This window comes from Sardina pilchardus, chromosome 2 (assembly GCF_963854185.1).
Source record: "Sardina pilchardus chromosome 2, fSarPil1.1, whole genome shotgun sequence".
Taxonomy (NCBI): Eukaryota; Metazoa; Chordata; class Actinopteri; order Clupeiformes; family Clupeidae; genus Sardina; species Sardina pilchardus.
The window spans coordinates 7,916,056-8,060,234 of record NC_084995.1 but is presented as its reverse complement, the minus strand read 5'-3'; positions in this window follow the sequence as shown (position 1 = coordinate 8,060,234).

The window sequence follows — 144,179 nt, the reverse complement described above, 5'->3', positions numbered from 1 at the left end:
ACGCACAGAAGACGACTAGCTGAATTATTGTTAAATACGGTTAGCATCATTAGTAGGCTATGCTGCACACATCTGATTAAAACTCTGCATTCAAGTTGACTGACCATCTCAATACCAATGTTTTTCAACTCCAAGATTTAAAGGGCCTGTCCCAAGGAGGAAAAGTATGAGCTTACCTTGAAACTTAAACACACGTGGGGACACTGAACAGTCCAACCAGCTAGAGTGTGATAAACTAGCCAACTATGCTACTTTGTTTACAATATTTTGAGGCTTCAATCAAACAGCTGAATTTAAGAGGTGAAGTTGTAATGTGAATAGCAGGCTATAAGCTGCATAAAGTTTGCTGTTATGAATCTCAGAAATGTCAGTATATAGAATGTATAAATAATTGTGTGTGTGTGTGTGTGTGTGTGTGTGTGCGCGTGTGTGTGTGTGCTTTAGGCTACATCTTGTTAAAAAATCATTAAATAAATAAATTCACATTATATGAAAGCAAAGCGATAAAAAGTCAGACATGAGGCGACCACCACACATTGCCTTCTAATCTGTGGGAAACACTGTTATTACTCTTTAGAAAGAGAATAATTGTCTTTTTTTTAATACCTTAACTTAAATGGTTTGCAACTAAATCTTATTCTTCAAATGCCTGCCTTCCAATTTCACATATCCTTGACACCTTATGATTGTAGGTCAATTTGTAACCTGTCAAAGACAAAGATTAGCAGCAAAACTTGATATAAAAAGAAATCCTAAATGCTACATAACAAGTAGCATATTGTAGTGTGTTGGACTACTATTGCCTATTGGCCTTTCTTGGTGTCCAACATCACAAACAAGGCCTGTGTCGTGTGCAAACACTCCAAAAAATAAACCGGTTTCCAATCGATCGACCAAGTGTCGTATAGAGTCGCATGCACGAGTCTAAAAAAGTTCAGGCTCAGGATTTTTTTTTGCTTTAATCCCTGAATGCGTTGAGTATGTAAGCCCCCTTAGTCTGGAGCCATGCAAGGAGTGGCAACTTCTGCTCTTGTTGCTCTCATGCATGGAATTTGTGTTTTCCCCTTACCTTACTCATTCTGCCACAGCATACCTAGGGGAAATTTTAGAGGAACATCACACATTGTTCCTTGAAGTGTACCCACATTTACATCTAAGGCCAAAACATCACTTCATGCTACATTATCCAAGGGCCATAGAGAAACTGGGACCTTTGATACAGTTTTGGACGATGCATTTTGAGGCAAAACATGGATTCTTTAAAAGGGTCAGTTATGTAACATGCAACTTTCGCAACATTTGTAAGACAATGGCATTTCGTCACCAGATGCCGCAGTGCTTCAATTTCCTCTCTGGCTCGGTTTTGCAAAACAATATCAAGGTTGGTCCTGGGAATAGCACAGTCCTGGCAAACTTAAAGGGTATCAGACAAATTCAGAGTGATATAGGCTTTCCCATTTTCACTGAAGCTTTTGTCCCAGCTTGTCAACTTTAATGGGTTGAGTACAGACCAGTGAAACGTTTCCTCATATAGCATCCACCAAAAGGCTCAAGGACAATTTAAAACGTTAGAACTAGGGTTGGGCATCGAAAACCGGTTCCGTCTTGGAACCGGGTTTAACTTATCAATTTCATCGACATCAGTGTTTCCCACACATAGACAAATTTGTGGCGGTGCGCCACAGATTCAGCACCGGCCGCCACATATTGCGTTTCGTTATTCGTTTATTTATTTATTTATTCTTTATTTATTTTGAAACGCTATTGAAAAACACGCAGCATTCGTAAAGCTGAATTTCCTTTCCCTGCGCTCCCTCTCTGTCACTCGCGCGTCTGTCTCTCATACACACAAACACGCACAGCCCCTACCCTCCGTGCACACCGCGGCTGTGTCTCCATGAAAACCAACGAGATCATCGGTGGTCGCACTGATGCACCTGACGCTGCTCGGGTTGAAGCATAAAGTTCTCCCGCAACTTTTGCAGTCTATGCGTGCAACTTACCAAACAGTAGAAGTAAACTCATTCTCCTTGGCCCGCTCTCGTGCGCACTCAATGGACAACCGCCCTCCACATGCACATTTAATCAAAGTAAAACATTCACAATCGTGGACGCATTGACGCACAGAAGACGACTAGCTAAATTACTGTTATATTCGGTTAGCATCATTAGTAGGCTATGCTGCAGACATTTGATTAAAACTCTTGCATTCAAGTTGACTGACCAACAATGTTTTTCAACTCCAAGACTTAAAAGGCCTGTCCCAAGGAGAAAAAGTATTAGCTTACCTTGAAACTTAAACACATGGGAAACTGAATAGTCCAACCAATAGAGTATGATAAGCTTAGCCTGCTATGTTTACAATATTTTGAGGCTTCAACCAGACAGCTGAATTTAAGAAGTGGAGTTGTAATATGAATAGTAGGCTATAATCTGCATAAAGTTTGCTGTTATGAATATCAGAAATGTCAGTATAGGCCTATATAATGTAAATAATTACATAATGTGTGTGTGTTTGAAATAAAGACAAGCTTCACATCTAGCGATAAAATGCAAAAAAATGCAATGAAAAATGTGGGTGCACCCCCCCCCCCCCCCCTGACGTGGGGCGACCACCACACATTGCCTTCTAATCTGTGGGAAACACTGGACATCGTACGCCTTTTTTGTTATCGATTCCCCTAACGATTCCCTCAGCCTGCATGACATCGGACTTTTTCCGGTTTTCCTGAAATGTTGTGTTACTTTGCCAAACTGTAGGCTATAGAAGTAACCCCCTTGGCCCGCTCTCTCTCCCTCTCCCTCTCTCGTGCGCGCTCAATGGACACCCGCCCCTCGACATCATAGACCTAAAAGAAATGGACAAACGGACTCCGTTGTTCTCAATGGAAGGGGGCTGAAACAAAATTCCGCTTACTTTCTGTCGTACTGCGCAGACTCGTACTCACTTCGTGACGTTAGCCATCCTGCACATTGCTGTAACTCGTCTGATAGATCGAAAACCTCTGAAATTGTTAACGTTCGTTTTTAATATTATTATTATGTTTACTTGCCTCTAGGTAATGCTTTACCCTATCAAACCGTAGGCTACCGTAGGCTATACTTATTTTCACTGATCTTGCGAATGACTTTCCGTCATGGTTTTCGTGCAGGCTCACTCAGCTTCTTATCCAAACATTACGGGGAATCTCCCCTCGAACGTTAGCTTCCCTACAACCGACATGCTAAAATACTTCTTTACGGGAAACCAACGTAATATACGGGGAAGCCGTGAATTAATTTTGCCTTCGATACTGTATATAGAATACACAGAAGCTCTAAGGGAGACAAAGGGCACATGTTACATGAAATTATGGGATCGCAAAAAAATCTGAAATCTATGGCCGTCCAAGGGAGTTAGCAGAGCGTTGATCACCATTTCATGTTTCTACTTCCGGGAATATCCCTGCCCCCTTGCTCGACATGCACATTCACAATCGTGAAAGCAATGACGCATAGAAGACAACTAGCGACATTATAATTAATTTCGGTTAGCATCATAGCGTAGGGTACTGCACAAATTTGATTCAAACTCTTGCATTCAAGTTGACTGATCATCTCAATGTTTTCCAACTCTAAGACTCAAAAAGGCCTGTCCCAAGGAGAAAAAGTATTAGCCTACCTTGCAACTTAAACATATGTGGGGAAACTGAACATTCCAACCAGTAGACTATAATAAGCTAGCCAACTATGCTACTTTGTTTACAATTTGAGGCTTCAAGCCGACAGCTGAATTAAAGGGATATTCCGCCATTTTTGGAAATACGCTCATTTTCCACCTCCCCTCGAGCAAAACAATAGATATTTACCTTGTTCCCGTTCATCCAGCCATTCTGTGAGTCTGGCGATACAACTTTTAGCTTCAGCCTAGCATAGATCATTGAATCGGATTAGACCATTAGCTTCTTGCCTGCTAGCTTCATGTTTAAAAGTGACTAAGATTTCTGGTAATTTTCCCATTTAAAACGTGTCTCCTCTCAAGTTAGAAAGTGCAATAAGACCAACTGAAAATGAAACCTGGCGTTTTTCTAGGCTATTTTGACATGGAACTACACTCTAATCTGGCATAATAATCAAGGCAACTTGCAAACGTACCACAGGCACAGTGATATCGTACACAGCATCTGAAAATAGTCCCCATAGACAACAAGCAGTAGTAGTGCCAGTAGTTTGCAAGTTGCCTTGATTATTACGCCAGATGAGAGTGTTGTTCCGTATTCGTCGCAGTTCAGCAAGCAGCTAATGGTAAGTGAAAGAACATGCGTGTAGTATAGTGAATTGTCATTGCCTTAATCATCAGAGACGTTCGCTCTCCCAGGTCACAGATAGCCTGTCGTCGCAGACGGCGAGTGTATAGCGGAGCCATGTCTGGATGTCACGAAAAATTGACATATTTTTTTCCCCTTTTCACTTTGTTCCCTACAGGGTAGGAGAACGTTCTGCTAACGTTTCTTTTTTTTTGTTGTAAAAACGTTAGGGGAATGTTATTTGTTTTGACGACCTCGTTATTAGTAGGTTGCTGAAAAACGAACCATAGGGGAACCAAAAGCTAACGTTACTTAAAGTTAGCAGAACGTTATTTGCTTGCTGGGCAGCCACAGTGGCCTTTATGCCCCTGACTTAGGTTTGCCTACCATTCAGTATAATACGGAATCGTCCCGTATTTGACACATAAAAGTCTTGTTCCGTACTGAATCATATGGAACGTTCTTTGCTCTTTGAGTGAAATTAGGTCCGGTCCTTCACCTGATAATTTGCTAAATTGATCACGCAATTGCGGACCGACAGAAAAAGAAAGCAAACGTTTCTGCAATCAGGAGGAAATGATAGCTATTGATATTCGATGTGATTAAACAGAGCCATACAATTAGTGGAGGTATGAGCTTTCAATGCATGCGTGTTTGCGTGACAAAAACTGAAACTACACGATAACGTTAGTGGCAAAGCTTGCCGCTCCCTCTGTGGGGGAAAGAATTCTAACATCACACAGTGAAAGTCAATGGGCGAACTCGGTAACAGTTACACTTAATATATTCGTTTTACTTTCAAATGCAGTTCTGCTGTTTCCGAACACATTGATTTGAAGGAATTGTGAATTGTATTCACTCTCAGTTTCCCAAGTTTGATGACAAACTTCGCTGGAAGCTATAATATTCAACGTACCTTCATTGTTATAGCTAACTTTAATATAGTCAGTTTAACATAACCAACATACACATTACGTATTAAAACTATTCCCACGGATATTGTAGGAAATGTACATTAATGTGAGAATAGTACATTTAGATGCAACTTATGTGTATGTGGTGTTATGCCATGAGACTTAACTTGCTAAACCGAGCTATACTCAATCCGGCCATTGACAACAGTTCTACAATGGGTATACTCGAGACAGTTCTGGGGTGCGTTTCCCGAAAGCATCGTAAGCAGGGTATAAAACTAGATGTACCGCAAAGCGATACACAATATGACCGCCGCTCAGTCCTGCACATTCTCTCCGCAAATATCAATCACGCTTGTGTTTCCATCGCCTACTCCATCCCTACTGCAACTTTTATGTATGTAAATGAGTGTGTGCATGTGTGCGCTTGCTTTTGTGTATGAGTGCTTCTCTGTCTAGTGTGAGTGTGTGTCTGCTTGTGTGTGTGTTTAATGTGTCTCTGAGTATATGTTCACTGTGTTCTCTGCCGTCACTGTCACTCCAATATCAGATAACACACACACACACACACACACACATGCGCGCGTGTGCACACACACACACACAAACACACATACACAGGCACACACTCACACACACACACTCGCACACACACACACACACACACACACACAAACACACACACACAGGCACACCCAGAGAGAGAGAGAGAGAAAGAGAGAACACACACAGAATACACACAGATAACACAGACACAGAGAGAGAGAGAGAGAGAGAGAGAAAGAAAGAGAGAACACACACAGAACATGCACATACACACATATACACACATGCAAACACACAGATGGGCACACAGAAACGCACCCACACACTATAGTACATCACACACACACTCACTTCTCAGCTCCGGTGGTCTCACAAAATGTACTCAAAGATGTGTGTGTGCATGTGTGTGTAGGTGTGTGTGTGTGTGTGTGTGTAAGGGTGTATGTGTGCATGCTTGTGGGCGTGTTTGTGCATGTGTTTGTATAATGTTTTATGTACATGTGTGTATGTAGTGGTGCGTGTGTGTGTAGGTATGCGTGTGTGTGTGTGTGTGTTCCTGCATGTTTGTTGCACCCAGAGCAACCATTCTCTTTTAAAACATATTTGGAAACTAGTTGATTAAAGGTTTCTAATGGTGTCACTTATATGTTTCTAGGACAAAAACTAGCAGAGATTGAGATGTTTGGAACAGTTTTTGAAATCCCCAGGGGGGGATTTAGACTCCAGATAATACCACCATCTACTGGCCGATGGGTATACAGTCCTGAATGTACACATAAATCCATTTATTTTATAGCCCCCCATGGATGAAATTCCACAAAACTTGGCATACTCCCAGAGGGTGTCAGGTTAATCATACACATGAAATTTGGTGCAGTTCATAACATCTCATCTGAAGATAGGGGCAATTAAAGCAATATTACATTGCATTTTCAATTTTTACGATGGGGGGGCAAATCACAAATGACTGGTTATAAGCTAAGTTGATGCAAGCTCTAGAGAACAACATACCATAAACATTTTGTCATCCTCGGTGCCACGGTTCAGGTAGTTATGTAGGAAAAACTGTCATTTTTGGGCTTCGGGCGGGGGTGGAGTGACCCCCGGGGACGAAACGAAAATTTTCCATAGAACTCTACTGGGGCTACATGCCCACCAAGTTTCATGCGCTCCGGTGTTACGGTGTCCCGGGAATCGTTGACGAAAAATGACGGGAAAAAAGAAAAAAAAAAAAAAAAAAAAAAAAACTTTGACAACAACTATATGACCGCTTCGCTAGCTATGCTAGCGGCGGTCATAATTAACTTTTTGACCTACCTGCCAATGGCAGGCAAGGTGTGAATACTTACAGGCCAATATATATTTTTACTGGCCACAAATATTTTATAATAGTAAAATGGTATGACATTCTGTTAATTGTCCATCAATTAATTAATTAATTGTAATTAGGGAACTATATTAATGACTGTTTTCTAGGTTTTAGGTTTTTTTATTTAGCACTTGTTAAAAGTCAGAGAGTGCAAAAGAAGAAAACAAAGACAAATTCAGTGCAGGAAGAGGCAGTAAGCCCAGGCTGGCTTATATGAAGCCTCCACCTAAAAAATAACAAAACAAAAGTAAATATATAAAACATTTTGTCAATAAAAAATAAAAAATAAAATAAAAACATAAGCACTAGGATAAGCTGCTATAATAGACAACATACTACAAACACACTATAGACCAGCAATTAAATTAGCCTTTAGGCATCTTTTAAAATGATTTGTGGTTAAACAAATCAAAGCCAGATGTGATCTTTTTCCCCCCATATTTTAGCACCCCTATAATGTATGGAAAATTGAGCTTGACATGTTCTAAGTTGAGGAGGGTGGAAATCATAGCTTGCCTTGTTACATATGAATGAACCTGTGAATTAATTTTAAAATAGCACTTAAAGTGTTCAGGAATCTTACCATTTGATTTACATATTTCATAAATAAAGACACAGATTTGAAGTTCATTAATATCATAAACAGTAAGGATTTTCTGAGGCTGTTAAAAGAAACGTAATTTATCTTCGATCTCATCATACTTTATACAACAATTGCATTCGATGGAACTATTAATTTGTTTCTGATTGGCCGAGAGACTGTTCCATGAGTTGAAATATCAAAAATATAAAAGCAGAGCGGGTTAATGCGGAGCGTATAATAATGAAGGATCTTTGATAGAACTAACGCAACCATCCATTTAGAACTAACGGCCGTTTGTCTTGCACGTAATAGAAATTTATGGCGGAAAGAAGTAGTTCTACAAACAAAACAGTTTTAGCGATTTAAACGTTAACATTATACTGGAGACCAGTGCTACCTAGCCATTCCATTGAATCCTATGGGGCGTAAGCGCCACTTTTGACATCAACTAACGTTACAGCTGATGCGTTTCAAGCCTTTGTACGAACCTTTTCTATTTTCAGAGTTAATACAACATTGTGAGATTTGCATTATAACCTCGTAACTGTGTTATCGGCTGAGAAATAAAAGTTTTTCTGAAATCAATGCTAACCCAGGCAGCAAAAATTGTGCGGGCCGAACGCGGCCCGATTAAAACGAAAACACTCGGCCAATCCTCGGCATGAATCTAGGACCGATTGCTCTACGAGCGCTCGGCTGTAACGCAGCCCGATTAAGGCGAAAACACTCGGCCAATCCTCGGCATGAATCTAGGTCCGATTGCTCTCCGAGCGCTCGGGTGTAATGAGGCCCTATTGCGGAACCCCGATGTAAAGCCCCCCGTCCAGTTCATTGTCTGGGTTTTATTGATTTCCATTCGTGTCAAGTTAATACTAGAATTGCTAAGCAGTTCTACAAGATATGCATAATCTGCATATAAATCATAGACAGTTTTCAAGTTTGAAGCATTTTTATTGGACTATATCACAGCATTCATGTAAAACCAACAGTTCAAATACTTTGAAACATTTAACTAGTCCACTGCATTTGAGTTTGAAACTTATCTACGATGTCTACCGGTTTGCTCTGGCTTCACCATCTCTGTCGGAGGTCAGCTATATCCACCTGGTGCTGAAGAGCTTTTCTGTGGAGTCTTTAGTCAGGGAATTCCGGCGGACTGCATCTGAGAAAAAAAAGACGGCAGCATGTTAGCTAGTTGATTCAGTGTAGCACGTCTCTGTAACCGTAATATGCTAGCCTACTGGACCAGTACAAAAGTATGAGAAAGAGACACCAGTTTTCAGAATAAAAATGAAATAAGTCAGTAGTAGGATTTTGTTCCAATTTATCTTCTTCCACAAGTCGAAGACTGAGCTCGTAAATAACCCATATATTGCATCCAAGCTGCAAAGAAATATTCGCTAACACCCCAGCTAGTTTTAGCCCCTTAGCCAATGTTTATACCTTTGAGCTAAACAGCTATCGTTACACCTTATTGATCCCCACCTTTATAGCCTATACTTTAATCCGTCATGATTAAGAATTTTCGGTTGTTGTCTGATTGTTAATTGAATTACATTTCTGAATTCTTTCTTTTCGTTTCATCTGGAGGGGACGAAGGAACTTCGCGGACAAAGTGGGTCAACATTTCATTAGTAATAACACGAATGTAGTAGTTTATGTAAAATGTTAAGGGAACTCAATTGTTGATGCTTTATAGGGAATGTTAAACAAGACTTACCTCAAGTTCACCGTATTTCGCAGAATCAGCAGAAGTCAGGCGTTCTCTCTCATCCAAAGTTATGCACACTTCAGTGATGACTTGAGCTGACTGTGTGCTTGACGATTGCTGCAGTAGCCGTTGAAATCGGCTTCATACTGGTAAAAAGGGTCTGAGCCGAGCGCCCAGTTAACAGCTGTCGAGCAGCGGCCTGCAGGTGGCAAAATGACCTGGCCCAATTGTGGTTGCCACTACTCAGCCGAGGACGCGTCTCAGCCGACAGCGCCGCAGGTTTTACGGAAGCGGCCCGCTCCTAATTTCTAGCAGGGCGCCGATGCCGCAACTCAGCCGACAGCGCCGGAGGTTTTACGGAAGCGGCCCGCGTGTAATTGCTAGCTGGGAAAGTGATAATGCGCATGCGTCGAGACAGTAAAGCGTCGCCATATCAGACTACGTCCCTACGTCACATGTACGACACCTGAGCTTGCGCAGGAGACCTATGACGGAAATAGAAGATAAAAAAAAACCTTGAAATTTGCTTCCTCGGTCTCTGCTGACGTCTACGTGATAGCTCTGTCCATATCTTTTACTGTCTATGGTATGGATGCCAGTGAAGCATAGACCTAAAAGAAATGGACAAACAGACTCCGTTGTTCTCAATGGGAGGGGGCTGAAACAAAAATCTGTTTACTTTCCATCGTACTGCGCAGACTTGTACTCATTTTGTGACGTTAGCCATCCTGTACATTGCTGTAACCCGTCTGATATATGGGATTTTCCGAACAACTGTCAATCCATTATTAACGTTCGTTTTTAATATTATTATTATGTTTACTTGCCTCTAGGTAATGCTTTACCCTATCAAACAGTATAGGCTACCGTAGGCTACACGCTTTTTCACCTATCTTGCGAATGACTTTCAGTCATGGTTTTCGTGCAGGCTGGACTGAGCTTCTTATCCAAACATTACAGGGAATCTCCTGTCAAACGTTAGCTTCCCTCCAACCGACATGCTAACTATACTTCTTTACGGGTTATATACGGGGAAGACGTGAATTAGTTTTGCCTTCAATACCCTATATAAAATACACAGAAGCTATAAGGGCGACACAGGGAAGATGTTACATTTAGTTATGGGATGGCAAAAAAAATGCAATCTATGGGGTTACATGTCGGCAGTCCGACATCCTGCCAGTCCGACATCCCTTTCGTCCGACATGCCGCTATTCAGACATGGTGTTATTCCGACAGCTGCCAATCCGACACATTTTAGTACCCCCACTCCGACAGTTTACAAATCCTATTTTTTTCCACGTCAATCTAACGGACCTATATGAGCCCGACGGACGCAAAGTGCGTCAAAAAACACACCCATTCTTCTCTGTTACATTGCTCCACGATTATTAGTCACAGCGAGATGAGACCTATATTGCATGAAAGAGCTCAGAACCGGGGCTTTCCAACGAGACTAGACACGTGTCTGTACGATCAAGTATGAAAATAAAAAATGAATTTAAAGTATATCATATTTACAGTCTATATTGCTCTGCGTTCACCCATGCAGCCACTGCTCTCGCTTGAATTACTCCGGGACCAGGCATCGCACAGACATAACACGCATATCAAATGAAAGAGGAGAAACAGAGCTTTCCATTGATACCAAACACATCGATCCTTTTGTGTTATAGAAACAGACGAAGTGACAAACAAATAAGAATCATATAGCTTCGGCTACCGCTACTTTCGTTTGATTTACGCGTGGTTAAAAAGATACGGCTTGCATGTCAGATAAAATAGGAGAGCTAAAGCTATCCACAGATACCAAATACAACCTTCTTGGCCATAAAACAGACGAAGTGACAGCAAAATAATAACTTAATGTAGCTCCACTTAGTCCGCGAATAATGAGACAGAGAAGAAAACTTGCCATGTCTATAGAACTGCTTTCACTTCCCCGAGTCGTGCACGCAACAGACACATAACCATATCAAGAAGTCTTCACAATTACATTTTAAATGTGAATCTTTATTATTTTACACAATTGGATATAGTTATGACATTAATAGCCTATTAATGACCTCATGTCGGAATGGCACGTTGTTTGAAAAAAAAGTTAAATACCGCCACTGCGACCATGGAAAAAAAAAATGTCGGAGTGGTGGGACTTTCTCCCATAAAGAGACATGCCTCCACTACGACAATTGGACGTCAATGTCGGAGTGCTGGTATGTCGGAATGAATGGCGGTAGCCAATCTATGGCCGTCCATGGGAGTTAGCAGAGTGTTGATCACCAGCTCAATTTGTGTCTCTACTTCCGGGAATATGCCTGCCTGTTGAATTCTGGTGTGTTCATATAACATTACTTATAGAATGGGATAAGCTCTAAGCTCTGATATTAGGTGGACAAGTAGGCCAGTTTACGTCAGAGAAGGCCTTGTAGCTTGGAACTTCCAGATAACATGCGGCTGAGGGCCGGAGCCATTGTGTCTGGGTTGGCCATCTGGTCTGAACTGGTTTCCTAACTTGTTGCCTATACGTGGAGTTGTTTACTGTTAGAATGTATAACTAAATTTGTACTAGGGATGTGACTCGGAGATGGATCGAGAAGCCAAGCGTGCACCATCTTACGTGGAGATACTGTGTGCCACGCTTTTGATAGCAACCACATGGACTTAGACTCTGTTCGGTTTTACTGAGCGAGACTTAGCCGGTGTTCTGTTATTCACTGATTGTAAACTGCTCACAAAATTAAGGAAACTTGACTTTGGTCCATTATATCTCCCCTTTAGTAATACCAACCAGTAAAGTGTTTCATATCATTTTTATCGTTGATTTGTCACCTTTACAATGAGGTATAGTTTGTAAGCATATGGCAATCATGGAATGAGCAATACAGCCAAATGTCTGAGTAGTGGCAACCAAAAATGTGCCAAAATGGCCAGTAATAGGCTGCCAGACATCTCGTTTTGGGCTTCAAGTGCTACCAGGTGAGTTTAAATACCGGGATGAGATTCTGGAGCCAGTGGCAATACCATGTCTCCAGAATATGGGACCAAATGCCATCCTCCAGGATGACAACGCTCGCCCCCATAGAGCTGGGATCATCAGAGATACCTCCAGGATTTGGGAGTGGAGAGGATGGAATGGCCTGCCGTGACGTGAGTCCAGACCTCAACCCAATTGAACACTTGTGGGATCAGCTTAGGCGTGCTGTACGTGCCAGTCACCAACAGAACCAGCTTGGCTGACTTATCAAGGAATGGAATGCCATCCCACAGCAGAATGTAGCCAGGTTGGTGACCAGCATGAGAAGAAGGTGCCAAGCTGTTGTGGCTGCATATGGATCCTCTACACGCTACTGAGGACCCTGACACTGAGTATAAAATGATCGTCAACAGCATAACAGGCCATTTTTCCTTGGCACTACTTACACGTTTGCTTGTGTTGCTCATTCCATGGGAGCCCAATGCTTACAAGCTGTACCTCATTGTAAAAGTGACTAATAAACGATGAAAATGACATAAAACACTTAATAATGGGCCAAAGTCAAGTTTGCTTACGTTTTGTGAGCGGTTTACTAACTACAATAAATCATCACTCAATCGCCGATCCTGATCCAGCCGTCAACTTTACTGAACAACTTCAATTCAGACATTAGAACATTGAAACTAAAACACAACGCAAACCACTAAAGAATCCAACACCCCTTGCAGTTAAGTAGCTGGTTGTTGAAATCCAATATGGCGGCTATAACACCCAGCTCAAGGCACAACACAACACAAGAGTCAGACAACAGATTCCCAATAAAAATGTATATTTATTTAAAGTGTAAGTTTGGCGGAAATTGAAAATAAAGCTATTTTCTGAATGAAAATACATCAACTAAGCCGTGGAGGAAGTAATTTTCGCTCATCACGCAGTACAGAGCTAGCACGGGCAGGAGCGCCAGCCCAAAATCGCAAACAGTGGGTGTGGATGGGGATTGGAGCCACACGCTTTCAAAATCGCATTTTTAAACCACTAACAGTGCTCAAAACAGCGCCAAACCTCATCAGTAGCTTGCTCTAGGTGTCTACACATAAAACGAAGCACCAATCAGTCTGTAAACTTTGGAATAGTCAGTATACACGTAGAATCAATTCGAGACCGCAACACCCCATCTGAAGCACATACATGTCTCGCGAGATCTCACACGAGAGGTCGTGGACTTTCCCTCGTGAGGAGCTGGAAGGGGTTATATTCATAACAGTCTTCTTTTATAAACGTCGGGTTCATGAGCCAAGTTGTTGGTGCTTCGTTTTATGTGTAGACACCTAGAGCAAGCTTCTGACGAGGTTTGGCGCTGTTTTGAGCAATGTTAGTGGTTTAAAAATGCGATTTTGACTACCTGTAGGAATAGGTCCCGTGCTTCCGTGTGAGATCTCGCGAGACATTTCTGTGCTTTAGATGGAATTGCGGTCTCGAATTGATTCTACGTGTATACTGACTATTCCAAAGTTTACAGACTGTTTGGTGCTTCGTTTTATGTGTAGACACCTAGAGCAAGCTACTGATGAGGTTTGGCGCTGTTTTGAGCAATGTTAGTGGTTTAAAAATGCGATTTTGAAAGCGTGTGGCTCCAATCCCCATCCACACCCTCTGTTTGCGATTTTGGGCTGTCGTTCCTGCCCGTGCTAGCTCTGTACTGCGTGATGAGCGAAAATTACTTCCTCCACGGCTTAGTTGATGTATTTTCATTCAGAAAATAGCTTTATTTTCAATTTCCGCCAAACTTACACTTTAAAGGGATAGTTCGGGTTTTAAGACACGAAGTTATATGGGTTCCCTGTCAGCAACGTTGTGCATCAGCACTGACTTACCCCCCGACAGCGTCCTGTGAGCCGAGATCCAGCCGGTTTTTGATCGTTTTTGATGCCGGACTATTTTCTTCAGCACGTTTCTGGGGTCACGAAAGTAGAGTGTTTTTCTTCTCAAAACCATATGCGTTCAACAGAGTGATATATTTGCACCACAAAAACGTTGTCCAGCTGTCAGTAGCGCGCAGTGATAGGAATCGCGAAAAATAAGTAAGTGATAACGAGGTTTGAATTTTTCCTGGACAACGTTTTTGTGGTGCAAATATATCACTCTTTTGAACGCATATGGTTTTGAGAAGAAAAACACTTTACTTTCGTGACCCCAGAAACTTGCCGGACTACTTTCTTCAGCATCAAAAACCGGCTGGATCTCGGCTCACAGGACGCTGTTGCGGGGTAAGTCAGTGCTGATGCACAACGTTGCTGACGGGGAACCCATATAACTTCGTGTCTTAAAACCCGAACTATCCCTTTAACTCATTGGCTGCCAGCGATTTTCAGTGCAGAGCGCTCCATACTGCCAGACTTTTTACAGCATTTTGACAGTTTTTCCAAGATCCACCGATCGGTGAGCTTTATGACTATGTAAACACCGAAGGGACCAAATGAAAGAGTAGACTCGCGTCTTTCACCAGGAAAAAACAGTTTGTTTCTATCGTTTTCCGTTCTTTAGTAATCGTCAGTAGAACATGGGTTAGTTTTGCTAAAAACACCTGTTTTTGACCAAAACATGGAGAAAACGATCTTTTTGTGAAAATCAACTTTTTAACGTTAGCGATTCAGGAGTATGTCTACCACGATTGCACTGTTATCTCGTCAGTCTCGTCAAGGTTGCTAGGGACTCTGATGGTCGCTAAAGACTCTGAACAGGACGGTAGACTTAGCAAGCTAGCACTAGCAAAGTTGTTGTTAGTTTATGTAGCAATATCCAATGTAAATGGATCATACCGTTCACGTGTTTTCCATCCTTGATGTAAGAAGTAAGCATATTTATTCCCTGCATCGCATGCAAACTAGATCCACTGTGGTCGATCTTCAGTGTCTTTGCTTGTTGCATGCTGCATGCTGTCTCTGCATGAGCACTATAGGCAGATACTAATCATCCAAATGGCACTGCTGTCATCTAGCGGTTGGGATCGCTAGTACAGTCTGTTTACAGGCCTGAAACTCTGCCAGATCGTTCCCAAGCCCACCCAGGAGCCCTCCCCATTGAAAAAGGCAATTGACGTCTATAGACGTCAATGGCAGTCAACGTATGTGTCTAAATTGACGTTTAAAGACGTCAATGGCAGTTAATGAGTTAAAATGAGTGTGATTGATGGAGGAGAGAGGGTGAAGTATAATGGTTGTGCATGTGCGCTTAATTTCACGTTATTTGGGATGTACAAAGGAAAGCTGCGTGGATTGCTGCGTACGCATGGTTTCATACATCTGAATTTATTTGTGCGTACACTTCTTTCCAGATTTTCGCGTACGCAATCTTTTAGTAAGAATTCCACGCAAGTCTTTGTAAATGAGGCCCCAGGTCACCCTAGTCATAGCGGTAGCCTAAATAGCAGTGAGTGGAAACGGTCTACTGAACCTGCTGAAAACGTGTGCCACGAAACCATTGTGACGTCATATGTTTCAAAACAGCCCCCAGACCCCCCTACATCAAACAGCTTACTGCGCCTATGGCCTGTGTTCTACTAGAGTGTACACACAAAGGAAAACAGACACACAGGCCGATACATTGCAGATGACCTAAAAGTGATCATCAATGACCTTGGACCAGACATGAAGGTTGCCTGGGCACATGTGGAGGAGACCTACCCTCATATAACTACTATTGGCTGTGCTGCCCATACACTAAATATTCTCCTAAAAGATATGTCACTGAAAACATTGGACACTCAGAAAATCCTCAATCCTATTGCAGCAGCAATAGCGAAGATAGAAGGGGATGGTGCCATCTTGTTAGATGTCCAGTGCCTTTTAGCAAAACTCAAAGAAGAAATCCAGACAATCCTGCCCACTTCCCTACTACTGAAAGCAGAGGAAACGCTGTGGTCAAGTCATTTGAAAAGCGGAGGGAGTTCTGCATGAAGCCAGTGCATGCAGTAGCATACATTCTGGATCCCACATATGACAAGGCCAAGGGCATACTTTCTGGGAAAGAGGTCAACGGTACCTACACGGTCATTACAGCCAGAGATTACAGTAAATTGGGCTATAAGCTCATGCGGCACACATCATAAGCAACTAACCTTTTTCACTCTTCAGTTCAGACCGTCTAGTTTTCCTGATACCAAGATGACCTCAATGTTATGTCTGCACACAACCGTTTATGTGGGACATTGAGCTATCGTTCATTTACTATATGTATTGTGTAAGGCATTGAGCTGCCGTTCTGTTCTGCATTGAATAGTCGATCTATTGTGCTGGGAGCATTGTGTTATGCCTGACTGACTTATGTTTGATTGCTTGGGCTGTCAGCGGGAAGTTTGAATGATAAGTAAAGGATACCTGAGTTAACGTTATCACCGGTGTTTGCGTGATCCTTATCAAACACAACATTGGCGACGAAGATGGCTGATATCGCTCTCCCACCACCTACCCCCTTCCTGGCACTACCTGGTGAGCCTCCGATCCCCTGGACTCGCTGGTTAAAAGCCTTTGAAACGTTTTTGCTCGCAGTGGGGCTCACTGATGTTAGTGCAGCCCGCAAAAAGGCGCTGCTGCTGCATTGCTTGGGAGCCGAGGGTCAGCGTGTGCTTGGGACACTTGAATCGGGCGCCGAAACCACTTATGACACAGCTGTGGGACTACTGACCGGACACTTTGCTGCTCCACAGAGTGCTCTCCTGCGTCGGTTTTTATTCCGCCAACGACATCAACTGCCTGGTGAGTCTGTGCAACAGTATGTGGCTAACTTACGGGGGCTGGCTAGTACATGCAAGTTCGGTGCGCTGCAGGACGAGATGATTCGCGACCAGTTAATCGAACACACTAACAATGCAAAAGTACGGGAAACTCTTTTACTCGAACCTGACGATCTATTACTGTCAAGGGCGGTTACGATCGCATTACAGCTAGAGAGTGCAGCCCTGTATGCATCAGCGCTGAATAAACAGCAAGTGGTAATAGCCACAGCTCCAGCTCCTTCTCCTTCTCCAGCTCTGACATTGCCGCCCAGTCAAAGTGACATGCTTGAAGCCGACTCTTCAGCGGTTATGCTCCTGCGGCGCCAACAACGTCATCGGCCACACCCCCACGCGTCACAGCCACAGCCCTGTGATAACTGTGGATCCCTGTCTCACGTCTCTAGAGCACAGAACTGCCCAGCCCGCGGCCAGACGTGCCGCAACTGTGGCAAGCGGAATCACTTTGCGTCAGTCTGCCGCTCTGCTCCGGCAACGTCAGGGGGCCAAGCAGCCACATCAGCTCCCACTGTCATTCACAATGTGACCTCTATCTCGTCTTCATTTAAGTCATGCACAGTCCGCCTAAATGATGTGTGCATCCCACTGCTGTTAGACACTGGTGCCAGCGTGTCTCTCCTGAACATGCATACATACACTGCTTTCTTCAGCTCACTTCCACTATCAGCACCCTCTGCTTCACTCTGTGGGTATGGCGACTCAAAGATTGAGCTCGTTGGTTCTCTCCGTGTGACTGTGGGCTATGGCAACAAGATTGTACACAGTTTTGGCTTCCACATCGCCCGTCGCGGAGCCAACCTGATGGGCCTGGACCTGTTTTCTGCCCTTGGATTCTCCCTGGTGGACACGAAGGGAGCTGCAATTCTCACTGTCTCCACACCTTGGCAGCAGAAGTGGCCTTCTCTGTTTGATGGCTTAGGCTGTCTTACAGCTTTTGCCCACCAACCTCTCCTGAACCCTTCTGTTCAACCTGTCATCCAGCCTCTCCGCCGCATCCCTCTGGCTCTCCGTGATGGCGTTTCAGCCGAACTCAGACTGCTCCTGGACGCCGGCATCATTGAACCAGTGGATGCGTCACCCTGGGTCTCCAACTTGGTGGTGGCTAAGAAGAAGTCGGGGGCTCTGCGCATCTGTGTCGACCTGCGTGCAGTCAATAAGGCTGTGATCCCTGACAGGTTCCCACTACCTACATCGGAAGAGCTCACAGCTCAGTTCCATGGCTCATCAGTGTTCTCCAAACTGGACCTCAGACAGGGCTACCTACAAGTGCCTCTCCACCCCATCAGTAGGAACCTCACAGCTTTTGTGACTCATGCGGGTGTGTTCCGCTACACCCGTATGCCGTTTGGACTTAGCTCCGCCCCCAGCTGTTTCCAAAAAATCATGGTGACTGTGTTGGCTGGCATACCGGGAGTGGCCATATACCTGGATGATGTGGTCATTCATGGGCCCACCACTGAGAGCCATGACGAACGCCTTGATAAAGTTTTTGCAGCTCTGACCAAGCACAACTTAACCCTCAACACCGAAAAATGTGTTTTTTCTGCACCGGCCATTGAGTACGTAGGTTTCCAGCTGTCAGCGAATGGTATTGCACCTCTCCAGTCAAATGTGGACGCCATCCTGGCCATTCCCGAGCCCACCTCAGCTGCACAAGTTGCCTCTTTTCTGGGCATGACTGGCTACTACCTGAAGTTCCTCCCTCACTACTCTGCCACCACGGCCTCATTGCGCCAGCTGCTGCGTAAGGGTGAGCCTTGGGTGTGGTCACGAGTGTGCTCTGATGCTGTGCGCTCTCTCAAGGTGCAGCTTACCTCAGCCCCAGTGCTGGCTCACTTCGACATCTCCAGCCCCACCCTGGTTACCTGCGATGCATCGGCCACAGCCGTGGGAGCGGTGCTGTCACAGACTCAGCAGGGCGTGGAGAAGCCCATCGCCTTTGCCTCCCGGGCCCTCAATCCGACGGAGCAGCGCTACTCAGTGGGTGAGCGTGAAGCATTAGCCTGCATCTGGGCCTGCGAAAGGTGGCACCTGTATCTTTACGGCCGTTCCTTTACCCTCAGAACAGATCACCAGGCCCTGACTGCACTGCTCTCCACATCTGGGACAGGCCACAGGCCACTGAGGCTGCATCGCTGGTCTGATCGCCTCTGTCAATACAATTTTGACCTGAAGTTTACCCCAGGCAGGGATAATGTTGTAGCTGACCTACTGTCCCGCTCTGTCCCACCCCACCCTGCCATACACACACACACTGACAACGACACTGACTTTGCGGAACGCAACATTGTCCAGATGCTACACACGCCCCTCCAGACCACCGTATCGCTACAGGAGCTCAAGGAGGCATCAGAGCAGGACCCTGTCCTTTCACAGCTCCGTGCCTTCGTCCAGCACGGGTGGCCTCGCGAGGTGCCAGCAGAGCTAGCAGCGTTTTCCAGGGTGAAGCAAGAGCTGTCCTGCTGGAATGACACCTGTGTGGCACGTGGCCTTTGCACAGTGGTGCCCAGCACTCTACGCGCACGTGTCTTGACCATGGCTCACGAGGGCCACCTGGGTATTGTGAAGCTGAAGCAGCGCTGCAGGGACTTGGTATGGTGGCCAGGGATAGACAGGGATATCGAGGCCCTGGTGAAAGACTGTCCTGCCTGCCTCTTGAGTGGCAAGACCGGTCATCAGGCTCCTCCACCTCTACAACCTCTTGTCTGGCCTTCTCAGCCCTGGGACCACCTACAACTGGATATATGTGGTGAGATACAGGGGGTTCCCCACCATCAACGCTTCCTTGTAGTTGTCTATGACCTTCACTCGAAATGGCCTGAGCTCATCACCACTGGTTCGGTGACCTCTCAGGTCATAATCGACTTTCTGGACTCTCTTTTCTCCCGCTGGGGCATCCCAAACACCATAACCACTGACAACGGTCCTCAACTCGTCTCTGCAGAGTTCACGTCCTACCTCAAAAGCAAAGGCATCCGTCATGTCCGCACAGCGTACTATCACCCTCAGGCCAACGGTGGCGTTGAACGGTTCCACCAGTCACTGAAGAACAGCCTCAGAGCACACATGGTCCAAGGGTGGGCTTTCCCTCTGGCCATCCGGCACACGCTGCTTCATTACAGGGCCACTCAGCACTCAACGACAGGCGTCTCCCCAGCGTCTCTCATGCTCGGCCGTGAGCTCCGCCTTCCTCTCGACCGCCTCAGCCCCGTCATGCCTCAAGGGCCGCCCCCTGGGGTCAAGGCCTCTGTTGCCCGTCGGCAGAGGCGGATGAAGCAAAGATTCGACTCGTCAGCACGCGTTAAGGTTCCCGACATCAGCGTCTCGGATTGGGTCAGAGTTCGCAGGCCCCACAGAGGCAACAAACTGGCCTCATTTTGGTCTTCCCCTCTCCAAGTCACCCGCCAGTTGGGTGCAGCCACATTTTCCCTGAGTGATGGCTCTCGATGGCACTCAAGCCGCCTCCGCAAGGTGCCGCCTCCTCCAGCATGTACAACGGTGGTGACACCCCAAACCATGCCTCCAGTTTGGCTGGACGTCCCGGCGCCTCAGCTAAGTCACACACAGGCCCCAGACACACCTGTTGATCCGCTGTCTGAGACTGGTACTCCCTCATCACTCACCGCCCAGCCTCAGCCTCCTGGCTCTCCGCGACCTGTTCGCACTCGTTCTCGCCCTGGGCATTTACAGGACTTCCAATCAAAGTTTCATGTCTGAAATCCTGTAAGGGGGGGGGAAATGTTATGTCTGCACACAACCGTTTATGTGGGACATTGAGCTATCGTTCATTTACTATATGTATTGTGTAAGGCATTGAGCTGCCGTTCTGTTCTGCATTGAATAGTCGATCTATTGTGCTGGGAGCATTGTGTTATGCCTGACTGACTTATGTTTGATTGCTTGGGCTGTCAGCGGGAAGTTTGAATGATAAGTAAAGGATACCTGAGTTAACGTTATCACCGGTGTTTGCGTGATCCTTATCAAACACAACACTCTCAAAGCTCATTAGGACATTTGTGAACACTTCTACTAAGCGACTGAATAGATACTTGCTCCTCAGTGAGTAGTTGAGGCTGTCATTCAAACATCTGAGTTAACTTACTGTAGGCTACCCAGACAGCGATTTAGTTCTTGCCGACGTTGGGGTGCTGTGCCTGCCCCGACATAGGCCGTGTTCAGACTGCAGACGAATTTGATTCCTTCTCATATCCGATTTTAAGGGCTGACTGTTCTCACTGCCTTTAGCAAGTGTCCAAATCGGATATGGCTCTGTTCAGACTGGGTCACATTAGTAACAGATCTGACAGGTTGCTGTAGCAACAAAAACAAACATTTCTGCCATCAGGAGGAAATACTTGCTAATTTGGTGTGATTAAACATAGAACAATACAACTAGGTGAGTGTTCATTGAATGCATGCATACGTGCGCGCATTTGCGCGACAGAAACCGAAACTAATTAGTGGCAAGGTCCGCTTCAAACTGCTGGAATAGAACAATGTGGATTCTTGCAACTTCCATATAAACAGAGCAGGGACTGTATAATGCTCTTTTTAGCATTGAGAATTGTTAAGTCACGTTTAATATAACATGGTCAAAAGACATAGCCGTAACGTTGCTCCACAACTCGAAATAGGTGGGCGGTCACGCATGTAAAGTCACGTCACGGACAGTCAAATCCGATCTGAATGTTGGGAGCTGTTCAGACTGAGACGCATCTGTCCATATCCGATACGAATGCGATATGAAACTACCTCCTCATTTCGTGGAGTGGCAGACCGATTTGGGGTCAGCAAGGGTTCTCTGCACCACTACTTCATCCAAGTAGTCGAGGGCCTCTGTAGCATAGTACAAGAATATATTTGCTGGCCCTCACCTGAACAGTACCCTGCCATTGCGAGCGCTTTGCTGAAAAGAGTGGTTTCCCTGATGTTATAGGGTGTGTTGATGGCACCCATATCCAAATAAAAGGCCCATCGCAACATCGGGACTCTTTCATCAACAGAAAAGGCTACCCCTCTTTCCAGCTGCAAGCTGTCTGCAACAGCCATCTCGCCTTCACACACATGCACACAGGTAACGCTGGGTCAGTACATGATGCACGTGTGTATCGTACCAGTAAGCTTAGAGAAATGCTTATGGCACTCCCTCCCCAGTACCACTTACTTGGTGACTCAGCCTACCCCCTTGACACAAACCTGCTTGTTCCCTTAAGAGATGATGGGTATCTTAGTGAGCAACAAAAAAGATATAACAATGTGCACCGTTCGGCCAGGGTACATATTGAGCGAGCATTTGGCCTCCTGAAATGCAAATGGAGAAGGCTCCGCCACCTGGATATGAGTCTGTTGGAAATGATTCCAAGGGTGATTGCAAGCACCTGTGTTCTACATAACATCATATTACTACATGAGGGTGAAGAGACCATGGATGTTGACCCAGATCCTATCGATGAAGCCCCTATCCCTGGTGCTAGGTTGGTGCCGCGGAGAGCTGCGCAACAAAAGACACTGGACATTGCTGCTTCCTTAAACTGACATTGCAAAACAAATCAATCAATCAATCAATCAATCACAACAATCATCCAGTGTGTGTGTTTATTTAGCAATTATACAGTACTACAGAACACAAATTAAAGCAAATATAAATAACTGAAATTAATAACTAAAATAATATCAAATCAATAACTAGGCCTACTGTTCTGTCATTCGGGCTAGGGCAGTAGTGAATTGCCTCAAAATGTTGTTTTGTTCTTGTTGAAGTTCAATAGTTTGTTTTTGTAATTTTATAATTTCGTCCATTTTTTCGGTTGTTTTGTCTGCTGGTCTTTTAGATCGGTTGACAAGTGGAGCTGCCCGTGCAGATCGGTTGACTAGTGGAGCTGCCTGTGCGGGTGGTAGGTTGACTGGTGGAGCTGCCTGTGCGGGTGGTAGGTTGACTGGTGGAGCTGCCTGTGCGGGTGGTAGGTTGACTGGTGGAGCTGCCCGTGCAGATCGGTTGACTAGTGGAGGTGCTGAAGTGGAGGAGGTGACACAGAGTGGAGTTACAGCTGGGTCCCCCGCATACAGCTCATCTAAGATGGAAAAGTACTCCCATTTCCTCCGTCCGTGTCCTGTCTGTTGGTGGCTGGATGGTTTTGTATCTAATGATGAAAAACAAAAACAATGTGGAGCACAACCATTATCTTACAGTCAACAGAAGTGTTTAAAGAATCTGTCTAAATGTGTACATGGGAGGAATAAAGGGAGAAGGCTGATTGATATGTTTGTGTGATTCTTGTAGGCTTGCCTACCTGAACCTAAGACTCTGCTATTTCGCATCACATGCCTGCCAGGTCAGCTTATTATATCCTTTCTCTAACATGGCAGTAGCTATTATCTCCCAGACTCTTTTCTTTTTAATCACTGAACTTTTAAATTTGTCCTGATGAGAACGAAATGACTCTATGAGCAACAACACTGCTGCATGGGGCCAGATATCTATATTGCAACACACACACACACACACACAGATATTAATGACACTCGCTAAGATAAAACTTATTTTTAAATCGGTGTGTGCATCCCATCCCATTCACTTACTACCAGAAGAAGATGACGTTGGCGATTCGGTAGCGCTGACGGGCCCGGCCACGGCTGTACAGAGAACATGACAGAACATTAGTAGCCTACAAGGCTAAAATGTTACAGCAGCAACAGCAACTTCATATTCCGGCCATTTGTAAGTAACATTGACCCGACGTGGCAGTTACTTTCAGCTGCTCATAGAATGTGACTGTGTAGCTATCAAGCCTGCAACCACTGTGTGCTGGCTATCGATATATATTATCAACATAAGCCATTTTGATTATCAATGTCTTGTCTAGGAGTTTAAAATAATTATAGTCTTCTTCTTGGCCTATTTATCCATGAATTCCGAGCAGACATTAGCTACAATCGCTAGCTAGCAGCTACACGGTTGAGATAAGGGCAGGCAATCACAGCTAAAACCGCAACCATTAATACAAAACTACGAAAATTAAGCTATTACCGCTGCAAACATGATAGACAAATCATAAATTTACGATTTAGTGTGACATGCTAATGAAATGTAATACTTACATTGATTTATTTCCATCCTATCGCACATCTCCTTCAATCCAGCGTCCATTACGTTCGCGGTGCACTACCTCTCCTGACAGTTCGCCTCCGGACGCTAACGTTAGCCAAGAACGTCTCTGGATTTGAAAACTGTTTGCGAGCGTTCGCCTAAGTTTGGTGAACTTGAACGCACCTATGGTTTGCAACCGTTTCGCAAAAATCGGATTTCATGTGACCTATCACTGTTGTAACATACTGGCTCAGGTATGTACATCAAAAGGGGAGACCAACACAAAATTGAAATAATAATAAAGGAATTTATTACGTAAAGTTAACTGGAACTAATATTAAAGAATAAATATAAGAGTGTCGTGTGAATCAGTGTAATGCAGATACGTAAAAATGAGGTGTTAGTCAGTACATGGAAATAAAAGGGTAACGACACAAAATCATATCCAAGCCGGGAGGAGGAGTGCCGCCTCAAGCGCAGACGGAGCTGATCTTATATACGCCTCCAAATCAGGCACACCTGTGCACACAGAGGAAGACATAGCAAACCAGCACCCAGGCACGTCAGCGTTAAGACCAAGCGCTCGGGCCGTAACATATCCCCCCCCCCCCTTAAAACAGAGGCCCATGACTATGGATCTCTGTCACTAATCAAAACCAAAAAGGCCCCTTATGAATGTAGAATATGCATACATATACCACCACATCCCATTATCACCCCACACTTCAGCATCCACCACCAACATACACTCCCACAAGGGTCAGATGGAGACCCCACACTCACCCATCTCACTCTCTGGCCCCTCGGCCACCTGGCCCTCGACCTGCTCGACAGGCTGCCTGAAAAGGTCATCTAAGACAGGGGTTCCCAAACTTTCCCATGACAAGGCCCCCCAAATACCACTAGATTGTGGCCAAGGCCCCCTTTTGCATGATGTCGTATTGAACCCATCAACGATACAGCAAATGTAGAAATAAGTAAATAAAATATGCCTATATAGGTGAAAATCTATTATTTTAATGCAGTTGCAAACTTAAGTTCGAGAGAAACGTGACGAAAACTTTGCCACGCCTCCACTTCCTATAAACTTGATGGCTTAGTCAACGCTCACCTGCCGGTGCTTCTGCAGCGTTTTTTCTCGCTCGCAACCCACCACCTCCCCATTCGCTTCCCGTTCGTCTCCCGCTTGCCTCCCGTCTCGCTTATGACGGGGGGTGCTCACAGAGATCACACCAAATCTGCCGGCGCAGTCTGGTTGGTGTGATACAGCGGTGCACTTCAGGACCCTGGCCTGCGACCTTGCCCAACTTGCTATCTCCGCGTAATTATAATCATAATGTTTCTGCTACTTAAATTGCAATATAGTCTCCAAGCTCAGGTCTAGTCTGGTCCCCTTATTCGTGCTGCATTCATCCGTCGTCTGGCATCTTGCCTGGCCTCCGCAGCAGATCAGGCACGATATCATGTTAAGCTTCACGGGTGCCCGCGGTCGTCACTCCGGGCTGACGTCTGCCAGCGCAGTTATCGCCCGGCGCGATCCCATGATGCACTTCACGACCACGAGCGGTAATGCCAGCGCAGAGCCACCGTGCTCACGAGAAGCTCGTCAGGACCCTGACTAGTGACCTACACCAAGCACTCCCACATTTATTTATCTGGCAAATTTTCGGATAGTGAACTTTTGAATAGGCTTTGCAATAATTGACCCTTCCAGAGCCACGCCCTAAAACCGCCACAGGCCAATCGTGGCTTAGCAACCCGTAACTAGGCAAGCAAGGCCTGGCAAGCTTTCGAGTTTTTGCCATGTTAACCTATGGAGACTGCATAGCGTGTGGGCCATTAAGGGCATTTATTTGGATGTGTGGTGCCCCAAACACGTGAAATCACGGTGAAATAACATGTTGAATTAAGTAGACATGGTATAGTTTGGAACACGTATTTTTCTAACTTTAAACATTTGCATATTGCATGATATTTCTATAACCGCGAGATACGTTTCACGATGGCGGCAAAAAGTTCTGAACAGACATTCAACGAGACGTATGTATAGCCCGTCAGCAATTCTGTCTAAAATAATACCTATTTGAAGTACCAATAATGTTATGTTGTCAAATATTGACGTTATGGGAAGTACATAGCTTAAACGTTATGCTAGTTTTGCCCCCCGCCTGTTTCATTCGTACTAGCCAGGAGGAACCATCGAAAACATCACGTATCTTCGACTTTTGCTTAAATAACTCATGAACGGTTTTGTTCAGAGCTGAAAATGCAACTGTACTTGACAGAGGACAGGTGTAGGTCGCTATTGACAAAATATGAGCTTTCAGTGTGGTACAATGTCTTTGTAAATTACATTTGTTCAAAAAATCCTGTTTCTCCTCCATTGAAATAGACGTGCAGGGTGCGAAAGCTTGACAGGCGTAGCAACAGTAACTATGGAGGGCGGGACTTCTGGAAGGGTCAATTACACTTATGTATTTAGGGAAGTAATGGTATTACACGGTGATAGTGACCAAAATGATAACAATTTTCAGTATAATCGTGGGTCCAGACAAACTTGGCCTTACCTTTGATCAGGTTGGTGAGGGGCGCAACAACAGTGGAAAAATTAAAACAAAACCTCCGGTAGTAGCCAATCATGTCTAAAAAACGCATTAACCCTTTATAGGGCACTCATTGAAATCTTTGGAAATTCTAAATTCTAACTGCAGAAAGTTAATGGGAGATGTTTCAGAAAATTAAAAAAATAAATAAATAATAATAATCAATATCTTTCATCTTTGCATAGCAAATCGAGGTCAATGAAGTTACCATATATATGTCCTTGCCCGTCTCAGGTAAAAAAAAAATTCAAAGAGTGAATTCTAAAAATATGGAGAAAAAAAAACCACACAAAGTGCAAAGAACATTTATTTAGAACATTCAGAATGTTCAGAACCGTTTCTGGAGCCAATAGCAAGCCCAATTGTTACAACAGTAAAGGTCAAAATGTTAATAAAAATAAAATAAAATGTCTTAATAAATAGTAAAATTGTCATAGAAATTGTAAATAAATAATGATATGTGAAACAAATTATGATCAAAGAAAAAAATTACATCATAAATACCCGATGAATACAAAATAATTCTAAACAACAAATAAAATATCAGCAGCCATGAAGATCATAGTTAAAAGTGCATGTTTAAAAACTAAAACATTTTTTTCTCCTGAGGCACAAATACTGGCCACTGTCATAGACCATTTAGGAACACTGCAAAATGAACTCATTCTTCTCTTGTGCCAGGCCAGTTCAGTCACTTAGGCAACTGCTTCATGGTAGCCTACTTGACAAAGCAGTTGCCTGAGTGACTGGAATTTTTTTTAAATATGATTTTTATATAGAAGTTATGTTACTGTCCACGTATGTGGACAGTGCGCAACAAAGGGGTAAAAAAGAATAAAATGTAATGACAGAAAATATGGAAACTATGGCCCTCTACTTCCTCCATACTACCCACCCAGCCCTCTACCACCTGCCCACCCCTCTACTACCCACATATTACCCATCCCTCTACTACCACCACTACCCAACCACCCCTCTACTACTAACCCACCCACCCCTCTAGACCTCTCATACCCACCCCTCTCCTACCCCCATATTACCATACCACCTTGGCATTACCACATGTAATTAGGTCATTATAAATATGTTTACCAAATGTTTGTTTCTTTGTAAATTTAAAGCAGTTAAAATCATATTTGGAAAAAAAAGTGTGAAAAAGTGAAAAAATCAATTTTTTGGCCATTTAACTCTGTTGCGCAACGTCCACATACGTGGACAGTTGCTTTTTAGAGTCTACAAACTCTATTTTACATCAGATTTAATTTCTGAAAACATAGAGTTTTTCAACACACTCACACTGTACAGTATAATATTTTTCTCGTTTTAAATGTCAGGGCCCTCAGAAGAATACCAATAAAGTGTGGAGCTACTTTGAGCCTCATAAAGGCACCCCCATTAAAAATAAAAACCTGTTGTTAGCATCGGCTAGCTAGCGGCAGATTTCTGAGTACAGGGGGCAGGTCGAGATCAGCTCTGAGACAAACGCTCACACTCGGTATCATGTTTCAACACACTTAAAGTCAAATTTCACATCGGAATTCTCTTTTAATAGTTTTAGCAAAGAGAACTGTCCCAGTTTTTAAAGATGCATCGTACTACTTCCACCGGCTAAATGTTAGCGCTGCCTGTAACTAACTAATTAAGCTAGGGAGCTTAGTATGATCAGAAAAGGAACGGGATGACGGTCGGGAAGAGACAATTACAGTGCTGCTATCAATATCCTCAGTATAACCGCATTTATGTTTTACAAATACAACATTTAAATTAGCCTCCAGCACTCAACCAATGCTAACGTTTAAATTATTTTAGCTTTGGACTTAACATTGTGACCAGTGGCTCTAAGATTAACGTTTAGCATACAGCAGTAAAAATCAAGCATGTCCGATAAACATAAATGGCCCTGATATGTCACTAGACATTTCGAAATCATGCTTATTTCAAATACTTATATCACTGACAACAATAATCCGGCCAAGATATTGTCATTTAAAAGTGAAGTTGCAACCCTCAACTATTGTTGATGTTGTGTTTTGGTTTAATGTAGGCTACCGCCCTACAAATCTACGAATCACGGAGTCAGTAGTATTTCACCATCTGGGTTGCCAGCTATGCTAGTTACCACCATAGACAGCTGCAGCTACAAACGTGTCAGATAAAAAAAATTCTAACGTTATGGAACCTAAAAGACCTTGTGAATCCGAAATACGTCGAAATAAAACAAGGATTTAGGAGATTGAGACAGCTGAAAACGGAGGAGAATTTGAAGACAGACGTCAGTGTTGTTAATTTGCTACTGGACAGGTAAAGATTCATCAGTTTGGCTAATTTACTTGTAGGCTAAAATAGCCTTTCTCAAATAGCCTATTCATGACAGTTGAACAAACCATGTTCGTGCAAAGTAATGTTATGTTAGACATATGAGGAGGTGGGTCATTGAATTGATAAGGTAAGCTAAGGAATTGTTTGGGAAATAAGAAACAGCTTGTAGTCATTACTAACGTTAGCAATGCATTATCAGAGTACGTTTCTCTGTCATTATGCTGATGAGGAAAACAACATTAAAACTTGCAATTGAAAGCTAGAAGCCTACGTTCCTGCAGCTAGCTGGCAACCGCGACTCGGAGGGGGAGGCGATACACCGCTCTACAGTAATTGCAATACTCGTTTTTGGCCAAAATCCTACATAACATTGGAGCTGCTCTTCGATAAGAACGCCACCGCTTGGGGCGCAGGTTTTTTTTCACTTTCCCTCCCTATTGTTGACAAAATGACGTAAATAGCTAAATTAGCTCAGAGTATTTCACAAAACCTACATAAGGGATTAAGCCGGGATTTTTTTGTTATCCTGGATGAATTTACCCTTGACTCGGTTTCACAAAAGAGATGCTACATAAGTTGCCATGGGAATTTACTCTCTGAAGCTAGCCTAGTCCCGACCAGGCTAACAGCCAAGCTAAGTTAATTCTAATGGTAATTACATTATCTGATTGGTTCAGCTAGATGTCATTCAAATCAGACCTGAATGCGATGTATGTAATTTTTTCCCATCATGATTCCTTTAATTCAAGAAACCAACAATAATCAGAGGGGGTGTTTCATGTTCTTTGCCTATATATTTCAAAGAAAGGGCTTCTTTCAGTTTAAGCACCAGACTTAGATTAGGCCACTAACATCTGCCTCTCATCTGCTTCCTAGGGCTGACCATCTCTCATCTGGCGTAATAATCAAGGCAACTTGCAAACTACTGGCACTACTACTGCTTGTTGTCTATGGGGACTATTTTCAGATGCTGTGTACGATATCACTGTGCCTATGGTACGTTTGCAAGTTGCCTTGATTATTACGCCAGATGAGAGTGTAGTTCCATGTCAAATCAGCCTAGAAAACGCCAGGTTTCATTTTCAGTTGGTCTTATTGCACTTTCTAACTTGAGAGGAGACACATTTTAAATGGGAAAATTACCAGAAATCTTAGTCACTTTTAAACATGAAGCTAGCAGGCGAGAAGCTAATGGTCTAATCCGATTCAATGATCTATGCTAGGCTGAAGCTAAAAGTTGTATCGCCAGACTCACAGAATGGCTGGATGGATGGGAACAAGGTAAATATCGATTGTTTTGCTCTAGGGGAGGTGGAAAATGAGCGTTTTTCCAAAAATGGCGGAATATCCCTTTAAAAGGGCCTGTCCCAAGGAGAAAAAGTATTAGCTTACCTTGAAACTTAAACACATGTGGGGAAACCGAACAGTCCAACCAATAGAGTATGAGCTTAGCCTGCTACATTGTTTACAATATTTTGAGGCTTCAACCAGACAGCTGAATTTGGTTGTAATATGAATAGTGGGCTATAATCTGCATTAACTTTGCCATTATGAATATCAGAAATGTTAGTATATAATGTAAATAATTACATAATGTGTGTGTCAAATAAAGACAAGCTTTACATCTTCACATTATATGAAAGGAGAGCAATAATATGGGTGCACTTTCCATTCATTAGACTTGATGAGACCTTTCTCTTTATTATGTGTCATGAAATATTTAGTTTCAGCCTGACCAATTTCACTAAGGCGAGGAGGCATTATCATCTCACTTGCGAATGGCCTTTTAACCCCCCTGGCTAGGGTGACCACAATGAAATATGGGCTTTCTGCTAAAACTATTTTCTGGACTTATTGAATCGCTGTAAAAAATCAGCTGTATTTATACTGACAATGACGTCATGCATTGTGACCATTATGACATGGCTTGTCAAAACGGTCTTCGCCTCCATGGAGATGAACGTCACAATTCAATCACTGTTCACTGATGTTGGACGAGGAGACTGGCTCTCAGTCCCCTTTTAGAGGAACTATGCAGGATTGGCGATTTCATCTCTGGTTTCGGTTTTCGTTTTCGCTCTTTTTATGCTTGCATATTTCTCTGCAGAGCTTCCCCGACAGCTTTAGCGTGTATATTTATACATATATAGGCTATATATAAATATATAAATTGCAAGCGTGGTTCTTCTTGTTCCTTACGTGTCTCAGACTTCCAGATGTAAACAGGAGACGATCGTCTCCTGCAGAAACTGCAAGGTTGCAATAGCGGATAGGGACACTGGGGGCAGGAGGAAATATTACTGTTTTCGATGAAACTGGTCAGTCAAGCAAAACAACGATTTTATGACTATGAAAAAGTTGCATAGGGTCTCTTTAATTCATCTATTGGGTTGAGGTCAGGTGCAGGCCAGTCAAGTTCTTCCACACCAAACTCTGTCATCCATGTCTGTATGGACCTTGCTTGGTGCACAGGTACACAGTCATGCATATACCATGTGGAAAGCCTTCCTAGAAGAGTTGAAGCTGTTATAGCTGCAAAGACTGGACCAACGTCATATTAAACCCTATGGATTAAGAATAGGATGTGACTTAAGTTCATATGGGGGTCAAGGCCGGTGACCCAATACTTTTGGCAATATAGTGTGTGTGTGTGTATGTACATATATATATATATATATATATATATATATATATATTAGGGCTGGGACAACGCATCGACTTAACCGATTAGTTCGACGCAAAAAATACGTCGGTTCAAAATATCCGAATCGACACGTCGTCAAAATCAAAACAAGGTTGGCGGCAACGTGAGTGACTCCTCAGAATTTCAAAAGTGCAAGGCACTGCAGCACGCACTCGTTCCTCTACAGCGTTTTTCTAACTATGGGCCGCGGACGGAGCTGCACCGGTCCGCAATGAGAGACTGCTGGTCTGTGAGGCGTGGAGTGAAAGGCTCGGTGCTTCACCTGATAATTTGCTGCGCAATTGACGAAGCAACCGCGGCCCGACAGAAAAAGAAAACAAAAGTTTCAGCAATCAGGAGGAAATACTTGCTAAGTCGATGTGAATAAACATACAGCAACACAATTAAGTGTTGGTATGAGCGTTCATTGAATGCATGCGCGTGTTTGCGCGACAGAAACTGAAACTAATAAATAACGTTGGTGGCAAGTTCGGTTCAACCTGCTGTTTAGCCTTATTTAACGACATTTAATAGAACAAAGTGGATTCTTGATACAGAGCAGAGTATAGTTCAGTCAAATTTGAATATGGTCAAAAGATTGTAGCCTTAGTCCAGGGGTGGCCAACCAGTCTGGCATGAAGAGCCAAAAAAAAATCTACAAAAGTCAAAAGAGCCGCACAACAAAAAAAGGCGTCCATACTACAACAGCACAACATTAGGCCTACAGTTATAGCTCCTTTGTTTTTCATTTAAAGTAAGACACTTGGCAGATGCTCAATGATCATTGATAAATGATCATTGGAAAATGTAAAAAGATCCAACACACATCAAATCCCCCCTCACTGAATGACTTATTGGCATGAGCAATGCTCCAACACCTGATAATGCAATGTCAAGTGTTCAGTTAACTTTTAAAAAGAAAATAAACAAAAAGAAAACGAGTGACTGACGTCTATAGCCATTACCAGCCTACTTGCAAAAGTATAGGAAATGTTCAGGTTTGAAGCTTTATGAATCAGTGGCATACCAAGAACCAAACGAATGTGTAGGCTAGAAACATATCACCTCCGCAAATGAGGTTATGTTTTCATCGGGGTTTGTCTGTTTGTTAAGCAAGATGTTAAGCGGAGGCGCGAGATGTTAAGCAGGATGCGCGAGGCGGAGGTTTGCGATCTCAGAGTGCTTTCGTTTTGATTACCGTACTTTGACATATTAACCAGAGGGGTTATGCTACAAAACGATAAATGGCCCTTTTCAATGGCACGTGTTCCTTCTACTTACGATTAGCTTCAGGGTATTCCTGATTGCAACAGTAGCATTAAACACGTCTGCTTCGTTTTGGCCAATTCCTATCCATATCATGACGGTAAAATGATTATTGTTAACTATTAAATTACTTTTGGCAATAGGCTACTATCAAATTCTGAAATTAGTTTTTATTTACCGGAAATAAAGGCTATTTCAAAAGGAAAACGTTTAGGTCCGAAGAGAAGTCAGAACATCAGTTGAGCAGCCGCGAGCCGCACGAGAGGAGGCAAAGAGCCGCATGTGGCTCGCGAGCCGCGGGTTGGCCACCGCTGCCTTAGTCTTTCATCTAAAAATCTCCAGATCAGTGATTTACGCCTATCTGCTCGGCCGTAATACATAGACTAAAGTTGGTACGTGTTTCCTGAATCCTTACATTCAGAGATTCAAATGGAATTTCATTAAAAAGCATGTCCATTTTGTCTCCATTTGCCTACCAGAGTTTGATGCTTGCATGAGGGAAACATCCCAAAACAATAGCACCCATATTATTGCTGTTGTTTTCAGAAGTACTGTATTTATCATGCAACCATGCAAAAGCTAATTATACTGTATCTTACATTACTAAAGCAGGTCTCTGATTTTTTCACAAACTTTTTGTGAACAATGTTAGCATTTAAAACATTGACTGCTTTGAAGTGAAAGTACACTTAATACAGCATAATAATAATAATTGTAATAATCTAATGATCATCATAATGATGATTTGATGGGGGTATACAGTATGTGTAGGTGGGTCCTATGGCCCCAAAGTCCCAAAGACTTAAAATAAGCCTACTTAACTTGTCATTTTATTGATGACAGTTGGGATCTTGTCCCCTTCAATTTGACAACACTCCCAGTGTTTTCAAGGCTTCAAGGTTTTATTGAATGCTACCTCTGACTTAGAATGCATTACTTTGCACTTGCATAGTCTTTCATTTTGGAATTTTAAGAGCAATAAACATACATTGCAATGTTTTATTTCATTCAGATATGTAAATCAACATGTATATATTGCAATTAGTCAATTAGTGGGGAGATAATCGATAATCGAATCGAATCGAAATCGAATCGAACTGAAAAAATGAATCGTTAGATTAATCGATGCATCGAAAAAATAATCGCTAGATTAATCGTTTAGAAAATAATCGTTTATCCCAGCCCTAATATATATATATAACATGCAAATGTTTTTAAATTCATACCAACAAAATCACCGTGACCAAAATGTTTGGGTTTTTTTTACCTTGAATCTTGAAGAAAAAAATATTTGCCTACCTACCGACCCAAATTTTTTTGGGCTATTATTGCAAACAAAAATATTTTTAAGGATGGCCCTACCTGTGTGTCCCACTGATGTTGAGCGAACTCCGTTAACGACCTACCTGTCTAAATCCAAGTCCCCACTGACACACATTTCCTTTCCTGTCATCCTCTTAGTGTACAGGAATAGATGATCGAGAGCATAGATGATGTGGCTCGTGATGTTGACGTGATCCCTAAAATATACCACCTGTTGTCTTTCTATGCGGTGTCCTTCAAATCATTGCGCTGGGCGTAGTAGCGCCAAGTCTGCTTGTGTGTCCAGTTGATGTTGAGTAGATGGGGACCGGACATAGAGAGATGGACCCCTCGACTGTGAGAGAGAAGCAGATTAATGAAAGCAGTGTGCTGTGTTTCTGACACTGAGCATTGATTTGTAGTGATAAGTTTGTTGAGTGGGCCTTACCTGCCTACATCCAAATCCCCGCCGACACACAGCTCCATTCCTATCGTCCTCTGGCCAAACCGAGAGGACCACTGTGCTCCTACTAGGCACAGATTCAGACCTTGTGGTGTCCATGGAGTGGCATCTGATGTCGGTATGGTGGAAATTGAAATGCCAACCCCTTCTGTTATGTTTGGATCCTTCTGACTGTGCTGATGTTAGTAGCACCATGTGTACCTGTGTGTCCAACTGATGGTGAGTGAACTGGGGACTAGAAGTTGACAAATGGATCCTCCTCTGACTGACTAGAATAACAGGATGAAGCATTTTAGTGTATTTGTATTGCTTAAGCAATTTATGAACAATATATGGAGCTTGCGGTGCTTTTAGAACCCTTACCTGTCAGAGTCCAAGTCCCCGCGGACACACAGGGCCTTGACGCTCACCGCAGGACCACTCTGTGAGTGGCCATGGGCTTGCGGGTCCTGAGGCGGAAGGCGCGGGCCGTCGGCAAGGCGAGTGTGATGGAGGGTCTCCTGCGCGGTGGTCTGCGTTCGCGTCTGCGGTTCCTGATGGCGCTATGCAGCGTTCCCAGCGGAACGGCACGCTCAGGGCTCACACCGCACGGGTCCTGCTCCTGCCTGGGTACCCTCCGGGTCCTAGAAGAGGCGGCTACGGCGTGGCTGGCGACGGATGCTCCCTGTTGCTGCTGCCGTTGCTGCGGCGTCCCCCTGAAGGAGGACAGGCGCCGCTGTCAGGCACTCTGGCTGCCTGCTGGGGCGCCCTCGTGCGCTGCTGATCCCCGACCAGAGATGCGTTCTGGTTCACGGCGGGGAGCGCGGTGGGCCGGTCAGCAACGGGCTGGTCAGTGGCAACATTGAGGCGCTGGGACTCCATGCGTGGCCTCCTGGGCAGAAGCCGCGGCCTCGGGGGCAGCGGAGAGCGCTGGAGAGGAGGCAGACGTGGTGCCGTCCGTGGCCTGACCTGTTCCTGGTACTCGGTCTGGTGGCCGGTACTGGTGTCGCCAGCGGCGAGGCAAACACACTCGTGGGTGTCTCCTGAGACGTGTCTAAACGCCGCAAAGTCCCGGTCGGTCAGCGCCGGGCGTCTTCCTGGGCGCCACACTGCGTCGACGGGTGTTGTTGGGGGCTGTGGTGGTGACGCCGAGTCCAGGAGGACAGGGGACAGCTCTTGATCGTCGAGTGCCTCCAGCTGCGGTGGGATGTTGTAGCGCCTCCTTCCTATGGGGCGCGTGGGTCTCCCGGGCGGGCTGGGCCTCGCGTCTGCAGGGGGCAGAGGTCTGAGAGCGGGGAGAACTCGCTCGGTCGGCCAGGGGCCTGCAAGGCCCGACAGGTCTGCTCCGCTCTCAGAGGGGCCCGCGTGCACCACTTGTGCGGACGAACCAGCTGCCGCGATGTTCCTTGGGCCTGCTCCGGGTGCCCGGGCCGTCGGTGGGTGGCGGGCCGCTCGCGGTTCCCTCTGAGTGACGCCATCCCTGGGCGGAGGCCTCGGGTGGAGCGTGGCTGCGGTGGAGGACACCGTGGCTGTTTGTTGGAAAGTGCGTGCGCTCGCTTGGCGTGGGCCTCACACGACTCTCTGCTACGGGGAAAATGTCCCGCGGGGCCACTCGCGGGAAAGGTGACCTGGCCATATCCTCGTGGCGCCTAGATGAATGGTCAGGTGGGTCCTTTCCTGGGTTTCCACCTCTCATGGTGCTACCAATGAAAGATGGAAGCCCACTGTAACTGTTATAAGAAATGAGAACAAATTGAACAGATGCTGTCTGAGTTAAGAACTCTAACTTAAATTGAATAAGTCTTTCAATTTGTGACCGTCTATTCTAAATTTGAAATCAACAAAAATGCAATGAGACTATCTATTAAACTTTTAACAAATCTAATCTTCTGATTATTATGTTTTTAGAGAGTTGTCTGAAACTTACATCAACTGAAATTGATGACTAGTCTATTATTAGTCTGTTCAAAATGAAATAGGCTTTCTGCTAAAACTATTTTCTCGACTGATTGAATCTCTGTAAAATCAGCTGTATTTATACTGATAATGATGTCATGCATTGTGACCATTATGACATGGCTTGTCATAAACAGTCTTCGCCTCCATGGAAATGAACGTCACAATTCAATCACTGTTCTGAACGCGGTGAGTCTCTGCAGCTCTCTGCTGTAGAAGGCTATTTTTTTTTTTTTTTTAATTGACCAACTCATTTAAAATAAAAGAACATGATACAGATCATAGACCGCACCATCTCTTTCAACAAGAAAGTCAGGATTACACAAAAAAGCCCTGAGGCTTATTTCCATTGTGGTCCCACCAAGAAAGCAAGAGAGACAGATGGCAACAGATCTTAATCAGTCAAGAATGGTGGTGTGACATTAGACCATTAGACATTAGACCCCCACCCCCCCAACAAAAGAAATAATAACAATAAATAGATTAAATAAACTCCAATCCAATCCACAACGCTTAATGCTAATCGGAGAAGTGTCCCTTTAAGTTTTTTGAGTTTACAAATTTACCAAGGGGTTATGTTACTAAGTGGATTGGAAAGCTCAAAATCAGTTAGTTTGGGAATATAACTCACCCCTAAATCTGAGCTCTGCAGGCCACATTCCTTCACATGAAGAGCCAGCATTTGAATCGGCATTTCATTACAGCAAATCCTGCAAGCTGCTTTTGGCATAAGGGAAAACACGGGTGCATCTGCTGGAAGAGGCGTCAACTCGATCTCATCCTGCAGGGGTACAATGTACAGCAGACACTTCCCCCCGTTTGACGCACTCTTCAGTGATGAACCCGTGTAGCCCTCAGCCTCAAGGGGAATTGCAGATATTCTCCTCCTTCCATTGCCACCTATGAAGAGACATTACCGGAATGTTACAGTAGTATTACAGTACATACACATATTTCCTAACCACAATGTGTGGATGCAGGCTAGTCTATGAAACCTAGCCTAGGTTTGGGTATCGAATCGAAGGAAATAAGTGACCTTCCATGGCGAAATCAGTCACATTGTTCACATTTTAAAAATCATAGTTATTAAGTTTTCACGAAGGGGCATAATCAACTTTCAAAATGATACCTATATCTAATGAATTGAACGTCATATTACTGAAATATAAACATTCAAAGGAGTTGAGTTCATCCTGTCATGCCAAGAGAAAAACGGATAGCTTGGTGGTTTTCAATTAGTGCTTTTACCGTAAATATTGGAATAGAGCGGCAAAAACGAGACGCCTCTAACTTCCTGCTGGAATTGAATTTCTCACCTCAAGAAACTCACGTTTTTAAACTAGAAAAGGTACGTTTTTCGGCGAAATGTATTCACGGCCGTACAGTGTAGACCCCCCACTGTTTCAAAACACACACACAAGTTTTAGCACAAGTAACATAAATGGTCATTTTTTCTCAGAAACGCCTGTTGTATGGCGTCAAAACGCTGCCAGTGTAATTGATAATCAAAATCCAAAATTTGAGAAGCAAAGGCAAAAATCTGAGAACCAAACAGCAGAAAACATTCGCATTCAACAAAGAAAAGGCCTGCAATTCTGTCTTTTACATTCACGCTTTCAATTATTCTTTCTCGGTTACGTTTTCGCCCCTCTCGCTTTCAATTCTTGAAAGATTCTCGCTTTCTTTTTTTTTAAGGTTGGCACTGTTTTGACAGACGTAGGAGCATGGGGGCGGGGTGTAGCTGCTGATTGGCCTCTGAGCTTTTTACCTCAGAACCAGCGCGTGCTTTAACGTTTGGATGATTTCACTCGCTGGGACTAGAAGACGAGACGAGCTGGGACGAGAAGATGGCAGACCAACGAGAACAAGTAAGTTGTATATCTTCCTGCCGTATCAAACATTGCTATTATTATTATATATTATATAATATTATATATTATTTGTTGATAATATCAAGACGTAGTAACAACTGTCTGTAATATACTGTAGGAGTGAAACGGCAGAGGTACCTGACGCTTGAACGTAGCTGGTTTAGCGGGACTAGCAACTAGCATCAACAATTCGTCGTGAACAACGTTAGCCAGGCACAAACTTGCCTGTGCTAGCACTGTGAAAATATGCCATTTTAACCATTTGAAACATATTGTTAGTGTTTAAATAAAGACAATCGCTTCTAAAACTAGGCGTAGAACTGGGCTTTGTAGCAGTTGTAGAAATTATTTTAAACTTTTCGTGTTCGATGCTAAGACACTGAACTTCGCTTAGGTCGGTGAAACACCATGTCACACAACTTGCTCAACACTTCGCTGGTAATCTAAAGACTGTTATGACATTCTTATACAGCTATGGACATATTGTTAGTGTATGCATCGGTTAGTAATACTTTATTATTTGGGGGACCTGAAATGTCTCCATCTTTTTCAGTTTGCTAAATGACTGTGTGTGTGTGGGGGAGGGGGGGGGGGTCGTAGTCGTCGTCGTCGTCAGCGTTTCGCGCTCAACGCTAGCTCTTGATTACGCATATAATAGCTTGCGTCTATCGTTCAGGCGGGAAAGTGAAAACCAGCCCCCCAAGCGGTTGCGTTCCTATGGAAGAGCAGCTCAGACCGACTTAGATACTACGCAGCTATACCAGCGATCTTATTTAGCAAAAATATGTTTCAGTCTGCATACTGTAATAATCTACTAACTGTAAAAATATCAGACCCTATTTCGCCTTATTTTTTTTTGGAAAAAACGTAATTGCTCGTTTCATTTCATAAATGGTCTGCAAGTGACGCGACTTTACTCACTTGGCATGGTTTGTTTATTAACCTGTTAGCTAGCTAGTTAGTTAGTTGACAATCACACTTACTGCCAGCTCTTTTGTGAGTAGGAGCACAACACAAGTTATCCCACCATAAAGGAAATCACCACACTGTTTACATCGCTCTCTGTTATTGCAAAAATATGTAAAGCCAGTTAAGTAAATTGCTGTTTTGATCAGTTGGAGATAAAGCGCCCAAACTGGTGACGTCACATGCTACTGTAGTTTGATATCGCCATGTTTCAAAAAAACTCAAAACAATTCAACTGACCCTAAACAAATAAAGTATGACCACTAGAAGTAATAGAGCTGACCCCAATGCATAGCTTATGGAAGGCATTTAACTAAGTTCCCATTGTGGGCCGAGATATATTTTTTCTAAAAGAAAATCTCATCCACTCCCGCTAGCCTCTAGGAACGCAACCAGCAGGGGGCGATGAGATTACTTTCCCTCCCTATGGTCATACCGACATCATTAAACTACATTAGTCCCATAGACTTTAATCAGGATCAGAGATAACTGTTTCTCCATTCATTCATTCACACCGTGTACTGATTTTTGTGTTGACGAAAGTTCTAAATGGACCTTTATTGCGATTCAGCAGAGTGAGCAGTCTGACTTGATGTCTGCAGTGCAGACGCTGGTGTCTGCACTGCAGGGTCATCTGCGGCAGCAGGCACCACGGCAAGGCACTGGTCAGGGCCAGATAGTTCAGACGACTGTGCAGCATGAAATGGCCAGGTTGAAAACATAACAAAGTTATTGTTCCAAAGTGTATTAAGAAATACTATACTTAAAATAAATTGTTAGAATTCGATAAGTGTGAATATAGTATACTTGCTATACTATAGTACTGTATATAGTATAGTAAGAATTGTGCATTTTATCATACTCAATGACCCTCTTTTCTTTCAGGTCTTTTCCTGCCATGTTCAACAGGCAAACAGGGAGGAGATTTCCAGCCGCCACAAGAATGCCAAAAACAGTAAAAATATTCAAACAGTTCACAGGCAGTTTTATTCTGTTGAACGAACATTCAATCTACACCCCTTCCTTGGAGGAGGAATTGACTCTATTTCAGGCAGGGTTGGGAAGGCGTTGCCTGACCCTGTCTGAAGACATTGGTCATTCAGAGGTGAGTTTGTGTTACAAGGATGTCTATTCCCGACAGGATGAACACGTCCTGAAGGGAATTAATTCCGATAATGACCGGCGTTCTATATATTATCCTGCTTATTATACGGCTACTTGCCAAAACAAGAAATTAAACTTAATTCAATGTTCCAATCAATAATCCAGGTAGCACATTCTCATCTCCCCATTTTACGGTCTAATGGTTACTGGAATGGCTCCGGGTCAAAGGTCATCGATTAATCTGTGTTAATTTTTTTAATCGGTTATTTTATCTCAAATTAATTAATCTAAATTAATCAGTTATTTTGACAGCCCTAATATATATGTATGTATATATATATATATATATATATATATATATATATATATATATATATATAATATGCAATATGAAGTAAGATGCATGGTCTGTCGTGTGCAAATAAGACACGTGACATTGTTTATTATGACTTGAGGAAAGTAATTTTTTTGTTGTTCCAGTTTCAGAATCTCTTGAGGGATGCTTTCCCAAAACTGGAGACAGTAGCTGCGTTTCCATTACAAATATGCGCAAAAACTTAGTCGATATTGTCTTAATGTCGAAAATCACAATTTTCGCAATTGCGGTGTTTCCATTACATTCGGCTAACTTAATTAAAATCTCGTGTATTCTCGCGTGCTGTAAGTCATTAGGAGACATGGCGGTTATCAACATTTAACCAGGGACACTTATATATGAAAGACTTTGATTTAACCCAGATTTACACTAAATGCATTCAAATTGCCACCACGGCACTAACGCTGATTATCAGTCATTAGGCTATAAGCCATCAGCGGAGGAGGCCTACGTTTTGGTGGGGCAGAAACATAAAATTAAAAATGACATATCAATCACAGCAGTTTGTTATAGGCCTATCCTTAAATCATGTCACAGCCATGTCAGTGGAATATTTCGTAGATCAGCCCAGTTGATTAGTTTCTAGAACTAGAATTCTTTCAGCACTGTTCTCATCACGTTAAACCAGCAAAGCATAGCAACGTTGTTGCTATGGGTAAACAAAACTAGTTGAGCGGTTGCGTATGCAGCGTTTTTGAGAAAGTGTTGGCGAGTTCACAGAGTGTGGATTCAACATTTTAGAATGACACGAGACACTTTTAATGAATAAAAAAATATATATTTTACATTATTCTCCCGGTGCCACTTCTTGTCGACAGTCTTCTTCGTCGGTTTCGTTCCTCCTAACATCCGGTTGTTGGATCACGTGACTCGTTAGATGCGAAAAAAGTGTTTCCATTGCAGTTTTGCGAAATATACAAATTTCGATACGCTCGAAATACCACCTCACCCTAGCGCAAAAACTTTTTATCGAAAAATGTGAGTTTTTTCGAAATGTGTGTGTTTCCATTCACCACATTTCTTTTCGCAAATCTTAATTTGCGCAATTTAATGGTCAATGGAAACGCAGCTAGAGTTGGGAGGATGGGTCCTACACAAGGCATCAGGTATTGTAAACCGTGTATCTCTAGTGTGGTACAAGAGATTATACTTATAGCACTGACAGGCATTGCTATCAATTTTACTGTTTTATCTTGTGTTTTAACAATACTGTTTCTGTTAGGTGGTAATGGGAAGAGGCGATTATTGCTCATCGCCCCTCATAATGAGGGCTACACTGGGGCACAGATCAAGTCAGCATCACCTGGTGGTAAAGTCACTCTGTATGTAGTACCACTCCAGGACGAGCTTGACATCACCCCTTTGCCACCTGATGCAAAGGAATTTGAAAAGATGTTAAAAGCTGACTGCAAGACTTGCAATCAATCTTTTCCACTTCAAGTCCTTGCTGTCCATGTAGGTCCTGTAGTGTTGTGTTAAGCTCATCTGAGCATGAAGAGGTAAAGAATATCAGCATCTTCATATTTATTCATACAACCTCTCTATATTATCCTTTCTGTAGAGTAATAAATCAGTGTATTTGTAGTCCCATCTGGGGCATCTAATCACAACTTATTTGTACATTGTATGCACATAATGATCCTGCTCATATTTATACCCACCTCTCCTGCACTAGCTAGTTAAAATAATCACATTCATTCTGTTATGACCTAGGGGTAAGGCCACAACAAAAGAGGGAGTCGAGAGGTTGGATTTTTAACTAAAATATGGATTTATTAACCAAAGCAAATCAACTAATAGCAAACGAACAACAAAGAGTGTGAGATGGGTCCAAGTCAGTTGTCAGTAATGCATGGATGTTGTATGTTTGCAATGTGTCTAAGTGCTGTGTTGCATGTCCAAAACCCAAAGTCAGAATGGCCCTTTCAAGGGGAGAAGCAGCAGGCCTCTTATCTGCACCACTCAGGTGCAGCTCATCAGCTCGTTTGGTCTTGAGCACACCTGAAACAAAAGACAATGAGCAGAAGGCCTCGCAGGCCGTCACACCCTCCCCCATAAAACAGAAACCATAGGTTTCTGAATTTTATACTATCCGGCCCAAAAACATCCAATATGGACAAAACATTAAATTACAATATGCAACTGTTAAAACAATGTCTACACCACATTCAATTAATTTACCACTTTAATTGGCATAAGGCAAAACTAACCAAAAGTTTTCCCACTAACTATATCCCCCAAAGCTAGCTAAACTTACCTATCGTCTTCATGTGGATTTGCGGCGGGTTGTTATGCACCTCAAACCAGCGGGTTTACAAAGCGACCTGCAATAGGCAACCCCGCAAATTCCCACGGACGTGCTCCCGAGACTAATCACCCAGAGATGACTGACACGAACCGCATTGCCACAACACTACAACCCCCCCCCTGACGCAACCCAAAGGGGAAACGCCACTGAAGCCTAACAGGGAAAACTTATGCATTAAAGTGGCAAACAAGCTATTCTTTACAGGCAAATGGCACACAAGACAAAACTATGAAGGCTAGGACCAACATACTTGACCATTTACCAATACAATATTCGGCCAATAACTGAAGAAAACAAAATTGCCTAATTATCCAACCAACCTCTCTCGCCCCCCTTCAAAGAAGTGCAGCGCACTCACCAAGCAGAGATGAACTCTTATTACAGAGATAAATGTCAGCAAAACTAAAGTTATTAAGGCTCCAACGACCATCACCGTAGACTAGCCTGTAGCAAGGCACAGAAAAACATATGTCGCACATTCAACACACAAAAACCAACAAAGGCGACAAAATAACTGTTGCAAACTGACAGTCAAGCAAAGTATGCAACCAAACAAACGAATACCTCGCATTTCTGGTCTTCAAACCCCTACATGTGAGAAACCAAAGATCCAAAACTCACATTAGCCTACGGCACTACCCCGAACGACTATGTGAGCAGCAGCCCAACCAAATCACACCTGCTTGCCTGCACCTGAGCAGACACCAATCAAGTGCTACGACTGCAAACCAAATTGTACCTACCGGCACCCAAAGAACCAAAACTTGCACTAGCCTAGGGCATTCCCCCGAACGACTATGCAAGCAGCCTAACCAAATCACACCGGCTTGCCTGCACCTGAGCAGACACCAGTGCTACGACTGCGAACCAAATTGTACCTACCGGCACCAAAGGACATTTCTGGGATTTCTGGCGTTAGCCTACCTGACGCTCTGCACCTGAGCAGACCATCCAGGCGATCCCAACACTACTCTATACTCCCACACAAAAAAGGAACACATGCCAATTGTCCAACGAATGTGCGCCACACGCACCGAATTCACTACCCCCCTGCACCTGAGCAAGGCAAGGTCCGTGACAAACGACAATAGCATGCAAAACCTAAAGGGAGCAAACACAACGATCAAAGACGAAAATAAATGTGCGACTAAAATGTAATCTAACAGAAAAAAACTTTGTTTAGACGAGCCCCCATGTTATGACCTAGGGGTAAGGCCACAACAAAAGAGGGAGTCGAGAGGTTGGATTTTTAACTAAAATATGGATTTATTAACCAAAGCAAATCAACTAATAGCAAACGAACAACTAAGAGTGTGAGATGGGTCCAAGTCAGTTGTCAGTAATGCATGGATGTTGTATGTTTGCAATGTGTCTGAGTGCTGTGTTGCATGTCCAAAACCCGAAGTCAGAATGGCCCTTTCAAGGGGAGAAGCAGCAGGCCTCTTATCTGCACCACTCAGGTGCAGCTCATCAGCTCGTTTGGTCTTGAGCACACCTGAAACAAAAGACAATGAGCAGAAGGCCTCGCAGGCCGTCACAATTCTACTAATAATGCACTTCTGTTTTTTTTGTTTTTGTTTCTGTTTTTCTAATTAGAGGCTAAACTGCATTTTCTTACTCTGTGCCCTTACATGTGTAACGACTTTTAAAGTTTAATCTAATCAGACATTTTTTTAAATTCCAACATACTTTATTTTTGTAAACCTTTCAGGAGGAAGATGCAGAATGCCCCATATGCCATGGGAAATTTGCATGTACAGAGTTACCCCTGCATGCCAGTAACTGTGGAGAAAGGTGAGACATTTCGCCCAGAACAGTTACAACAGGAATCACGATAATTTCAAATACTTTTATCACAGACAACAGTAATCCAGCCTGAATATTGCCATTTCAAAAGTGAATTAGCAGCCCTCAACTTGTGTTGACGTTGTCATCGTGTGTATACTAAATTATTTAAGCATTATCGCACAAGTGGGAGTGGTGTTGTTGGCCTATATCGCCACAGCTGTAGTTCACCACAGGCAGGCGTGTGGTTGTGGTTTAACGTGTTTTGGCCTGTTGCACCACCCTCCACCTATCTGATTTTGCCAACCTAGTTGGCAACCTCTTGTCTGGGAGGAGGAGGAGGAGAGGATACTATGCTCTGTAGTATTTTGCATGTGATGGCAGTACCAGTTTTGGCCACAAACTTGAGTACTGTTCCTTTAAATGTATTTCAGTAATGTTTCAGTAATGCAATTTAGGTGTACCACAAAACCAAAACTAATGTCTTCCCGATACTCACAGGTTGGATGGAAGCCTTGACTCTACTACTGTAGCCAGGTTTGATTTGGATACGATACTGTGGTAGGTATACATTATTTATTTATTTTTACACATTAGTTGTACAGTGTCTGTTTTTACATTCATTGTTGTCAATTCCTTGACATTTTTAATTCATTTCAATGTCTGGACAGCGAAGAGGATGTTCTCTCTTGGCTTGCTAGCCAAGTGGACCACTCAGAAGATTTCAACCTTTGTGTTGCCCGGGAACAACTGTTAGAGCGTGGCATGATGCTTTGGCAGCGACAAAAAAGAAGCTCCCCAATTAACACCTTGAAAATTGTATTTCTTGGTGAAGCGGGAATCGATACTGGGGCGTTGCGTTTGGAGTTCCTCACAGGTAGAAATTGTTTTTTCATATTAAACTATGTTATTCCCTTAACTAAGACGAGTTGATGCATACCTCTCACGTTTCAATGCGTGCACTCACTGGCTCTGGTGCGCGGCGCTACTTTGACAGCAATTAGCTAGCTCAGTTCATTAGGATCCAAACAGAGATGAAGTTAGAAGCGACCAAACACCTCCATGTTTTCCCTATTAAAATAAAGTAACACGAGTGCATGTGTTTAATTGTGTTTTAGAGATGGTGTCTGGGATAACCGAGAAACTGTTTGAGGGACAGGAAGGAAAAGGAAGGGTCCCAAAGTATTCACTTAATTTTCTTGACGGTGGTCTCTTCAGGTATGTTCTGTCACTTTACAGTAAAAGCAAATGATGAACTCAGGGATTAAAGTTTTCCGGCACCGTGCCGGAATTCCGGCGTTTGGCCATTGACTGCGTTCATTTTTTAAAATATTATTTATTTGTTAACGCTATTGAAAAACACGTAGCATTCGTTAAGCTGAATTTCCTTTCCCTGCTCTCCCTCTCTGTCACTCACGCGTCACGCACCCATTAATACACACACACACACACACTCAGACACAGACACAGACTCCCCTTCGTGCACACCGCGTCTGTGTCTGTAACAAGATCATCCCTGGAAGCGCGGTCGCACTAATGCACCTGACGCTGCGGGTGGAAGCAAGTTCTTCCGCCAATTTTGTAGACTATGCGTGCAACTTTACCAAACCGTATAGAAGTAAACGATTTATCCTTGGCCCGCTCTCGTGCGCGCTCAATGGACACCCGCCCCTCGACATGCACATTTAATCCAAACAAAACATTCACAATCGTGAACGCAATGACGCACAGAAGACGACTAGCTGAATTATTAAATACGGTTAGCATCATTATAGGCTATGCTGCACACTTCTGATTAAAACTCTGCATTCAAGTTGACTGACCATCTCAATACCAATGTTTTTCAACTCCCAAGATTTAAAGGGCCTGTCCCAAGGAGAAAAAATATGAGCTTACCTTGAAACTTAAACACACGGGGACACTGAACAGTCCAACCAGAGTATGATAAACTAGCCAACTATGCTACTTTGTTTACAATATTTTGAGACTTCAATCAAACAGCTGAATTTAAGAGGCGGAGTTGTAATATTTAGCAGGCTATAAGCTGAATAAAGTTTGCTGTTATGAATATCAGAAATGTCAGTATACAGAATGTATAAATAATTACACAGGTGTGTGTGTGCTTTACATCTTGTTAAAAAATCATTAAATAAATACAATCACATTATATGAAAGCAAAGTGATAAAAAGTCAGACATGAGGCGACCACCACACATTGCCTTCTAATCTGTGGGAAACACTGTTATTACTCTTTAGAAAGAGAATCATTGTCTTTTTTTGAATACCTTAACTTAAATGGTTGCAACTAAATCTTATTCTTCAAATGCCTGCCTTCCAATTTCACATATCCTGACAACATGACACCTTATGATTGTAGGTCAATTTGCAACCTGTCAAAGACAAAGATTAGCAGCAAAACTTGATATAAAAAGAAATCCTAAATGCTACATGTAGCATATTGTAGTGTGTTGGACTACTATTGCCAGTGTCGTGTGCAAACACTCAAAAAGTAAACCAGTTTCCAGTCGATCGACCAACATAGTGTCGTATAGAGTCGCATGCACGAGTCTAAAAAAGTTCAGGCTCAGGATTTTTTTTGCTTTAATCCCTGTGAACTGATATATAACCATCACATTCTGGTCTTGTGATGTTACAACTGAAACTTGAAGTTAACACTAGAAGCGCCGCCCCGTTCTGACCCACTTATACCTAGAAGCGCCGCGCCCCGGTCATTTGACCGCTTTGACGACCTACTAGAAGCGCCGTGCTGTTGTGAACTACTTAAAGCGCGGCGAGGCGGTCAAAAGACCGCTGAGTCCATAGACTGGGAGGCTGTTACTTACACAAAATGATCGCTAGATGGCGCTTCGTGCACGAATCAAATCGTTTGGTCATAAATCAGTTTGCACTAGTATCATTCGTGTCAGACCGTGTTGATAGTCTGTGGTTGTTTCATTATGACATACAGCACGTTCGAGTTATCTGTTCATTTAGTTGTGTTGTTTGAGGTAAAAACTCTGGAAGAGTTCTTGAACAAACCTTAAGCAAACTTGACTTTCAACTAAAATGCTCTAAAAGTGAATGGGTAAAAGTCAATTCACTCCCCAAATTCACTTCTATTCATTTAATAGGTAGCCTATCTGTTTGCGCCGCCGAAAATGAACAGTCTGCCGACAATGAACAGTCTGGTTTCAATTACACAGTAGCCAGGATTTCAGACCGCATTTTACAGGCTACCGTGGCTACTTTCTAAAACATTTTTTATTAATTTAGGGAGAAGCATCTTATAGGGTCTAGCTACATCGGAGGGAGGGAGATAGAGAGCTATGCTGAGCAGAAAGATATTCTCCGTTTTGTGAATGTGTATGATATGTTTGCGATGTCTGCTGAAAAAAGGCTTTGGGCTTATTGTTTCTACAATTTAAGCTAACGTCTACGTGAATTCGAGATCCAGCATTGAGATAGGCCTGCACATTTTCACTAATCTGTAGAGGCGAATTGTAGCCCACTGGTTAGAGCTTCGGCCTCACATTCAGATGATTGCTGGTTCGATTCCCGACTTGTTCATGGCGGAATTTATTTTAGGCAAGGCATCAATAAATATAGGCTATGTTCTGTTTTTTCTATTCACACAACTACACGCACGCTGGCGAATTCGAACATTCTGAAACGCGCATATGCGATGAAACATGATTGCGCATTCTTCCACGAGTTGCCTAAATAGCCATGCCTACAGCCTAGCCTATGCACAGAGAGAGGCGGTGGGGGTGGGGAGGCAGTTAATTGTCCTCGATGCGCGGTGATGTCTGTAGTAGCCTAGCCTAGACGAGTGTATGGGGGAGGGGGAATGATCGGTTTCAAATAGTCTATGTTGCAATGGATAGTGTGTTATGTATAGACCCCGAAGCCATTTGCTTTGAGAATAACGGCTGGTTGATGAAGTAGTTGGCTGGCTAGCTGGCCCAGCCAAAACCTAAATGAGGCTGCAGCCGCCAATGTTTTCATGACTGATCATGGCTTTAGTTGCCACTTCATGTCTACAGATGTCTATATTGTAGGCTACTAGATCTCAACACACAATGTTATTGTATTGTTTTGGACAACGTTCTGCACGTTTCACTTCAATGTAGACTGCATGCGTTGTGAACAGGAAAGGAAACGGTGGAAGTCGCATCACGGACTTCTGTTTTGTTCTGTAATAGCCTACCTCTATAATATCCTCTAGCCGCTATAGTATTTCTATAGCAATCTTGTAGTACTTCTGTAGTATGTCCCAATTTACTATAGTATTCCTATAAGATTCCTAGCCTACAATATTTAGTCCCAAAATACTATAAGATTCCTATAGTAGCCTACTTTTTCGTAAGCCTAATAACCTATCGCGTTCAATGTTGTAAATCCGTCTGTTCCAGAATATTTGGTTCATATCATCAATCTTTGGTTTTGGTGTTTGTGCAACCTGGCCCTGGAGATTTAACAAAAGTCTGACTAGCCCTACGTAGGAATTAGGAAAGTATGTAAGGCGAGATCAAGATTAGGCTACGTTGCTTGCTTCTTTCCCCCATGTCAACTCACTGTGAGTTCTGTATATCGTAGCAACGAGCACAATACTGATGTGGTGTGTCCAGTGGGAAAACCTCATGTAGCCTAATTTCTAGGCTCGTTTATTTTTCGCGTGTCTCTATGATATAATTATTTTTAGATGCAAAAAGTCTAACTGGCTTAGTCAAAGTTTGTCAGATGGCGGCTCAATTTGGCTAGTAGCCTATTGTGATTCATCCGTTTATTTCAGATAGTTTGTTATGAAAAACCATTAACAAAAAATAATTGTTCGTCGACGTTGAAAAACAGTCTGCGAACTCAGTCTATATAAGCTTCATTTTTTTCGCTCGTGCCAAGCTGCGAACCCAGGTCTCCCGCGTAGTGGTCGAGAGATTTAACGTTGCGCCACTGAATGAATGCACCGTATTTCATTGGAAATATATTTCGTTGTCCAGCAAATATGCTATGTAAGAAAATGCTTATTAGTCTGAGCTTTAAGGCGAGACACTACAGGTGAATAGGGGAAAATTTTAAACTTAAAGATATCTTCATGAAACTTTACCAGTTGAATACTCACATAAATAGGAGAAAAAAATGTATTGCAAGTTTTCTTTAATTTAATGTTTAAATATGCTAATTAGGCTATATCTCATTAAATATGCGCTAATTTGCATATATTTTGATGCGAAGGATCTGACCATTGGAAAAAGCCAAGTTGAAAATTATTTTTTTGCTGTGTTAATATATCAAATAAAAAAAACATTTACAGAAGGGATTATGAATATCTTCTTTTGTTTTCCAGAAAATCAGAAAATACTGCCAATTGGCTTAAAAAGTGGATTTTCGCCCTATTTTTAGGCATAAAAAGTCATGTAAATCATGCCAAGAATACTATATCAACAAATCCCTCTGTAAATATCTTCCAAATATAGTTAGGAATAAGACTGGAAAGTTTGGTGTATGTAGGTGCTGCAGAAGTGGAGATCCTTTGCATGGCGTGTGGGGAAAAACTTGTTTTGAGAAAACAGCCTTGAAACACAGCCAATGAAATGCGTTCTCAACTTAGACTCGTCTTTGAACTTTCGCGATTGGTTGCTAATACAAAGGAAATGCCCATATTTGGATTGCATAGCGTCATGCAGGAGACATAGGGCTTTCAAACGAAGTCACACACGATATGATTTGGATCACGTTCGCGGGAGTACATGACACTTTAGCATGGGAACTTCTGAGAAAATGTGGAGAAATACATAGGCGCGAGCACACAAAAGTTCGTGAAATAAACACCTAAATGTGCAAATCGGACTTTGTTGTTGTAGTAGGGTGGTAGAATACATGCTAAGGTAGCAAACTAGCACAAAATCTCGAAATTGACTGATGCTAAAAAATCCAATGTTTTCACCTGCCGTGTCTCGCCTTAAAAGATAGCCTACAAATAGAAGATAAGATACAACTATGAATGTACGTAGGCATACGCGCCCCATAAATAGGCTTCGACGAATTTCAGCTGAAAATATTTTTTACACACGTAGGCCTGCCTAATAGAACAACGTCGCAGAACAATGTTTTCAAAACAAACTCGCATTTTACCACTGTAAATCGCCTCCATAGACTATGCCATGTAAATGAAAAATAGTTATTAAAATAAATCACATATATAATACATATTGCACATATATAAACTATATGTTTTATGGTAAAATATTATTCTCATGCCCGACTGACAGGAAACCCTTGCGACATCTGCTGTGAGAAAAGAGAATAGCAGCTTGGACAAACATGGCCGAACGCGAGACAACATAGTGTTGTCACATAAGTGAGCGCAAAATAGCTCTAAACTAGCTTGTACCGGTGTGCTTTTGGTCATGTAAAAATTCTGGGTGACAAAACACGCATATTTAGGAAAAGTCGTGAACGTAGGGTCCTGGAATTGAATCGAGTGAAAATATATATATTTTTTTGTAATCACTGCGGTCAAATGACCGCAGCCCGGCCGTTCTAGGTATATCTAGGTCAAACCTACACGGCGCTTCTAGTAATACGCGTCAGCGGTCAAATGACCGGTGCTTGGCGCTTCTAGTGTTAACGTGTGTGTGTACGTGTGTGTGTTGTGTGTTGTGTGTGTGTGTGCAAATTACACCGAATTTTCTAATATCTGTTCTCATAGGGTTGCAGGGGAAGTGTTCGCTGTAAGCCTCGCTCAGGGTGGCCCAGCTCCATGTTTTTTGCAAGAATGGTGCTTTAATTACTTGACATCTGGAGAACTGATTGACTTGGCCCACGATGATGTCTATGACCTTGAGTTGTCGCCTCTAATTGAAAAGGTAAGACTCCAAGTCGGAGTACTTTGGCATTTGTTGTATTTCTCCATTTTTCTAAATGACCATTGTGTGCCACTATGCCACAACAAAGACACCCATGTTAAATCAGTTTAGATGAAGCTTGAGCCTCTTTACTACGTGATTGAGACGCGGTGTGTGTATGTAACTTATATATTGTTGCAGATTCAGGAAGCCGAGGACATTATCCCCTTTATCAGTGAGATAATCGACTGTGGTTACACTGGTCCAATAACTGTGGAGAATAAAGCCAGCATTATCAGGTGTGTGTACTTGTAAGGCATTTGATGGGCATGTAGACGGCCCGTGAAGTCATCCAATCTGTTGCTCTTGTAGTGCTGTGCAATACTTTATCGTTGTACGATAGAAAAATGTCTATCGTACGATACAGTCCTCTACCGTTTATATCGTAATTTTAACGTGTGTGGCTGTGACTGCTCAGATCATTTAAAGGAATAGTTCGGAATCAAGCGACTGGTTTTGCCGTGGAGATCACATATGTATGCCCAAGTAGCAGATGGATCTCTATATTGTATTGCTGATCTACTTACTTAAGCAGATTTGAAGTAAGTTAAGTACTAGTCCGGGAGCCAAATGCCATAATTTAGGTGAACCTGGCTTTGTCGGTTAAAGTTTTTTTTTTTGCAGAATCTAGTAGACTAGGGGTACCTCTTTAAGATTTAAGAGGGTGCCCGGTGATATCCCTTGGGCAATTTCATATATTAAGCCTTTCTTGTCCAATGTGTTGACTATAAGGCGGATATACTGCAGGTGAATAGGGTAAAAGAATTAACAAGCAGATATCACTATGAAACTTCACCAGTTGATTACTTAGATCAATATGAAAAATAAATGTATTACAAGTTTTCTGAAATGTAATGTTTGAATATGCAAATTAGGTATGATGTAATTAAATATGCGCTGATTTGCATAAACGTAAAAAGATCAAATCTGAACATTGGACAAAGCCAGCTTAATTTTTTTTCTTTTCATTTTGTTGACATAAGAGATGAAAAGTATTTTAGAGAGGGAATTATAGATATCTCATTTAGTTATTCAGTAAATCAGAAAATACTATACCAGCCTTTAAAAAATCCATTTTCGCCATGTTTTTTGGAATAAAATGTCATGTAAATCAGGCTAAGAATCATATATCAACAAACCCCTCCGCAAAATCCTTCTAAACATGGTTAGGTATAAGACTGAAAAGTTTGGTGTATGTAGATGCTTGTGAAGTGGAGATTTTGTTCTTCGAGTGAGAGAAGAAACTCATCCATATCCGCCTTATATTCAACACATTGGACAAGAAAGGCTTAATATACAAAATTGCCCAAGGGATATCACCGGGCACCCTCTTAAATCTTAAAGAGGTACACCTACTCTACTAGATTCAGCAAAAAAAAAAACTTTAACCAACAAAACCAGGTCGGACCTGGGTTGGTTGCAACCCGACCCCATGGCTTAGTGACTGGTCTGGTCTGCCAAAAGCTCACGAGAACCTTAAAGGAACACTTCACTTTTGTCGGTTAAAGTTTTTTTTTTTGCTGAATCTAGTAGAGTAGGTGTACCTCTTTAAGATTTAAGAGGGTGCCCGGTGATATCCCTTGGGCAATTTCGTATATGAAGCCTTTCTTGTCCAATGTGTTGAATATAAGGCGGATGGATGAGTTTCCTCTCTCACTCGGAGAACAAAATCTCCACTTCACAAGCATCTACATACACCAAACTTTTCAGTCTTGTACCTAACCATGTTCAGAGGGATTTTGCAGAGGGGTTTGTTGATATATTATTCTTAGCCTGATTTACATGACATTTTATTCCAAAAAACATGGCGAAAATTGATTTTTTAAAGGCTGGTATAGTATTTTCTGATTTACTGAATAACTAAATGAGATATCCATAATTCCCTCTCTAAAATACTTTTCATCTCTTATGTCAACAAAATGAAAAGAAAAAAATTGAAACTGGCTTTACCCAATGTTCAGATTTGATCTTTTTACGTTTATGCAAATCAGCGCATATTTAATTACATCATACCTAATTTGCATATTCAAACATTACATTTCAGAAAACTTGTAATACATTTATTTTCCATATTGATCTAAGTAATCAACTGGTGAAGTTTCATAGTGATATCTGCTTGTTAATTTTTTTACCCTATTCACCTGTAGTATATCCGCCTTATAGTCAACACATTGGACAAGAAAGGCTTAATATACGAAATTGCCCAAGGGATATCACCGGGCACCCTCTTAAATCTTAAAGAGGTACCCCTAGTCTACTAGATTCTGCAAAAAAAAAAACTTTAACCGACAAAGCCAGGTCTGACCCCATGGCTCCCTGACTATACCTGCTGCTTTGAAGAGTAACCATCTCTCCTGAAGGCATGACATTTTTGGAAATGTCACCTGAAGAATTCTGGCCAACTAAATAAGAAAAAATATGACAGTACAGGAATGTTTGTTTAAAAAGCAATAGTTAAGAGTTATTCCAATCATAGCCCTATAGCAGGGCTCTTCAATTAGCGGCCCGAGATACTTTGTAGTGGCCCTTGAAGTTTTGGCTGATGATATGAGCATATCCTTATATTCGGTAGAGGCGTAAATAACTGGTGGAAAACGCGATAATGGAGGTACAGCGATAGGCTGCACTGCGAGTAGCGCCTAAAAATAATGTTCGGTGTGGTGCGTTGCCGTTGTAGGCTACTGTGTTACTGTGTATCATGCAAAGACGTTACTTGTGACTTGCTTCGTTTTTAAGCAGCGTCACCAACATGTTGACGTGCGCCAAATCCAAGTTGTTTCCCTCAAAGCATGAAGCATTTTTGGTGCATGAAATTTCACCGGTAGTGCGCCTCTCCAAGCAGATCCTTTCGAAAACATTCGCCACTCATAATGTAGGCCTAGGCTAGCTATTGGAGCAAATAGGAGTAACTTTGGTGGCATCATTTATGTTGCATGCTCTCACTCGCTCTGAAGTCCTGCAGCCACTGCACCTCAGCCAATTGCACGTAACGTTTAGAACGAGTGAAACATATTAGCTTCATTTCAACGTAAATTGCCACTATGTTGGAGTATATGAGCTAGGCCTACTAACATTTTAACGGGTTGCACCACGCAAATAGTTTCAGTGTGAAACTGATACATCCATCGCCTTGATGTCAAGTCTACCGTAAGTAACACTGATTTGTGAACACGTTCGTCCAATTTAAATGGTGGGAACGTTAAATGTACAAGTAGCCTATGTTGAGAAGAGTTGCATATGCGACCGATAACGCATTTAATTAATTTGAACACTGTTGTGAAACCTGTTTGTACCCATTGGAAATTGTATGGACCTAGCAGTTACTTCTCAAAGCTCAGATTCCATTGCTGTTAATGTTATCACAGATTTCATATTAGCCATATTAGCAATGTAGACCCAGTGTCACCTTCCCAATGCCTTCCACTGTTGTAGTCTGGGCCTGTGGCAGAAATATTCCCAAAACACAAATACAACAAAATAACCACCAAAAAACGATATGTTTTTACAAAATGCAACATATTAGCAATACAGATCCAGTGTCACCTTCCCAATGTTGGCCTACCACTGTGGTAGTCTGGGCCTGTGGCAGTTCATATTTCCAAAACACAAATAGGGGCCTACAACAAAATAACCTCCAAAACAATATTGTGCTTTTACAAAATGCAACATATTAGCAATATAGATCCAGTGTCACCTTCCCAATGCTGGCCTACCACTGTGGTAGTCTGGGCCCGTGGCAGAATTATTCCCAAAACACAAATACAACAAAATAACCACCAAAAAAATTATATTATGCATTTACAAAATGCAACATTTGAACACACATATTGGTGCTGTTGTAGTTTATTATCTACATTTGTACGTGATTACTCATATTTCAAGCGATATTTCTCCGGCCCCTCAGTTGTGATACTTTTCATGAACTGGCCCCTATTACAAACTAATTGAATAGCCCTGCCCTATAGAATGAGCTTACCGAGTGCTGACAATTGGAAGGATAAGGAAAGAATTTGGAAAACACAGACAAACTGAATGGAAAATAGATTAACAAAAGTGAAAGTGAGTTTATGGTTCCATAAAGTTTTTAGTAAAACGCTCGTCATTCAGTCTAGATTGTCCCAAATGGGGTTATGGGCTTATCGGTGTCTAACCTCTTTTGGAGGAATAGGCCTAATATGGTCACTACGGTCAATGTAGGGGGTCATGATGTACATGATAGCCACTGTATTGCTGTTCTTACTGTATCTTGAAATGTCTTGAAAGAACACACAGTGTAACCCTCTTTTTGTCCAAAATAAATTGCAGAATATCTCTAAACCAGCTGTTTAGATACTCAGTACCTATGCCTTTTACAGTTTTGGTGAATTATTGGCACACCAATAATAATGTAGACAAAACAATGACTGCTGCCAAGTACGAACAAATGCTGGGAATTCCATTTTTAAATATAGACTATTTATTATGTCCAACTAGCTCTTATATAAGACGACAGCTCATGTCAACACATTATTTGTGTAGGCCTATATCTAAGCCAGCTGTTTAGATACTCAGTACCTATGCCTTTTACAGTTTTGGTGAATTATTGGCACACCAATAATAATGTAGACAAAACAATGACTGCTGCCAAGTACGAACAAATGCTGGGAATTCCATTTTTAAATATAGACAGTGAGTGCGTTTACATGGACATTAATATTCCGATATTAACCTGGTTAAGACAATATTCAGAATAAGATACTCCCATGTAAACATCATTTTCCGATTGCCTTAACCGGAATAAGGTCATTTTCGGAATAAGCATAACCGGAATGAAATAGGTGGAGTATTCCGATCATATTCTGGTTATTTAGGTGCATTCTAGACATGTAAACACCTTATTCGGAATAATGACGTTCTATTGGAATATTCACGGTATTTCGCGACAATTAAACGCAGCATTATGGCAAATAACAACAAACTGTTTGACGGCCCAAAGTATTTTTCTGTCGCGACAGTAAAAGAAAAGAAAAAGATCTTCTGGCGGCAAACTTTTCAAAGTTATTTTTAAGCGGAGCCACAGAAAAGATGTCGAGAATGAAGAAGAAGGTAGGCTACACTTTGAAGCGAGGAAGAAACACACGTTATACAGCATAGTAGCGACATATGTGGCAGCATAGCTTAGTAGGCTAGTTATAAAGTTACTATGGAAACATTCAGGGAACAGGGTGTCCGCGGGGTCTTAAAAAGTCTAAAAAAGTCTAAAATTACACATTTTCGATTTTAGGCCTAAAAAAGTCTAAAATATAGAGATATTTGCACTGTAAGTCTAAAATTGAGTTTGGGTAATTTAAGACCTACGTTTCAATGCAAGATATCGACAAAGAACTAATGTTTTTTGTTTTGTTTTGCGTCCTTTTCCACGCTGTTGAATGCTGCCCTTAAACTGTATGCAATGCGGGCTAGAATTGCGAAACATTATTGGCTAATTCTTGTAATTGACACTTCTCTGGGCCAATCGAAGGCTAGCACTTGCTTCAGTGCTCAAGTTGAATCTTGAACACAGCGCCAAGTTGACGTTTGGATAAGACGCCTGGCTACCGCGCCAGTCCGGTTCACAAATATGAACGTAGAGGTAAAGCGGCCCCTTCTAAGTGCATTTATTTCTTGGACCGAAAGCCGTGGAGTCCATTATCCCACTTATTCCAGTGTTACCTTGATTTGTGTTAATTTCCTGTTATGATGTAAACGAAACAGAGACGGTGTAACTAGACAATCTTTGGTTTAAATCGCTAAAAATATGTTGTCTAAATGTGCAAATACAAACTATACATTTGTAGGCTATACAATGTAAAGTATAGTCACAACAATGGTAAAACAAAAATAATAAAAAATAAAACCTAATTGCACAAAATGAGACATTTTTAAAGTTGAAAAGTTGTCCAATGGCTGATACTTTTCAGTCCTCCTAAACTGCCTGCTTTGCATTGATCATGGAAATTACGTTTCAATTCGTCAGTGAACTTGCACTTGCGTTTCGGCATGGCTGAAGATGCTGGATAGTTTTGCGCGTTGCCAGTGGTAAACAAGGGAGTGTGCGCTGATGAGGTGAATAACCAATTAAATGTTTAGGCCGAGAATATCGACCAATGACGGTAGCTCTAAGGTCAGGCTCTACACTTCAACTCAATGCAAAGCGAACTGTAGGGGGAGGGCGTGATTAGCCTACTATGTGAATGAAAGAGAGAGCAATGCAAATTCGGTGAAAACACGTTAGGCTAGAATAACAAAATATTTATCCCGGACGATTCTGAAATTCCGCCCGGACACATTTTTAGGTTTCAAAAAGAGGACATGTCCGGGCAAAAGAGGACGTCTGGTCACCCTAGAGTTTGCCAAATTACGGCCAACAAATTGGATCTAGGTCATAGGTGTGCAAATAACGTTTAATGCACCCTCTGTAGAACGCAGGATGTGCATTGATTTGCATTGAGCTCAATGAGCATCAAACAGACTAATAGGCTAACTGGAAAAAAACACCATGCAATATCTAGCTATGGTGAAGAAGAGTATGTGATGATGTGGGGCTATTTTAATTTCTAAGGCCAAGGGAACTTTATCAGGATGCATAGTATCCTGGATCCATGAAATAGCTGGCCTTTAAAAATAAAAACATAGGCATATAAAAAAAATCCTCCTGCACCTATGGGAATTGACATAGGGGTCAAAACAGGCCTACTTACTGTATGCCCCCTGTATTTAAGTGAGAATATTTATTTATTTCAATACATTCTTCATTTTTTGAAGAAAATACTTGATTTTTACTCATTTTTTTTTATTAAGGCATGAAGATGATTTTCTATTCCTCTTTTAAGTCAACTTAAGCATGGGTTCAAATACGTATTCTCCCCTGTGTGTGTGCGTGTGTGTATGTTTGTGTTTACATACATCATACATGTATATGTATTATATATATTAATATAATAATATAATATAATATATAATAATATATATAGTAATACATAACCCCCCCTGTCGGACACTGTCACCTTTTTTGCGCTGAGGGGTTTGCAGGTCTGGATGCAGTAGCAAGTTTTTGATTCTCTGTGTGCGAGCAAATATCAATTGACCGCAATCTGGCTTTGTTATTTCTTTTTTTAATATTTCGTGAAGGTCTTAAATTTAACCCATGATGGTCTAAAAAAGGTCTAAAAAAGTCTAAAATTGCACTTGTTAAAACCTGCAGACACCCTGAGGGAAGGAACGCTAGAACTTTCATTAATCAGAGTATGCTGCGTGTCATGTAAACGGGAATATGAACAGAGTATTCTTTTAATAACTCATGTAAACACCTTATTCTGAATATTGTCAATATTCAGAGTAAGGTCCATATTCGGAATATTAATGTCCATGTAAACGCACTCAGTGTTGCCAGATTGGGTTGACTGATTTCCGCCCAATCGCCCTGCCGTCAACAGCAAAAAACCGCCCGATGACGTTTTTCTCATAGAGAACCATTGAACTCCAAATGTTATTTACCCGCCTACAGCTTATTTCCCCCCGCCGAACGATATAAAAGAAGCCCAATTGGGCTGGCAACACTGAATATAGACTATTTATTATGTCCAACTAGCTCTTATATAAGACGACAGCTCATGTCAACACATTATTTGTGTAGGCCTATATCTAAGCTACTAGACTACACGTATGATGGTATGGTGTGTGTGTGTTTTTTTTTTTTTTTTTAATCATTATTACTATCAATATATTGGTTCAATTAATTTACATGCCTACTGTAGCACTTCTGGCAAGTACCATTGCCTAATAGATTCCTACAAGTGTTTTGTCAAGGCAAGTTGCTGCACTGCCAGCTACATCTAATCCAAACATAGAAGGCCAATAATAATAGGATCTATGGTAATCCAAATGCAAAATTTTTTATAAAGGCTAAACCAAAATTATGCTAATTGTGATTAGCCACGTTGCTAATAACTACAATGAAAACGGTGCTGACAGCTACTGCAATTAAGGCCATCATTTCCTATACAACTACATAAACAACAGAACATTACTTGAAATTAACTTAACTCACGTAATTGTCATGCCATAATGGGAAAAGTAGGCTAGTCACTGAAACTTCTGTTATGCTCCACACAGTGGGCAGATGTGTAGCCTACTCTTTCCGACACTTAAGACAAGGCTATTTTTGGACATGTTGCGGGAGACATAACGAGCCGATTGATCTGACTATAATCTTGATTTTATTGATGATGTCAGCAGAGCCAGCTTCTATAAGCCATCGTGTGGTGTGCATGATGAACAAACCTTATCCATATATGCCAAGCGGTGTAGACCCCGAAGCCGCCGCCACGCGCCGCCATTTGCGCCATTTAGAATTTCAGCCGCCGCCAGCCAATAATTTTTGTAAGCCAAATTGAGCCGCCATCTGTTAAACTTTGGCTGAGCCAAACTTAGACTTGGACTTGTTGCATCTAAAAACAATTATATCACATAGAGGGTACGAAAAATAAACGATACACAAGGTTTTCCCACTGTATTCACCACATCAGTCTTGTGCTCGTTGCTACGATACACAGGACTCAGTGAGTTGACGGCCAATTAAAAGTCCACGTTCTCTGCAATGTTTTTGCTTTCTCGCGCTGAGATGAAATGGGGGAAAGAAGCCAACGGTAGCCTTATTTTGATCTCGCTTTTCATATACTTTCCTAATTCCTACGAAGTTCTACTCGGACTTGAAAATCTTCAGGGCCCGGTTGCACAAACATCAAAACCAAAGATTGATGATATGAAACGTATTTTGGAGCGGACAGATTTACAGCATGCGATATTACTGCGACTGCAGCATTTCACCATCTCCAGAAATTGCTGCGCTAGTTCACAATGCATGCTTCTACATTGAAGTGAAATGTGCAGAGCTTTGTTAAAAATGATATAATAACATTGTGTATTGAGATCTAGTACAACATAGGCATCTGTAGGCATGAAGAGGCAACTTAAGCCATTATCAGCCATTAAAAATTTGGCGGCTGCAGCAGCCATTTAGGTTTTGGCTGAGCCGGCTAGCCAGCCAATAACTTCATCAGCCAGCCGTTATTCTCAAAACAAATGGCTTCGGGGTCTAAAGCGGTGGACATGCGTAAGCCCAGCAAGCAAATAACGTTCTGCTAACTTTAAGCAACGTTAGCTTTTGGTTCCCCTATGGTTCGTTTTTCAGCAACCTACTAATAACGTTTAGAGAACGTTATCTCCAGGTTGTCAAAACAAATAACGTTCCCCTAACGTTTTTACAACTAAAAAAAGAAACTTTATATTTTGGTTGAATCCCAGTAAGCAAATAACGTTAGCCATGGTTCTCCTGTGGTTAGTTTATCAGTAACCTTCTAATACCCTGGAGAGAACGTTAGCTCCAGGTTATCAAAGTTCCCCGAACGTTATTACAACTAAAGAAAAACACGTTATATTCTGGTTGCATTTGTCTTTTCACACAACGTTGCTACTTAGTTGTTTTTTTGTATCTTATTTGTATAACCGTATCGGTATTTTCTGGTTATGTGCGTGGGGTTGATTATTGTTGATGAAAATCGCCCCAGAGTTTCTATGAGTTTCCAATTGAACACGGCCAGCAGCCACTGCAACTTAGTCAGAATAATTTGTTGCAAAATCGACATATAGGCCTATTCTATTCTTCCCCCCTCTGTTGCCAGCCCGTCAGCTATAAAGGGCCAGCGCGAGAAGAAGCTAGGTTGAGAAACTTCCATCTCGGTTCCGTGAAAAAAAAACAGCCAGCTCTGGTGTGTTGGTGTGTTAGTTAGCAGACTCAACCTCGCTAACTTTAAGACATTTGGATAACACAGAGATAAACTTACTCACGTAGGCTACTGGCTGTATGGTATCAATCACATTCTTCACATCGTTCTCCATGCACTTGTTCCATTAAGTCCAACAGGCTTTTAAAAAACACTGTACAGGGTAAACCGGGTGGAAGAGCTAGCTAGCCATAGTCCCAGGCAGGCACACAACGATTTCATGCTAACTAATCTGACGAATAGTGTTGGATTAATCCATTATCGATTAGAGTGGCACCTGAAATGCATTCATGTTTTTAAAGCTTTATTTGTTATGAAAATATGATGATGAGGACTCCAATGAATTCTTTCTCAAACGTTGAGACTGCATCTTAAACAGCACAATGGCCCCGAGGGAGAATTGTTTTATATTAACACGTTGTCCAAGTTATAGCCTATGTTTACTGTGCTGTTCACTCAGCCTATCCCACAATTCCCAGTCCCAATTTAAAACAAAATAAACCAAAAAGGTAAAAAATCACCGCTCATCCGTGTGAGGTGCAGGATTAAAGGGATATTCCGCCATTTTTGGAAATACGCTCATTTTCCACCTCCCCTCGAGCAAAACAATCGATATTTACCTTGTTCCCGTTCATCCAGCCATTCTGTGAGTCTGGCGATACAACTTTTAGCTTCAGCCTAGCATAGATCATTGAATCGGATTAGACCATTAGCTTCTCGCCTGCTAGCTTCATGTTTAAAAGTGACTAAGATTTCTGGTAATTTTCCCATTTAAAACATGTCTCCTCTCAAGTTAGAAAGTGCAATAAGACCAACTGAAAATGAAACCTGCCGTTTTTCTAGGCTGATTTGACATGGAACTACACTCTCATCTGGCGTAATAATCAAGGCAACTTGCAAACGTACCATAGGCGCAGTGATATCGTACGCAGCATCTGAAAATAGTCCCCATAGACAACAAGCAGTAGTAGTGCCAGTAGTTTGCAAGTTGCCTTGATTATTACGCCAGATGAGAGTGTAGTTCCATGTCAAATCAGCCTAGAAAAACGCCAGGTTTCATTTTCAGTTGGTCTTATTGCACTTTCCAACTTGAGAGGAGACACGTTTTAAATGGGAAAATTACCAGAAATCTTAGTCACTTTTAAACATGAAGCTAGCAGGCGAGAAGCTAATGGTCTAATCCGATTCAATGATCTATGCTAGGCTGAAGCTAAAAGTTGTATCGCCAGACTCACAGAATGGCTGGATGAACGGGAACAAGGTAAATATCGATTGTTTTGCTCGAGGGGAGGTGGAAAATGAGCGTATTTCCAAAAATGGCGGAATATCCCTTTAAGAGTGACTGGATATCTAAGAGAAGAATCCGCACAGTACAATAGGCCGCGAGCTAGATAGGCCTACCGTGCACCCCCCCCACCTCCCAACAAAACCATACTTTTTTGAAAGGTCTGGGTGTGTAGAATATGAATCTGAATGTTAACATTGAAAATTTTGGGATGCACTACCTGTTTTAGCCCTGAGAATAGGGAAACCCTAAAAACCGATTATAAGCGATTCTAACACATCAAGATGGTCCTAGTCAATCAGAACAGCTTTTAAGTGACCTATTACACACTCAAACTTCACATATGAAGACTTAGGTCAAATGTCTACCATGCTGATTATTGGTAGGTGTCTTAAATTAACATAGGCAAAGCCTTACATTGATATAATGAGCCCATTTCATGTATAGGCCACAAAGTAGATACGACTACCATACACCCCCTACCCCCTTTTCTAACAAAATCATGCTTTTGTGAAAGGTTTGGATGTGTAAAATATGAATATGAATGTTAACATTGAACATTTTGGGTTGCACTACCTGTTTTAGCCCTATGAATAGGGAACCCCTAAAAACCGATTATAAGCGATTCTAACACATCAAGATGGTCCTAGTCAATCAGAACAGCTTTTAAGTGACCTATTACACACTCAAACTTCACATATGAAGACTTAAGTCAAATGTCTACCATGATGATTATTGGTAGGTGTCTTAAATTAACATTGGCAAAGCCTTATATTGATATAATGAGCCCATTTCATGTATAGGCCAAAAAGTAGATACGACTACCATACACCCCCTACCCCCTTTTCTAACAAAATCATGCTTTTGTGAAAGGTTTGGATGTGTAAAATATGAATATGAATGTTAACATTGAACATTTTGGGTTGCACTACCTGTTTTAGCCCTATGAAAAGGGAAACCCTAAAAAACGATTATAAGCGATTCTAACACATCAAGATGGTCCTAGTCAATCAGAACAGCTTTTAGATGACCTGTTACAGACTCAAAGTTCACATATGAAGACTTAGGTCAAATATCTACCATGCTGCATATTGGTAGGTGTCTAAAATTAACATAGCTAAGGCCTTATATTGATATAGGGAGCTAATTTCATGTATAGGCCACAATCTACTGTAGATACACCTACCATACACCCCCAATCCCTCTGCTTTGGGATTGGGGGTGTATGTTAGTCACAAATGCACAATAACTTAATACAAGACAACTATAAAGCATTCTCTCTCTCACACACACACACACACACACACACACACACACACACACACACACACACACACACACACACACACACACACACACACACACACACACACAAATGAACTACAGCATGTAAACAGACACTGTAACAACACTGAACAAACTTATAAAAGTAACACTTTTGTTTTATGCCCCCATTTATAATGAGCTGAACTCAAAGAGCTAAGACTTTATACACAAAAGGCCTATTTCACTCAAATATTGTTCATAAATCTGTGCGAGTGAGCACTTCTCCTTTGCCAATATAATCCATCCACCTCATAGGTGTGGCCTATTAAGATGTCAGGTGTACCTTAGGTTGGCAGGCTCACAATAAAAGACCACTCTAAAATGTGTAGTTCCATCACACAGCACAATGCCACAGATGTTGCAACCTTCTGCAGGAATGCTCATTTCTCTACCATAAGCCGTCTCCAAAGGCATTTCAGAGAATTTGGTAGTACTGTATCCAACCAGCCTCACAACAACAGTAGACCATGTGTAACGACACCAGCCCAGGACCTCTACATCTAGCATCTTCACCTCCAAGATCATCTGAGACCCACCACCCGAATAGCTGCTGCAACAATCGGTTCTGCACAAAGTGTCAGAAGCCGTGTCAGGGAAGCTCATCTGCATGCTCGTCATCCTTATTGGGGTCTCAACCTGACTGCAGTTTGTCATCGTAACTGACTGGAGTGGGCAAATGCTCACATTCGAAGGCGTCTGGCACTTTGGAGATGTGTTCTCTTCACAGATGAATCCCGGTTTTCACTGTTCAGGACTGATGGCAGACAGCATGTATGGCTTTATGGGATGGGCAGACGTGTGTTATGGACAACGAACATATAGGTGCATTTTATTGATGGCATCCATCCATAGCATCTCATCCACCACCATCACCTCATGTTGCAGCATGAATGATGATGCACAGCCCCATGTTGCAAGGATCTGTAAACAATTCCTGGAAGCTGAAAACATCCCAGTTCTTGCATGGCCAGCATACTCACCAATCATGTCACCCCCATTGAGCATGTTTGGGATGCTCTGGGTCGGCATATACAACAGCATGCTCCAGGTCCTGCCAATATCCAGCAACTTTGCAAGAGGAGTTGAAGAGGAGTGGACCAACATTCCACAGGCCACAATCAACAACCTGATCAACTCTATGCGAAGGAATTATTGACATGCCTAGAACATCGGTGTCAAAAGGCAAAATCACTGTATGTGAAGACAATACAGTGAAACTGCATATTTTAGAGTGGCCTTTCATTGTAGCCAGGCTTAGGCACACCTGTGCAATAATCATGTTGTCTAATCAACATCTTGATATGCCACACCTGTGAGGTGAATGGATTATATTGGCAAAGAAGAAGCTCACTAACACAGAGTTGTGAACAATATTTGATATGTTGTGAAAGTGGTGTGTTTATCATTTTGTTCAGTGTAGTTATTGTGTGTCTGTATGCATGCTGTATTGCACATTTTTGTGTGTGCATGCTGTATAGTTCTTTTCCATGCTGTATGTACTGTACATAGTTATTGTATAGTCATTGTGTGTGTATGTGCATGCTGGGTAGGAAATGGGCTCATGAAATCAACATAAGGGGCTGTATTATGACACTTCATGATCACTTATTTAAAGTTTATTTAAATTTAATAGGCTGTCCTGTCCACATTGGGAGTGTTTTCGTTATCAAATGAATAACGAATGGCACAATAACGCATTCCTATGTTTCTTAATCAGTAATGGGTGTGTTTCGGGCAAAACATCCTTTAAACTAATGCAAGTGTCATCGGTCATTCCCTTTAAGAGCAAGCAGCGCAACAATCAGCGCCCGTATCATTGTTGATAATGCACTCTTAAAATAATAACAACTCGCCACTGATTTCTGACCAGGTTTCCCTTGGTCAGTAGTGCAATGCGTTTTAGTTAATGTAAGATAATGAGTCTTAGATAATGTGCCAGACCCGTTCTTAAGTCATTAATTCCCACACCCCTTGGCACATTGCTCAATAAAAGAGACGCGCATGGCGAAAAACTCTACGATAGGAATAAGCTTTGCGTTGTTATTATTACACGCTTTCTGCCAGGTTTTGCATCATGAAAATAGGGCCCAAGGCCTTAACTATATTAAATGTAGTCACTTACCAAGAAGCAGTATAGGGTGTTCTTTCACCTAAGTCATCATATGTGAAATTTGAGTGTGTAATGGATCATCTAAAAGCTGTTCTGGTTGACTAGGACAACCTCTGTTAAAATCACTTAAAATAGTTTTTTCCCCCCTATTCAGAGGGTGAAAACAAATAGTGCAACCCAAAATGTTCAATGTTAACATTCAGATTCATCTTCTACAGACTGAAACTTTTCTAAAAAGCAGAATTTTATTAGGAGAGGGGGTTGGGGGTGTATGTTAGGCGTATCTAGGTTGTGGCCTATACAATTAGCTCCCTATATCAATATAAGGCCTTAGCTATGTTCATTTTAGACACCTACCAATATGCAGCTTGGTAGATATTTGACTTAAGTCCTCATTATGTGAAGTTTGAGAGTGTAATAGGTCATCTAAAAGCTGTTCTGATTGACTTGGATAGTCTCTGTGTTAAAATCGCTTGAAATCGTTTTTTAGGGTTTCCCTATTCATAGGGCTAAAACAGGTAGTGCAACCCAAAATGTTCAATGTTAACATTCAGTTTCATATTTCACACATCCAAACCTTTAAAAAAAACATGGTTTTGTTAGAAAGGGGGTTTGGGGGGTATATGGTAGGTGTATCTACTTTGTGGCCTATACATGAAATGGGCTCATTATATCAATATAAGGCTTTTCCTATGTTAATTTAAGACACCTACCAATAATCATCATGGTAGATATTTGACCTAAGTCTTCATATGTGAACTTTGAGTGTGTAATAGGTCACTTAAAAGCTGTTCTGATTGACTAGGACCATCTTGATGTGTTAGAATCGCTTATAATCGGTTTTTAGAGTTTCCTTATTCATAGGGCTAAAACAGGTAGTGCAACCCAAAATGTTCAATGTTAACATTCATATTCATATTTTACACATCCAAACCTTTCACAAAAGCATGACTTTGTTAGAAAAGGGGGTAGGGGGTGTATGGTAGTCATATCTACTTTGTGGCCTATACATGAAATGGGCTCATTATATCAATAAAAGGCTTTACCTATGTTAATTTAAGACACCTACCAATAAGCAGCATGGTAGACATTTGACCTAAGTCTTCATATGTGAAGTTTGAGTGTGTAATAGGTCACTTAAAAGCTGTTCTGATTGACTAGGACCATCTGATGTGTTAGAATCGCTTATAATCGGTTTTTAGGGTTTCCCTATTCTCAGGGCTAAAACAGGTAGTGCATCCCAAAATTTTCAATGTTAACATTCAGATTCATATTCTACACACCCAGACCTTTCAAAAAAGTATGGTTTTGTTGGGAGGTGGGGGGGGTGCACGGTAGGCCTATCTAGCTCGCGGCCTACAAGTCTTTGTGAAAATAGCTTTACTTTGTGAAAAAAGCTATTTTCACAAAGACTTGTAGTGTGCGGATTCTTCTCTTAGAAAACAAAATAAACCAAAATCCATCATAATTCTGAACCGAGGACTTTTAATGGCATACGATGCAATAAAAACAGCCAGTTTTGAATTTTGAAACAGTGTGTTAGGCTAGCGCCTGCTCTGCTGATGTTTTGATCTGACTAATCGTTTATTATAGGAAAAAAAACACCGTAGACAAGAAAGTATTAGACCTAACCGCATTTAAATATTTAGCTGACACATAGGGGTATTAACGGGCCGTATTCGTCGCAGTTCAGCAAGCAGCTATAATGGTAAGTGAAAGAACATACGTATATTGTCATTGCCTTAATCATCAGAGACGTTCGCTCTCCCAGGTCACAGATAGCCTGCCGTCGCAGACGGCGAGGGTACAGCGGAGCCATGTCTGGATGTCACGATAAATCTACATAGTTTTTTCCCCTTTACACTTTGTTGCTGGGAGGTTAGGGGAACGTTAATGCAACCAAATATTGTAAAGTTCCCTAAAGGATAGGAGAACGTTCTGCTAACCAAAATAAATAACCAGAAAAAAACGTATTTTCGTCAAGAAAACTATCCTGGGGAACCATGGGGCAACTTTCAGGCAACGTTCCCCTAACCAAGAAAAAAACGTTCTAAAAACGTTCTCCTAACCAGAAATTGTTAGCTGGGAGGCGCGTGTAAAATATCCCTTTCAGTGCGAAATGCAATACGCTGCTCCATTGGCTTTGCATGCGCAGCTTTCTCCTGTCTACACTACAGGCTACTGTCTCATAGACCGTACATTTACGTATTCGGTAATTTCCATACAGAATTATCTTTGATGAAATTATAATCAGACCGTCCAACGGACCCCCCCCCCCCCCCCCCCTTAAAAAAAAACTCATTGGATCTACACGATTCACCCAAGTCCCCCAGACAGCCGCGAAAAGGCATGCCGTTTGCATCCCTGGGTGGAGTGTTGGTGGGAAGGGGTCATGGTGAAGGCAGGGGTGGAATGATGTGCATTGTATCCCAGTAAGCACAAGAACGTCTGCAAGGCGTCTTGAAGATGTGTTCGAAAGGTCTGCTGGACGGCTGTAAGATGTATTCTAGAGAGCGTTTGCTCATCTGGCAGTCCTAATGATTAGGGCGGTCACAGCCAATGGCGTGCGTTGACGTTCTATTTTGTCTGAAGTAGCCTTATGTTGGCAGACGCCATGATTGGTCTCCATCTGACTTCCTGTTATGCCCCTCCAGTCAACTTGCTACCGGTATGTACACTCTTCCTCTGTATGCTCGGACTATGGTTAAATTGTCTGTAGTATAGTGACTTATGCTTTGTTTACTTGCTGTGGTGGCTTTGCAGCGCTTTCATCTGTTGCTTGGCGGTGTTCAGTCTGGGTTAGTGGTTTGTGCCAGTTGTTAATGTCCGTGGATTGTAGAGGCAAACATTCAGCGCAGCTTCGTGAGCTCGCCACTGACTAAGTGGGAAGCTGTCAACCTCCTGGTATGTATTCCTTGCATGGAGTCTACCAATGTTGTCTTGTCCGTGTGTTGTAATCTGTCGGTGCCATTACGAGTGCATGTCTGTGAGTGGATTTGTGTACGTGTGTGTGCGCGAGTGTATTTGTGCCCTGGGGAAAGCCCACCCGCCTCTTTCAGGCCGTCCTTATCACAAGCTGCAGTGAATGAGTGAAGCAAGATAGCATTTTCATTTTACAGTGATCGTCCAATACGTCATTCACTTGCTGCTGGTCCTCTGGAGTCAGGTCTTCCCAGATGTCATCCTCCTCCTCCTCACATGTGACTGGATCTTCATCAACGTCCCCACATTGATGAAGATCCTCTTGTGAAAAGCTGGTCTGGAAGGCTTTCCTCATGTTGGATGCATTGTCGGTTATGACAAACATGATCTTGCCTTTAATCTGGTACTCTTCAACACAGGATTCAAACAACATGGCAATGTTTTCACCAAAGTGTTTCCCGTGCACTCGCTCACAGGCGAGAAGATAGGACTGAAGGCTAATTTCATGGGTTGCTTCATCTGTTGTTATCGTGTGAACGGTTACCCCAAGAAACAACCTCATCTTTCTGTCACTCCATATGTCTGTCGTTACAGACACACTCGAGACCCCTGCCAGCCGGCTCTTAATCAGCTCCTTTATCGCTTTTGCCATGCCTGGGATGGTGGCAGCTGTTATGGTGGACCTTCCTACTGGCACATACAAAGGGTCAATGACGTGTAGAAAGTGCCTGAAATGCTGATTGTCAACGATAGAGAGGGCAAGGCCGCATTTAATTAATAGATCTTGAACAAGGGCATCACTTATTGCTTTTTGACGTGGATGTTTCGAGTCGTACGTCTTCTGCTGTCCACCAAAGAATGACTTAATGGTGGTTGAGGTAGCAGATTGTGACACAGTGGTGGAGGAATCCTGATATTCTTGGAACCTATGTGGGGAGACAGGTTTAAACATTTAGCTCCTGATGCCAAATAGCTTTAAACTTTTATATCAACAAGAATATTATGGGCCTATTATTATTATTTATGTATATATTTGCTCATATTAGGAATTTGTAGCTCAGCTGGACAATCGGGGAAATGTGACTAAACAGCCCAATTTAGGATTCAGTGACTTGTGTGTTATTTGTACTTACCAGACAGGAGCAGTATTTGGGCTTGGTAGTATGCCCCATCAGACCACAACACCCACCACGTCTTTAAAGGGATTTGTTTAGCTGCCATAGGGTTGAAATCCTTCACATCCTGGCAGGAAACAATTTTTCTGTAATTGTCTGCCAAGTATCTTACTAGGGCAAACATTTTAGAGTGAAAAGTTTAAAACTAGTAGGTCCTTAAGTAGTAAAAAAGCTGTAGACGTTATGAACACAGACACAAATATACGTTATTAACGTTATTGATTCTAGAGTGCTCTGCTATGTGCGCGTGAACTTGTTTTCGCGTGATCGTATCAGTAACCATGTAGCCTACTTACTTATATCGTCTATGACTTATTATATGCATATCCTAGAAATGACCTCAAACAAGAGGAGATACAAGCAGTTTCTGGAGCCACAGAGGGTGTCCAGAGAGATTCCTAGGAATTCAAGATGGAGAAGGAAGACCTGTACAGACCAGACCAAGGTAGCCTACAGTCAGACATAGGACCAAAAGATGTATATGAATAGTTCAGCAGCATGCAATTACAAATACACTCTCACACTGTGTTGACAGAGTTGTTGTGGTTGTGATATGTGATCAGACCTCTCATTAACAGACTATTAACTCTTTGAGCAACAACAAAGATGGGTGGCCTGATGAGAACACAAGCGTTGATGATGCTGCCTCTGTGGTAAGTTTCTGACTGCTTGTGTACCTGCATGACCTGTGAGTCACTACTGCATACAATTTGCACAGAAGTTATTCTATACTGTAAACATATCCACAGGGTGACAGCCCATACAAAAAAAACGTATAAAAACTTATATTCATATTTGTTTTCATTTGTCTTCGACAGGGAAATAATGAAGACGTATGGCCTGACGAAGACCTGGACCTCCAAAGTGCAGCTTCCAAGGTAGATTCCAAACAGATTGTTGATACAAGAATACAAGGAGGTTTATTTGTCACATGCATATGATCACTAAAGTAAAGAATGCAGTGAAATTGTCAGTTCCTTCGCCTGTTGTGTATATGGGGGTAGTGTGTTGGGGTTGGCCAGTGTGCTATGTACTGTATGTGGGGCAGTGTCTTATGATGATTCAGTAGGTTGGTGGGCTGTCTACTGTAGTAGTGTGGATTTCTATGATGCAGTGAAGTGGGGGAGTTAAGGTGGGGTAGGAGGAGGGCAGTCAGGCGTGTGTGTAGGAGGAGGGCAGTCAGGTGTGTGTGTGTGTGTGTGTGTGTGTGTGAAAAAGTTGAGAAGTATTGTAAGTATTGTGGAGTGCATGGAGAAGTGTGGTATGTAAGTGCTGCAGTCAGGTGTGTGTGTGTGTGGGGGTGCGGGTTGCTCGATAACCAACTATATTCAGTTCCTATAACAGGCAGAAAATATACTCTCTGGTGGTGTAGGTGAAAGTACAAAAATTGTGTCACTGGCCGGATACTTACCTAGCTGTGTACAGTACGTGCACACACATGCACAAACACACAAAACCCATATAATTCTCCACAATGTGTATTTAGAAATGTACAAATTGTAGTTATTTCAAGTGCTACAACTTTCTTTGTTCAGGAACATGGTGAATACCCATGGCCCAATGAAGACCCACAATAGAATGATGTCGGATCTGAGGTAGGCTTTGTGCCATGGAAGGTTCTGCAGAATCTGACATTATGTTATTATAATCATTTCAAGTGCTACAACTTTCTTTGTTCAGGAACATGGCCAATACCCATGGCCCAATGAAGACCCAGAACTTAATGATGTCGGATCTGAGGTAGGCTTTGTGCCATGGAAGGTTCTGCAGAATCTGACATTATCATTGTTATTGTAATTATTTCAATTTCTACAACTTTCCTTGATAGGGACATGACCCAGCGTTTTTTTTAGAGTGAAATATCTCACTTTGCATGTAGTCTATGTATCAGTTTCACCTCTTAAGTTGAATTACTGAGATAAATTAACTTTTTCACAGTATAAGAATTTTTCGAATTTCATCTGTATGCTCTCTTTCTTTTGAGCAACGAACCAAGGGATGTGGCAACTAACGATCTGAGTAGGGTTCTGTCTTGGTGTCTAAAAATCACTATCATACACTACCTAAAAGGCATTACGCCGATATGAGCAGGTGCACACCAAACCATGCTTCTCATCCACAAACACTTACTGGTGCACATCCATGCGAAACATTACAAATTACACAATTACAATAATGTACAAATGATAATAGGATCCTAAATATGACTAATATAAGTTAAATGTATATAGATAAACCCATATGTTAAATTATGAGCTTCCTTCTTCCATTCTATCCCAAACTATCTTCTTGTTTAGGCTAATGGCAATAGTAGTAGCAGTGACCGTGAAGATACCTCATCTGAAGAATCAGAAAATGAGGAATGCTGGAGTGATCCATTTAACATCTTTGGTAGTGTCTCAAATATGAGCCAACCACTGAGCAATTTTGTTAGTGTAACAAAGGCTGAAGCTCTCCTGTCATTTGCCATGAGGCATTCTCTCAGTGGAGTTGCAATTGTTGATCTTTTACAGCTAATTAATGTTTTGTTTGACATGAATGTCCTGAGGAGTTCCAAGCATTTATTCCAAAAGGTGTTTGGTAAAACTTCAGATACACTGAAATTCCATTTCTATTGTAATTTTTGCAAATCATACATAGGAATGCAAAGCTATAGTGATGTGAAAGAGAAGGAATGCCCTCAGTGCCACAGTACATGTAAGACACAAGATCTTAAGCAAAACAATTTCTTTATTACAGTTCCCCTTGCTCCGCAAATCCAGTGCATCCTTGAGAAATTAGATGGTACAGACATTTTCAACTACGGAAAAAACAGACACACCAATGGAGAAATCTTAAGTATTGACTTGGAGAAATCTTAACCCTCTAACCGCCCAAGGCGCCGTACGGCGACAAGCAACATCACTGATTAAAACAGACGGTAGATCCGAGTAGGGTGACAAATCGCCTTTGTACTCTCCACCACTAGTTGGCAGACATCCAGAGCTTCGATTCAAGCCCAAATTCGAGTAAAAAAGTTTTCAGGAAGTGCCTGCATTACTCGCGAGAAACAAAAAAAAAAGACGCATTTCCTGTTTATAATGCGGAAGTGAAATGCGCGATCGCTATGCACAAATTGAAGCAGAAAAACGGCAAATGTTAAAAAACAAAGTCGTGTGTTATGAAGTCTTGAGTCTGCCATTCACCTACTCTGATTCTGAAGGAGAATATCTGCCTTTTGGAGATTATGATCGGTCGTTCATTGGCAGTGACAGTCAAGATGCGTCTGTGAATGGAGGTGGGTCTTTGCGTGTGTACGTCAATGTTTACCTGCAGCAATGTTGACCAAAGGGTTCAAATAAGCATGGTGTGCTTGGTGCCAGTGATAATCATGATGATAGTGTCTGTAATTGACATGGTACAGACAGCAGGTCTAGTAAAAATAGGGCTCTGAAGAACTACAAAGTCATCCGCGATAGGAACTGATTTGACCAGGCTACTTTATTATATAGTAACATAGGGATTGTGGTAATACTAATAGTTTACTATTGTTGGTTTACATGTGGCTGTGGTCCTGTTTGTTTGTTATGTCGGAGAAATTACAAAAATCAAAGTAAAACTGCTCAAATGTGTTCAACAATCAGTATTTACTGAAATGTGCATAATTTGACGCTATTGCCATCCTGTGACGTCATAATATGCAAATTAGATGAGTAAATGTACTCCCTTTATAAACTTTAGTTCATACTCAATGATTTTCACATTTACAGTAGGACTTTATCTCTGACCACTTTCAAGCCATGGCCTTTTGAATTTTTTATGCAAAAATCCAAAAAAACCCGGGCGGTTAGAGGGTTAAGTATTGACCATAACTTTTCTTACATATTCAACAGTGATGGAAGCCCAGTTTTCAAGTCCTCTCCCTTTTCAATTTGGCCAATCCACTTAATACTAAATGAGCTACCACCAAAAGAAAGAGGAAAACATATGGCGCTAGCTGGTCTATGGTTCGGGAAGGGACACCCCAAAATGACCAGCTTTCTTCATCATTTTGTTGACGATGCAAAAACGCTAGCTGAAAGAGGGGTTAGGTGGATGGGCAAATCTCAGAATTGGGTTGTTTCTAAATTAATAGGGTTATGCTGTGTTGTTGACTCTGTAGCAAGACCCACAATGCAAAACACAAGGCAGTTCAATGGGAATTTTGGCTGCCGTTGGTGCTACCATCCAGGCCAGCTGGTATCAGGGCAAGTAAAATACCCTGTGACACAGTTGGACTACCCTGACAGAACTGGCAGAGATATGGTGAGGTATATGGAAAAAGCCCTTAAAGATGGGGTCGGTTATAAAGGTGTGAAAGGGCCATCTCCACTTATAAACCTGCCCTATTTTGATATTGTCTGGGTTTTCATACCTGATTACATGCACTCTGTGCTTCTTGGTGTAACAAGGCAACTGACCGAACTCTGCCTGTCCTTTGTTGGGAGAGCATTTTACATTGGTGCTCCAAGTACATTGGAAGCAATTCCAGACTCATGAGCATTCGCCCTCCCAGAAATATCTCACCTTTACCGAGATCACTGAAAGAGCGCAGATTTTGGAAAGCCTCTGAGTGGCGTTCTTGGCTGTTGTTTTACTCTTTGCCCTGTTTAAATTCAATTCTCCCCTCAAAATTCCTTAATCATTTTGCTAAATTGGTCAAAGCTGTCTACCTATTGTTACCCATAGGAAAAATGTGTTGCTCATCTGCTGTTCAATCTCATCTCCTGAGATCAGTTTGAGCTTCTCAGATTCATATCATTCTATGATCATTTGTTTCTGGATTACTTCTCCTAAGGGTCCCTTAGGAGCAAGAGGTAAGCTTAAAAGAGACAAGACGTCACTAAGAGGTAGTTGAGAAAATCAGTTGAGCAATACTTGAGAAGTGGGATAAACAGAGGAGATCTTATAATTGTATCCCCCTGATCTCAATATGTCTTGGTTATTTTGAGGTACAATTCAAGAGAATAACATGAGATGAATCTGAGACTTTTATGGAACAAATCTGAGAAGAGTGAGCCCTAAAAGAGATCTTACCATTGTACCATAGAGCTCCTAACCAATCAAATAATGACTTAGCAGGGTTCTAATATACAGTCTGATGCAATACAGTACGTAAAACTTCACCGAGGAAGAGAAAATGGGTGAAAAACTCATCAATCTTGTTTGCCAATACCCTGTCTTATATGACAAAAGCCACCAGGAATATGTTGATGTCAATTTGAAAGACAACATCTGGACTAAAATAACAGAAGAGCTTGGACTTGACGATGGTAGGGATGCCTTGCAAACACACACATGTTGCCTGCGTGAGTGCTCTTATGTGCCCGAGTCTGACCGTGCTTGTTAACATTTTAACGATGACCAATCGCCTAATATCTCAGCTGTCCAATGACTGATTTTATTTACGAAATCTTCCCCGTACTGCTGACAACATAAGCTGCAATTTGATATGATTGGTTAAGGAGTTTATGACGCGAAATGTTTTGGAGACTCGAAGATGAGTCATGAAGAAATAGTGTGTCATTCACTACAGTCGGTACACGTGGATTTGTTGGAGTTTACCTCACCTCGACTGGAACCACACAACTGGATAAACTGAGGTAATATGAGTGTTTTGCATTGGTTCAAGTTATGGTTTCATGTTAATTGAAAGGAATATGTTTTCTCATCAGCGTCAACATTATGGCATAGGGGGTGCATCCCATGTTAACTTTAGCAAGCATATTGCCTTTTGTCAGGTTACCTCGCGAAGCAGTTTTAACTGAACAAATTTAGCTTTAGCTCTAGCCTGCTAGTCTCTACATTTTCTAAGATGGCATGACTTGAAATAGATGATAGCTATTCTGCTCTCAATATGTAGGCTACCATCGAGGCCAAAATGATTAGCCCCCCTAGTGAAATCTTTGTTTATTCATGTCTTTAGACACTCTTCAGCTCCAGCTCGTCCAAAGGTCCAAACTTAATGCTTTTATTGCATGGACTAGCTTTAAGCACGTGCCATAGATTCTCAATGGGGGTTGCTTTTGGGCCATTATCATGCTGAAAGACCCAGCGGCGACCTAAGTTAGAGCAGACGTCTTGATCACCATCTTCATGATCCCATGCACCCAATCAAGGTTCCCTGTGCTTGACACAGCCCCATAACATGATGCTCCCACCACCATAATTTTGCTAATACTCGTTTACGTTCACACTACCGCTCTGATACAATGGCTCACACGCAACCAAGCTCAGCTGATATTTCGCACTGATTTAAAGTGCCCTTGCTCGGAAATTTTGTATAGAAGCATGACGGAATTCTGAGTCAAGGATGTAGTCTGACATGTCTGCCAACTAGTGGCAGGGAGTTTGAACGAAATTTGACACCCTATTTGACCAATTCGCCCGTTTTATCCAGTACCGCATCTTGTCGACTTAACTCGACAGTGGCGCTTAGAGGGTTAAAAGTATTTTTAATAGTTAATCTGGATAGCAAGTCATGGACCACCAACAGAACTGCCACAGGCCACTGGTTAAAAATAACCCTGCTTTAGATGGATCCAACTATTATAAACTCGGGCCTGATAGAGTTCAGGCGTTGGTCCTGAATTCAGGCTTGAGCTCGGCCATGTATGATGTCAAGAATCTATATATTGTCTTTGAGTGTATTTGATCATTTCAGGCACAGATAATTTCCTGTCTATCAGCCCTGTAAACTGCATTTGAATTTACAAAGGTTTTTTCTTTATAGGACTTTTTGAACGTCTCTGATAACGAGGTAAAGTGCTTTGCACATGATGACAGCGTGTTAAGTTATTTACAAGAAAATGTCTATGGTTTTTAATCAAACAGACTCTGATGACCCTTTGTGCTGACATAAATTACATGTTGTACTTCATTTTTACTTTGCATTTAGGATTCTGATGTATCAGACGATGGGGTTGTCCCCCAAAAGATGTTCGAGAACATCAAAAGGGCGTAGGCCTACCAGGAATTAAGAAACAAAAACAAAAAAATATCCGCTAAAAATGAAGACCCCAAACAAAGGTAAATTCAAGATCTTATCTTACACGAGTACCCTCAGCTTTTATCAGCAAGAACAACTACTTGAGTTTTGTTTTGTTTTTTTGTGTTTTTCTCTCAAACATGTTAAATGACAGATACAAAGATTTGGAAATGCAAAACACAAAAACAAAAGAAAGGGATAGTCTCCGTGCAGCCATAGAGGCAATTAACAGGAACACTGCACGAGTGTTGGGAGGTCAGCCTATAGGTGAGTGAATAATTACCCATACAGAAAAATCCATGGAAAAAATATATGCACATATATGCAGCTGCATCCAGCATATGTTTAAATAGATGGCTAAAATATATTGAATACATATATAGTACCAATATGTATATATGCAAGTATATGTGGAACCAAGCACTGTAACATATGTGGATATCTTACATGAAAGTCTATGTGCTGAATATATTTACTGAATAGATGCAAGTATATGCGGAACCCAGCACTAACATATATGTGAATATCTTACATGAAAGTCTATGTGCTGAATATATTCACTGAATAGATTTTTTAACGGTTGCTTCAAGTGCACGCGCACACACAGCAATTCCCATCCCCCACCCCTAACTGACTTTTCAACTCCAGCCACAAGTCACTTCAACTGTCACTTTTCTGTCATGAAGCTTGCTGTATGTAAGCTGTACAAACTCTGCCGTCATCATCATATTCAAGGTAAGAATTACAGTACTTTCGTATGCCAATTGAAAACGGGAATCTATTAGAAATGTATTGTTTTCATAATGAAATGTCAACCATAAGTGATTATGATTTGATAGTGTTAGATTAGAATCATAATTAGTTAGCATATAGCTAGCGAGCTAACATCACTAACGTTAGCGATGTTAGCTGTTAATGTTAACGTTTACAGTAACCAACTTCATTATGAGGAATATCTGGAATGGTAGTTAATATATCTAGCAATAATTCAGTCTGAGATGTCGTTATGAATGTACAGCTTTAGTTTGAATTAAATATCAGGCGCAAGTAGCTTATCAAACAGTACATTTAAAGTGGCTGTTACCATGCAGGCTGAAGTTACAGACACATGAAAGTTGTTAACGTTACTATTATAATAGTGTTACGTTGCAAACTTCCATGGGACATGGGTAGTTAACATTATTTAAAGGTAATACATGTAGTGTTGATGCATAATATACATAGTGTTGCTATACGTTATCTCACCCCCTGATTTCAGGAACTATAGATCTTTGTGTTTGCAACTTATTAATTTTAGCCTCCTTCTGTTCCTTCTGTTTGCAGGCGGTGTGTTGTGTGTGGAGGACTGCTGCCCTGAGACCGCTGGGTTTATTCTGGAATATTGTCACTTCCAAAGCCCATTACAAGCCTGCAAGTGAGTTCACTCACCAGTTAGAGACTAGGGAGACGCGCGCGTGCGCACACACACACACACACACACACACACACACACACACACACACACACACACACACACACACACACACACACACACACACACATAATTGCATATAGCATTGGTAGACGTGTGTGCATGTATTTGTGTTTGTAAATGTTTAACCCTTCCTTTCATGTGTCTGTTTGTTATGACTTTGTAGTGGGCTCTATGAACTGTCCAGAGCAAAGTCAGTCTGTCCTGATGGCACTACCTGCTACTATGGCTGCTGCTCTCAACCTGGTGTAAGTGTTTGTGTTTTTATCCTTTACAACATTAGGAAGATCAGACCTTATCTGACACAAGATTCCACACAGCTTATTGTACAGATTATGGTTATTTCCAAGCTGGACTATTGTACTGTTACCTGGCCTGCTTGTGCATTAAGATCGTTACAGTTGATTCAGAACGATACTGAATGCTTTATCTGTGTAGTTCTCTATGTCTCTCCTGTGTATGAGTTAGTTGTGTTGTCTCATTTAAAAATGTTAGGCTATCTGTGTGGACTGCTTCACATTTTCACCTCACCATCATAGATCTTTTCAGTAGTAAACTATTTGAGGATCTAATTGATTGTGCAATTTTTTCAGGGGACAAGTCTTAAGAGTTGCAGACGGGGGAGCAACGGGAGTTCCTGGACCCTTAAAGGGTTAAGGCCATAATGGGTGAGTTTATTATATTTGTATGTCTTTCTCTCCAACTCACTTTGTATTTCTATGCAATATTTTTTTGAAGTGAGATAACCTTAAGTGAATATACAGTTATGAACATTATTCATATTCATATAGGCTACAGTCATATGCATAAGTTTGGACTCCCATGCTGAAGTTGAAATCATCTTTTAGAAATTGATCTCAATGCCTTAACACTAGAAGCGCCAAGCACCGGTCATTTGACCGCTGACGTGTATTCCTAGAAGCGCCGTGTGGGTTTGACCTAGATATACCTAGAACTGCCGGGCTGCGGTCATTTGACCGCAGCGATTACAAGAAAAAATAAATCTTTTCACTCGATTAAATTCCAGGACCCTACGTTCACGACTTTTCCTAAATACGCGTGTTTTGTCACCCAGAATTTTTACATGATCGAAAGCACACCGGTACAAGCTAGTTTAGAGCTATTTTGCGCTCATTATGTGACAACACTATGTTGTCTCGCGTTCGGCCATGTTTGTCCAGGCTGCTATTCTCTTTTCTCACAGCAGATGTCGCAAGGGTTTCCTGACAGTCGGGCATGAGAATAATATTTTACCATAAAACATATAGTTTATATATGTGCAATATGTATTATATGTGATTTATTTTAATAACTATTTTTCATTTACATGGCATAGTCTATGGAGGCGATTTACAGTGGTAAAATGCGAGTTTGTTTTGAAAATGTTGCGACGTTCTATTAGGCAGGCCTACATGTGTAAAACATATTTTCAGCTGAAATTCGTCCGTCGTAGCCTATTTATGTACGTAGGGCGCGAATGCCTACGTACATTCATAGTTGTATATCTTATCTTGTATTTGTATGGAGTGAGATAGCTGTCAATATATTCGTGTCATAGATTTGATGCAGGTTCGTATTTGTCTGTAGTCGTGCATAAAATAAATATTTGTGAGTTCTCAAATGAGTCCAGTCGTGCATAAAATATATTGTGTGTATTTTATCCATCAGAATACGGATGGGAAAAAAAACGAATGCAACAATTACAAGTAGGCTACGAAATCAAACTTTACAGGCTTTCATTTCTGAGTACGACTTCGCACAAATGACTGAACTGTCAAAATACGTCATCGCCACACAACCACTCTCATTGTCGTTGGTGGATGTAAAGAGCAACACACGGCCCTCTTTTATAGCCTACTCCAGATTTTGCTGAGAGCAAAACTGAGACATTACTTGTTTGCTGGAATTACTGAGTTACATCACACGGCTATTAGAACGGCAAGTGGCGCAGCGGTAACTTCCCTGACTGCGACGCAGAAGACCCGTGTTCACATCCTGGCAGGGACGGGATATTATAGTTCATTGACTGAATTCACTGACCGATTTTGAACGTCGACGAATAATTATTTTTTGTTAATGTTTTTCAATAACTCTCTGAAATTTGTTTACCATTAACGAAAAATAATTTCGCCAGCCAATAATTTTCTAAGCCAAATTGAGCCGCCATCTGACAAACTTTGGCTAAGCCAGTTAGACTTTTTGCATCTAAAAATAATTATAGCAGAGACACACGCGAAAAATAAACGCGAGCCTATAAACGATTCCCACTGGATACACCATATCAGTATTGTGCTCGTTGCTACGATAGGCTACACAGGACTCAGTTGCATGTTCTGTAGACATGAAGTGGCAACTAAAGCCATCATCAGCCATGAAAACTTCAGCCAGCCGTTATTCTCAAAGCAAATGGCTTCGGGGTCTATAGGCTACATAACACACATTGCAAACATAGCCTATTAGACAGGTCATTTGCTCAACTTTTTGGGCCTAGTTTTCTGTCAAAGTTTTCTCAATGGATTCCTGGTCAGAACCCCTATTGAAACAGATTAAGACTTGGGGCATGTTAAATTTTGTCCAAAAATTCAAGATGGCCGCCGTATGGACAATTCCATATCAGTTGGAACAGGTCCGACACCATGGTCCTCAGTTTTTCCTGATTTTTGGTCAAAATGTTCCTCCATGTCTCATTAGAGGAAAACCAAAAATTTAGCTTGGTATCTTGTTTAGTTTCTGAGATATGGCTCTTCAAATGTGGATAGACGTGTCCTAAAAAAAGGCTGAAAATGCCTGTATTTAATGAGCACCACTTTTTTTTAAACCCCTCTCCTGTCTTAAGCCTACCATATTATTTTCTAAAAATTTGAACACTGGGGCAGTACCCTGTTTAGTTGTCCAATATCACAAAGGAATTATAGTCCTTCCCACCATTGAAGACTTATTCATCGAAACAAACCCATATTTTTTTAAAGCAATGAAAAACAAAAAAACTGTTTTTGTTCTCTTATGGTCATGAATGGATAGCACTCACATTTTTAAAACTTTACATATATATAGTCCATGAGTAAGAGAACATGTTGAAAAAAAAATTGAGATCGTATGTTTTCGTAATTCGAGGCTATGGGCCTTCAAAGATGGCCAAAATGGTGTTTTTTCCTAAAAATGCCAATTTCATTGCCTTTTTTCAAGGACAAGATTAAATGCAAATCCAACATTTATTTTCTCCTGCAATAGTATGCCACTTTGTAGACCATGTGAATGTGGTAGATCCGACCTGTCCATTTTAATATCCCCTCAGTACATGTCTGAAGTTAGAAAAAATGAAAAATTGTCTTGGCTGAAGGAGGTGTTGGTTCGATTTTTATGAACCTCTTAGAAGGACAATATGGGGTTTAAACCCATTTTTTTCTGTTTGAGGGATCGGAATGCCATCCTATAAACAGGATAAAAATGTTATATCCCATTTTTACTCTTTATTGACCCCTTAGAATATGTCCAAAAGTTGTCAAAAATGAAAAAGGCGACTAAATTGAGGGGCTTAAAATGGCCAAGTGGATCAAGTCACACAAGGCTAAAAATGTAATATAAGACAGATGAGATACTGAGGGAGAACACTGTGAAATGTATAACCCCTGTTACGATGGCCTTTGAACCCACTGTGTAAACTGAGGTTAAGGGCTAAAAACCACCAACCACCAATCCGGTTGTCTCCAACTTTTTCATATCTCTTGATAGAAAATTTGAGACTTGAAACTCATACATGTTGGTTTAAAACAGGAAGTACACTTTAAAAAGGCTGTATCTCTGGGAAAAAAAGCTGTTGAGGCCTACACATTTTGGTCAAGTTAAACCCTAAGGGCGATTTTTTTAATGTCATACAAAGTTGGCACTCAACTCCAAATGGTCTGAAACATACTCCTACACAATCTCTCAAACCATGATTTTGGCCTCAACACTTTGGCCCCAACAGCTTTTTGTTTTTTTTCCCCAGAGATACAGCCTTTTTAAAGTTTACTTCCTGTTTTAAACCAACTTCCGGTTATCACAGGAAGTCATGGATGGTCTCAAAAAAACACTTTGAAGAGATGAACATATATGAGTTTTAAGTCTATACATTTTCTATCAAGAGATATGAAAAAGTTGGAGACCACCGGATCGGTGGTTGGTGGTTTTTAGCCCTTAACCTCAGTTAGGGACACAGTGGGTTCAAAGGCCATCGTAACAGGGGTTATACATTTCACAGTGTTCTCCCTCAGTATCTCATCTGTCTTATATTACATTTTTAGCCATGTGTGACTTGATCCACTTGGCCATTTTAAGCCCCTCAATTTAGTCGCCTTTTTCATTTTTGACAACTTTTGGACATATTCTAAGGGATCAATAAAGACTAAAAATGGGATATAACATTTGTATCCTGTTTACAGGATGGCAATCTGATCCCTCAAACATAAAAAATGGGGTTAAACCACATAATGTCCTTCTAGGAGGTTCATAAAAATCAAACCAACACCTCCTTCAGCCAAGACAATTTTTCATTTTTTCTAACTTCAGACATGTACTGAGGGGATATTGAAATGGACAGGTCGGATCTACCACATTCACATGGTCTACAAAGTGGCATACTATTGCAGGAAAAAATAAATGTTGGATTTGCATTTAATCTTGTCCTTGAAAAAAGGCAATGAAATTGGCATTTTAAGGAAAAAACACCATTTTGGCCATCTTTGAAGGCCCATAGCCTTGAAATACGAAAACTTACCATCTCAATTTTTTTTCAACATGTTCTCTTACTCATGGACTACATATATGTAAAGTTTTAAAAATGTGAGTGCTATCCATTCATGACCATAAGAGAACAAAAACAGGTTTTTTGTTTTTCATTGCTTTAAAAAAATATGGGTTTGTTTCGATGAATAAGTCTTCAATGGTGGGAAGGACTATAATTCCTTTGTGATATTGGACAACTAAACAGGGTACTGCCCCAGTGTTCAAATTTTTAGAAAATAATATGGTAGGCTTAAGACAGGAGAGGGGTTTAAAAAAAGGTGGTGCTCATTAAATACAGGCATTTTCAGCCTTTTTTAGGACACGTCTATCCACATTTGAAGAGCCCTATCTCAGAAACTAAACAAGATACCAAGCTAAAATTTTGGTTTTCCTCTAATGAGACATGGAGGAACATTTTGACCAAAAATCAGGAAAAACTGAGGACCATGGTGTCGGACCTGTTCCAATTGATATGAAATTGCCCATACGGCGGCCATCTTGAATTTTTGGACAAAATTTAACATGCCCCAAGTCTTTATCTGTTTCAATAGGGGTTCTGACCAGGAATCCATTGAGAAAACTTTGACAGAAAACTAGGCCCAAAAAGTTGAGCAAATGACCTGTCTATATTTGAAACCGATCATTCCCCCTCCCCCATACACGTCTAACCAGTTCATGGAGGGGGGTGGGGGTCGTTTTGCTACGTGTGGACATGATTTTAGGCTACAGACATCACTGTGGCATTGGCAAATGCCTCCCCACCCCCACTGCATGGCTGTAGGCTGGCTGTTTGTTGTTTACATGCAACTCGTGGAAGAATGCGCAATCATGTTTCATCGTAGGCCTATATGCGCGTTTTAGAATGTTCGAATTCGCCAGCGTGCGTGTACGCCTAGTTGTGTGAATAGAAAAGAACAGAATATACTTTATTGATGCCTTGCTCAAAAGTACTTCTGCCATAGTCTACACAGGTCGGGGATCGAACTAGCAATTCTTGGGAGTAAGGGCTGAAGCTCTAACCAGTGGGCCACGGCTTTGTCCCTTCATGACATTAATCTGTGTCTCAACCCATAATCACGAATTCACATAGAAGTTAGCTTAAATTGTAGAAACAATAGACCTATAGCTGTTTTTCAGCAGACATCGAAACATAGCCTACACATTCGCAAAACGGAGAATATCTTTTTCACTCATCATTTTTAATTAGCCTAGGCTACTTTTCTCGCGCCTATGCCTGCTCAGCATTTCTGCTCTCTCTATCTCCCTCCCTCCGAGGTAGACCCTAGATGCTTCTCCCTAAATGAATGAACATTGTCTTAGAAAGTAGCCGCGGTAGCCTGTAAAATGCGGCATGAAATCCTGGCTACTGTGTAATTGAAACCAGAGTAGGTTAGGCTCTTTGTTCGGTCCGGTCATTTTCGGCGGCGCGAACATAGCTACCTATTAAATTAATAGAAGTGTATTTGGGGAGTGAATTAGAACTAGCCACCCATTCATTTTAGAGCTTAGATTATCTGCCCAAACCCGAACTGCGGGTTACGGATCTCGAGATCCAACAACACCGGTGTTGGGTCGACATTTTTCATCCTTCCCCTCCCGTCGGGTCAGGCTCCTAATCACAGAACGCGTATGCCTCCGTTTTAAAATAGCCAAGATTTCTAAGTAGGTTTGTTCGAGAACTCCTCCAGAGTTTTTTCCTCAAACAACACAATCAACACAAATAAATGAACAGATAACTCAAACGTGCTGTAGGCCTATGTCATAATGAAACAACCACAGACAACACAGTCTGACAAATGTATTCAAACGATTTGATTCGTGCACGAAGCGCCATCTAGCTGTCATTATGTGTAAGTAACAGCCTCCCAGTCTAAGGACTCAGCGGTCTTTTGACCGCCTCGCCGCGCTTTAAGTAGTTCACAACAGCACGGCGCTTCTAGTAGGTCGTCAAAGCGGTCAAATGACCGGGGCGCGGCGCTTCTAGGTATAAGTGGGTCAGAGGGGCGAGGCGCTTCTAGTGTTAATGTAGGAAAAGTCCAACCTTTAAAGACACCCCTATGTTAAATTCCCATAGAGACAGGCAGATTTTCCTCATGATTTTGCCTTATTGACTTGCAGTTATGTCATGGATCCTGGATACTGCTCATAGGAAATTATTCATCCCCTTGGCAAATATCGATTTAATGTTGATTTTCTCTTGACCAATATGTTTGTTCTGACTGAACATGACACAGCCACATGCCATTTTTCATCAAAATGTAAAAAAAGTTCCATGTTTCTAGCACATGGTCTTACAACCTTTTGGCATGTGGCAATGTCGTTTTCAGTCAGAACAAACATTGGTTAAGGGAAAATCAACATTAAATAAATAATTCATTTTGTTCCCAATTGCGTGTTTATTTGATCTATTATGTGCATATATCAATACATCTTTAGACATTTTTGCATTGTATGTACACTTATTTGACCTTGTTATAAGTGAAAATCTACTTCTATTGGTGAATCCTGCAAATTAAAGTTTCTTGTTTTGTGGAAATACCACTTATGTAAGATAAACTAAATTATCTTGCAAGATTTGTCAATAGAGCAAGATGATTTTCACTTATAACCAAGTCAAAACTTAAATGTAAAAAGGTATTGCTATAAGTAAATGATAGAAAACAAGACTATAATGGATGAATTTATTTTATTTTACATAACGTATGTCTTTCTCTCCAACTGGCTTTGTATTTCTCTCCAATTATTGTGATTCTGTACTTTAGCATCCGTGGTTGTCACTAATATTTTGCATGTTCTATTTGTATATGTTCTGTCTTTTCCATAGGCCACCCAGAAGAGATTCAGGCACTCCCTCAAGATTGCTGGGCCATGCAATTAATGCCAAACTTACAGAACTGTGATGTCAGTACAGAAACAAAAATCGCCATTTTTAAATAAATTCAACTAAAGAAAACAGAAGAGTTGTGTGTTTCTTCCTCTTTATAATGATACTATGGTTAGTTTTAAGTAAATACTATAGTGAAAACAATTATAAATGCAGAAAACATGAAACCATAGTAGAATATGAACTATATTTAAACAATATATCAGAATATATGTGAGAAATATAAGTCTGAAATATATAGGTCATGTGATCACAATTTTCATCAAGGGTCACGTGATCATTCTTTTTAGTGCCATATATTTCAATATATTTAATTATATGCAGAAAATATAAGAAAGTGGCCAATTTCAAACATGTACTTATATGTTGACATATATTGATACATATATGTAAATATATGTATTTAACATAGATGTAAATATATGTATTTAACATAGATGTAAATATATGTATTTAACATAGATGCCCTTATACTGGAATATATTCAAGCTGCATATATGTCAATATGTTATTTTTCAGTATGGGTATGCAATAAATAAATGCAATTTCAAATGCAATATATATATAAAAAAAAAAATAGTGAATCAAACTGATAAACAATAGCCTATGTTTTGTCAATATCCTGTGCAGCCCAATCAGAGTCGCAAATCATGGCTGATGCAGTCTGCCCAGGACCACCTCCCTACTCTGATGGCAAGGTATATTCAAACCATAGCGTAATGTGCCATGTGCCTCAACATACCATGCTTTACATTGTGTTGAAATGGATTCAAATACTAACTGATTTAATGTGATTTGCAAAAGATCAAAATTCAAAGAGCCATTTATTTCTGATTGTATATACTAGGGGTGTAAAAATTAACCGATACATATCGGTAATCATTCGGAACGTTAACAACGCGAGTGCATCGGTAGGCAAACCCCTGGATCGGTTTAAATGTACTATGAATTTTTAAAATGATTTTAAAATGTCGAATCGGAAAACTAACATTAAAAGTTATGATACTTTAAAAATCATAAGACCGACCGTGATTTGCTAACACACCAGAGCGTCTAGCTTCTCCAACGAGGGTACTGTAAGTAGCGTAATTGCTAGACAGTGGCAGCAACAAACTAGTTGTCAAGTTTAGTGAAATGCAGATAACGCTGACGTTAACGTGTGTTGCAGTATCCTGAACGAAGACATACAGTATATTCAGTCGTAAGCACAAGCCTAAAAAACTAGCTTCATAGGTTACAACAAACACCCTTTGTCATCCTCCTGCATTCCCCTTTCCCCGTGTCTCCCCAAATGCTTCGGTGCCTTACTGTATGTTCGGTGCACGTCTGAAAGTTGACTGAGGAGGAGGGAGGGTAGTGCCTACCTGTCATGTGTTGAACGCGGTTCTCACAACGTGCGTTAGTAGCCTCCTTATTTATGAAAGGTAATCCAGACAGACACTCTTTCCCAAGAGCTACAGCTACATCACATCGTTTTTAACTATTGTGATTGGTTCAGCAGCTAAGTATAGGGTGATATGAATGTATCTCTATTAATTGGCCGAGTGATTTCGTTTAGAGGCATTTGGCCACGTTCTTATTATCAAAATGTTTGTTCAGTCTTTCAATCCAGTCAATCAAGTCTTTTGGAAAAAATGTAATTAATGACATGCAATTGTAACTTTTCTCATGCCATTTAAAGTAGCAGAAAAAAAAAAATCTGCAGTATGGAAAATAAAATGAGATTAAGAACTATATTGCATTTTGGGGCCTATTACTGCATCGTATCGAATCGTTTCGCATCGTATCGAATCGTTTCGCATCGTATCGAATCGCACTGAATCGTTCTGTATTAAACCGCATCGGCTGTGAATCGTATCGTAGCTTTATGAATCGATATGAATCGAATCATCTTAAAAGGGAGAGATTCACACCCCTAGTATATACACATAGTTTTTGCTTCAGCGATCGCCACTGTTATGCAGATGATTCCAAACTATATCTTTGATTCACCTAGATAACCTTTTCCTGGTTGAGATGGTTGTCCATATCCATACAATCTGCATTAAATCATAGCCAAAACATAACATATTGTTTTCCAGCCACTTCAAGGCACAGCCAATAGCAAACACTCTTTCATTCCTCTATTGCCACTGGTCCGAGAGCAGAAGAATAAAACAAGTGACGGAAGACAGAAGAATAAACATCTTCTCTGAAAATAATGAATAAAATCACAAAAAAGTAAGTATGCCCGAGGCTGTTCATCCCCACCCTGGACCCACATTCCATTTGCATGTTTTCTGGGTATATCTCTTACCAAATTCTGCTCGCACTGCGAGAGGCTGTCCTCTTCAGGGCTCACTTGCTTAACTCATTCACTGCCATTGACGTCTTTAAACGTCAATTTAGACACATACCTTGACTGCCATTGCGTTTTTCAATGGGGAGGGCTCATGGGTGGGCTTGGGAACAATCTGGCAGAGTTTCAGGCTTGTAAACAGACCGTGCTAGTAATCCGAACCGCTAGATGGCAGCAGTGCCATTTGGATGGTTAGTGCCTGTAAAGCCAACATGCAGATACCACAAACTAACATACTGAAGATCGACAACAGTGGATCTAGTTACGCGGTACAGGGAATAAATATGCTTACTTCTTACATCAAGGATGGAAAACATGTGAACGGTATGATCCATTTACATTGGATATTGCTATATAGACTAACAACAACTTTGCTAGTGCTAGCTTGCTAAGTCTACCGTCCTGTTCAGAGTCTATAGCGACCATCAGAGTCCCTAGCAACCTTGACGAGACTGACGAGATAACATTGCAATCGTGGTTGACATACTACTGAAACGCTAACGTTAAAAAGTCGATTTTCACAAAAATATCGTTTTCTCCATTTTTTGTTCAAAAACAGGTGTTTTTTAGCAAAACCAACCCATGTGCTACTGACGATTACTAAAGAACGGAAAACGATAGAAACAAACCGTTTTTTCCTGGTGAAAGAAGAGTCTACTCTTTCATTTGGTACCTTCAGTGTTTACAGTCATAAAGCTCACCGTTCGGTGGATCTTGGAAAAACGATCAAAATGCTGTAAAACGTCTGGCAGTATGGAGCGCTCTGTACTGAAAATGGCTGACAGCCAATGAGTTAAGGGCTGAACTTTCCTGCCTCCTGGTTACCTTGTGTTGTTGAGGATCCCTCCGCTGTCGATTGTGGTAGGCCTACAGATGTTGATGATGGGAGTCCATCAGCTGCAGGCTGAACTGTGGTGTCCTCAGCAACATCCACCTCAACCGTCTCAACATCGATATCTATTGATATTGTAACATAAGTAGCAGAACAGCCTTTTAGGTGACAGAACATTAAGTAATCAAGATGTAAATAGACAACCTAAACTCATCTTTTATGTTCTATATTACGAATTGATTATACAGTATGTGATAGTGTCACAACTATAAACCAACATGATGATTAACGTTAGCGTTCGCAAATGAGACCTTTCTAACTGTTAGAACTATTTATTAATTACCTGGGTTCATGTCATCTTGATGATCGAAGCCAACGTCGATGCTACCGTCCTCAGAAGTGGCCAGGGGACGATGGCCCAGCATTTCATCTATGGCCTTGAAGTATTTGAATGTAGCAGGGTCGGAGCCACTGGTTCGATTTTGGCTTTTGGCCATTTAGTACTGCTTTTTCAAAGTTTTCCACCTATAGCAGACTTGTTCTACTGTCCTGAGGGGGAAACCGGCGACCTTTAATCGCTTCACCACAAGACTAAACAAATCAGCATTGCGGTGCTTCTTCCCATCTAAACTCCTTACTATATTTAGCTCAGACATCACTGAGAGGCAGAAGTCTGTCTCCTCATCTGTCCAGTAATGCGATGACTTTGCCGCTGCCGTTGAAATTGTACCGCTTGTGTTTACGTTGGTCTTATCGTTGAGTTACGTCCGAGACCGCGCCTGCGCATATAGTCAGTTGCTATCAGAAACCGGGATAAGGTGTATACATGGAACAGTATTCCGGTTTCTCTGGGAGTACACCACCTAGCATAACCGGAATACTCGTAACCGGGATTAGGGGTTATCCGGGGTTCCGAAATCGGGGTGTGATGTTTACATGTGCAAATACGTAACCGGAATACTTCAAAACCCCCTTCGTAACCGGGATACTTAAGTGCATGTAAACGCAGTCACTGTGAACGGCTGAATGAACTAACTTGAGGCTGCACGAGAGGGCGTTGCTAGGCAACCAGCTCAATAAAATAAGACTTACACACACACGCACACACACTAAAATGATAGAATGTAATATAACAAATAGTATACCTTTCACTATGGCTGGAACTAGGATATTCAAGATCGAAGCTTGAATCTCCATCCCTGAGCCTTTTCCTGGTTGATGTCACGGGCTGTGCACCAGCATCAACACAGTGCCACAGGCAACACTCCGGTGTGGGGCCCGGGCTTGAATGGCTGTAGTCACAAAACTGTAATATAGCTGTACAATATTCACCTGCAATTCCTTACAAACGTGCGCGCGCGAGAGACTTTACTCACCCTTACTTCTCCGCAGAGGCTTCACATGAGCTTGGACACCAATAGTGCACCAGATGATTGGAGATGTTTGACAAGCAATATCTCTACGCTCTTGGGCACCGTCAACACTAGTCTGACACGCGACAAAAAAGGAAGCAATGTTGTTACCTTTTTGCAGGCCTATAGGCCCGATCAGATTACAGGCGGCATGCGCTATGAAACCCATTCATTTCAATGGGTTGAGAGCGCAAAAACGGGTCTGCCGCTGTGCTCAGCAAAGCGCAGCGCCGGCGGCATTTTGCCGCTTTGCCGCTGTTTCAACTTTGACCGCGGCGCGCTGTAAATGAATGGTCTTTTGCGCTGAGCCCAGCAGTAACCATAGAAATAGGAGGGGTAACAACAACAAAAATCGTAGAATGTTATCTCAACCAAGCGCAACCTAGCGGTGAGCGCATGCCGTCTATAATGTGATCGGGCCTTATTTGACAAGAATCAGACATTGAATCAGAGTTGTGATAATTAGCTACCTAAGTCAAAATACGTAGGACAGTAGGCCCTAGATAATCTCTGACTGGGTAACGTCAGCGTAATTGATTAAGCTATTGAGATCTATCATTTTATTATTGTTAATTCGATTTATTAAAAATAAATTAGGCCTATATGGTTAGTCTAATGTATCATCATAGGGTTTAATATAGGCCTACCAAAGGCTAACACTACGCGTTTTAATTCAACAATGTTTTAAGATTTAAGGTTTAGAGCCTAATAAAAATAGATAGGCCTATATTTACATTAGGTCGCACACTTAAAGGAGAATTCCGGTGTGATATTGACTTAAAGTGTGTTGAAATATGATACCGAGTGTGAGCGATTGTCTCAGAGCTGATCTCGACCTGTCAGCTGTTCTCCTAAACCCGGCGGTAGCTCAGCAATAGTAAACCAGGTTTTCAACGTTTGTGCCTCGGGCATCGGCTTATCCATGCAAATAAATCACTGTTTTACACGATTTATGAGGCTCAAAGTAGCTCCACACTTTGAGTGGATTCTGCCGCGTTCTTCGTCTCACTCCCTTTGCCCTTCCAAGTGCGGCAGTGTTAAAGGAGAATTCCGGTGTGATATTGACTTAAAGTGTGTTGAAATATGATACAGAGTGTGAGCGATTGTCTCAGAGCTGATCTCGACCTGTCAGCTGTTCTCCGAAACCCGGCGGTAACTCAGCAATAGTAGGCATCGGCTTATCCATGCAAATAAATCACTGTTTTACACGATTTATGAGGCTCAAAGTAGCTCCACACTTTATTGGTAGACTTCTGAGGGCCCTGACATTTAAAACGAGACATCGAGAACTTTGAAAAAGCACTGGTTGTTTACTTACATGACTGTTTATTCAGCCAGTCACTTTCGAAAGTTTACCGGTCGCAGCCATCTTGAATTTAGTCACGTGACTGATTCATGACTAGTGCACGCATAGACATAGCGATTACGTGAACCAGTCACGAATCAGTCACGTGACTTGATTCAAGATGGCTGCTACCGCTAAACTTTCGAAAGTGACTGCCTGAATAAACAGTCATGTAAGTAAACAACCAGTGCTTTTTCAAAGTTATCGATGTCTCGTTTTAAATGTCAGGGCCCTCAGAAGTCTACCAATAAAGTGTGGAGCTACTTTGAGCCTCATAAATCGTGTAAAACAGTGATTTATTTGCATGGATAAGCCGATGCCTACTATTGCTGAGTTACCGCCGGGTTTCGGAGAACAGCTGACAGGTCGAGATCAGCTCTGAGACAATCGCTCACACTCTGTATCATATTTCAACACACTTTAAGTCAATATCACACCTGAATTCTCCTTTAACACTGCCGCACTTGGAAGGGCAAAGGGAGTGAGACGAAGAACGCGGCAGAATCCACTCTCAAACTCCAACCAATTGTTAAAACATTCCTTGTTGAAATGTAAATTGCAAACAAACAAATGTTTGGTGTCACTCTCTAGGGAAATCCCTAGAATTTCTTGCCATTCCTTGGCCAGATGAGGGTCGGCTGGAAAACCGTGGACCCCCGAGGTGCTCTTACATTTGGGGAATGCGCACACGGGTGGTTGACATGACATGGCCTTTTTTTGGTCCAGAGTGTCAAACTGAAGTAAAGAAATGTCTAATCTGCAAATAAATGTGGTTATATTGTTCAGAAAAACCTGCTTTATATGAACATATGGACCATTCATGCCAGTCATATTCCTATTTCTCAAAATTTTCAGCCAAACCAGGAAAAGCTCATATGGCGTGACTGTCCCGAGCCCATTTCATAAAGTTTGATTTTGAATAAAAAAAAATCTAATTAATATATTTTCCCATTACTTAAATACAATGAATACTAAAGATGTCTACTTGTAAGTCTGTAGTGTTTAAAGTCCAGGCATAATATTTTTGAACAAGCCATAAACAAAAACATTTTGTCCCAAAAATCAATATCATATGGTGTGACCCTAAATTATGTTTTTTAAATGTGCAATTGTGTGGAGACCTTTAGGGATAGGGGGTCCTTCCTCATTCAGGAAGTATAATAACTTCTCAGAAGGACATTGAAAGTTTACTTGTTGAGTTATCTCTCATATTTCTTTCAATAAATCAAGTAGTTCTAGCACTCCTATCTCAGTTCCACTTTTCGCTGTCTTTTGGTGTGACCCATTTTTCAGGAAAATTTCAAAAGTAAATAGTTTTTTGGTCAAAATTACCTTTACATCTATGTTACCATGTTAAAGTGAGCATATGATTTTGGTCCTAGCATGTAGCCTCAAGACTCATTGTTCTGCTAAGTGCATGAAACCTCATATGGAGTGACCCCATATCATATGGTGTGATGGGGTTTTGCTGTCACACCATATGATTTATTTGTCACACTATATGATATAATCTGTATTTTCCTACATAAATAATGTTTTTTTCAAATATATTTTTGATTAATAGTTTAGTGTGATACATATTTTAACATATTTAACATTTTGTTAACATTTATTATTTAATATGTGGCACCTATTACCCAAGTGCTATACAATATCTGGTGGAATTCTGTTTTACAAAGTTCTGAGTTTTTAACAGTGATCCTTTATGTGATATATTTGTCTTAAACTGTGATTTATTGTTTGTGAAATGCATATATTCACATTTTTGCGTTAACGGATTGTTATTTGGTGTAATTTATCATATGGTGTGACACCATATCATTTGGTGTGACATCAAGAAACACCAAGAAATTATGAAAATAAAAAGGCTTTCGGAGTCTAAATCATACAAATCTGAATGTAACAGATAGGAAATAGGGTCAGCAAACATTGTATGCATTTCATTTCTTTTGTATCAAGATATGTCCAAATTAATATGAAGTTTTTTGAAAGATTAGGGACAAATGCCTTACTTTGTGTATTGATGAATAAATATACTGTAAAATATAATACATTTCCACAAGGAAATGCTAAATCTTGATGAAGTAAAGATAGAAGATTATGATACACTGACTCACATAAAAAATATATACCACATTATAGTTTTACACACAATAACTTTCATGTCACACCATATGATAATTTTAGCCACTAACACAAGACATTAGTGAATAAATATGAATTCCAATACAAATTCTAAAAGATCATACATATTTTGGGAATGGGAGAGTCAGTACAACATAACTAAGTGATTTCCATGCATAATATCTGAATTTTTTTTCAAAAACTTTTTTTCGGCCTGAAACGTCAACCACCCACTACGCAAACCATGGTGATTTTGTGTCAATCTGGGAATGAGTGCTGCAGACATGGTTTAGCACAGGTAATCAGGGCAGTAGGTGTTGGGGCGTTTCATTCCTAATTTGTAATGACCCGGTGACATAGTGTTGGACGAGAAGTACTGGACAAAGTCAACATTCCAATAGTATTTTGGACCAACATGCCATGGCATGTTTCAACCTGTAGAAGGCGCGGAGAGCAATATCTCCAATACAAAATCAGACGAAATGTTACTTTTGACGAGAAACGCGATTTTTGTCAATATTAACCTAGAGGTGCGTTCAAGTTCACCGAACTTAGGCGAACATTTGCTAACGTTTGCAAACAGTATTCCGTTAGCCTTGAGTTTTTGGCAAACGTTTTCTAACAATCGCAAACAGTCTGAGGAGGTGGTGCGCCGCGAACATACAGTGGAACTATACGTGAGTTTGACGAACGCAACAATGCAATTACTGTTATAATGGAATGTTAACACCAAATCGTTCAAATTTAAAAGTTCAAAGAAAACATGTTCACCTTGAACGTTCGCTTATATTTGTGAATTTGAACTGAACTATGGTGAGTATTTTCAATCAATCAACAGCTCAAAAACATATTCAAGGGTGCAGTTACCCTTTAAAGTGTGTGACAACAGGGTTTTCACTATTAAACAATTTAGCCTCAAGGATAAAGTTATGTTGGGAAATATGCCACCGTGTTGTAATGGAGAAACACTTGAAGCCTTGTCAGTTTATTAAGCATCAGAGATACTGTAATGTTCATTTATAATGTTGTATGTAACTTACATGTAATGTATTTAGAACTAGGCCTACTGCCGACATCGAGTAATAATATGCTGTTTCACCTTGTAGTGGTGTTTGACTACCCTGAAAATCAAATTTAAATTGTGTCTGCAAGAGACTCTGGCAATGAGTTATGATGCACGTTACTTTTGCCCCTTGCATCAGGAGAACTAATCAAATCTGTGTATCTGATATAGGCGGGCCATAGGCAAGCAAAACTGATGACGACATTGAAAGTCAGGAAACATTGGTTGTAGTGTTACATTAACCAATAACAGTAACATTTTCAAATAAATGCTTGGTGCCGCCCCTCGAGCTGGACCATCACATTATCCGTGGCCAGACCCTTATAATCTTTCTAGATAACCAGGGTCTGGATTTTCCAGGCTGGACCTACAGTTTAAAACAGTTTGAGGTTGGTCCTCCAAAAACACGTAAGTCCCTCCATCACCTGTAGTCAGGGTTTAAAATTAGCACCCGTCACTTGCCAAATGCGGGTAAAAATAGGTTTTGGCGGATAAAAAAATAGGCTTACTCGCCATTGGCCGGCTGATAAAATATGCCTCTTCCTTGCTTCAACAGTAAATAATTAGTATTGTACACTACACATGCCTTGGTCTAAAACACAGTACGACCACAACTGCCGTGATTCGCGTTTTATTTTTCGAATTTGTCCCTGGTTGGCCACCATCATCACTCAACAACATTCGGAAATGTAACTGCGTTTGTTTGGTTTCTATGTTTTTATCATAGACAGTAAGTCAGTCAGTCAGTCAGTCAGACAGATTCAGAGATCGGACGTTAACAAGCAACAAATATGTGGCAACATACTGCTGGTGTTAAGCAGCCAGTAAAAAGAAAAGAAAATAGTCATGCAACTGATAATCACGGAAAGCGCACATTCAGCGAAAGGTGGCGTTTTTCTGAAACAGTGCGACGATTTCAATGACTTGCAGCATGAGAAAAATTCTCTGCACAGCGTACTTCCAACGCCCATGTCAACGTGCTAAGGATGTCTACTGTGTCAGCCGCATTAATAACTTTAACACCAACTGTGCAATGTCTCACAGGAATGACCGATGCTACTGCTACAAAGATGAAGAACTTTTTTCTTGAACACTGTCCATGCCTAGGCTAAGCGATCAAGACCTCTCTCAGACTTTGTGTGGCAGTGTCAGTAAGTAGCCGTAGAAGAAAAGGCTGATGCAGTGAACATCTCCTGTGCCGTAAAGGAAATAATATAATCGGTGTGCAGCGACTGGGAGGACAAGGTGGTAGCCTTTTCATCAGACGGTGCAGCAGTGATGATGGGAGCCAGGAGTGGTGTCATTACCCGCCTCAAGGAAAACAAACCATGCCATGGTAGTGGGTGTCCATTGTATGGCACACAGACTTGAGCCTAGTTTTAAAGATGCAGTCAAGAACATTCGTTTTTATCAGGCCATTGATGATCTGCTCTCAGGGCTCTACAGTTTCTATCACGTGAGTCCTCTAAACCGCTCAAACCTGATCAAGAGTTACAAATCTTTAGGAATGACCCCTCTCATGTCAACAAGAATTGGTGGCACCCGATGGGTAGCTCACCTCTCAAGAGCGTTGGACCATTTCCTACGTGGCTATCCAGCCATTGTTCAACATCTAGAGTAGGTTGGTCCCCCTTACCATATATGCATTTTTAAGATGTTAAAATTAAGCAGTAATAGGCACATTATTTCATAATGTACCTAACCCCCACCCAATGGTTTTAAAATATATTAATGCAAATCGTTCTGTGATTTCCCTCTTTTCTAGTTGAGATCCAGTGATGCTGGCGCACAGGCTATACAGCAGTGCAAGGCTAAGAAGTTTGCACAGCTGGCAAAAAACTAGCCTGACGACGTCATACTCAATTCTTGTCAGAATATGAGTCTGAAACGGCTCCATTCAGCTGCGATTATGGGGCGTGATTCAACTGATACAGGGCGGGGGGGATAGCTCTGCACTCATTGGATAGCCCAAACCAAACAGAACAATTTATTGGCTGTCAGTATCTGCGAAATCTAAGACAACGAAATATGTAGCAGGGTAGGCTATATGGAAAACATCCTCCCTCGTTTTTAAAAATAATTCCTTCAAACTGTATGCAATGAACAGCTGGGGAAGTGTGTCGTTAACCCAACGAGCAAACAGACATTTTTAAACAAACGGGAAAAACATCACCCAAACATGCTGTTTTAACTTGGTGAAAGTGAAACTTAAGTTTTCCCACATATCCACGTTGGTCTAAGTGTTCAGAAATAGTTGTGTGAATCCGTGATAAAACCTCCGTTTCAATAGCTAAGATAAACAAAAGGCCAAACTGCATGAACAAATTATGCATTCATACATAGCCATAGCGTTTCTGTTGCAATCAAAATCAACCTAAGCCAACGCGGTCTCACACCCAACTCGTCGAACGAGGACGCATGCAGCCATGAACCTCACTGCTGTTCATCTGTCAATCATCACGTAAAGCCCGCCCTGACAATGTGATTGGTCCGAACAGCTCTGTATCTCGAATAGACCTCTGAAGTTCGCCTACAAAAAGGATCCAAAGCTGCCATCTTTGCCCATATAAGGAGATCCGGGAGTTAACAGGTGCGATAATTGAAAATCCCCATGTTATTTTCCCATAGAAAAAATCTCAAGATACCGGATCTCCTTATTTGGGCAAAGATGGTGGCTTTTTTGTAGGCGAACTTCAGAGGTCTATAGTAGCAGCCAGAGCCCCTTTAGGGAGAGCCGGTCCACTTCCTATTAACTCCATTGTACCGGATTGTTCCTGCAATCTGTTGAAATTCCGCTAGGGGCGTTGCCGAGCAAGTGATAAATGAATTGTGGTCTATGGGGCTAAGCGGCTAGAACTCGTTTTTTTCACAGTTGACAACTTCATTTCTTAATGTACATTGTCGTAGTAGCTACCTGAGTATAGGTTTTCCACTGGAAATGAAATAAAAAGTTACTCATGTCCTTTCTGCTTTTCATAGGATGGGCCGTTTTCCCTGTAACATGCTAGCATTTAGCTCATGGATGCTCGCGACAATCGCGACCGATTACGACCGTCGTGAAGCTGAACCTTCTTTTAGGTCTATGGCCGTAAAGTGGTTCGCTTGTGTCACGTGACATGAAAACTTTGAAAGGGTTTTTAGGAATAACAACACATATTGAAAATTTTATTGGTCAGCTGATTGTCAAGTCAAGTTATCCTGCATCGCATGCATTAATGCAATTTCAGGAGAAAAAATTATATAACGACAAATGTGGTACTGGGGGGTTCAGCTCCATTGCTACCCATTCATTCATCACTTGCTCGCGATCGCCCTCTAGTTGCAGTACCATGCGGAAGTATTTCGCTAGTGGTCCTTCTCCCCTTATTAGACATTCTCTGGTAGCAGCTGAACGGAGCAGTGCCAGACCGAAGTTCCCTGCAGAAAAAGAATGTAGGCGGGGCTAAACTTCGGTCTGGCATCCAGGCTAGCAAAAAACACCATGGTTCTCAGATTTTGCGGATTCCTGTATGATCTCCTCCCATCTTGTGAGCCTGTCCGAGTCACTCCAGAGAGCCAGCATTGCCTTTGCTCCACTGAAGCTGTGCTGGTGAAATACAAATCCGTGTGCGTGCGTGCGTGCGTGCGTGCGTGTGTCCACACGTCTCTCCAGTGTGGACAAAAATTGTAGACAAGCATTTGTCAAACACTCATTCAAAAATATTTTAACGAATGAGTGTGGACAAAAGTTCACTATCCAGTATGGGTGGGCTTAAATGGCTGTGGCTTGGGGGACTGTGCTGCTGGCCCTGTTTTTTCTTCCACCCTCCCTGTCACAGGCCAAGTACGGCCATTTCTTTAACAAATGCTCGACTTGCTGGTCAGTGGAATCTTTCTTGGCAGGGTTTCTCCTTACTGTCTGGCAAAAAAGAGAGAAAGAAACTGAGATCATGGGAGAACAGGTAAATGAGTCGCTTCTCACAAAAAGCTAGGGATATCTGGCTTTTGAGTGAAATGTAATGTTCTCCAAATTTAGTAAAGGCTACAGTTACACCATTACACCAGAGTTTTAAGCTATTCAAGCAGAGGGGTGACATGAATGTAGCCTTCAGAACTATGACCTGATCATTTTACATTACATTAGGCTTTTTAACCACAGGGACTTACAACATGGTAAAAACATTAAGCTTTTAAGAGCAACTCTAACAACAATTTTAAAACAATAAACAAAAAACACATTAAGTGCATCAATGAGTGAAATTGTCCGTATTTCGTTTAGTTACATTTTATATTTTATTTATAACAATAACATTTATTTTACCTATTAACAACGTCCTTCAGCACCAGGTCACAGAAGGCCAGTTTGCCATGAAGACCCGTCCAGTTTATTCTTTTAGCCAGGTGGTTTGGTATGAGTTGCTTCATAACTCTCCACACGCTATCTTTTAACGAGACTCCACCAGGAAGGCCCAGTGTTACTACCTGAAAAATATGAAAGTACACATATATTGTCAACAGATATCCCTCTACATTTCTGTGTGTGCCTCAGCCCTGGGAAGCTTTCTTCTTGCTTCACAGTAGTCATCTGTCATTAATGGAATCAAAGTGAAAAATTGTTTTACCTGTATCAAATTATCTAAGAACAGAGACTGCCAGTTCAAGCTCCCTAGGGCTGTGCGATATGAGCAAATCACATCACAATAACAAAAGTTATTAAATGTAAATATATATAACTTAAACGGTTCTCACACTGCCAAAAAAAAATCTAAAAGGTGTAAGGCAAAACACAACCACTGAATAAAACAGTAATGGAAAGGTAGTTACTTACTGTGTAAATGAAGTCTTGATTGCCTTTAACACCGCATTGAGCTTGTATGGAGGCCACTTACAGGTGCCCCTTTCCACCCACACTGCAGGCACCACCTCCACCTCATCAGTTTCCAGAAAGGTAACTATATGAAACACTTGGAGCGGTCACAGTGGAGCAATATGCGTAAGCGACCTGTCAAACCACAAAATTGCAGAAATAGAGAAAATTATTTGTTCAGACTTAGCAGGCCAGTGTGACAGTAATGTTGAATGTGGTGCCATGGACACTGTGATGGTGAGCGGTGACTCTGAGGCTAATGGGGCTCTCCATTAGATTTGTCCACTGCATTATCCAATTGGGCGGTTGAGTATGGTGTGTCTTTCGTGGCCTTGTGAGCTCTCTTGTGCATACTAAGAGTGCACCATCCCTTTCTAGCAAAAGATGGGAGGACTCTGCTGAAAACCAAAACGCAGTATTTTTTGGATAAGTTGGCCGGTGATGTCTTTTTCCATTTCGGCATTTTAAACATGTCTGGCGTCCAAATTTCCAGACAGGCACACATTTAGTTTACAACTTAACTTTGATGGTTTGCCACTCTTTAAGAGTTCGTTGACTCAGTTTTGGCCTGTTTTGGGTATATTACGTGACTATAGGTGCCTCTCATGCAGCGTTTATACGTCCTCCCTCGCTCCTCGGGCCTCGATCCTCACTGATCTACAGAAAGAGTGATGGGGCGGCAACAATGGGATAGTTTAGCCCTTCTTATGTAGATCAGTGAGGATCGAGGAGCGAGGGAGGACGTATAAACGCTGCATGAGAGGCACCCTATGGATATGTTTCCAGCAGGCCTTAATTGATTGCTTTGTACTGTGGTCAATCTAAACCAACTTCTTTGTCAGAATATCGTGGTGTCCTTGTACAGGAATTGAGAATGTTGAGCGACGTGTTTGTTATAGGTTGAAGAACTTTCTTTTTGAAGGTAAGTTCCATTATTTTTGATGCTCCAGAGTCTTTTAAGAGAGCTACAGATGAGGACCATCACTTAAGGGTTTTTAATGTCATACCATTTTACTATTAAAAAAAAAATTGTGGCCGGTAAAAATAAATTTTGCCCGTTAAGTATTCACACCTTGCCTGCCATTGGTCAAAAAGTTAATTTTATACCCTGCCTGTAGTCATGCACTTTTTTTTTTACTTACATACCCTTACACACACAGGGGAGAATTCCCCCCTTAGATTGTAACAATCTAGATTTTTTGTCATTACCATCAGGTTACTTCCACTTATTACTTTACCATGAGCCAAATAGGAAATGGCATAAGGCACCAGGCAACTGATGAGCTACAGTATGGATAAAACTCCTCTTGTATGGCGGAAATCTGACGAAAAATGTTAAGATTTTTTAAAATATTGGTATGAATGCCATAAGGTGTATGATGTCATATGTGGTGTCATGAAAATCCTGGACCATTAATATAGCTTGTTCTGATATACCATGTTTGGTTCAGGAAATTTGATGTAAAATATAGGTCTAAGTCAGTTGTAGTGAAATGGCAACCATTTTGGCAACCGTTTTTTTTTTATCGCACCTGTCCCGCAAGATCCTTCCAAGGCGTGATGCAAATACTGCAGGAGCGAGATACAAGGCCAACTAAGAGATCTCAAAGACCATGCAGAAACGAAGAGACACAAAGCTAACTGTCTCCCGAGTATTAATGTTAGCATTAGGTCGTTCACTAGGCCAACACGCTCTCTGTGACCTGGTGCTGTCACGAGGGTGACATCAGTAATGATCAGAAGAGAAGGGCACTTCGAATTGCAACATACGTGGCCTGCCACACGTCAATCAATGCTGTGGACAACCTGTCAGATATTCTAGAAGAGGAATTTGGCAAATTCAAAATGCACCGCACCAAGTGCACCACCGTAATAAAATCAGTGCTGGCCCCTCACTTCAGATGTGAGTTAAAGGTAGAGGTGTCAAGTAACGAAGTAATAATACTTCATTACTGTACTTAAAGCGTAAGTTTGGCATAAATTGAAAATAAAGCTATTTTCTGAATGAAAATACATCAACTAAGCCGTGGAGGAAGTAATTTTCGCTCATCACGCAGTACAGAGCTAGCACGGGCAGGAGCTACAGTCCAAAATCGCAAACAGTGGGTTAGCATGGGGCAAACAGCCACACGCTTTCAAAATCGGATTTTTAAACCACTAACATTGCTCAAAACAGCGCCAAACCTCATCAGTAGTTTGCTCTAAGTGTCTACACATAAAACGAACCACCAATCAGTCTGTAAACTTTGGAACAGTGAGATCTCACGAGAGCTTGTGAACTTTCCTTCGTGAGGAGCTGGAAGGGGTAAGTGTTCATAACAGTCTTCTTTTATAAACGTCGGGTTTGTAAGCCAAGTTGTTGGTGCTTCGTTTTATGTCTGACGAGGTTTAGCACTGTTTTGAGCAATGTTAGTGGTTTAAAAATGCGATTTTGACTACCCGTAGGAATAGCTCCCGTGCTTCCATGTGAATCTCGCGTGACATTTCTGTGGTTCAGATTGGGTTGCGGTCTCGAACGAGCAGGATAACACTGAGAGCATGGAGTTTGTTGAAGCTGGAGCCATACTGGATGAGGACGACTACCTGGAATATCAGGTTCTGAAACACCATCACTGCGCCTGCCACCTATTCAACTTAGTGTCAACAACTGATGTCGAGGAAGCAAACAGTAACAGTGTTTACAAAAGGGTCATTCTGAAAGTGCTGGAGTCTGTGGAATAAAAGTGCAAGATCCACCACAGCAGCAGTCATTGAGGAGACTTGCAAACTCCAGTTCTTGAGGCCAAATGCAACCAGATGGAACTCCCTTTTCTTAGAGTGCGTTCATGCACCTCGGACCTTCGGAAATTTCTGACCTCCGATAGCGGAAAAATGACATGAACGCTAGGTCGGGTTGGATTTTTTGCTCGGAGACTCGTGCGGAAGTTTTGTGCCCCGAGGTGTCCGACTTGACGTCACTATCATATTCTCCAACCACGACGGCCTCCCTTGCAACAACACAAGAGGTGAATTTCACTGTCATTACGAATAGGCAAGGTAATTTGTCACTAAATTAACAACACAGATAGAAACACTCGCCCAAGACATTTTCCTTCTTGCTCAACCATACTAAGCAGTTGTAATAACGTATTTATGCGTTTCCTGTATTTATTTTCCGAACTGATCTCATGAACACACTTTTTTCGGAGGTCGGGACTTTTTAAAGGCGGGTCCTCCGAGGTTCCGGGCCGCATGAACGCAGTATTAGCAGTGGAAAGGATTGTGAGAATTGCCAGAGAACATGGACAACAGGCAATTGCAGATATCCATGTATGTACCTGCCCTTTTTTATTTTTTTCATTCTATATCTGGTTGGCAACATTTACTTATTTCTATATATGAAAAACTGTAAAAAAAAAAATAAAATGAAATGAAAGCTCTTCCAATTGAAGCTGTTCAATGAAATAAATGTGATGTTTTGAGTGTTTTTGTATTTGATGTTTGAACAGGTTTACTACCGTTGAGCTTGCCTTTCTTTCTGAATATGCCAAGACTATGAGCCCTGTTGCGAAGGATCTTGGCTTGCTTCAGGACGAGACCAATGTGCAAATGGGGTGGTTGGTCCCTATTATAACACTGCTCAAGGCTAAGCTCCAGCACCTTCACATCCCCTCAAAGTTCTGTCGGCCATTGATCGATGCACTTTTAGCAGACTTGAGAAAAGCTTTGGAGAAATGCTTAGAGCAGTGTTTCTCAACCGGGGTGCCGCAGAAACGTGTCTGACACTAGGCTAATCATTTTTTTTTTTTAAAAAGAGCATAATTTCGGAATCTTTCTTCTAGCTTTATCACGCAGATAAGTACATTGCGGCCACACATCAGAGAAAACAGATATTTTTTTCTAACCCTGCAATCCGTAGCCTGTATGACGTCTAAAAATTGGTTACTTTTGTTTATAGTGTGCGATATCTGATGAGTTGTCAAGTCACAGCGTTATTGTGTAGCGGTTAATTAGCAACATGGACAGATTTTTGAAAATAATATCTGAACCTGTGCCCTCAACATCATCCTCTCTTCATCGTATGGTTATTCAGTGAAGGAGGTAGAGACCGTCAGCAAGGGCTTTGGTTTGCTGGGCAGCGCCTATGAGGGTTTTTTTTTTTTTTTAAAGTTTGGGGTGCCTTGATATTTTTCAATCATGTAAAGGGTGCCGCGACTGAAAAAAGGTTAAGAAACACTGGCTTAATAGATCCGGAGCTGATAGCCGCGGCTACTTTGGTCCCGAATTTCAAGATGGGCTGGACTACTGATGAACAAATCATGAAACTTGGTAAGTGTTCTACTGTTTGCTTTATGCTATTAATAGAGTAAAGCATTTGAAGTATTTAACATACCAACCAAATGGCAGTCTGTGTCCTAATGCAAGCCATATGAAGTAGAGATGCACCGATTGCAATTTTTTGGCCGATTCCGATTTTTCATAGAATTTGACCTGCCAATACCGATTTTAGCCGTTTCCGATATAATTTCTTCTAACCACTTTACAGCACAAACAGAGAGTTATTTTCTAGCCTATATTTTCTTTAATACAACATGTTAATATAGAAATGTAATCAACTTATCAATGGCTGGTAGAAAAATCTGAATAGACAGATTCTTCTTCAAGTCTGGGTGGTTGGTGGTGTTTAGCCCTTAACCTCAGTTAACACAGTGGGTTCAAAGGCCATCGTAACAGGGGTTATACATTTCACAGTGTTCTCCCTCAGTATCTCACCTGTCTTATATTACATTTTTAGCCTTGTGTGACTTGATCCACTTGGCCATTTTAAGCCCCTCAATTTAGTCGCCTTTTTCATTTTTGACAATAAAGCAACTGAAAATGAAACCTGCCATTTTTCTAGGCTGATGTGACATGGAACTACACTTTCATCTGGCGTAATAATCAAGGCAACTTGCAAACGTACATAGGCGCAGTGATATCGTACGCAGCATCTGAAAATAGTCCCCATAGACAACAAGCAGTAGTAGTGCCAGTAGTTTGCAAGTTGCTTTGATTATTACGCCAGATGAGAGTGTAGTTCCATGTCAAATCAGCAGAAATCTTAGTCACTTTAAAACATGAAGCTAGAAGGCGAGAAGCTAATGGTCTAATCCGATTCAATGATCTATGCTAGGCTGAAGCTAAAAGTTGTATTGCCAGACTCACAGAATGGCTGGATGAACGGGAACAAGGTAAATATCGATTGTTTTGCTCGAGGGGAGATGGAAAATGAGCGTATTTCCAAAAATGGCGGAATATACCTTTAAATCTTTGAAGCATCTCCTTTGTGGGTTGAAAGTCTTTGCAGCATTTGCACTGCATTCTCAAGCCGTACCTCACATGTAGGATGTTGCTGAGTGTCTCTTGTCCCATCCTGTTGCGCAGTTTGCACTTGACAATGGACATCTGAGAGAAGACGCGCTCCACGTCAGCGTTGCTCAATGGCATGGCCAGCAGAGACAGCGCAAACTGCGCGAGATCTTTAAAGGCCTGCTCTCCGCTGCTGTCCCTCTAATTGAAGACCTCCACCCAGAAGGCCTCCGCCTGGCTGTCATCTTTATTGGCCCAGGGGTGGAATGTCACAGTCTCCTACTGCGTCTCCAGCGCAGCCAGATCACCAGTGTACAGTGGCAACACTGATACGGACTTCAGGAGAGGTTTCCCTTGAGACAGGATGGATTGTGGACTGAAGGCAGTCAAGGATCTCCAGATTCTGATATTTTCAGGCAATCTCTTCTGAAGTTGTCTGCAGGCCTCGACAATGAAATCTTTGCAACTGCTTTTGAAATTCATCTCTGCCGCACTGTCCATCCTTGCCTCCTCCAGGGCTATTGCAACATTCACTCCATAATTTATAGCACCTACCGACAGCAAGGTGTTATGATCGGAGAAATTGACAGACAGGAGATCGTTGTCTGAGATTGGGATTAGGTTAGGCCTCACGACTCGCGACAGAAGGGAGCGAAAAAATATCACAAGGCACTCTAGCATTTTGAAAGGGTTGCCCCTGTCTTGCTGGAACAGCTTGTTTATTCTGTTAAACTCTTGGAGAAAGGGCATGAGAAACTGGATGTACAGTTTATTCAGTGGATCGCTGTACATTTGATATTGAATTTCGGCCTCATAGCACCGCTGCGCATCTTTGCTCATCTGAAAATGCAGTTTCAGTTCATCCCACTGGTTCAGGATGTGTGCGCAGCAGTCGTAGATGGAAAGCCATCGAGTGCTTGAAAGTTGTAGCAGCAACGGTGGTGTTTCACCTGGATTAATCGTGCTGTATATTCTAGCGTAATCCCGGCGACGAACAGCACTGTGCGAAAACCAGTTGTACGAGTGAGAGACCAGGTAGTCTAAATTGCGTGGCATTGTCTCCACTGCCTTGCTGACGCACAGCTGGATAGAGTGACAGACACATTTCAACAGCTGCATGTTAGGGTTCATCTGGCGTAGATGTGTGTACACTGAGTTGTGCCTCCACACGATGACGCTACAGCCATCCGTACCCACGCCAATGCACCTCTTTATGTCCAACCCAGTACTTTGAAGGAAGGAGATGAGCATTGAGGCAATAGCCTTTGCCGTTTCTCCACTCAGACTGACCAGTCCTAAGAAGGTGGACACAATTTTATTTAATGTCGCGCTAAATTAATGGATTACAACACAGAGCTGTTTAACAGCAGCGACGTCTGTGCTCTCGTCTATTACTAGCGAGTACTGAGACTCCCCAATATCCCTCAGTATATCGCGAAACATACATGGCGCGATGACATTGTTGATGAGGGCAGTGCATTTTGTGCGATGTAGTTTTAGGCTACAATCAAATGACGATCCCAGCAACTTTCCCAAGTGATCCACATTTCGAATTGCCGTGTGGCAGTCAATGTAGGTGGCAATCTTCAGTTTGCTTGCTGACTGTCACTTTGCTTACTGACAGTCACCCCGAAATCAGTCAGTCACATGGATGACAGTGGTGTGGCGTTTTTCATGTGTTTGGCCGTAGCAGCATGCTGAACCAGATCGGCATGATGTGCACGGATTTCGCACTTACAGTATCGGCATAAAGTTTTGGTGTCATCTCCCGGCTGTGGTCGAATCCAGTCCTTCAATCCAGCCTCCTTCTCCCAATCTTTGCAGTATTTCTTTCCATATTTCGCCCATTTTGACATCTTGTCATCAAAACAATAGCATTCAATGCACGTTTATTGAAAAAAGGCGGTGTGTGTAGGTAAGTCATTCAACAACGAAGGGAGAAACAGTGGCCAACGCCGTATTGAGATCTAAATATTGCTCGTTTGGGGTGTTTGATAGCTCATGTAGCTCTGTGAAGATTCATTCAACCATTTGTAAGTGCTAAGCAGTAATAGGCAACTATTTATTTTTCTAGCTTGAAGATTGCATGACGTGGCTGCCCTTGAAACAGACTTTGGGAGCAGGAAGCGAAAACAAATCACTGCAGCGGACACCCCCCCCCCACCGGCTCATTAGGCTATGGGACATTTTTAATCTCACGCACAACATATTCCAGGCACCACACCTCCTTCCTTTGCTATCCCAGGATACAGTATAGCCTTGTTTTACTTGATGATACAGCCGCCTTATTCCACGGTGGCAGTCATTAAATAACAAAACGTAGCGCAAACACATGCCGGTTCATTACGTAGTGGCATTTAAATCTCACACTGTAGCCTTCTGTAGGCCTACCTACACACACACACCCTTTCTTCAATGAACGCAGATCTGTAAAGCCTGCCTGTCACACACGCACGCACAAGAATGGCACTCTCACTCAGAACTTCAAGGAATCAAGGCATTTTATTTGTCACATTCATGGTCAACTGGGGACATTGGAGGTTCTCCGTACTCGCTGGTTATTGACGAGAGCATGCAGGCCAAGCTAACCTCGCCGCTGTCAAACAAACTTGTCTCGAGGTCCGTTATTTCTGTGCGGCTCGACCTCAGTGGCGAAACCGCAGAGGCTATACCTCCACGTTAGAGCTTAGATCGGGCCGAAAAAATCAAGCCCGACCCTACCCTAGCCAGTGCACTTTGTCCGAGCCCGGCCCGGCTGACACATTAACTAATAACGAGCCCGAGCCCGATTCATACTCACATTTTTTTTAATACGTGAGCCGCTACAATTGACGTTATTACTACAATTCAGAGTTGTTTTACATAAATCTGTTTAGAATTATCTTAATGAATAATGCAACAAGGACCAAGAATGTAAACTGCGTTGTTTGTTTATTCTAGGCTACACAATGTAGGTAGCCTACAGCTGAGCAGTAGATGCGTGCGAGTGAGGGAGACGCAGCGCATGACACCTGATGCATTTTGTAACTTGTGCAACTTCGTACACATTTCAGCCTACTTTGCCCGCGGGCCAGGTCGGGCCGATATTTCCCGCCACTATCCTCGGGCCGGGCCGGGTCGGGCCTTTGATCAAGCATTTGTGTTTTTTAAAAAAATATATAATTTCTTTATTAGCCTAACTGGGTGGGGAGACTATGCCATTATCCGAAATATTAAATATATTTTTTAGCAAAGTAGGCTTAAGTAACAAAATGTGTAGGCTACAAAGTTGCAAGTTACAAAATGCAACACATCATGCGCACGGTCTCCTCCACTGGCACGCATCACACTGCTGCTCTGCTGTAGAACATTGTGTGGCCTAGCTTAAGCGCAACATGGAGATGGACGATATAAAGAAGAAAATTAAATCAGGAGAATTAACTTTGAGCAAGTCTGGAGGAAAGTCGGACGTATGGAAGAGTTTCGAACAAGTCGTGGACAGTGACAACATTTGCGTTGGCGTTTCGTTTTGACATTTTGCGTTTCTTCATTCGGATCCATTTGTGATCCATTTCAGAATAAACAAACAACGAAGTTTACATGCTTAGTCCTTGTTTCATTATTCATTAAGATAAGATAGGCCTAATTCAGATTTATGTAGTTCAAACAACTCGTAATTGTAGTTGAGAACGTCAGTTATAAGGCTCACGCATTTAAAAAAGTGTCGGATTTAAATCGACATAATTACAGTTAATATGTCGGGCCGGGCTGGGCTCGGACACAACGTGCACGGGCTCGGGCCGGTTCGGGCTTGATTTTTTGGGCCCGATCTAAGCTCTACTCCACGCTCCTTACAGACTGTTGGGCTGGATGTAAAAACCTGCATTGGCGTGCACACAGATGGCTATAGTGTCACGGTATACTCAGCAGAACAGACGTTAACGCCATGCCCAAAACAAGCCGCAGACCTGGAAAACAAGTCCAAAAAACCGCAACTTGCGACTTCACAAAATTTCAAGCGACCTCACAAAAAAAGAAGCCCAAAGTCGCTTATAATAAGCGGAATTGGCAACCCTGTAAACATTGTGTTGGGAGACTTGCCTGAGGCCAATTGCTCTTTCAGGAAATCCCGGTCCTTAGTTAACTCCTCCATTTTTTCTTTCTGCGTGCAAATTTGCAACTCTTGTGCCATATTGCTCATTGACAGCTGTGCTGTGGGAGCTGCTGCCACACCTAAAAGGAATTATGACATGTGTCATTAATGAATGAATGTAGAAAATTAAGTTATCCTTACAGAAGGCATGCCATAACGTTGTCCAGAAGCAATGCAAGGGTTACCAATCTAAAGATAACTTGATGTTATGTTATATTTACAGCATTCATAATAAACATTGTTTTAAGACAATTAATGTGTTTCTTCTATTCAAGCATGGTTTCATAAAGTAGCCTATTAACTACAGCCTATTAAAGTAACCTACTGTATCTGACAGAAACAAAAGAAACTAATGGAGTTCTGTCAGGACCACTTCAGTCAAAAATACACAAGATATCTTTAGAATCAACTTTATTTGTATTTGTCGGTATGGCTCTGTTCAGAGGAAATTCCCTGTCTTTCCATGAGCTCCATGGAAAGCCGAGACAGGGAACAGCACTTGTGAGCGAAGGGAACGATCAGCTGAGCGGAACAGTTTATGTGGGCTGGGTTTGGAATAGCCAATAAGAAACTGACAGCGGGCTTGACTGCGCGGCCTGCCAGAACTAACGCAGAATGCTTGATTTCTGTCAATTTCCTTTTCTAATGCCAGACTTGATCAGGTAAACAGTGTGAATTACTATATAATTAGGCAATTACAGACGCATTGGGAGATTTTAATTAGGTTATCTTATACTGTCTTATAATACGTTCATAAGATTCATTTGGTTTGCTGAAATCAGGAGACACATGCTGAATTTTGTTGACGTCCCATGGTAGTTACCGTTTACAGGCTACAGTTAACTCTCACTTCTTATGCACTGAACTCGTTATGCTGTTCAGTGCTCCCGCATATGAGTAGCTAGCTAGCTAGCAATCTACCTCATTGTAAATGTACGTTTTCAAGCACGATCAAAACATGTATTTGTACTCACCAACACTACGATCTTCCGCGTCTATCTCCACATCTTTTCTTCCTCTATTCTGCGTTTTCTGTTTGGCATAATTCTTCTTCTCCCTTTTCCACAAAATGTAACTGGCGGTAACAGGCTAACTTTCTAGTATGCACGCAAAACCAGTCTTTGTCCCATGTTGATGACACAATCCCTGCTGAACATGGTATTCTGTTGGCAGATCATCAGATAGCCAAAGCGGATTCATTCAACAGCATCATTCACCAGCGCAATTCACTAGTGTGAGAAATCTTTTTCATCAATAAGACCAACTGAAAATGAAACCTGGCGTTTTTCTAGGCTGATTCGACATGGAACTACACTCTCATCTGGCGTAATAATCAAGGCAACTTGCAAACGTACCATAGGCGCAGTGATATCGTACGCAGCATCTGAAAATAGTCCCCATAGACATCAAGCAGTAGTAGTGCCAGTAGCTGCAAGTTGCCTTGATTATTACGCCAGATGAGAATGTAGTTCCATGTCAAATCAGCCTAGAAAAACGTCAGGGTTCATTTTCAGTTGGTCTTATTGCACTTTCTAACTTGAGAGGACACACGTTTTAAATGGGAAAATTACCAGAAATATTAGTCACTTTTAAACATGAAGCTAGCAGGCGAGAAGCTAATGGTCTAATCCGATTCAATGATCTATGCTAGGCTGAAGCTAAAAGTTGTATCGCCAGACTCACAGAATGGCTGGATGAACGGGAACAAGGTAAATATCGATTGTTTTGCTCGAGGGAAGGTGGAAAATGAGCGTATTTCCAAAAATGGCGGAATATCCCTTTAAGAGAAGGGGGAACATTGTGGACCAATATTTTGGTAAGAAATGGATAGCTGAGATGAGATAGGTTACATTCCGATGGAATTAGTATTATATTATTGCAATGGTAAAAAAAAAAAAAATGTAGGCCCAGATGCGGCCCGCAAGCAAAAACATCTGGCCCGTGAGATTTTTTGAACCAGAGAATTGCATTAATAAAATTAGGGAGGATGAAGGCATAGTTCTCAGAAACGCGTGGAAATGTTTTTCTGGTGTTGTTTATTTTAATTTTTTAAACACAGAGGCTTATAATAGCGCCCCCAATGACCAGTCGACAAATTTAACCTACATCAGCCTGCTTGAATGTCTCTGCTCTGACATTTCAAGAGCGCCTATCATTTTTACCTCCTCCGATATTAATTAATTAAATTAAACTTGTAGCCCGCTATGTAATGGCTTGGAAAATATCTGGCCCGAGGCCAAACTTAATTGCCGACCCCTGCCGAAACTAATTCACGTCTTCCCCGTATAAAACGTTGGTTTCCCGTAAATAAGTATAGTTAGCATGTCAGTTGGAGGGAAGCTAACGTTCGACAGGAGATTCCCCGGAATGTTTGGATAAGAAGCTCAGTCCAGCCTGCACAAAAACTATGACGGAAAGTCATTCGCAAGATCAGTGAAAAAGCGTGCAGCCTACTGTAGCCTACTGTTTGATAGGGTAAAGCATTACCTAGAGGCAAGTAAATATAATAATAATAATAATAATAATAAAAGTGAACGTTGATAATTGATTGACAGTTGTTCTGAAAATCCCATCTATCAGATGAGTTACAGCAATGTAAAGGATGGCTAACGTCACGAAATGAGTACGAGTCTGCGCAGTACGATGGAAAGTAAACAGATGTTTGTTTCAGCCCCCCTCCCATTGAGAACAACGGAGTTTGTTTGTCCTTTTCTTTTAGGTCTATGATTTGAGTACATTTTACTCAGGCATTTTTTCTTGTGTACATACATAAAATAGGCACTAACTCTGTTGAATGACTTGTTCAAACTTAAAGGGATAGTTTGGGTTTTAAGACACAAAGTTATATGGGTTCCCTGTCAGCAACGTTGTGCATCAGCACCGACAGCGTCATGTGAGCCGAGATCCAGCCGGTTTTTGATGCTGAAGAAAGTAGTCCGGCAAGTTGTTGGGGTCACAAAAGTAAAGTGTTTTTCTTCTCAAAACCATATGCGTTGTGATAGTGATATATTTGCACCACAAAAACGTTGTCCAGGAAAAAGTCAAACCTCGTTATCACTTGGCACTATTTTTCTCGATTCCTATCACTGCGCGCTACTTAGGCATGTAACGATTACCGGTGTGACAGTAAACCATGATAAAAATGTTGACGATAACAATTACCGTGTTCATTTCGAATATCATTATTATCACGGTTGATACTACGGTGTGTCCCAGCTTCATCCGAGCCTGCTTTTGACACAGGGTCCCTTTCCACAGGTGTATACAATCAAGCACCTTGATGCAGACTGCATGGTGCTTTATTGTATACACCTGTGGAAATGGACCTGATGAAACCCATGAATACTTCTTCTTCTTCTGTAGTATTTGGCGGCTGGACATGCCGGAGGATACCCAGCAACGCTTCGTCTGATATCACCGTGAAAAGGGCTAATTAGCCTACTTCACGTATCTCTTAAAGTGACAGGCTCTCAATTAGACCTACACAACATTAAAGTCATTAAAGACAAGTGTAATAGTTAAAAAAAAATCAATATGAAGTATTCAAATGACTGAATATGTTTAGCTATAAGTAATTATGCAGATCCTAACATATTCTAAACTATTAGCAAAATATATAAAGTTTATGAATTCAAAATATGCAATAGAAACAAGACAAGCCATTTTCTGTGGAGGGTTGAGCAGAGACTAGGATTGCCACTGCTGTGAATGATCGGTATGCTGCTGAAGGCAATAAGGGTTTGCCTATATTTTTAATGTAATAAACACTCTCACACTTTTTTTTAAACTAAAATATTTCAGCTTATCTACACCCATCAGCGCTTTCTTAATATATTGTACACACAATTTTTAAAATACCGCGATAATACCGAAAACCGTGATCATTTTGGTCACTATAACCGTGGGGTTGAATTTTCATACCGTTACATCCCTACCGCTACTGACAGCTGAAGGTTGCTGAACACTTTTTTAAAGTTGTATGGCAGTATTTGCGTGCTCAGATCGACAACCACAGCAACGCAAGAGAGCTAACTTGAGAGTCAAAGTAAGATAAGTACAAGTGCAAGTATAAAATACTATGTAAGAAGCTTTATAGCTAAGAATTGATCAAAAATGGCCCGTACTTGTGACTTTCCAGGCTGTAACAACAAAGATCTAGCTGAATCTCCGCACACTTTTCACCGTTTGCCTGTTACAGACATTGCTCTGAGGCAACTTTGGCTTCTTGCAATAGGCTTGAATGTGGAAACCAAATTAGCCAAGATAAAAAAGCTTCGTGTTCGCAGTGCATACTTCTGTGAAGACGATTCATGCCCAGGACAGAGGAAGAAACGTGTTTTGAAGAGCGCTGCTGTCCCTGTACCTCAGGTAAGAACAAAATGTTATCCATGTTTACAAGCTAGCAGGCTAGCAGAATCAGCAAGTAACATGTGCTGCTGCAGCAAATCACTCAATATCATTGAAGCTTCAGGAAACAAAGTGTTATGTTAACTGTTATTATTATCATTCTATCAACTGTGGACGTGTGGAAGATTCCATGTTTCTATGACTCCAGTAGTCCATGCTTCCAGTCAAGAGTATAGGCTATGTTAGCCGTAGCCTATACGAGTTTGTCAATAATAGAGTTGGCCATTGTCATTTGGTATCAGTCAAGACATGAAGAACGGTAAAAATATTTTGATGTGTCAAAAAAAGTGGATGTATTTATAGTCTACTATAAAGGAAAAGAAAAGTTTATAAGTGGAATATTGTACAGAAACATTTCTACTGTATGTGAGAAAGTCAAATGTATGATATAATATTACTCTTAGCGTGTGTGTTTGTAAAACATGATTGAGATTACGTCTTGTAATCTACAATGCAAAATGTAATGTTATGTTGTCAAACCTGGGATTCCTTCTCCAGTTAGGTTTCGGGATGTTGAAAAAAATCTGTAGGACACCAGCGTTCAGCATTGCAGGAAAGTCTTCGTGGTTGGTGATGCAGACAGAGACTGGCGCACTGGCCTCCTCATCAATTGACAGGTTTTGCATCTGTGGCATGATGAGATCCCATTTTTGGCAGCAGTAGCTCTCCACCTCTGTAGGCATTAGTTGACACTTCGAACAAGTGCACCACCATTTGTTGGTCATCCTGTCTCTCACGACTCCAGCTGTGGCTCCAGCTTCATCTTGTGCCACTTCCCTGGCTCTCTCCTCTCTCTCTGCCCGTTCTAGTTCCATCTGACGAATCTTGGCATCGGTGTACTCGGGTTCGTAAGGATACCCCCTCGGCTCGGCAGTCTAATCAATGTCTTCGTTGTCGCTGTCGTAGTCGGACATGTTTTCCTTAACTTTCCAGCACGCGAAAGACAGTGATACGAATCGAGAGAAAATAGCATCCAGTGATAACGAGATCTGACTTTTTCGTGGACAACGTTTTTGTAATGCAAATGTGTCACTGTTTTAACACATTGTTTTGAGGGAAAAAACGCTTTATTTTCGTGACCCCAGCCAACTGGCCGGACTACTTTTGTCAGCAACAAAATTGCACAGAAACGCGGCCCATGGGACACTGTCGAGGGTAAGTTGTGATGTACTACACTGGTGGTGGGGATGCCAGAGTTGATGTGTAAAAACCCAAACTATCCCTTTAAATTAAATGAGTTGCCAAACTCAAATGGTTCAAGGCAATTGTTTTACTCAAATTATTTGAGTAAACCAATTGCCAATTGTTTTTAAGTCAACTTCCCGGGTTTTACAGTGTACCTGATGTTCTGGGAAGGCCAAAAAGCCATCTTCGGGTATCTTGATACACCCCCTGGTATCCTGGAGTGCAATGCATCTTCTGAATGATGACTGCTCTAATGTGTGTGTGTGGGGGGGGATTTTGGCAGAGGTCTTTTAACCACAGTGTCATCCTCACTCTCATCCTCCATTACGTGTCTACTTGGCCTTTGGAGACAACCGTATTATAAAGACAAAGACGTACATTTAAACAAAGACTGAGTTTAAACATGTTCAAACAACATGGATTCAGGGATATGTAAGGATACAATATACAATAAATGGGAGAACGAAAAACAGTTTTAGATTCACTTTTAAATTCTTACTTGATCTTCCTCTTTTTGGGCTTTCCAAGGTTACACTCAGACTGCAGACCGGTCTGCTGCTCTGCGAGAAGCAACTTCCTCCGACACTCATGATAATCACCTGTTCATAACAGAGCTCAATTTTAATATTATGCTACTGACCATATCACTGTGATCGGTTTATTATTGAAGTATATTTACACTTACTTGATATATACATCACCCTGGCTTTGTACACCACCCAGGTGTTGTCTGGCTCCTGCATCGTTTTGATGGCCTTCTGGACACCATCTCTCTTGTACGGGGGCCACCGGCAGACCCCATCTCTGACCCACAAGGCTGGCACCACCTCTACCTCCGCTGCATCTTCAAAGCTTACGATGTGGTACATCCTAATATCTAAACTTAAAGGAGAATTCCGGTGTGATTTTGACTTAAAGTGTGTTGAAACATGATACCGAGTGTGGGCGATTGTCTCAGAGCTGATCTCGACCTGTCAGCTGTTCTCCGAAACCCGGCGGTAGCTTAACCTGGTTTACTATTGCTTTCAACGTTAGTGGCTCGGGCATCAGCGTGCCGTGCAAATAAATCACTGTTTTACACCATTAATGAGGCTCAAAGTAGCTCCACACTTTATTGGTAGACTTCTGAGGGCCCTGACATTTAAAACGAGACATCGAGAACTTTGAAAAAGCACTGGTTGTTTACTTACATGACTGTTTATTCAGGCAGTCACTTTCGAAAGTTTAGCGGTCGCAGCCATCTTGAATTTAGTCACGTGACGAGCCGGAGCGGAACTTAGCTGTGACGTGATTCAGTCACGTGAATAATTACGTGTTTAAACTGTGTGACAGTGCTGTCCATTGACTGAGGCACAGGTCCATCACTGTGCTGCCTTTTGGCTAAGTTTCTGGGTTTTTCAGTAATGCTCTCAGCACTGATCATGTCAATTTCGGAGACACGTCTAATTGAGTCAGAGGACTGTGTGGTTTCCTGACCATTTTCTTTAATGTCTGTAAATAATTTTCAAAAGAAAATTCTGATATGAGGTCTAGGTGACCATGGACTTTTACGTCATGTATGTTGTATACTACAAACTGGGCACCATACAACTGACTGAAATGGTCCACAAATGAGCACAGTAATGTCTTAGCAAAATCGTTAAAGAGTAAACATAATGCAGGACTAGCTAATACATGGATGGCAACTGAAAGCAGCATGAAGTCATTGTAAACCTCCTCAGACAATACACCTCTTAGAACAACTGGACCTGTATACAACAGAAATTGTCTGAGTTCAATTGCTTGCCACCTTAGTCGCTCTGTTAATGCTCTTGGTTTCCTGGCAAACTCCGAAGGTACAAAGGCTTTCAAACGAATGAGTTTGTCGGATACAACACTTCATTGGGCGGCAGACATGTGACAACGTCGCGGCTCAGCAGTACCCATCCACAAATCTAAAAGCTTGCGTACCACACCAAGACAAATCAAATGCATGTAATCATGTGGAAAACAGCTGACCATGCCAATATTTCATTCAGAAAAAGTTGAGTGCCCAACATGGTGATCTTCATCACTACATGTCTTGAAAAACTCGTCAGTCCTATGAATAGTTGGCTAATTGAATTTCCATTTGGCTTGGTAAGAAAAAAATCTACTAGCCACGTTGGCTGGTGATGAAAGAAGTTAATTTAGAGCCCTGATAATACAATAAGAATGGAGTCATACTGTACTTACAGTTGATTCAACTGGGCGGCCATAAAGACAGCAACTCCTGCCGCAACACCTAGGTCTGTTCAATGTGTCCAATACACTCAGACTGTGTCTCAGGTATTAGATCATCAACCTTCTAAGTAAAATATACAATGATTGTAAACCTCAACATTATAAAAAAAAGTGATAATTTATATTGATGGCCACAGAGAATAATTTTAAAAGTATTTAGAGAGAACATGTACCTGTAATTCTGTTAGGCCTAATGGAAAAGGGTGTGTTAAGTGGGTCAGCCCACCACAGTATAGCCCACACACTGACAGATCTGTAGGTGGATCTGGGGGAGCTGCTGCTGGTGGTGGAGCTGCTGCTGCTACTGGTGGTGGTGGTGGTGGAGCTGTCCTGGCATACAGGTGGTCCACCAGTATATTGTCCTCTGCATCACGGCTGCCCTTTAAGCTATGGTCTAAACAACAGGAAAGTAAATACTTATTGTCATTGTCAAGTGTTATAGTTTATATTTCAATTGGTATGCCACCAAGTACAATTATTACAATACCTTGTGGCCGAAAGTAGGGCCTCAGCTACATGCGTTTTTTCATTTGTTGGTCTCCAGAGACGGTGTGTATTCTAATGAGATTTTTCATTCATGTAAAGGGTGCCGCGACCGAAAAAAGGTTGAGAAACACTGACATAGAACACGACGGGCTAAACTGCTATTGATTCTACTCAGCATGCTGCACAAATCTGTTAAACACTGCTGCATTCAAGCTGCTAACGTCTTATCACGGTAACCAGGCATGTTTGCTTTGCTGCGTAGTTCAGTGTTGTGAATTGCTGTTTGCGTAAGCCTTCACGTTTGAGTTTTTGACCTTAAATAAGACGTAAATTTACTTTTTAGAATTGGAATTGCATTCTAATTGTACTGTTTGTTAGCCTAGAAATCTAGACGCCCCTAGCGGCAGCAAATGTAATTTGGCTGGCGGGGCAGTCTAGGCACGATCCATTGAGTGTGTGTGTGTGTTAGAGCTTAGATCGGGCCCAAAAAATCAAGCCCGAACCGGCCCGAGCCCGTGCATCTTATCTTCTTGTTTTCAAATAACAGGATGCGTTACCGTCGCAACTTCTGGTCGCATGTCAGTCACCATTATGTTAAGCCCACCCACCGACTCTATACACGCTGTGATTGGGCCGCTTGTGCTGGGGGTTCTCAGCTCCCTGGCTCAATGGATCGTGCCTAGACTGCCCCGCCAGCCAAATTACATTTGCTACCGCTAGGGGCGTCTAGATTTCTAGGCTAACAAACAGTTAAATGTAAATTTACGTCTTATTTAAGGTCAAAAACTCAAACGTGAAGGCTTACGCAAACAGCAATTCACAACACTGAACTACGCAGCAAAGCAAACATGCCTGGTTACCGTGGGAACGCCCAAGCAAGCCGTCCCGAAGCTTGCTTTGATTCCAAAGGCCAGGGTAGGCTTTTAAGGACTCTGCCTATCCCACCATTCATTTCAATGCTGTGAATTTCGGAGGTTGCGCATGCGTATTACATGATTCATGCGAAAGTTTATGGGGAGCATAAGAATGCTGATTCCCGCCAAGCGCTGCCTTTAGAACGCAGATAAGCCAATGGCAGTCCGGCCTCAACGGGACTCGGACATCAGCTCGGACAACTCCACATAGGAAACAAACAGCAGGGAGGAGGCATACAATTACAAATTAATGGTGGATTTATGTAGTGTAGCTCATTAAATACCCAGACGGATAACCATGGTCGACCAATTACATCGAGAGGCTAGAAAACGAGGTTATATTTCATCAACAGTAGCCTACAAGATGTCTCACGTTTGCAGCAGGTCGGCGTGATACCTACTAAAGAAGCCAACAAAGCACCAGGTATTCATCATGTCACGGGCAGAAAAAAAAATTTGGGTCTCAGTTAAAACGATTTCCCCCCTCTTAATCCCCCATATATACCAGTAGGTCTAGTGAGGGAAATTAGCTTTAGGCTATTTGTTATTAAAATATGATGAGAAGGACCCCAACTTTCAAAATTTTGAAAGGACCCCCGTAGGTTGAAAAAAAAAAAAAAAAAAAAAACACCTAGTGACGCCTCTGATTCTGTGAAATGACTAAGTAGAAGGAGTATTACCATGAAAATATACTAATATTTGCGAGTGTACGGATGGAATTTACATATGTGAATGACCACTGCCTACCCTGCCACAGACCTCACCGCACGCCACTGCCCTGATTCAAACATATAACAACCTATCTGTGTTAAAAATGTCAAGGGTTCCCTAACGCACGTCTTAAAGTGACAGACACGCAATTACACCTACCTACGCTACCAACATTACTCCTACTTCGTTTTAAAAATAATTCCGTTCAAACGAATGGCACATGAACAGCTGGGGAAGGGTGTCGCAAACCCAACAAGCAAACAGATTTCAAACAAACGAGGGAACAACATCACGTTAACATGCTGGTTTACTTTAATGAAAATGAAACCAGAGTTTTCCCCACATAATAGGCGAATTCGACTTGATGAAGATCTGCACAGATCTGACTTGATGTGATGCATGCTGGGTTGAACACAATGCATACTGGGACTGATGAAATGCAAACTGGTTACAAATTCTGTCCGACTGGTTGCATACGGGGTGGGATTTACCACCGTGACATCATGTCACATGTCCTTAAAATATCGTGGGAGTCTGCGCCTTTATCCAGATCTTGCAGTTGGTTTTCACCTGACTGCACGCGCTGAAACCTCCCACCATGACGTCAGTTCAAAGACGTGATAGGGCCATTTGGAAGGAATCTCCCTGTGACGATTATGACCAGTGTCTCATTCTGCGTCCTTACGCTTGAATGTGCTAAAATTAACATGAAATTAACAGACATGGTGTGACTGTGGTAAATCCCACCCCGCTTGCAACCAGTTGGACAGAATTTCTAACCAGTTTGCATTTTGTCTGTCCCAGTATCCATCATGTTCAATGAACAATGCAATGAATAGACAATGAACAAATGTGTTATGGCTAGTGTAGCCCGTGCTGTGCTCTCCCTTGTTCAAAATATGTTTGTGTAAGTTGAACTGAAAGATAAATAACCCAGTATCAGAAATACATACCTGTTATGACGTCATACATTTTTAATGACTTAAATGCTCTTTTGCCACCATGTCCCTTCATGTTAAATGCGGCCATGGCTCCATTCGTCATCAATCTGAAAAGATTAGCACATAAAAGGTACACTTGAAGGGTTTATACACAAATTCAAAATGAGATTACTTTTTTCCACTGGATTTTTTTAGACTGTTGTGGAGTCTCTGGAACAGAGGTGTCAAACTAATTTTGGTCAGGGGCCACATACAGCCCATCAAGTGGGCCGGACCAGTGAAATAATAACCAAAATAACCTTTGTCAATTCCAAATCTTTGTCAATTTTCCAAATCTTCAGCATTAGGCCTATGTCCAATCGCACGCATAGCTGTGACACATGGAAAATGTGTCACCATTAGCTGTATCTCCCAGAGTGACAGTTTCCATTACAATGTGCGTATGCTATCGTAAAACTGAGAGACAACTTTTCTGCAGCCTTGCAACATTTTCTTAAGATTATTCAGGTGCTGTGTAATATCCACCATAAAGGCCAGATCCCACAACCATTCCAGGCGTTTGAATATTTATAGTTTGCACAACCAAACTCGTAACATGATCCATGTTTTACAACACAACGTTTCCTGATGCAAAAAACAATAAAATGCCCAAACATCTTTTCCTCCGTTTGCGGCCTGCACTTTCTGAATTTTATCGCAACGCCTATAACAGGTTCAACTCTTCTGGTTAGACTTTCCACAAAGTTTAGGAGCATGTTTATTTTTAGACCATTCTTTCAGAAGCGCATTAGTGAGGTCACACACTGATGCTGGACGAGGCAACTGGCTCTCAGGATCCACTCTAATTCATCCCAAAGATGTTCTATTGGGTTGAGGACTTGAAGCTGAATCGAGTCAGTACCTTTCCGGAAATGTCGCTGCTGCAGCTGGCAACGCTAAAACAACACTTTATTAACATTTCCGGAAAGGTACTGACTCGATTAAATTCATTCTGGACTCTCTATCCGACCACATAAAGACGTGGGGATACTTCGGTTTGGCTTAAGGGATCCTCTACTCACTACCACGTAAGTGTAGTGTTGTTTGGAACAGCGAAAGGACATGCCCGCGTCACTTCCAGGCTAACGAGTTTTGGCTAAAAACGGTGAGCTCGAACTCTCTCAAAATACATCCGAATGACATGATTTTGGTGTCAACTCAACGTATGTACTCCCAATAGTCCGAAAAATTGATCTAAAGTGCATTTCACTCCGGATTATCCCTTTAACTGTGCCATCTGTGAACAAAGTAAATAGATATAGAATCAAGCCAATTACTACAGTATTTCTCAGTCACTTTGGTGCTTTTCTCTCATCACTATTAAAGGAACACTTTTTTTTTAAATATTAAACTACTTTATAGTTGATACATATCTCTCACGTTTCAATGCGTGCACTCACTGGCTCTGGAGCGCGGCGCTACTTTGATAGCACTTAGCTAGCCCAGTTAATTCATTAGGAATAGGATCCAAACAGAGATGAAGTTAGAAGCGACCAAACACCTCCATCTTTTCCCTATTAAAATACAGTTACACGAGTAGTCACACGACCAAGTATGGTGAGACAAATTAAAACGTGGTGCATTTCTAAGCAGGTAAGAGGGATAACTATATTGTGTGGCGGAATAACAATTGGGAGCACTTAGACTCGGCGCAATTGACTAAATGTTGTGGAGGTTGAACTAATAGTTATGAGAAGTTTCATTCTGATCTGAGAAAAGCACCAAAGCAACTGAGAACAACTGTAAGTCAATAACTTACTGATGAGGGCATAAGACAACTAGAAAATGTAATTCCATGGAAGGAATTACCATTGCATGTAAATGCAAAAAGGTTGTTAGCTGTGTAAAACATATTAGGCCTATAGTTAAAAAGACAACTAGGCTAAACTGAAGAATAGATAAATAACAATTAGGCCTACCCAATTACAATTTCAACTTGGAAAGTCACATTTAAAAAGTGATTGATGAAAATGCATCAAAATTGTGGATATAGGCTATTTTGGAAAATAACTCTTCATTTATTAGAATTTAAAAGACTGAATGAAGTTGCCAACTTCAAACGAGTTGCAAGAGCTGACTTTAGTAGCCTACAGTGAAACGACTGGTAGGATAGCTTACATAGCCTTCATATCTACACTAATGCAGGTTAAAAGTAGGCTATAGACACCATTGGAATAGCCTACGGAATACAATCTCAAACAACGCCAATCAACGATGATGCAGCAACAGGTAGGATAGCCTATCTAGCAAATGTAACGTTAGCTTACAGTAGGATATTTTATGTAGGCTACACATATTACAGGATGAGCTGTTCTTCGAAACCGTTTCCAAGTGTGTGAGTGTGATTGTCCTAATAGGAATGTACAATAAGCGACTGAGAAGAATGCTTGAACCTAAATGGTGCAACTCGTAGGCCTGTCTATCAGGTTGGACTTCACCTAAAACGCTGGACTGTCGAGATGGCTAAAAGCCCTGTTCGCCTTGCAGCCTACCCCGACGTTAAACGCCTGGAGCAAGTTTGGTTGTCGTTAGCTACAGTGTTTACGTTGACGTTAACCCTAGGCTACTGTAGCCTACTGTCACGATAAACAAATCAAGTAAGGAGTAGCCTAACAGGAGACAAGACGATAACGTCCTGGTTTACAGCAGCTGCAGCTGTTACAGCTTAATGAGTAGACGTAACGTAACATTCACGTTTAGCCTGGTTCAGCCTCAGCGCAGCGGCGGTGGCATGGCTTTGGATCAGAGCTCCTTGATTACTGACAGCTGCGCACTGACGTAACAATTATTCTTTGCCGCCAAAGGGTCTCAATGTAAACTCTATGGGAATTTTAATTTCTTTTATCGTAAATATCTCAAAAAGTATAAAGTTCACACATTTAAAAAATACATAGAACAAATCTCCGTTACAAGACCTGTGTAGGAGTATTTGAATGACGTCAAACGGTTCAGTGGTTTTAGAGCCTTTGATCGTTGATTTTGGTCGGAAGATATAATAAGAAGAAGAACAGTGATAACAGTACATTGCATTTGCATGCAATGTAATGACACCTCATCAGTTTGCATTGGCTGTGGTAAGTGGTATAGGATATCTTACTAGAGCTTGTCTCTCCCCTCCTCCAATTTTTGTTCAAGTGTAAGGACCTCGTCTGTAGTAGACATAGTTGTAACAATCTGTGCTCCTCCACTTTGGTGGTCCACCACAGCTATTTTCTTCACCACCTCCATTATTTCTACCAGCCTTTTGAGCACACATCTCTGGAATTCTGAAATGTGACATTTGTGGATGGTGTTATCTTTCCATCTATTCAATCTCTTCCTATAGCCTAATGATTTGGATATGATTTGGATAAGATAAATCTAGCATGTGTAACTATGGGATATGTGTGCCATATTCATAGAATTCAAAGACTAAGTCAGTGATCAAAATCAACAATAGAAATGTGGTTAGAGCACTAGATTGCGCAAACATCCGGTTGTAGCAAGCATGTTTAAAAATTACTGTCATTTTCCATGGGAAATATCCTAGAAGAACCAGGACGGTAGGATGAGGGAGTGACGATTCTTCTGGACTGGCCTGTGAAAAGAGTGAGAGACCGGAAACATGTTGGGCTTGTGTACTAGACAGTACTGTTCAGACAGCATCCTTTGCTTCAGTTCATTTAGCCCAACTTACCACGAGGGCTATCACCATGACGGGAGCCTCCGGATGAGAGGGAGGGGATTCTTCTGGACTGGCCTGTGACAAGAGTGAGAGACAGGGAACATGTTGGACTTGTGTACTAGACAGTGCTGTTCAGACAGCATCCTTTGCTTCAGTTCATTTAGCCCAACTTACGAGGGCTATCACCATGACGGGAGCCAACGGATGCGAGAGAGGGGCTTCTTCTGGCCTGGCCTGTGACAAGAGTGAGAGACAGGGAACATGTTGGGCTTGTGTACTAGACAGTACTGTTCAGACAGCATCCTTTGTTTCAGTTCATTTAGCCCAACTTACGAGGGCTATCACCAGGACGGGAGCCAACGGATGCGAGAGAGGGGCTTCTTCTGGACTGGCCTGTGACAAGAGTGAGAGACAGGGAACATGTTACAGTAGTGTGTTAAGACAGAAAGTGGTGAAAGTGGACAGAAAGTATATTCTGCTTACACACAATACGGCTTATATGCGGGAAATGACTATACATCTATCTGTCAAGATTTCATGAAACAAAGGCACAGCTACAAAAAACACAACGATTTAATCACAGATAATCATTCTTAACTAGTCCACTTGACTTACCAGTCATGTTTGGTGGCATGGAGTGCAGTCCTTTGCTTTTGCCTTCATAGAAACAGAGAACGTGTACATGCCGCAAACTGTATTTGTTTGGCAAAGACATATTTAAGACCTTTTACATTCAACAACCCTGGCAAAAATAAAGAAATGTAAGAAAGGTGCTCAGACTCACCTTTTTGGGGGGTAGGGTCCTCATCTGATAGTTCTGGTTGTAATGAATTACAACAAAAGTTAATTTACATCTCATAAGTGCAAATGTTTCAACATTTGGAATGTGATGGATTACAAACAGCTGTAAGTATGCTTGCCTTCAATACAATCTGAAAATTGTTTCCTCTTCCCTTGCCGTTTCCCCAGTTCCGGAGGGTCCTCTCCGTCTGTTGGAGCTGATGATGTGTAACTAACATCAAGACATTCTTTTTCGCTTTCTGTAAAAAAGTCAGAAGTTGCTAAACGTGTAATGTAGACATATATACCAGTGTTAACAATTAGCCTACATGCCAAGGATGTAAACTAGCCCAAAATCTCGAATTGGACCAGGTCATGAAAAATCTATGTTTTCACCTGTTGTGTCTCGCTGTAAGCATCACATACCTGTAGTTAATTTAACCTTAATTAGAGGGAATGTTGACCAATCTTGAGACGGGTTGCTCTTGCTCTTATATGCTGCAGCCCGTCCCTTCTTTGGCCATCTGACCACCCTTTTCTCTTCATTTATCCAGTTTGAAGGCAGCACCCCTTCAAAAATCCTTTTCTCCTCCCGCCACACAGCCCTGACAAAAGGCAATAGCTACGTTTCCATTACAAATATGCGCAAAAACTTTGTTGATATTGTCTTAATGTCGAAAATCTAAATTTTCGCAATTGCGGTGTTTCCAGAATCTAGATTTCTTTCAGCACTGTTCTCATCACGTTAAACTTAAACCAGGTAAACAAAACTAGTTGAGTGGCTGCGTTGCGTAGGCTATGCAGCGTTTTTGAGAAAGTGTTGTCGGCGAGTTCACAGAGGAGCTGTGGATTCAACATTTTAGAATGACATGAGCCACTTTTAATGAAAAAAAAAAAAAAAAAACATTTTACATTATTCTCCCGGTACCACTTCCTGTAGACAGTCTTCTTCGTCGTTTTCGTTCCTCCTAACATCCGGTTGTTGGATCACGTGACTCGTCAGATGCGAAAAAAGTGTTTCCATTGCAGTTTTGCAAAATATACAAATTTCGATACGCTCGAAATACCACCTCACCCGAGCGCAAAAACTTTTTATCGAAAAATGTGAGTTTTTTCGAAATGTGTGTAATTACATGTGTGTAATAACACATTTCTTTTCGCTACTCTTAATTTGCGCAATTTTATGGTCAATGGAAACGCAGCTAGTGTCTGAAACAAATAAAATTAGAGTTATTATGCAAGACAACAGTAATAACTCTGTGTACAGAAATACAGTGGGCCAGATGTACGAACGTTTTTTCCGTGTCATGCATATTAATTCCTGGGCGGATCAGCTGAAAATGGGTGTAACACGAAGGTACAGGGGAGGAGAAGTGCTAATAGCAATTGATTAAGTATTCCGCCATATGTATGAAAACAGCGCACGTCTATTTTGCGTTTAAAAACTTCCACCTGTTAAAAGCAGGTGTAATCCAAATTGCGGTTAAATGCGTCTATTAGAAAAACTTTAAGAGACAGCTGAATCAATATTCAGAGCATCAGTTTTCTTCATTGTACTATGTCAAAAGCAACCTTAACTTTTTATCATGCGATTAATTGATTTATTGAATATTGCAACAGGCCTAGTAACCAGTACTTATGTTTACAAGATACAGACTTCAAAAGTCTTGGCCAGATATATTAATAGTGGGGTTTTTTTTAAAATAAAGTTTGAAGACCTCTGAAAAAAGAAGCCTCGGACCTTGAAATGTTAAGAACAGTGCAGAAAATAAAACTTGATGAAGACAACCGTACCTTTCAGTCAAAATGGGCAGCTGAAAAGACAAAGTGATAATATCAAACATGGTTTTACAACTTCTGACTTTTTTTCAGAAAATGAAAAAGACTGCATTGACTTTAACTACAATATTAAAGAAAAACTATGCAGGATTGGCGATTTCATCTTAAGTTTCGGTTTCGTTTTTCATTTTCGCTCGTTTTATGCTTGCATATTTCTCTGCAGAGCTTCCCCGACTTCTTTAGCGTGTATATTTATACATATATAGACTATATATAAATATATATATTTTTTTTTTGACTGATCAGTGTTGACAGGAGACAGTGTTGATGTTTCGAAAAAAAAAAACCCACCTTTTTAGTTACACCTTGGTAATAGGAAACAATTCATCAACTATCTAACAATGTCTATAACAATCTAACAAAAGGTTATACTCAATAGATACTGACATAGCCCAACACAATTTTATGGATCATCGATCATCTGAGCGTATGCAAGCTGTGCCCACCACCCCCCAAGCGGATGTGGAGCTATGACATGAAGCTGTGCCCACCATCCACCACCGCCCCCTCAAATGTAAGTGGAGCTGCGCCCACACCAGTCCTGAGCCCCGCTGGAGCTGCTGGAGCAGCGCCCACAACAGTCCTGAGCCCTGCTGGAGCTGCTGGAGCAGCGTCCACAACAGTCCTGACGGCGGAGATCCACTAGTCACGTCAAGTATTCTCGCGTCGCGATCGTCAATTCATTTTCAATGGAGCGCGTCAGGACGTTAACGTCGCCACCGCAAAGCATCTCGGGAAGGTAGCGCGGCTGTTTCACCTGCGCCGTCACGTCAAGAAGTTGGACTCTGCTGAACTTTATGCAAATGAATCCGTCAGACGCACCATTATTATCCAATGAAAGCAGAGATCTTCTGTTACGTACTAGTTCTCGTCCAGTTCGCCACTTCTCTCGGGAATTCATTTTGCGCTCAAATTGGAAAAGATGGAGGACAAACTGATTATAGCCGTGTCTGGTTATCCAGCTCTGTATGACCCCTCCTTGGCAACGTATCGGTACTCAGATTTGAGAGAAGACTGTTGGAAGAAGGTGGCAGAGATTGTCGGTGAAAATGGTGGGTTGAATGTTGAATGTTGACTTTGTAATCATGCTGTTGTGGCTGGCTAGATAGCCAGCTAAATGTCACACACACACACACGTTTATCAAAAAACGCAATAAAAAGTGTTAATAAAATGTGTCAATAAAACCATTAACAAGACATAATAGATAGTAAGACAATTTTAGCATCGGGACTCAGGGTAAGATACTGTAAGATCAGGGTAGCCAGATGGCAGCCCCTCTCATCCCCACCCCCCAAGAGCAACAAGGGCAAGGGAGAACTCCCTTGTCCAACGAAGATCCACGGTTCAAGCGGCCAACCCAAATGCCTTGGATCATGCCAGAGGAAGGGGGGGAGGGAGGGAGCCTAGGTGATGTACAGTGTGTATGGAGAGAAAGGGGCTCCATGTCTTTTCATTAAATCAGTTGCTGATTTCAGACTAGCTATAATAATGGATGGTGATTCATAACTAATGTTAAAAGTTCACACATGAACAAGGTAAAAGTTAATTTAACCAGTTTCAATAAAGATGAGTATTTTGTCATTATCAAAATGAACCATTTATAGAAAAAGGGAAAAGAAAACAGGGATAGTGCATATTAATAACATTTGCATGCAAAATATGATATGCTAGATTATAGCCAGTGGCTAATTTGCTTCTTTAGTCCATTGCGGCAGGTTAATGTAAAATGACAAAAAATGTACAGGTATCAAAGTGCTTCAGTGCATCTCTTGGTATAAATATAACCAAATAATGATATGCATTAAAGATAGTGATACAGCAACAGACAGCTAAAAAAATGGAATAGGCATAGTCATGGAACTAAGTACAGTACATGTGACCAAACCAGGATATGGAAAGTCATAAAGTGCTTGAGTGCTAAATTGCTTACATGTGAAAGGGCTTAAGTGCAAGGTGCTTTAGCGTTAAAGTGCTATGTGCTATCTCAGAAAACAGACGATGTTACTGCATGTTTCTTGCACCAAAAAAGGTGTTATTACAGTAGTGTAATGTACACAGATTTATTTGTGTACGCACAATTTACAGTACACTATTTACAAGAACTAATTTTTATAATGTAAGCTGTTCACTGTTCATCTGTAATCGTTAAGAACATTTGTTTGTGTAGGCTATCTGTCACCCTGAAGGCCCTATAGGAATAAAAGATAATACTGTATAATACTTATAATACTTACATGGTGTTCTATATCCTCTCCATCTTTAGTGCTACACTTAAAATATAGTGCTAGGAGAATGTCCCAGAATGATGAAGATGAAGATAGTCCATTTACATTTTCACATTTTACATATTTTTTTCTTTTTTAAACAGATAAAAAATGCAAGGACCGGTGGAAATCACTGAGAGATGTCTACATCAAGAAGAGGAGGCTTGAGAAGGACAGGCAAAGAAGTGGCGCTGCGGGTTCACCAAAAAAAAGTGGAAGTACATGGCGGTCATGGGCTTCCTGGCTCCATTCCTTGAAGGCAGAGAAACCACTTCAAACCTGCTGCACAGGCCCTCTGCCACTGCCACTGTTGCCACAGGTGCTCCAGCTCCTTTCGCTGTCCACAGCACAGCATCTGCTCTCACCACAATCAACCCATCTGATATTGCCAGCACAACTGCGGTTCCCTGCACATCTACCACTGTCATTGTATCAGCAGTCCCTATTGCCACAGCTGTTCCCTTCATGCCCTCCAACTCACCCTCACTCAGCCCACCTTCCCCCTCCAACTTCACCCTCCCAGATGAGCTAGATGTAGATGTAGAGCAGTCATCTGATGGAGAGCCCATCAACCCATCAACTCGTCCACAAGTTCAGCAGACCTAGTACCTCGCTCAAGCTGTAGGCCCCAGATGAGGAAGAGGAAGGGTAATGCAATGAGCCCCTTTGAGCTCCTAGAAACGCTCAAAAGTGAAGAGTCCACGCCTTCTTCTCTTCCTCCCCCACCACCTCCCCACCGCACTACCCATCCTGCTCATTTATCTGATGAAGATGAGCTTTTTTTTAAGGCGAGACACTACAGTAGAATAGGGTAAAATGTTTAAATAATAGGTATCACCATGAAACTTCCTCAGTTGATTACTTACACAAGTATGAGAACAAAATGTATTACAAGTTTTTGAAATGTGTATGTTTAATTATGCAAATGAGGCATTATCTCATTAAATATGCATGATTTTGCATATATTTCCGGTAGATAGATCTGAGCATATGATAAAGCCAGGTGCAAAATTATTCTTTCATGTTGTTTACAAACAAGATTACAATAAAATTACAGAAGGATTTCAGGATATCTGCTTTCATTGCCTAGGAAATCCAAATATACTGTCCATAGCCTTTAAAAAACGATTTTTGCCATGCTTTTTTGATTAACATGTCACATAAATCAGGCCAGGAATGATGTATTAACAAATCCCTCTGTAAATGTCTTCAGAATACTGTTAAGTGTATAACTGGAAAGTTTGGTGCTACAGAGGCTGAGAAGTATCTACCGGAAAATGACTCAAAACCGCAAATAACTAGTTTTGAGAAAACAGCCTTAAAACACAGCCAATGAGATTCGTTCTCAGCTTAGACTCGTCTTTGAACTTTCGCGATTGGTTGCCAATACAAAGGAAATGTCCATATTTGGATTGCATGGCGTTATGCAGGAGGAGCAGGGCTTTCCAACGGTGTGAGACACGATATGATTTGGATCACGTTCGCGGGAGTACATGACATTTTAGAATGGGAACTTTTGAGAAAATGTGGAGAAATACATAGGCGCGAGCACACAAAAGTTCGTGAAATAAACACCTAAATGTGCAAATCGGACTTTGTTGTTGTAGTAGGGTGGTAGAATACATGCTAAGGTAGCAAACTAGCACAAAATCTCGAAATTGACCGGAGGTCAAAAAAACAATGTTTTCAACTGCCGTGTCTCGCCTTAATAGTCTCCTGCCCTCTCTTAAGCGCTTGTGCGCTGAAAAGAAGGCCCAGGTGAAGTTCGTCATTTACAAAGCTGTATATGAAGCTGGGCGAGAGGAGCTAGACCCTAGTTTTTTTTTTTTTAAAGATTATTTTTTTGGGCTTTTTATGCCTTTAATTGGACAGGACAGTAGAGAGTATGACAGGAAACAAGCAGGAGAGAGAGTAGGGGTGGGATCCGGAAAGGACCACGGGGCGGGAATCGAACCCGGGTCGCCGGCGTGCGGTGCAGGTGCCCCAGCCAGTCGCGCCACGGCTGGGGCCAGACCCTAGTTAAAGTAGAAATCTGCGCGAGCGTGTGTGTGTGGGCGCGTGTGTGTGTGCGTGCGTGTGAGTGTGTGGGCGCGTGTGTGTGTGCGTGCGTGCGTGTGAGTGTGTGCGAGCATCTGTGTGTGTGTGTGGGCACGTATGTGTGTGCGTGCGTGTGAGTGTGTGGGCGCGTGAGTGTGTGCGTGTGCGAGCATCTGTGTGTGTGTGGGCGCGTGAGTGTGTGGGCGCGTGTGTGGGCGCGTGTGCGTGTGAGTGTGTGGGCGCGTGTGTGCGTGTGAGTGTGTGCGAGCATCTGTGTAGCTCTGAGTTGTTTTGTAGGAAGAATAACTAGAGATGCACCACAGAACGCATGTTAGTTGTTAGTTCTGTTAGTTCTGTCTTATTGGTCTATGTTATTGGTCTCACACTTGTATGTTTTATTCGTTTGCTTCAGACTACATGTTCAACCCATAGACCGTTGTAAGAGTGAAAAAGCTGTCGGATGCTACTGACGCAATCGCTACCCTTGAGGGTACGCAAGGGGGCGAACAGCTTCACTGTAATGTTTTAACCTTGACATGCTTCATACAAATTATTGGGCTACTGTATCTTAGTCATTCCGATTTATTCGTTTGAAGTTTCTGTAAGGTTTTTGGGGACCTTGTTTGTCAAATAAAGACATTGTTTGCACAAATTAATCTCTGTTCTTGTTTTGCATCACATATTCATTTCCATATATCGACACATGTAGTGGTTATACCATTGTTTGAATGACATAATGCATAGATAGAGTTAAGGATTCTGTTTTATTGTCACTTAACACGTATAGTTCAGAGCCACAAATTGTTTTACAGGTGAAAGAGGTGTAAATATTACATTAAGGTTTTCTCTGTCCATCAGCAACTACTGTAAAGACCACCAGGCCTATGTCACAATATACAGTGCACAGTATTGCATAGAATCACAATCGACATCCAAAACAAGGTTAGGAGGTTATGTGTACATAGCTAGTGTGGGGGTTGTGTGTTCAGAATGAGAGTGATATGGGCAAAAAAATCTCCTGTGTTGTGCTATTAATGATGTCACACACCAGACATAGGTGCAGAGTGTTTGAGGTCAATTATGGCAAGGAGCAGGACACCAATGATAACATACTTCACGTCAGTTTGGGTGCTGTTGCCATAACACACAAGGGGTGGGAATTGAAAATCAGATATCAATTTATCAATGATGTAATCTTTTCTAAGATCATGGTCAATTTGTCGTCCTGGAAGTAGAAATGAAAAGGACAACACACTTCTATTAACCTAATTCCCTCCTGCACTTAAGCTCAAGCTGATTTCCAGCCACCAATCTTAACTTAGCTTTCCCTAATTGTGATGTAGTTGAATGTTTATCCTCTTTTGTAAGTCACTTTGGATAAAAGTGTCTGCCAAATGCCTAAATGTAAATTCCAATGAGATGTTAGGGCCATCATAGAAATATAGGCTACAATATCCTCATGTCCATCAATGTCTGCAGCAAGGATACGTCACCTTTTTTGCACTCACCTGTATTATTATGTCGCACCTAACTGCTTTTATCCATTCGATGCGTAACTTATCAATACCTAAACTTACTGTATTGGCACATAATTTATTTATAATCTTATCTACCTCCCTTTTAGTAGTATGTATATACGCTGTAGGAATGTCATCGGATTGTATGAGGTAGGATGTAGTTCTTGGTTAGTATGTAAATGTTTACTTACTAAGCTTATTACGTATGGATATCATTGTCTATGTGCCTTTGTTACTTGATGTGTATGTTACTGGACACCTTCATTTCCTTCGGGATACATGAAGTATCTCTATCTATCATTGGTACTGAAAACCTGTGGAGACTAGGCTACATTCTCTAAAGAACTGACAAGGCATGGTCAATCATAGCATGAAGAGCGATAACATACTCACCCTTTGATAGTTTGTCAGGACACTCAACTATGCAGCTGTTGCACTATAGTTTACAAAATAAGTAGCAAGGGAAAATAGAATAGGTTTGTTGTAAAAATGGGATGGGGCACAGTATGAGGGTGTGTGTGTTTAATTCAATGTAGGTAGACAGTGGAGGGCAGGGATGAATATGGGAGACCAGGTGTTATGCTTATGAAACTTGGAACATGATACTTGTGACTTTGGATTTTGCTTTTAAGGATCAAGGAAAGTGGCTCTTAAAAGAGCCGTTTTGTTGTGCAGCTGCACGCAGAGTTGATCTATGGTAGGACCTGCCAGGGAACAGCACCCTCTTCATTGAAATATGAGGTAAAGCAGGCTCGCACTCTCAAGGCCTCACGAGTGGCGTTGTTTGTTGCCAACCTGGCAACTGCTTGGAGACAATCACCAGCATCCCCTGGTCGACGGCAACCACCAGATGACCCTTGCGTGCTATTCCTCAAGGTCATGACCCTCAGGTAGTTGTGCAGGATGCAGGTGGCTTTGACACACGTCTCAGCAGTGGCGGGGCTGACACCCATCACCCTTCTGTACATCCTCCACTGTGATGACAGAATGCCAAAAGCACATTCCACTACCATCCTGGCCCGGCTGAGGCGGTAGTTGTAGATCCGCTGCTCTCTGGGGACATGTCGACCAGGGAAAGGGCGCATGAGATTTCGGCGGAGGGGAAAGGCCTCATCTCCCACAAACGCAAATGGTAGTGGTCCACGGTGCTCAGATCCTGGGATCACTGCATCTTTTGGGAGGTCCAGGGTGCCATCTCGGAGACCTTCACCAAAGGCAGAACTGTACAATGACCCACCGTCACTCGTCCGGCCATACCCACCGACATCAATGATCCTGAACAGATAGTCAGCATCCACCACAGCCAGCAGGACGATGGAGTAGGTGCCCTTATAATTATAAAAGAGCGAGCCGGAGTTGTCTGGGGCCTGGATGACCACATGTTTTCCGTCCACGGAACCAACGCAGTTGGGAAAGTGCCACATATGGCTGAAACCCTCCGCAATGGCACACCAGTCATCCGTGGAAGGTACAGGCATGTACTCGGGCAGTAGGGCATCCCAAATGGCGGCTGCCACCTCTCTCACCACTCTCCCCACGGTGCATCGACCTACCCTGTAGCTGAATGCTATGGTGGCAAATGAGTCCCCTGTGGCAAGGTATCTGTGAAAAATAATCATCATGTTAGAATATTTGGTTACAGGGAAACCATTGTCACACAGTTTTCTGGCATAGATGACCTAGGCCAGGGTTCCTAAACTTCCATGACAAGGACATACCAGCAGATTGCAGCTAAGGCCCTCCATATGGAATGCATGTTACTAAATAACACGACAATAGCACAGATCCTCTGACTATACTCTACTATGACAAAATTAAGTTTGGGAATAGTTTGAGGATTTCGAAGCAGAAAACACATTTGTTAGGATGCTGTTTGAATGCCAGCCAATTACAAACAGATTATGGATATAATATATAAGAAAAATAATGATAACAACAAAGTACCAGTAATGTTCAGATATGCGACGGATTATTCTGATGTAGTTTTATATCAAATGGTCATATTTTAACAGTTTCATTTATTCAATGAAGTACTTCCCTTTGAAAACCATGTACCTAGGCCTATTTCAAGGAGGCATCAAAATGCTATTTTTCAATATTAAAAGTGGAGGGAAAACTCAAATCTGGCCTGGGGGCAGCAAAAAGGCTAGAGCGGGACCCTATTAAAAGTGGAGGGAAAACTGGTGGACCGCTGTTCTAATAGCCAGCCAGTTTCAGCTGCAGTCATGTCAAAAACAAATTAGGCAGGCTCAATGTTGAAATAAGTTGACTAATAGATCTCTCTGCAAATTAATTGTTTTATAGTAGAGGCCCATCCGTACAAAGGATTACAGACAAAAGGATAGCCTATCACAACCACTAGAATGAAGATAAAGAAATAATACCTCAGACAAATAGCAAGGCGCTGAGCAGGACCAATTGCCTGGCGAAAAGGAGTGTTCTCCCTAGCAATTCGAGGTCCCACTCGCGCCAACAGCTCATCAAAGAGCTCCCTGGTCAGGCGAAAATACTGCTGGAAATAGCTGGAATGCAGTCGGAGCTCCAGAACCAGCCGGTGATATTCTCCATACTGCTCCCTGCCCAGAATGATGGGATGTACCCAGTAGCGACGCTGCCTCCTCTTCCTCCGCAAGTACAGTAGTGCTGCAACAACGATCCTCTTCTGCCTTCTGTTCATCCTCTCGACCAACAATAAACCCACAAATCGACAAACCAACAGTGGTCTCTATTTATACACATTACTTTTCCCTCCAAAATTTGAGGAATGAATTTGTTTGGTGGTTGAAATAAAAGTTCAGTAAACAGTAACACACCTGACCCAATCAGCACGCAGCATTGCCATGGTAACGCCAAACATAACACAACACACAGCCAGACACAGCCCATGCCGAAACTTCGGTCACGCCTACTCTGCGTCCGTTGGAGGGGAGGCGTTGCGTTTGCCAAAAAAATCGCTAGACGCAGGACGTGACTAGTGGATCTGTACCGTGAGCCCTGCTGGAGCTGCTGGAGCAGCGCCCACACCAGTCCTGAGCCCTGCTGGAGCTGCACCACAAGGTTCGTGTGAGACCTGTGATCCGGTCAAAGTGCCCCATGTGTAGTTTAGTTATGAACAAGAGAAACATTAAGAAAACACATCGAACAAAAACATAATAACAATGAATTACCTTTGAGTGCAAAAAAGAACCTGAGAAGCGAGTGTATTGATGAGAATAATGGGATATTTCCAGTCCAAAAGTCATTCCGTGGGCACAGTATTCCTGTTCATGTGCAAAACAAAACATGGGGTGAAAGTCAGTGTGTCACATGTGAGTCTCAGGAATGCCAGGTCAACATTAATTTAGCCTGGAGAAGCGGCATGAAGGCATATCGATGTGTCAGTCACTTTCTGCTCCACTACAGCTCAAACAGTTTTGCTTCATGATGAATCTTTAGCTGAAATGGTGCAACACATGGTTTGGTGCAGAAACCCGGGACAAATGTGTTGCACTTCGACATCTGGCCAGAGATGATCATACTCCTCTCTGTTTGCCTCACTGTTGGATTTCCTGAATTTAAGAAGGTTCTGTCCATCTTTGAACCGAAAGTGTCCTACTACAGTTGCCTTGGACATGGTGTCATAGTAGTGTACAACACTAGAATGAATTCATGGGACTGTACAAAAACCAGGAGATCCTGTCCGCATGTTTATATTGCAAAGAGGCATCTTTTTCAGGAAATGACTGAATTGTTCAGGTCTGTCAGGAGTACAGACGATCCAGTCACACAAGTAATAGATGAATCTCCAAATGGTACTGATGAGGAAGGGGAGACTTGTCCAACATATCCTCCCGAGGGTGATGGCCTGGCCAGCATGGTGACTTACATACTGAAGAACAAGAAACTGCCTGCCATGTTACCAGATCATTTATGCATCCTTCAAAAGGATTTTCCTTACCTTGAACAACTCATTCTGGATGAAATGATTAGTCAGAGGTGCCCTGGGACTGTGCCACTTAGTGATCCTACTCTCATCATCAACAAGGCAAAAATCCTCACCAGCTGTTGCATTATACAAGGTACTGTTATGTTAGTTATTCTCAGTACATCCTCACATTTATGTTATGCCACGATTTTATCACCTGGAAGTTGTCATTAATGTCCACTAGATGTCCCCCCCCTTGATAGACATGGATTTGCATAGAAAGGGGGCTTTTCATTGTTCAGGTAAGAATTTTTTATTTTTTTTATTTTATTATTTCAGGACAATGCACATTAACTCATTCACTGCCATTGACATCTTTAAATGTCAATTTAGACACATACGTCTATAGACGTCAATTGCATTTTTTAATGGGGAGGGCTCATGGGTGGGCTTGGGAACGATCTGGCAAAGTTTCAGGCTTGTAAACAGACTGTACTAGCGATCCGAACCGCTAGATCAGGGGTTTTCAAAGTGGGTGCCGCGGCACCCTGGGGTGCCGTGACGCATGCTCAGGGGTGCCGCGGAATTGTCTAAGGCTTGATAATTTAATGACATTTTAAAAAGCATAATATCCATTTCAAAATTAATTTTATTGCAAAAACGTATTTGCAGCACAAACAATAGGCTACAGTTTACTGTATCGTACTGTGCTGTAGGCTAGGCCTACTTATTGTTTGTTCGGTGACTTCGTTCGTTATTCCGTATGGCGGAGTGCAGGTATAGGCGCAATGGATACGTTTTTACAAAGAGAACGCACCTCCACAGAGACAGACCTCGGAATCTGACCAAGAGAAAAGTGAGGCAATAACGACTCCTACCTCCAGTATGGGTTCACTTGGGGTGGCGAGGTAACGTGTCCCACACCAGTATGCCTGGTCTGCAGGGAGACGTGGGCTAACGTTGGGTACGGCTATTGGGGAAGTTTGCGCTTCAAATACGAGTCTACTTATGCTAGTGGCCTTTGCCAGCTGCTCGCTAATGTCGATGAGGACAAATTTACAGATAACTTTTTATTTTGCAAAGAACTGACCAACCATGCTGCCGGAGATGAGATATTCAGGGTGACAGATGAATACTTGAGGAACAATAATCTTAGCTGGGATATGTGCGTAAGTGTGTGCACTGCCACTGACGGGGCGGCCTCAATGACAGGTTGGGTCAAAGGCTTTGTAACGAAAGCTATGCAACAGAATCCTGCCATGGTAGCAACGCATTGCATGTTGCATGGGGAGGCTCTTACGGCAAAAACGATGCCTCCAGACCTGACGGATGTATTGAATCAAGTCGTAAAAATAGTTTATTACGCTAAATCACGTCCCCTTCAAACACGGTTATTCACTGCCTTCTGCAGTGAAATGGGTTAAGACTGCACACCGAGGTCAGGTGGTTATCAAGTTGTCTCTTCACATCCTGTTCACCATTTATTCAAAAGTTCAATTAAATGAGTTGAATGAAAGTAGTTCATTTGAATAAAACAAAAAAAGGTGTTAACTTCACCTTATCTTAGTAATGCCTATAATAAAAGCAGTTTTGGCCTATCCAACATATCACAAGGTTAAAAAAAATGGCATGAAGTACAAATATGGCACAAAGGAGGTTGAGTAAAAAGTAAAAAAAAATAGGGGTGCCGTGGATGGAGAGAGATATGTTTAGGGGTGCCGTAAGCCAGAAAAGTTTGGGAACCACTGCGCTAGATGGAAGCAGTGCCATTTGGATGATTAATATCTGCCTGCAAAGTGCACATACAGAGACATGCAACCAGCATGCAACAAGCTAACACTGAAGATCGACCACAGTGGATCTAGTTTGCACGCGGTGCAGGGAATAAATATGCTTACTCCTTACATCAAGGATGGAAAACATGTGAATGGTATGATCCATTTACATTGGATATTACTATATAGACTAACAACAACTTTGCTAGTGCTAGCTTGCTAAGTCTACCGTCCTGTTCAGAGTCTATAGCGACCTTGACGAGACTGACGAGATAACAGTGCAATCGTGGTTGACATACTACTGAAACGCTAACGTTAAAAAGTTGATTTTCACAAAAAGATTGTTTTCTCAATTTGTTGGTCAAAAACTGGTGTTTTTGGCAAAACTAACCCATGTTCTACTGACGATTGCTAAAGAACGGAAAACGATAGAAACAAACTGTTTTTTCCTGGTGAAAGAAGAGAGTTTACTCTTTCATTGGTACCTTCAGTGTTTACATAGTCATAAAACTCATCGTTCGGTGGATCTTGGAAAAACAGTCAAAATGCTGTAAAACGTCTGGCAGTATGGAGCGCTCTGCACTGAAAATGGCTGGCAGCCAATTAATGAACATATACAAAGTACATGTAAATGTGCCAGATTGTAGCCCAGGGGCTAATTTCCATCTGTAGTCCAATGTAGGCAGGTTTGGTGTTAAGACTAAGAAACAGATGACATACTTAGACACACCACATTTGTTGATGTCTTGCATAAAGCTGTGAAACAGGCAAGTTTATCCAGGACAATGGATTTCTTTGCATTGGCGAAAAACTGTCATCAACTTCAAAATACAAGATACTGTATATGTTTATAGTGTGTTTCATTTACGTTGCAGACACCTGGACAAGGCAAATGTGGGAGCTCCTCATGGACAGCAGCGAAGGAGACTTCAAGGAGAACCAACAAGCTAGACGAACAGGGCATGGAGGTAGCAGTGTGTCGCCATGAGTTTCTCCTTAAGGCACTATATATGTTGAGAGGTGAGATAATGGATGTGTCAGAATCGGTGACGACTAGCATCTCAATTTACAGTGTTAGTTCAGCATACCACTGCTTTGTTGAGTTTCCCCATTATAATGTGCTTTTTAGAATGTGCAACAATTGGATATTTGCAGTTTTACAACTATTTTTTATATCCCTAGGGGAAATTTTTGCTTACCCCATGTACCTTCAGAAGGACCTGATGAACACAAAATCACAATTTATTGCAATGGATGTTATGTGCAAATACTGGCCATATTTGCACAAATGTGTAAACATCCTTCCAGATCTACAGGGGCTAACATCAAGCCGGCCATTCCTTAGTGTTATGCACGCCACGGCCCATTCCACGAAGTGTGAGGTATGTTCAATGTTTATTATATTCAGAGTTTATATTATATCATCAGAAAAAAAGCCCTAAAGATGTACTGTATAGATTTTTCCATCCACCTTTCATATTTACCATCATAATGAATAGTTTACACTGAAAATTAACAGGATTCCGGCTTACATATAGTGACAGTGCGTCTTCAGCTGTGCTTCATACTGTAGGTGCCATTCATTACAGACCAGTTTTTTCTTGATCAATGGCGTAATAATGCTTTTTACTGTAGATCGTGTAAGATAGCTTTTTAGATAAAACACTAGACCACACCTTATGACATTAATTGCCAGACCCCTGGATGCATTGTTTAATAAAAGAGAAGTGCATGGAGAAAAATCAGAGTGTAAGATAGGAATAAGCTTTGCATTGTGATAATAAAACGCTTTGCAATTGGGCCCTATCAAATCTCAAATCTAGAGGATACAGAATTGTGTCAAGTACACATTACAAGCAGGTTCTTTACTTTGGCGGACCAAAGCCTATACACACTGTAGGCCTGTACTGTCTATAAGATTGTAAGAATGAGAGTTGTCGGAGAAATCTGCTAACGTTTTCGGAGTCCAGGGTTCCCACTCTAAGTGAAATGTAAAATTCATTGCCCCTCTCTGTCCCATCTGCTACAGTATGTCTCTTTCTCAGTGTGAGTGTTGCATCACTCTCTGTGATTGTGTCTTCTTTTTCTTGGGCTACTTATGTTGTGCATCGTGTAGAAATTAAAATTTTATCTAGGCCTGCTGGTCTAGGTTAATCCTAGGCTACTTAGTTCACTAATATGCTTTTTAAGCTAACAATCAGTGAGCTCAATGGTTGAATCTGTTGGCCTCTTCTGTATCAGCTGATAAGGGTGGAGCAGTCGTAGTGATGGATTTTCAGGACTATGATATAGAGATCAATCGCCAACTGGATAACTCTCTTTTCTATGAAAGATTAAGTTCGAATCCGACCGACACTTTTAGAAAAGAAATCCACAATGTTTTGACTTGTTTTCTTGAGGATGGAGACATAAATAAAAAAGAATTTGACTTCATGAAAGTTGATCATCCCACGACACCAGTCATCTATACACTGCCCAAAATTCACAAAGACTGCCAGAAGACTCCGGGAAGACCTATTATTGCAGGCATCGGCTCACTTACTGAGAAAATTTCGACATGTGTAGACTCTTTTCTAAAACCGCATGTTACCATACTGCCATCGTTCGTAAAAGACTCAATGGACATGATCAAGATTCTAAAGGAAGTCCGACTACCAGATGCTGATAACACCCTGCTGGCAACTTTTGATGTCGAATCACTTTACACCAACATTCCACACGATGGTGGTATCGATGCTGTTGATTTTTTTCTAAAGGACACTCACCTAAACAGAAAGCCTAGCATTGATTGTATTAAAAAAACTGACCGAGATTGTACTGAAAAAAAAACTTCTTTATGTACAAAAATGACTTTTTCCTGCAAATTAAAGGGACCGCTATGGGGAGCACTATGGCACCTAACTATGCCAATTTGTTTGTGAGTCTTTTTGAGAATAACTGTGTGTTACATCCTGCTGTTAACCCTTTCTATAATAAAATTGCCCTTTGGCGCAGATATATTGATGACACTTTTTTGATTTGGTTGGGTACAGATAAGGAGCTTGTTAATTTCCAGGCCTTTTTAAACAGTAATAATGAACATCTCAGATTTACTGGTGAGTTTGACAGCGCAAGGATCAGTTTTCTAGATCTGTTAATCTCTAAAGATGGCGACACACTTAAAACAGACCTCTACAAAAAACCCACAGACAAAAACACAATCTTGTATGGGAAAAGTTATCACCCCACTCCCTTAAAACGCAGTTTACCTATTAGCCAATTCAATAGAATTCGACGCATCTGCGGCTCTGATCAAGATTACACAGTGCAGAGTGCCGCCATGACCGAGCGCTTTAGAGAACGAGACTATGCAGAATGCTGGATCCAGAATGCCGCAGATAGATTTAAAAATGTGGGTCAAGAACAATGTCTTAGTAGAAAGAAACACAAAAAAGACGACAAAAGACTATCCTGTATAATGCAATATTCACCGCTAGGAAAACCTTTTGAAAATATCGTGAGGAAGCATTGGCCTATCCTTAGCTCAGACCCCGCACTAAAAGATGTCTCTTTTAGACAACCCCCAAGGTTTGTTTATAAGCGTTCACCTAATTTACACGACATCCTTGTAAGAGCAGACCAACCACAAGCTAGTCCAACCACACATTTTTTCCCACCGGTTCTCAATGGTAATTACAGGTGCGCACATTGTGCACAATGCAACTTTACATACAAGTGCAAAACGTATAACCATCCACACACCGGTAAATCTATACCGATAAAAGGTGTCATAACATGCAACACCAAAAATGTAATCTATATGATTAAATGCCCTTGTGGATTTGCATATATTGGAAAAACAAAGCACTGCTTAAAAACACGAATTGCGGAGCACAGGAGCAATATACACTTAAATGATGAAAAAAATCCAGTGGCAGTTCATTTCAATGCATTAAAGCATAACTTATCCACCCTCAAATATATTGGGATTGAACAGGTCTCTATCCCCAGACGAGGGGGAGATATAGATAATCTCCTCCTCAGGAGAGAAGCTTTTCATATACTCTAGACACCATTTCTCCAAAGGGTTTAAACATGTACTTTGACCTTAAACCTTTTTTGTGACTTTTTCACCTTAAGTCTTCCATATGACAGCCAACATTCCTATACATTCACAATTTTTAAATATGTATTGTGATTTTATGTATGTATTGCTTTGTCATGCTTTTGTGCATAAAATGTTTGCACTGATGTTTTGCATTTTGCACAATGTTTTGTAATAAGATTTGGGCCTAGTGCATGTCTGCACTGATTGCCACTCATGGGTGCACCCCGCCTGTTTTTGACAGGTGCTTGATTACTAGGCCTATTGGTCATGTGATATATAGGCCTCCTATGCCAGTTCCTATTTTGCCTGACGAAGATCTGTTGATCGAAACGTTGCCTTTTAAATAATAAAAATACTATTTTTTGGAGCTATTGCAGTGTGCAGACCATCACTTCCACTTTAACTTGGGTGCAGCCAAACTTCAGCCCTGCCTACATCATTTTCCAGCGGAAAGTTCTGTCTGGCATTGCTCCGTTGAGGCGGAACTATGTTCGACCCAGAGCTGAACATACCAACCAAATTGTCAGGCAGGCTTTATGCGATGATGGACAGATGAACAACAGGCTAGTAAGGAAATGTGCTTAAAGTTAAACTACACTTTTAACAGAAGTACCTAAATTCCTAATTAATTTGACATGACTACATTAAATGCATGACATACTACTGAAAGGGGAAAACACATGCTCAATTTAAGTCAGTTTTTCATTAAGGATTGACCTCGACCTCTACTTGGACCTGTTTTTTGATTTTGTACCACCGTGTGTTTGAGTTTAACACACCTGCACTAGGCTTTAACTGTGTTGTGCTGATAACAATGGTAAACAGAAGTGTTCAAGTTGCATTTGGTGTTAAGGTGGATAAACTCTATTAAAAGAGGCAGCGTTGATTGTACATACCAAAATGATGGCTTCATCTTCCATAGCTGCCTCATTATGTTTTCTTTTAGCTGTTCAAGCCACTCCCCCTTCCTCATGTCCAGACCCTGCAGCCTCTTCTTCAAGCGAGCCCTCTTGGACTCCTCTGCCCCACAGGCCTTGCAGATCTTAGTGGCA